At 36.1% G+C, this 121,684-nt stretch overlaps 6 protein-coding genes across 11 annotated transcripts in view; 2 read left to right on the top strand and 4 right to left on the bottom strand.

Moving 5' to 3' along the window:
* LOC125672739 (uncharacterized) overlaps positions 1–1,515 on the bottom strand; it is a 7,279-nt gene extending 5,764 nt beyond the window's left edge. The window contains exons 1-2 of the mRNA XM_048908959.2: positions 1,324–1,515; positions 549–989 (exon numbers count right to left, since the gene is read on the bottom strand). Coding sequence (XP_048764916.2) covers positions 549–989; positions 1,324–1,492 — 610 coding nt within the window. The 5' untranslated portion in view covers positions 1,493–1,515. The remainder of the gene's footprint in view (positions 1–548; positions 990–1,323) is intronic.
* A 6,321-nt stretch (positions 1,516–7,836) lies between these two features.
* Positions 7,837–19,593, bottom strand: LOC125672714 (uncharacterized). The gene is made up of 5 exons (XM_048908933.2): positions 19,235–19,593; positions 17,744–18,187; positions 17,105–17,560; positions 14,613–14,753; positions 7,837–14,435 (listed from the first exon to the last, which is right to left on the bottom strand). The coding sequence occupies exons 1-5, from the start codon at positions 19,290–19,292 to the stop codon at positions 14,281–14,283; spliced, it is 1,254 nt and encodes a 417-aa protein (XP_048764890.2). The 5' UTR covers positions 19,293–19,593; the 3' UTR covers positions 7,837–14,280.
* Positions 19,594–22,169: 2,576 nt separating this feature from the next.
* LOC125677458 (organic cation transporter protein-like) lies at positions 22,170–49,250 on the bottom strand. The gene is made up of 10 exons (XM_048915536.2): positions 49,039–49,250; positions 45,775–46,006; positions 37,194–37,297; positions 35,014–35,168; positions 32,819–32,987; positions 26,018–26,233; positions 25,502–25,728; positions 24,662–24,843; positions 22,935–23,086; positions 22,170–22,620 (listed from the first exon to the last, which is right to left on the bottom strand). Exons 1-10 carry the CDS (start codon positions 49,179–49,181, stop codon positions 22,566–22,568), a joined length of 1,635 nt encoding a protein of 544 aa, XP_048771493.2. The 5' UTR covers positions 49,182–49,250; the 3' UTR covers positions 22,170–22,565.
* Positions 49,251–52,378: 3,128 nt separating this feature from the next.
* LOC130053684 (uncharacterized) lies at positions 52,379–55,510 on the top strand. The gene is made up of 2 exons (XM_056161082.1): positions 52,379–54,703; positions 54,737–55,510. Exons 1-2 carry the CDS (start codon positions 52,379–52,381, stop codon positions 55,508–55,510), a joined length of 3,099 nt encoding a protein of 1,032 aa, XP_056017057.1.
* A 7,449-nt stretch (positions 55,511–62,959) lies between these two features.
* On the bottom strand, positions 62,960–82,775 carry LOC125672723 (uncharacterized). Of its 2 annotated transcripts, none has more exons than XM_048908944.2 (4): positions 82,736–82,775; positions 72,489–72,632; positions 66,265–66,531; positions 62,960–63,221 (listed from the first exon to the last, which is right to left on the bottom strand). In XM_048908944.2, the coding sequence occupies exons 2-4, from the start codon at positions 72,616–72,618 to the stop codon at positions 63,007–63,009; spliced, it is 612 nt and encodes a 203-aa protein (XP_048764901.1). In that variant the 5' UTR covers positions 72,619–72,632; positions 82,736–82,775; the 3' UTR covers positions 62,960–63,006. The 2 variants fall into 2 exon arrangements, with proteins under 2 accessions (XP_048764901.1, XP_056015392.1); XM_056159417.1 differs by lacking the exon at positions 82,736–82,775 and adding an exon at positions 75,269–75,298.
* A 730-nt stretch (positions 82,776–83,505) lies between these two features.
* Positions 83,506–118,166, top strand: LOC125674921 (rab-3A-interacting protein-like). 5 transcript variants are annotated; one of them, XM_048912288.2, is made up of 13 exons: positions 83,506–83,664; positions 85,392–86,086; positions 87,435–87,488; positions 98,073–98,259; positions 102,437–102,532; positions 103,367–103,444; positions 104,520–104,765; positions 106,691–106,711; positions 108,342–108,470; positions 109,097–109,176; positions 110,618–110,717; positions 113,498–113,564; positions 114,574–118,166. In XM_048912288.2, exons 2-13 carry the CDS (start codon positions 85,479–85,481, stop codon positions 114,642–114,644), a joined length of 1,737 nt encoding a protein of 578 aa, XP_048768245.1. In that variant the 5' UTR covers positions 83,506–83,664; positions 85,392–85,478; the 3' UTR covers positions 114,645–118,166. The 5 variants fall into 5 exon arrangements, with proteins under 5 accessions (XP_048768245.1, XP_048768246.1, XP_048768247.1 ...); XM_048912289.2 differs by lacking the exon at positions 106,691–106,711; XM_048912290.2 differs by lacking the exon at positions 87,435–87,488.
* Positions 118,167–121,684: the final 3,518 nt, after the last annotated feature.

The raw sequence follows: 121,684 nt of genomic DNA on the forward strand, positions 1-121,684 counted from the left end.
GGTGATTCTGATGAGGTAGGCGTGTAGTGGCTAAGGTGATTCTGATGAAGTAGGCGTGTAATGACTTAAGTGATTCTGATGGAGTATGCGTGTAATGACTTGGGTGATTCTGATGAAGTAGGCGTGTAATGACGTAGATGATTCTGATGAAGTAGGCGTGTAATGACTTAAGTGATTCTGATGAAGTAGGCGTGTAATGAAATAGGTGATTCTGATGAAGTAGGCGTGTAATGACGTAGGTGATTCTGATGAAGTAGGCGTGTAATGACTTAGGTGATTCTGATGAAGTAGGCGTGTAATGACGTACGTGATTTTGATGAAGTAGACGTGTAATGACTTAAGTGATTCTGATGGAGTATGATAACCGCTTTGTAATATGACTTCAGATGAAGTAGCACTTTGTATGGTAAATGAATTGCATAGGATACTCAGCCTCAACAAAAGGGATAATAGGGTAAACATGATATTGATGTTTTGCGATTTCTGAAGAGAGAACATCTTCTAAAAGATTTGTGAGTGAAATAATGAATAGGACATTGAAAACAAACCTTGAAAAACCCATACACCAGAAGCTCCAAATCCCGTCGTAATGCCAATTTCTACATTAGACAATGCTGCATTGAGTCGATAGGTCAGCAATGGATCCTTTATACCGTTGTCTGTTTTCCCCACTCTTATCCGTCTGGTCGTCCAATCGATCCAAAATGTTTGGAACTCCCCACAGTCTAAAATGCGTCCTTTGTGTTCAGTCCTACATGATCCCTGAATTTCAGTCCGAAAACAAGATTTGGAGTTACTCCATCCACCCAGAACGATTTCTAGCGGTTTCCTTCCCGAGGATTTTAACGCTACGTGAGCGTCATTGCAGGCTTGGACCTGGAAGCTAAGGTAGGTGGTGTTGGGAGTCGGAACACCGTCCCCCGTTAAATAGCGATAACTGTATCTGTCTGGTGTAGATATTCTGACTTCAGACGTTCTATAGCCCCTGTCTGTTGAAATATATTATACCTCCTTTGTATATATGTAGTGAAGAGATTTCAAAATATGAAATTGATATTGCAGTTTCTTCACATATTTTAATGAATTAATGATGATTGTTGAAGTATCATATAATTTTAAACATATTTCGAGTATTTTTATTTATTTATTTATTTTGCTCTTTCTTTGAATGACTTATTATTTTTATAATGAGTAACTTAACAACTACATGTAGCAATATCGATATACAAAGGAAATCTTAAAATAATCTTATCGTTCCAATTATATGCAATCTGAAATTTATATACTGTAGCGTAGCGTTGATAATTCTAAACTTGTACTTACATAGCACAAATAGTATAAGTATCGGGAATATATTTTTCCTACGAAAATCAATCATATCTCTAACTGGTTGTCTCGAAAGTTCGAAAATATTGAGAAATAAACATTCCGACTTGTTGACATTGTTCGACTGGTTTTGTGCAATGATTACGACAAGGTCCGGCTTCGTCATCCGTAACTCTCATCACTTAAGAGTCAGTTCGACTGACAACGTCCGGGATTAGATGAATAATATCACTACTCTTATACTCTTAATATATCAAAGTATCACTAATTCAAATAAATATTTCGTGATAGAAAATATACATATTTATTACAAAAACGTCTGTGTATTGTCTGTCTTCAATCCGGCATAAATCTTTTCTTGAGATTCCTTACACCAGCCGCAGGAAAACAATACACTAAAGGGATTATCAGCCTTATCTGGTAGATAGCACATTTCAGGGTTAAACACGGATATAACGTAGATAGCGGAAGTCCAATTTTAATCGTCGTACTCGGTTTGAATTCATGCGAAACAAAGACAATCGTTTTAATCACTGGGGAGGTCTTTACGAAATGCATCGTTTCAATAATATTCTCTGTGTTCACTAACCTAAAAGATGCATGTCTCCAATCGTGCTGTTTAGCTCTAATTGAATGATAGAACAATCCCATAAATCGATCCCAGTTCAGACCTACAATATCAGATGTTGTGCTTTGTTTATTCCACACAACGGGTAAATATCAAACTTTAATCTATGTCCGGTATATCAGATGTTATGCTTTGTTTATTCCACACAACGGGTAAATATCAAACTTTAATCTATGTCCGGTATATCAGATGTTATGCTTTGTTTATCCCACGTACACAACGGGTAAATATCAAACTTTAATCTATGTCCGGTATATCAGATGTTATGCTTTGTTTATTCCACGTACACAACGGGTAAATATCAAACTTTAATCTATGTCCCGTATATCAGATGTTATGCTTTGTTTATCCCACGTACACAACGGGTAAATATCAAACTTTAATTTATGTCCGGTATACCAGATGTTATGCTTTGTTTATTCCACACAACGGGTAAATATCAAACTTTAATCTATGTCCGGTATATCAGATGTTATGCTTTGTTTATTCCACACAACGGGTAAATATCAAACTTTAATCTATGTCCGGTATATCAGATGTTATGCTTTGTTTATCCCACGTACACAACGGGTAAATATCAAACTTTAATTTATGTCCGGTATACCAGATGTTATGCTTTGTTTATTCCACACAACGGGTAAATATCAAACTTTAATCTATGTCCGGTATATCAGATGTTATGCTTTGTTTATCCCACGTACACAACGGGTAAATATCAAACTTTAATCTATGTCCGGTATATCAGATGTTATGCTTTGTTTATTCCACACAACGGGTAAATATCAAACTTTAATCTATGTCCGGTATATCAGATGTTATGCTTTGTTTATTCCACACAACGGGTAAATATCAAACTTTAATCTATGTCCGGTATATCAGATGTTATGCTTTGTTTATCCCACGTACACAACGGGTAAATATCAAACTTTAATCTATGTCCGGTATATCAGATGTTATGCTTTGTTTATCCCACGTACACAACGGGTAAATATCAAACTTTAATCTATGTCCGGTATATCAGATGTTATGCTTTGTTTATCCCACGTACACAACGGGTAAATATCAAACTTTAATCTATGTCCGGTATATCAGATGTTATGCTTTGTTTATTCCACACAACGGGTAAATATCAAACTTTAATCTATGTCCGGTATATTAGATGTTATGCTTTGTTTATCCCACGTACACAACGGGTAAATATCAAACTTTAATCTATGTCCGGTATATCAGATGTTATGCTTTGTTTATTCCACGTACACAACGGGTAAATATCAAACTTTAATCTATGTCCGGTATATCAGATGTTATGCTTTGTTTATCCCACGTACACAACGGGTAAATATCAAACTTTAATCTATGTCCGGTATATCAGATGTTATGCTTTGTTTATCCCACGTACACAACGGGTAAATATCAAACTTTAATCTATGTCCGGTATATCACATGTTATGCTTTGTTTATCCCACGTACACAACGGGTAAATATCAAACTTTAATCTATGTCCGGTATAAGCAAAATTGGACAAAGATGATGTATATGCTGTATGCGTAAATTAGTATGAAACACATTGTAGGTTCAGTAAAGGTGATTATGACTTATATTTAATCATATTTGACATGTAAGTTATTCACGATAATTAAGGTCTTCTCACAGTGTTCTCCATAGTATTTGCAGTCATAATATATTAACATATAAAGCTATTAATCTATAAAACTGTTTTGAAAATTGTAGAAGTTGACTGGACATGTTTACGGTGAATTCAAAATAAGAGACCACATGTAGTATATACATGTATAGTAATGGCTTGCATGCAAGGTGAATATAACGAACAATGATCAATCTCATAACTCCTATAAGCAATACAACATAGAGAGTTGGGCAAACACGGACACACCAAGGGTGGGATCAGGGTCCTAGGAGAAAGCATCCCCTGTCGAACGATCACACCCGCCGTGAGCCCCATATCTTGATCAGGTAAACGGAGTCATCGGCAGTCAAAATCAGTGTGCCGAGAACGGCCTAAGAATTGGTACGAAACACGTCAGACAGCATTTATATCTTAGTTCGAGGTTCATTCACTTTGCAAGCATGATAATTCATAGGCTATTAAGGTGAATCAAAATTATTTGAAATAATACACAGGTGTTTCTCTGTAATTTCTTAGTGGGATCATTAGATTAATATTGTCTTTTTATACGTTTTAGAAAAACAGGACTTTGCCAATGGCATCCTCTGAAAGTAAAATGTATAACTATGACGTGTTTTATACCGATTGTTAGACCGTTCTTGACACTCTGATTTTGACTATGGATAACTCCGCTTAGTTGATCAAGATATAGGGTTTATGGCGGGTGTGATCGGTCAACAGGGGATACTGACTCCTCCTAGGCTCCGATATATACAGGGGTCAGTGTTTGCCCAACCCTCTATTTTGTATTCCCTATTCGATTTATGAGATTGATCCATGTTCGTTATTTTCACCTTTCATGGTATCGTTATGCATCTTGATTAACATAACACATGGCCGTCAGGTTTAGAAATGAATTCACGATTCAGATTTTCTCTGGTGAGTATACAGAATGTATTTACGTGATGTGTTTGAACGTTAGTTGTTTTGCCACCATCACTACCACATGTGTGTTTCCTGGTATCACACGTAATAGAAAGACTGAATATTTTTCTTCGTGTAAATCTACGTACAACAAAACAAAATCATCAAGTATATTTCAAAATGTACAACCAGGTTTTGTAACTGACGAAGTAGCAGTGGCCTCAAATAAATTCTTAAATATGCTCGGCCATGGATCCACGCGATGGGAGTATTGAAGTTCACATTATCTTAGCGACGCTTTGCAATTTCTGTAAAGGGACTACATCTTCTAAAAAAAAAATGAAATAATTCATGTCTCTGTTCGATACTATGAAGAAAAGAAATACAGCAAACCTTGAAAAATCCATATCCCAGAAGCCCCAAATCCCGTCGTAATGCCAATTTCTACATTAGACAATAATGCTTTAAGTCGAAACTTCAGCAAAAGGTCCCTTGTACCATTGTTTATTTTCCCCACTCTTATTCGTCTGGTTTTCCAATTGATCCAAAATGTTTGGAACTTTCCGCAATCTAAGATGCGTCCTTTGTGCTCAGTCCTACAGGACCCCTGAATTTTAGTCCGAAAACAGGATTTGGAGTTGCTCCATCCACCCAGAACGATTTCTAGCGGTTTCCTTCCCGAGGATTTTAACGCTACGTGAGCGTCATTGCAGGCTTGGACCTGGAAGCTAAGGTAGGTGGTGTTGGGAGTCGGAACACCGTCCCCCGTTAAATAGTGATAAATGTATCTGTCTGGTGTAGATATTCTGATTTTAGACGTCCCATACGTCATATCTGTTGAAATTTATCATAATCACTTTTTGTATATATTGAAAACAAATGTGCGAAATATAAACTCAACTTTTCTTTTGAAATTATGAATGTTGACCAAATCACAATGCTGTGGACATGATTCGAGAAGGCAAAATAATTCTTTGTTGTTCTTCCTTCTTTTCTTTTACGAATGCATTTATGAGTTGCTTTACTTGTACATATTGTTATACAATATCAAACGTATATGTATTTGTCGCAATTTCTATTTATTTTGCATATCATTAAATTCTCAATACAGCGAAAAATAAATCTAAACTTGTACTTACATAACACAAATAGTATAAGTATAAAGAATATATTTTTCTCACGAAAATTAATCATATCTCCAACTGGTTGTATCGAAAGCTCGAAAACATTTAGAAATAAACAGACTTGTTGACATTGTTTTGTTGAATTAGTGAAATCATTGCGATGAAATCCGTAACTTTCGTCACTTGAGAGTGAGTTCCAGGATGAAATTGATAATATCACTACTATCGGTGTATCAATTGATGACTAATTCAAATAATTACAAGTCATGAAAATGCAGTGTGTACATGTAGTCGTGTAAATCAGTATGTGTTTGCTCTCTACACTGTATAATCATTAGTCTGAGATTCCGTAAATTCTAGTATCGCCATAGTGCTCTAATTCACAAATACAAGCTATCACTTGGTCGAATGCTACTTAACCTGTTTTATACAAATTATTGCAAGGTTCTTTACTAACTGCATGTTACTACGGATTACTCAATTTACCTTATCAAGATATATAGCTCACGGTGGGGATGCTGATCATTCTGTATCTGTGTAAAATTTCTCTCACGCTTTACCGCTCCATTGACCACATATTTCTTTTATTGTCGTTACAAATTTCCTAATTTTGCATTTTGCTTTAATTGTTTTGGCAAAATGTTTGGGGCGGTGGTCCCGCCGCTCCTTTACCAACACCCTTGCCTTTTACCTACTGCCACTGTTCAGTGTTAAGCTGTGTATGTTTAAACATGATTGTCAAATGTTTGTCCAATGATTATTATTTTTCTCTGATATTACATATACGCCTACAATTTTAATATATAGTATGCACTACTGTAATTTTGATGCTACATTGTGACCATGAAATCACCCGTGGTGTGCATAGACAGTTAAAATAAGAAAGTCAATCGTGTGTACACAACAACTCGGCACAAGTGAAAGATGAGAGAGGCTGCCGACAAGCACGTTGATGTTACAGGGGCTTCAACAGTCTCGTTTAAAGTCAGCATTTCGCAAACCATGGATCCAAAAACCTACTACTGGGATCATGAAAACAGTTTTGCTAAAAGGCTACATTCTTCGAAATGTCTATTTATTTTGTTTAATCGAACATGATATAGGGTTGACTGCGGGTATGACCTGTCAACAGGGGATAATTACTCCTTAAAGTCCATGATCTCAGATCTGCTGTTTCAGGGACTTGTGTTTGCTCTTTTGTCAACTCTATATTTTTTATAGCATGGTCAGATTGATCACTGTTCGTTATCTTCACTTTTTATGTACATTTGATTCACCACACATCGTGGTCTTCTCACGCCGTATTAAATCCCTGATTATCATGTGGTAAGAACCGATAATGCACCACGGACAGTCATCATGTAATGGGAATTCATCTATCCAGTTCCAATAAAGTAAGCATTCGTCATGTGTGTTTCTTGATGTACGATCAGAAAGTCCTCAGTTGGCTGAGAATCAACATACCGAATTGGCATTGGATCTGTGATAGAGCTTTGGTTTCGTGACTTGCCCGAGAGGTCGTGAGATAAAATCCCACTCGAGCCATGACTATGTCAAACCTACTAAGACGTCAAAGAAGAGTAGTGAATGAGCTTTCAAAGATTCGTCAATTAGAAGTGAGATTCGCGGGTCTTTTGGATACGACTTCTAGTCGAAGGATCCTTGACGTGACAAGTGTCGTTACAATAAGAAACATCCCTGCCACGGCCCTGAGCGCTAAGCATAGGTCTAACTTTGTGGTACTTACAGCTGGAGACGTCTCAATATGAGTGGCACATTACCGAAAGGACGTAGAACAAAAGCAATCATTTCTTTATTTTTCTTGAAAATGTCAAAAAATGGAGAGAATCAAGATACATTTCTAATTGCAAGAATGAATATGGAAAGAAGCATAGTTTGTTGATTATACAGTATTAAATCAAATTATCATGTGCTTTATGAAATACACATTTATTCCACTTTGACTAACCTGTCATTTCAATGTCAATATTACAAGAGTTATACCGGTATTCAGATGCATTTTCTCTTTGATAACTTTATTCCTATTTCTTTGAAATCACATCTTTGTGCAGGCATCGCAATGATTGAAAATATTCGTCCTCTGTTGCATTTGACTTAAGGGGTAGATACGTCATCGCTGAAATATGCCACTATCCCAGATTTCTCTGATATACAAAGGGGCTTTACTAATGAAATAGAACACGTAAAAAATTGCATGTTTCTTTATTTCAAAATTGTAACGAAAAATGCATAATTTGTTTGAAATATAATTATTGTAGCAAAATATCACGTCCTCTGTGAAGGTTCGATATGGATTTTATGCATATTCCATACAGCGTCAAATATCTACTTTGAAATAAGTTTATGCGATATTTGAAGTGTATGTTAATGCATTATTAGTGTTATTATTGTTAATACATGTACTGGAAATATTATGAAACACATTGTGTGTCTATATTCTAGCTTCATAGTCTGACACATGCAATGACTTGTAAGTATTTCCGGAATTCGCTTGTTGTGCATTCATCATTTGTATTAATTGCCAAAGGTTCTCTGCTAACCGAAAAGATATGTGATTGAAGGTCCTCGCTGTGAATGAAGGAAGAATTAAACGGTTTAAGGCCCGTTAAAGCCTACGATATGATATTTTTTTCTGTATAAAACCGTTCGAGGTATGTAATTATCGTGATATCAAGACGTTCAATTTTCATCTGTGTCCGGCATCAGTACAAACAAGATAGATACGATACACTCACTGTGGTCTTTAAATGAAGTGTGTAAACAGTATCATATGTAAAGTAAACAGTCATATTGAAGTGGGCTTTAGTATGGCTGCATTAAAAACATCAAGGAATTCATAATATGCACTACCTTAGTTTCTGCGTTCAAATAGTGACAGTGTTTACTATAAAGATTTGGTTCAACAAATCTGATATGACTAGACAAACAATGTGTATTTCTGAAAGTTAAGGTAACTCCATACTCGCAGTTTTATCTGATACAAGTTTAAAAGGTGTATTTATTTCCATTCATTAGAGTTAAACCTAACAAATTATCAAATACGATACATAGGTCATCACACTTTTTAAGATGTGAGACGTACATAAACAGAATCATATATCACCGTCAGAACTTGCATTTTTCCTTAAACAGCGTTATTAAAATTTCATACAACTGGTTAAGACGATATGATAGCATTCATAAGAATTTCATGAAACTGTATCTTCACAAAAATATACAAAAATAGCTGTAAAAAATAAAGGAAATATATCCCATTGTAGACTTGATAGAGAAATCAATAAAAACAGAGTTATTGCCCTTAGATTCAATATTTTAAAATGTATCATTGATTATTCATCTATAACTTAGACTTTTGGAATAGTTTATTTTTAACAAGATTTTTTACAATACCTATCGGAAAAGACTCCAACAAAATGTATGATCCTATCATGCATAAATCTAAATTAATCATCACAGGAGGGTGGAATTACTTTAAATGATAATATACTAGCGGAAAAAAGAAACTGTGTATTATAAAATTTAGTATAATCTTTCTATATTTATTGTTTCTATTTATAAAATATATTCAGTCGATAAAGGTGATGTTTTTTTTAACAATATCGGATAGTACCCGACTCAGATACACGTACTCTTTCATGGTTAGTGAACACATGTTGTTTATTGAAGTGTTCGTATGCACGATTTTTACTGGCCAATACTGTTTGGAGTAAGAAGTGTAAAAGGTTTGTTTGGACATTATTCGTTAAGGAAAGCACTTTAGTTTTGACAAAATTTACCTTTCTGTCACGCGACGACTCAGCGAAAACCAACGTAATCATGCTGTTGGGATGCTTCAAGCTGAAATGGCACAACATATCGTAGCAAGACACATTGAAGTTCATCGGAACACCATCCAGTCATTATGGAGACGTTTCCGACCATCTGGTAACACTCGGGATCGACCACGTTCTGGGCATCCTCGTGTGACGTTGCGTAGACAAGACAACCACATCAGACTTGTGCACCTGAGAAATCGTTTCAAAACAGCAAGTTTGACTGCTCGTAGCATTCCTGGACTTAGACCAATCAGTCCAAGAACTTTGCGTAATCGTCTGCGCGAGCACAACATCAGACAAAGATGTCCAGCGGTGCGTCCAATACTGCTTCAACGTCATCGTATCGCTAGACTAGCGTGGTGCAGACGACATCTGCAATTCAGAATACAGGACTGGGCCAATATTCTGTTTACTGATGAATCCCCATCTTATTTGGATAGCAGTGAAGGCCGTTGTAGAGTGTATCGTCGCGTTGAGGAACGGTATCAGGACGCTTGTGTTGTGCAACGTCGACATTTCGGTGGAGGTAGCGTTATGGTGTGGGGTGGACTAACAACACGTGGAAGGACCCCTCTACAAATTGTCAATGGAAATCTCACCGGCGTACGCTATCGAGACAACATTCGTCAGCGCCATGTGATACCCTTCATACAGAGACAACAAAATCACATCACTATGCAGCAAGACAACGCAAGGCCACGTGTTGCACGTGTAGTCATTGACTTTTTTGTTCAACAAATTGTCGATGCCCTGCCTTGGCCAGCTGTTTCCCCCGATTTATCGCCGATCGAGCATGTCTGAGATGAAATGGAATGACGTCCGCGCTGTTTACCAAATCAGCCAGTTACATTGGCTGATTTGGGCCAGGCTTTAAACAACATCTGGAACAACATCCCTCAAGCATTTCTGAGCATTTTAGTGGCATCAATGAGGCGCAGTTGTCAAGCATGCGTGAATGCAAATGGTGGTCACACACATTATTAACTTTGTTAATTCAAGTTTGAATACCAGTATTTTTCGAGGGTGTTGAAATTGATGTTATTCGATGTTAACATTAATGAATTATGAAATGTTGTAACGAATACATTTGTTAACTGTATTACAAAATGTCAGATTTGTTCATTGTCTTTTTTTATTATTTTTTCATATATTAAATAATGCAGTTTCTTTTTTTCGCTAGTATATATGACCTGACTTGCCTGTGGTCGCACAGCGGTCGCGGTCAGGTCACCGAGTGGACCCAGTCGAGGTATTTTATCAAGGGGACTAGTATTAATCCCTAAAATTACCTAAGCAATGAAACAGAAATGTACAAACATTCACATTCAATGAAATAAAATAGGTTTTAAAAAACATCCGAATACAATATAACAAACTTACGCAAACATTAAAATGCATCAAAGCTGAATTATAGAAAACACTCAGACACAATACTAGAGTTTTACTACAAATATTCAAATGAAAAGTTGACATAACGAACAATGATCAAGGGAAAAGTGGACATAACGAACAATGATCAATAGAAAAGTAAACATAACGAACAACGATCAATGGAGAAGCGAAGACAACGAATATTGATCAATCTCAAAAACAAAATCAAATTAAGAGTAGGACAAACACGAATCACTGAACACACCAAAGGTGTGATCAGGGGTCTGGAAAAGTACACGTCCCTCATTGACTGGTCACACCCACTATGAATAATCCGTAGTCAAAATCAGTATGTCAATTTTATTTAAAACTTATACGGTACCAATTTGATGCACCAGATGCGCATAAATCCCATAGAAAATATAAAAATTAAAAGAAGGACAACCACGGACTCATGGACACACCAGAGGTGGGATCAGTTGCCTAGGAGGAGTAAGCATCCCCTGTCGACCAGTCACCCGTTGTGAGTCCTATATCTTGATCAAATAAACAGAGTGATCCGTCGTCAAAATCAGTGTGTAAAAATGATCTACCCATTGGTGCAAAAGAAGTCGGATACAATTCCAAAAAAGTAGAAAATATTGAGATACACACTGACACAAACATTGAAATTGAATACAACAGATTTATGGAAATATTCAGATACTTTATAAGAGATTGTTAACAATACTTCCGACATGAACATTGATGAAGGTGTATTTACCAAATATACCAACAATGCACCTTCCATTTAGAAAACATAGGGGCACGTGACACATGATTTTCATGCATATTCAATTTTTGTTCGAAAACCTTGCAAGTCTTCCATCATAATCATACGAAAAATCACATGAAAATATCATGCTAATTCATTTGCACTATATCCATGCGAAATTCATGTAATGGTCTTTTTTTCGTATGATATTTTATCATATATGTGATATTTTTTTACCATTAATCATGTGATAGTCGTGCAGTAGTTGCATGGAAATGGCATATTTATGACAAAATGAAGGAACAATAAAGCTTTTAGGTCATTAACTTCTTAACTATCATCCCCATTCTTTTCAAATTGGTATAAAGCATGATGAGACAAGGGGGGGGGGGGTGACATAAATTGTCAATTCCAGGTATCCTGTATGAGTCATTGAGCAGGAATTTCTCTACTAGAAATCCCCGGGGTTGAGATTCTAACTACAGGGCTGGGTTAAACTTCGTAAAACAGTGTTTATATGTAACCTATTTTAATGGCATCTTTAATAATGCTATTGATAGTAAATTAAAGCTAAATAGAAATTTAGAGGAATGTAGCCTTTGTGCTTTTTATGATCCCAGGAGTAGGTGCTTTTGGTTCCAGGGTGGGATCATAATTATAGTGACCATTGTCCTAATCATTTGAAAGATTTCCTTTTGAATTTCGTTGATGCTGTACATATTTACGAGAAGCAGAAAGGGATATACATGTACCAAAATTGTGCATTTCGCTGCCCAAGGTTTCTGAATCTAGGGTGGGTTCAAAATAGTCACATAGTGTTAATATAACATATATTGAATTATGTTAAGTCTTTTCCTTAGTATGGACAATTACGGGGACATTTTGTTTAATATTGCTGTTGAACATTAGAATTAACCTTATACATGTATATACATCACAGGAAATTTATTATAGACTTCACAGTCCTGAGGGCTAGTTACTGTTGACTCATATTCGGGTAACCGATAAGTCCTGCGAGCTTCTTGTAAAACAAAATGATAATGTGCATGACATTCAGACATAGTTTATATGAGAATCATGTTGCCCTCTTTTCTCTGAGTGCACCATATGCAAAAATATCAGAATCGATAAAAGAAAGGCGAAGATAACGAACAGTGATCAATCTCATAAATCCCACAAGCAAAATAGATAGTTGGGCAAACACGGACCCTGGACACACCAGAGGTGGGATCAGGTGCCTAGGAGGAGTAAGCATCCCCTGTCGACCGGTCACACCCGCATAAGATGAAGTAGCTATTGAAAGAAAGGTTCTGCACTAGTTGTACTATAAAAGCTGACTGAATTTATAATCTGCAATAGTTTGTGACAGTGACCTTTTTTACCAGTGAACTGCAATGCCCTTTTTTGTAAGAATGGTGGGTTGTGTTTACTAGTGAACTGCGATACATTTTTGTGTGACAGTGATGGTGTTTTTACTAGTGAACTGCTATACACTTTTTTGTGACAGTGATGGGTTTTTTTACTAGTGAATTGCTATACACTTTTTTATGACAGTGATTGCTTTTTACTAGAGAACTGTGATGCACGTTTTTGTGGCAGTGGTTTGTTTTTTACTACTGAACTGCGATAAACGTTTTTGTGACAGTGGTGTGTATTTTTACTACTGAACTGCGACGCACGTTTGTGCCATTGGTGTGTTTTTTACTACTGGAACTGCGACGCACGTTTGTGACAGTGGTGTTTTTTTACTACTGAACTGCGACGCACGTTTCTGTGATAGTGGTGTGTTTATTTTTACTACTGAACTGCGATAAACGTTTTTGTGACAGTGATGGGTTTTTTACTCGTGAACTGCGATGCACTTTTTTCAGTACGAACATTGATTGCTGTATGTATTGTTATTAAATTCACTTTACTCACGATATGTCTAGGTCCTACAAGTATTAGTGGGTGCTTCCTGATCTCGCTGCTCGAATTCATATTGACGTGATTTCCATCCACTCAATAATTTCGTAAGTAGGATGGTGCATAACGATTGACTGTAAATTTCATTTTCTTTGCATTCAGTCCTTGGTGTCTCGCATAATAAATTTTGTAAACGAACAGAAGAAGCAAATTCCAACCGTGCAGGACCATATTGAAAACTAGCGATATCGCTAAATATGTAATCCTGGATAAATAAAGGCTTTATTATTATTATTATACCGTCTCTAATACAATCACCCAACTCCTCCTCAGCACCTAATCCCACCTCTGATATATCCAGGGGTCCGTGTTTGCCCAAATCTCTATTTTGTATTGCTTATAGGAGTTACGATATTATCACTTTTCGTTATCTTCACCTTTTATAGAGCTCACGGCGGGTGTGAACGGTCGACAGGAGATGGTTACTCCTCCTAGGCACCTGATCCCACCTCTGGTGTGTCCAGGGGTCCGTGTTTGCCCAACTCTCTATTTAGTATTGATTATAGGAGTTATCAGATTGATCACTGTTCGTTGTCTTGTACCAAATGTTTAGGTAACAACGAATTTCCTTCAAGCGGTTTCAGTTCCGAATATTGATTTACAAATATACAACGACAAACTGGAAAACCTGAACCGCTAGAATAACTCGGGTCAATAAACATGATAACAAACCATTAATTTTCAAGCACATTCTCCTCTTTCAAAGGTACACATAAAGTCATTTGTCAGATAATCTTCACATAATCATAGTCCAGGGTGGAGTTGTCTTGAGGCAGTGGTGCGGTGTACATATGTTCTGGTGTTCCTAGTGTTTGTAAAGTTTCGTACGCGTTAACTTCATTCTCCGTTTCCTCTGCTATCTGTGTGTCTACCTTCTTTACTAAAAATCAAAATAATGAAAACTTCTAAGTCGCATGCCTTAACATCAATGATAACCACTATTGCAATTCAAATCTTGGCCTATTCTTAGATTACCGAAATGTTTATCATTTTCCTCAATATCTCTGCTAAAGAATGGAAAAATTACATGGATGATTTCTTAAAAGCTGTTCTGTACCTTGGACCTTGTGAAACTTTCTCCAGAGGATGATGCCCAGTGTCACTGTCACTACAACCCCCAGTATCCCGAATGTAACCCCAAGAATTGCGCCGTAATTTGGTGTATATCCATGTTGGGAGTTTGGTTGCTGCGAATCGACTGAGAGCAATAAAAACAAACAAAGCAACGGTCAGATTATACAAAACTAATTAAAGCAAATAAACAGTCCCTGTATTTGACATGCAATATTGAAAATAAGTTATTCAGTTTTATCACAACCTCAGGATTTCTAACCTTGTTTTGTACCACATGGGAATACAACACGAAATGCATGATGATTTTGTTTTTAACGCTTGAACATTTAAAAATAATCAGCAGAAAATGAAATGCTTTCTATGAAAAATACAATCCTAACGGGAAACAACAACGCAATTTCAGGATCATACTGCAACCACGCTCAGATTTTTTATATCAAAGCATTTAAATAAAAATATAAACTTTCCATCAATACACTCTACATGGATCGGTCGCAGGAGCTCAGTGGTAGGGCGTTCGCTTCATCAATACACTCTACATGGATCGGTCGCAGGAGCTCAGTGGTAGGGCGTTCGTTTCATAACCTTGAGGTCGTGAGTTCGAGTCCAGGTCGTGTCAAGACCGCGTGAAGTCTCAGACGTACACATAGATAGCGCTTGCTCCTTCGCCATACACTCGGCATTTATAAAGTTTAGAAGTGAGAATCAAGGGCCATTGGGATAAGACTATGAAAACCGAGATCTTGTGTCATTGCAGGCGTTAGCGTGCTAAAGAACCCTTACTGCTACGGCCCTGAACACAAACTATAGGAGTACATGTAAGTTTAAATTTTATATCAAACTATAGGAGTACATGTCAGTTTAAATTTTATATCAAACTATAGGAGTACATGTAAGTTTAAATTTTATATCAAACTATAGGAGTACATGTCAGTTTAAATTTTATATCAAACTATAGGAGTACATGTAAGTTTAAATTTTATATCAAACTATAGGAGTACATGTCAGTTTAAATTTTATATCAAACTATAGAAGTACATGTCAGTTTAAATTTTATATCAAACTATAGAAGTACATGTCAGTTTAAATTTTATATCAAACTATAGGAGTACATGTCAGTTTAAATTTTATATCAAACTATAGGAGTACATGTCAGTTTAAATTTTATATCAAACTATAGGAGTACATGTCAGTTTAAATTTTATATCAAACTATAGGAGTACATGTAAGTTTAAATTTTATATCAAACTATAGGAGTACATGTCAGTTTAAATTTTATATCAAACTATAGGAGTACATGTCAGTTTAAATTTTATATCAAACTATAGAAGTACATGTCAGTTTAAATTTTATATCAAACTATAGAAGTACATGTCAGTTTAAATTTTATATCAAACTATAGGAGTACATGTCAGTTTAAATTTTATATCAAACTATAGGAGTACATGTAAGTTTAAATTTTATATCAAACTATAGAAGTACATGTCAGCTTAAATTTGTGGTACTTCGCCTACTGGTGACTTCTCAATATGACTGAAAAATTCTCGACGGGACATAAAACAAACAACCATCTGCATGGTTTTTGCTACTTGATTCCTTATCTCATCTAAACTTCTAATTCCCTTTTTAAATGCCAACGCAAGGTATGATCGTACAATTGTTTATCCATTACAATTTTCTCTATCATTGATGGTGAATCTATATCCTGACCTAATTATGTCTTGAGAACGGCTATTTATTGCCATTTCCACTTTGCCGTTATCATCCCTATCTATCCTAAACTGTGGCGTGTTAGTAGTTACTGCGACCCCCACATCTATACTAAACTGTGTCGTGTTAGTAGTTACTGCGACCTCCACATCTATCCTAAACTGTGTCGTGTTAGTAGTTACTGCGACCTCCACATCTATACTAAACTGTGTCGTGTTAGTAGTTACTGCGACCCCCACATCTATACTAAACTGTGTCGTGTTAGTAGTTACTGTGACCCCCACATCTATACTAAACTGTGTCGTGTTAGTAGTTACTGCGACCCCCACATCTATACTAAACTGTGTCGTGTTAGTAGTTACTGCGACCCCCACATCTATACTAAACTGTGTCGTGTTAGTAGTTACTGCGACCCCCACATCTATACTAAACTGTGTCGTGTTAGTAGTTACTGCGACCCCCACATCTATACTAAACTGTGTCGTGTTAGTAGTTACTGCGACCCCCACATCTATACTAAACTGTGTCGTGTTAGTAGTTACTGCGACCTCCACATCTATACTAAACTGTGTCGTGTTAGTAGTTACTGCGACCCCCACATCTATACTAAACTGTGTCGTGTTAGTAGTTACTGCGACCTCCACATCTATCCTAAACTGTGGCGTGTTAGTAGTTACTGCGACCTCCACATCGGTACTATGTCGCTCTATTATATTCAAACCCAAGTTTTATTGTTGTAATACCAAAGCCGGATAAGTAAAGCACCTTCAAAAATCCATACTCCAGGTGTCCCTAATCCAGTTGAAATTCCAATGTCTGCTACATTGATTGTCTCGTTCAGCTCTAAGCTCAGAATATTCTCCAGTGTTGGACCTGATTCGTCTTTAACAATTTGCCCAACTCTAATTTCCTTAAATTTCCAACTAATTACAAACTTCCGAAAATCTTCACAATCTAAAATGCGCCCTGTGTATTCAGTCCAGCACGTCCCGTTTGCTTTTCTACGGATACACGACTGGGAATTTCTCCACCCGCCGAGAATGATCTCCAGAGGTTCTTTATCTGAATACTCCAGCACTACATGAGCTTCTCTGCACGCCTTCACTTGGAAACAGATTGACGTAACATTTGTGTCAAAGATTCCTTCAGTGCCTAAGTACTGGTATTTGTATTTGCCTGGCGTGAAGATAGACTTGTTTCTTGATGCAAGTTTCCGATCAGCTAAAGAAAAAGTGCGACAATAGTGATATTATAATATAAGCAAAAGTGGAATTGTCTTAAAGATATCAAATATCAATAGCAATCTGAAAAACAATGTGCTTAACGAATTAGTCCTAATTTTCAACTAATTTTATGTGAAATATATGTATTTTGAAATTACGTTGCTGATAAAAGAGTTCAAACCTCCAAAGATCCATTCCCCTGAGGCTCCGTATCCCGTAGAGATCCCAATTTCCACATCAGGCAGCGAGTTATTTACACGCAAGTCCAAAATGACCTCCCGTGCGTCACAGAAACTCGTTGATTTCCTTACTTTAATTCGTCCATTTCCCCAGTATACGTTGAATGTTCGGAAGTCGTCACAATCTAAAATATCACCGACGTATTCAGACAAACACGGTCCTTGGATTTCTGTTCGCAAGCACGACCTGGAGTTAGCCCATCCACCAAGAACTATCTCTAGCGGTTCTCTGTCGGAAGGACGCAGAGTCACGTGAGCATCATTGCAGGCCCGCACCTTAAAAGTAATGGCGGTTCTGTTTGGGGATGGTATTCCATATTCAGTGAGAAAACGGTACCTGTATTGGTCTGGCGTAGAAATCGGAGTGTTGTATATGCCATAGATACCTAGTAATAAATCAAGAAATGCTGATTCCGTACATGGAACAGGTTTAGATGACTTCCCTGCATATGATGATCAGGATGGGCACCAATACTGAGCCCGACCTATCTGCCCAACGAACAGGAACCTAGCGCGTGTCTGTGTGGTTTTAATTTTATTTATTCTTTTTTCTTTTTTTTTAGATTTTCCTCAAAAAGAATTATTTGACAGAAAGTCTTTGAAAATAACATAATTGCATTGTATTAGGAAATGACGAGATATTGTCCAATTTTGTATCGAACACAAATTGATTAATTTTGGTTTTCAAGAACATGCAAGTATTGTTGTTCTCGTGTGTTTACAGTCTGTTATCATTAATTTCCCCATGATGTATATGCTTTGCATTGGTAATTTCACAGTGTCACATTAATTAGTCGTTACATGTGACTACTTTACGATGTAGATTAAATAAAGGAAGTCAGCAAATATATTCACTGAAATCGAAAGCGTTGCAATTCATACACTCATATATTTTCAAAAATTAAATTTGTTTTTCATATTTACATTCTATTTTTATTTCTTATCTTTTATTGATTTACAGCCGGTAAAATAGACTATATTTTTTCAATATCCCTACGCGCATTGTTCACACATGCAGTGCATTCATGACGAAATTGCTATCATTATATTTCGTAAAAATATTAAAGACATAAAAACATTGCAAAAGTAAATATGTCCAAATATTCACGCCATTTTTGAAGATTTGAAAAACCACGTGTTACGTGCCGATGTGTTAAGCGTAAATCTGCTAATTGGTACGCGTGTGAAAATGGTGTCATTACATATGGAAATCATTTAAACCTGTTTAGTTAGTGTGTATTCAGAAAATAAATGAATAGGTTGATTAATAAATGAATAGGTGAATTAAAAGAATTATTACAAAAGCACAGTTCTCGCCCAAAATATACATATACTCAGCAGTTCTGATTGTAGAAATGGTGGTGAATATGCATGATTTGTTATTGTTACTCAAATGACATTTCTCTATCTGACAAAGCATGCACATGAATCACCTGATGCACAAATAATAGCAACCACAGGAAAGAAAGCTGTCTCTATAGTATCCCTCATTTCTCTACTGTGACGTCAGCATACAGGATCCATAGTCGTTTTCCTTAAAAATGTGAATGCCCAGAAAAGCATGGTTGTTTTGGAAATCCGACACCATTGGTACAAAATCACTGTAGCGTAACTTTCAATACACAAACCACAATTACTCGTCCACTAATGAAGGAGGTCAGAGAAAGATATAAATAAAGCACTTGTTGACATTTCCCCGTGCGTTACCTACATGTACGTGTTTCATAGTAAGTGCTCGAAATCCAACGGGCGTATAAAAAATGTGTCTCGTTACTTAGGATACGGGTTACTCTCGACATTACATCACGACCGGATGTCAAGTCCACTTACTATATTCAACAATTGAATTGTGCATGTGTGAATATAAAGTGTATGGTACATGCATGCTGGGTTTTTTTAATTATTATTTTGTTTTGGTTTAACTGTTTTCTTTGGGTTTTCTGGGGCGGATCCAGGAATTGTGGTTACGGGGGGCGCCACTTTATAAAGCAGGGGGTCTAGGGACCGCCTTAAGGTGGGGCCCCAGGATGCGAAGCCCCCGGAAGCTCCTGGGTTTTACAGATTTTATAGGGCTTGTAATATGTCTCCTATGTAGTCATTTGTTCTATTTTCTATCATTTTTAATAAGGTGAAATTAATAAAATGACACAAATTTTAAGGGTTTTTCGAAAAAATTAAGTTCTTCCAATAAAGTAATTCCAGAAATCAAAAGATTTTGTCATTTATTTCTCCGGGAGTGCAAGAAATTATTGCTTCGTTTATTGTTTAGTACATTTTTCTAAACAAGATACCACGATTTACCCCCCCCCCCCTCCTAAATCGGCCACTGGTTTTTGTTTGTTTGTTTTGCTCAGTTGTAGTCGACGAAAAAGAGCAGGTGCTAATTCTAGAGCAGCTGTGGTTATCTTTTTGAAAAATTAATGGCATTCAGTGGCGTAGCTTCCTATGAAGCACGGAAGAATGTGCTTCCACATTGTTGTGGTAAAAAAAAAATGAATTAATTTAAAGTCAAGTTAAAATGAATATTAGATTTTAAATAATATAAAAATACAAAATATATTAAGAAAAAAAATGGCATAAAAGTTAGTGTTGTATTATGTTTATCAATCTATTTAAAATCAAAGGCACATGGGGTAAGCCCGGACATGGTATCCCACCCCTTTCATTAAAAAAAAATTAATTATCAATTAGATTAACTGCAATTTTTTTTTTTAGACGTTATTTACTCTAGTTATAACAACTAATGTGTTTCTGAACTCTGTCAAAGCTTTATTTAAAACTACTAATATTCGATTGTATTTTCTTTCATTTTAGATACCTCGAATTTTAGTTGTTTTAATTAAGCTTTCACGGAATTCAAAAACACATTTAATTTAGTTGTTATAAAAAGAGTACAAAACGTCTCAAAATAAAACAAAATGCAGTAAAATTAATGGATAATCTTTTCTTTTCTTTTTTTAATTGAAGGAAGTTACAATGTCCTTCCCCATGTGCCTGTGTTTAAAATTAAAGAAAATGTGTATTGGAGACTTTTAAAATACCTTTCTTAATCTTAATGCACCAGCTTCCGGGGGCTTCGCCCCCTGGGTCCCCACCAGGGTTTTGCCCTGGACCCATTGGGGGCCTTAGGGCGGCCCCCCAAACCCCCTGCCCTTTCTCCTTCCATAGTTATCTCCCCCAAGCTACGCCACTGGCATTTAATGATTCATTCGATAGTCTCCATTCACTACTGCCTTGTTAGTGATACATCTGTTCTGTTCCAGAGTCGTATAGGCCTGTTCTTTTCATTTAACAACACGAACCTTTCACATTGGCATAAACAAGTTATAAATAATTACAGATATAAGAAAGAAACAGCCAGGTTGTATGTATTATAGGACGCACAATATAAAAAAAAAAACACGAGGGGTATTTTTGCTGCGCCAATTATGTAAATTATCCTTTCAAAATTACATTGCCTAGACACGTATTCCTTATGCATTGCCTCTGTAATAAACCTTTATGGCTTCATTGCGTGGACCCCGGGGTCCAAGCAGAAAATGTATACGCGAGGTTAAACCGGACGTTGTGGGGAGAAGTTAGTTTGCGCATACACAAGTGTACGCTAGTTGAATCGGGATCGGAATTTATTGTCAGTTTTGATAAAGGCTTTAGCTAGCACGTTACCATACATATGGGCCACAAATGAACATGCTCATGCACAAGTATATGTGATTCAATAATTTTTCTTTTACTGTGAGGGATGATGCAGATCCGGACATTTTTCTTCTGATTTCTGACATCACAAAATAGATATCTGTTCACAGGAACACTAATCATTGCAATCCAATTGTAGGCTAAACTACTCAGTACAAATTGTACAGCACGATGGCATCAGAGCATGTGTCTAGGAGTAAACATCCGCTGTTGACAGGTCACATCTCCCAGTCCTATATCTTGATAATGTAAACGGGGTAATCCGTAGTCACAATTACTGTGTTAAGAACGACTCAACTTTCACAGCTGGTATGAAATATGTCTGAGAGCATTTTACCCATTAATAGGTTGTAATTGAAAATTGTAAAATTATTATCATAGATAACGAACAGAGAATTTGAGAATTACTGAGTTGAAACGACTGTTAAAACTCCTGTAACATCAATCTATACGTCCACAGCCTGCCTCGATTTAAAATTTGATCTGTGCAGAACATGCCCTCGGGTTCAGAATCCGTTGAGAGATATAAACACAATATGGAATATTGCTACATAAATATAAGAAGTTGACGGTGGAGACGATGAAATCACCCGTTTGTCATACAGTTGACTTGTTAGTTTGTCATCAACAGTTATAATTGATAAAATATCAAAATATAATGCAGATATAGAAGACTGTGTGGTGTCTTTTAATTCGAGTTCATTGTGCTATATCGAATATACATACATGAATGAAAATGAGTTTTGATAATGGATAAAATGTCATCGATATATCTATATGTCGAGTTTTGCAGCCTAGGACAAGGCTTTGTTGAGTTGAAGCAAGAAAATCATGTGCACATCGGTTTCGTGTTATACGAAAATAAATTCCAAAAGATAATTATTTGAAAGTTAGAAAAAAAACACAGTATGACGAGATCCATCACCTATAAATATGAAACAACATTAGAGCGATTATAAAGAAATGATTTGGAGTACTACTCTAGAGATGGGTATTTTTCTTTATTTTTTCATTTATCACATATTTCGCCCTTTCTATGTCGTCTGCACGAGTTGTATTGTCCGGGAATCAAAGTTTAGTAGAACTGCTAACGTCGTATTCTTTCTTTTGTTTATCTGGGGTCCTGTAGTGAAAAGGTAGTTATATTTTAACATGCATTTCAGCACTGTCTGAAAAGGTATTTATATTTTAACATGCATTTCAGCACTGTCTGAAAAGGTATTTATATTTTAACATGCATTTCAGCACTGTCTGAAAATCAAATTCTATAGAATATAATGCCTAATGCCTTCTTGATATTTACAAAAAACACTTTACCACATTGATACTGATATCAAACTTTCATATCTTAAAAAGGAAGTCTGAGAATATTGTATAAATGACGCAATAATTGTACTGTAGTCTAAAAGTTTCTTCAAACATGCAAATGATATTGACCTGCCAAACTTCACACCATCCTCTACAGTTTCGGGAAGTTTCTTATTTAGTGTTTCCGGTAACAATAGACAAAGCAGTCCCGCAGTCACTGAAGTTGCACCAAAAATGACCAATGGTAAAGCTTGGCCAAATTTACCGCCAACCAAATCACCCTACAGAATGCATGGTTTATTCTATAATATTTATGGTATACTGTGCTATGAAAGGATTATTTTGATGCATGAAACAGGCAATAGAAAGGTCACAGAATGCATCTCTAGAAATATTGGTTTGATTCTGTTATCTATCTTGTATATCCAGTATTTTTCTAGTTCCGATCACAACATTGAGGGATCATACAATTCCATAATTTTAAATTTTACACGTGACCTACAGTGGACCAGGGACAGAGTGTATGTGGAGTAAATTTATGTAAGCATTAGAAACTTTCTAAACACACGTAGCCATAAATAACAGATCAATGAAACAGGAAGCATATCGACTGTTAATCCAAATGAAATTCGATCAGTTTAGAGAGATGAAAGTTTTAGCCATTGGATGATAACATGTTTGAACACGTGCATTATCAGGGGCGGATCCAGGAATCGCGGTTAGGGGGGGTCAACTTTAAGAGACATGGGGTTCGAGGGCCGCCTTGAGGCCCCAAGTGGGCGAAGCCCCCGGAACCTCCTGGATTTTACAGATTTTATAGGGCTTCAAATATGTCACCTATGCAGTATTTTTTTTATTATCATATAACTAATAAATAGTCGATGATAAAATCTGCGTAAATTTTAGAGAATGTTATCGTTCAATATCCTGAGAATTTATTGAACGCTAACTTTGCATTGCGTAAATCGTGTGCGCCCGAAACATTCCGAGTATGAGCGTTCAATATTGACGTTACCGTAATCTAACAGAGCCGGTATTTGGTATTTACGTAAACAAAATGTTTTACTGTACATAAATTATGATGTCCCCATTCACAAAATCAGTTTGCTTCATGCATCAATGACAGGTTTAATATTGAACAGTTAAGAAATGCACGCTGATTATTGCACACTTTCACCTTACATGTAGATGCCAATATTGAAGAATTCTCGTCTATTTGGAATATTTTGAGTGAAAAGGGATATAATTTAACAACTAAATACTTTAGCTATGTAATAAAAGGGTTATTGAACTTATATTGGTGAATATTGGCACTCGTTGGCTGTCAAAATGCACTCGCAAGCTCGTGCCTTTTCACAGCCAACAAGTGCCAATATTCACCAATATAAGTTCAATAACCCTATACTATTTTCTCTCATTTTTGATAGAGGGAAATCAATAAAATAACGCAAATTTTAAGGGTTTATGGAAAAAAATATAAGTTCTCCCAATAAAAGTAATTCGAAAAATAAAAAGATTTTGTCATTTATTCCTCTCAGAGTGGAAGAAATTATTGCTTCTTTTATCGTTTACGTTTTTTCTAAACAAGAGACCACGATTTACCTTAAATTTGAAAATGTTAAGGGGCCGGCAGCCTTAAATCCGCCACTGATTATAGTTTGAAAACAAAATTGAATAATTTCGAAAAATTGTAGCAATGTTGCCGTTAATGTGTATACTCTGAAACAGATAAACAAAGAATTACATCCCATGACTAATAATGAAAATGACGTAAACTTTTAGCGTTCACAATCTTTTGGTCATAGAAACAAGCTTGTTACCAATGACTCCGATCTATATAAAGATATTTTCCTTACCGAGGACGCCACATAAGGCGCCAACATGCCGCCAACTCTGGCAACGCAGGAGCAAGCTCCCATGCCGGCATTACGGACGACCGTAGGGAACAGCTCCGCAGAGAATACGTACACCACACCGAACGCACCGGCGGATCCAATCTTCCCGAGGATGGCGAGTGTGAGCGTGACCGGCTGTAAGGCTACAACACAATCAACGTTCTCAATTACCAAGGTTTGTCAGTAATAGACAAAATGGTTAAGAGTTTCCGATGTAAAACGGCAAATCGTCATGACTTCACAATTTAGTAAAGATACCCATATTCGTTTAGAAAGAAACATCAAATGAATAAATTTATAAATTTTGAATAAAATAATGCACAATTCATTTCGATTTAGAGCTTTAATCGGAAATATATCAGCCATTTAACGGCGTTGGAATGGGATCAGTGTCCGGGATTTTTCATTATTATCATCATCAATAGTTTTCCGTCGTGGCGGCTTGTAATAAACCTACTATTTATTCAAACATCACAATTTTATTTTAATTTTATATATACTTTTTGACATGCCAGGGGGTTTGCCTTATAGTGCGACAAATACAATGTCGCATACATATACTGCCTGATAGTGCGACAAATACAATGTCACGTTTATATTGCCTGATAGTGCGACAAATACAATGTCACGTATATATTGCCTGATAGTGATGCCATATATACTTTGATTTAGTGTTCGGCAGCGTTAAACTACATTCATTTTTTGTGATCTGTTCAGAACGTGACATTGGATATTTCTAGTTATTTGATGCCCTGTCGTGATCTATTTCTAACACTAATGTAGCCAGATTAAAGATTTTACATTTGTCTCCAAAGAGGACCGGAAATATAGTGGACAGACAGGCGAGGCCCCCTAGAACCATGAAGGAACAATGCAGCTTCTTCCTGCCTATTCTGTCCAGGAGGATGATGCACAGCGCATAGGCGGGGAATTCCACCACCGCCAACAGGAAGAAGTTCAGATAGAAGTCCCCGCCCATATTCCCAGCATGCATTGTCACGCCATAGTACATCATTGACACAATGGCCCTTGAAAACAAAATGGAAGAAATACTGAAAGATAGCAGTACCGCGGGTACTCCGCATTGTTGAATGTAGTAATGATACTAATATCAGTTAGAGTTTTCCTTACATTTATCTCTATAGTATGCGCTTTACATGTATGGATAGTTTCCACGGTTACGATGGACATGAATATTTTTTTTTCAAATTACAAACAGATTATATCAAACAGCTAGGTGATAGAGTTCACGTTATATTCATGGGATTAGCAAACGAGTCACGAAAAAATGGTTTACAATAGATATATTTCTCTTACCAATTAAAGAATAAGACGAGCGTGCGGACCAACATGACTCTGTGACTAAATAAATGCCAGATCCGCCCCTCCGTTGATTCATTGTCCTCATTGCTGAACTTAAGAAGTTTGCTGTCGATGTTTACTTTGTTGACTTTGGCGGCCTTTCGTATGATGCGCTCAGCCTCTGGTTGTCTACCCTGACTGATTAACCAGCGAGGGGATTCAGGAACAAACCTGTAGAAAATAACGAGGAAAAAACAAATTAAGACTATTATGTGGACAATACAACGTTTGTAAAAAAAAATTAATTAATTAACTTCATGTGAAATGAATTTAAATAATTCTAGCAGTCTTGCACAAAGTCCTTTTGGTGAAAACTTGTATTTTATACAATGCTTATTTATCACTGAGTCTATACACGCACTTGTCAAACTCACCTTGCACTTCTTTTCTTCACAAATTAATGTCAGATATCGCAGATAATACATCACACAAGTTAATGATTTAAATCAATTAATACACCTCATCCTCAGCAAATCATATAATACACACCTCATCATCAGTAAATCATATGATACACCTCATCATCAGTAAATCATATAATATACACCTCATCATCAGTAAATCATATAATATACCTCATCATCAATAAATCATATGATACACCTCATCATCAGTAAATCATATGATACACCTCATCATCAGTAAATCATATAATACACACCTCATCCTCAGTAAATCATATAATACACCTCATCCTCAGTAAATCATATAATATACACCTCATCCTCAGTAAATCATATAATATACACCTCATCATCAGTAAATCATATAATACACACCTCATCATCAGTAAATCATATAATATACCTCATCATCAATAAATCATATGATACACCTCATCATCAGTAAATCATATAATATACACCCCAACATCAGTAAATCATATAATACACACCTCATCATCAGTAAATCATATAATATACACCTCATCATCAGTAAATCATATAATACACACCTCATCATCAGTAAATCATATAATACACACCTCATCATCAGTAAATCATATAATACACACATCAACATCAGTAAATCATATAATACACACCTCATCATCAGTAAATCATATAATACACCTCATCATCAGTAAATCATATAATACACATCTCATTATCAGTAAATCATATAATACACACCTCATCATCAGTAAATCATATAATATAGACCTCATCATCAGTAAATCATATAATACACACCTCATCATCAGTAAATCATATAATACACCTCATCATCAGTAAATCTTATAATACAGACCTCATCATCAGTAAATCATTTAATACACACCTCATCATCAGTAAATCATATAATACACATCTCATCATCAATAAATCATATAATACACCTCATTCTCAGTAAATCATTTAATACACCTCATCATCAGTAAATCATATAATACACACCTCATCATCAGTAAATCATATAATACACCTCATCATCAGTAAATCATATAATACACACCTCATCATCAGTAAATCATATAATACACACCTCATCATCAGTAAATCATATAATACATCTCATCATCAGTAAATCATATAATACACCTCATCATCAGTAAATCATATGATACACCTCATCATCAGTAAATCATATAATACACACCTCATCATCAATAAATCATATAATACACACCTCAACATCAGTAAATCATATAATATACACCCCAACATCAGTAAATCATATAATACACACCTCATCATCAGTAAATCATATAATACACCTCATCATCAGTAAATCATATAATACACACCTCATCATCAGTAAATCATATAATACACCTCATCATCAGTAAATCATATAATACACCTCAACATCAATAAATCATATAATATACCTCATTCTCAATAAATTATATAATACACCTCATCATCAGTAAATCATATAATACACACCTCATCATCAGTAAATCATATAATACACCTCATCATCAGTAAATCATATAATACACACTTCATCATCAATAAATCATATAATACACACCTCATCATCAGTAAATCATACAATACACACCTCATCATCAGTAAATCATATAATACACACCTCATCATCAGTAAATCATATAATACACCTCAACATCAATAAATCATATAATACACACCTCATCATCAGTAAATCATATAATACACCTCATCATCAGTAAATCATATAATACACACCTCAACATCAGTAAATCATATAATACACACCTCATCATCAGTAAATCATATAATACACACCTCATCATCAATAAATCATATAATACACACCTCATCATCAGTAAATCATATAATACACACCTCAACATCAGTAAATCATTTAATACACCTCATCATCAATAAATCATATAATACACCTCATCATCAGTAAATCATATAATACACACCTCATCATCAATAAATCATAAAATATACACCTCATCATCAGTAAATCATATAATACACACCTCATCATCAGTAAATCATATAATACACCTCATCATCAGTAAATCATATAATACATCTCATCATCAGTAAATCATATAGTACATCTCATCATCAGTAAATCATATAATACACCTCATCATCAGTAAATCATATAATACACACCTCATCATCAGTAAATCATATAATACACCTCATTCTCAGTAAATCATTTAATACACCTCATCATCAATAAATCATATAATATACACCTCATCATCAGTAAATCATATGATACACCTCATCATCAGTAAATCATATAATACACACATCATCAGTAAATCATATAATACACCTCATCATCAGTAAATCATATAATACACACCTCATCATCAGTAAATCATATAATACACACCTCATCATCAGTAAATCATATAATACACCTCATCATCAGTAAATCATATAATACACACTTCATCATCAGTAAATCATATAATACACCTCATTCTCAATAAATTATATAATACACACCTCATCATCAGTAAATCATATAATACACCTCATTATCAGTAAATCATATAATATACACCCCATTATCAGTAAATCATATAATACATCTCATCATCAATAAATCATATAATACACCTCATTATCAGTAAATCATATAATACACACCTCATCATCAGTAAATCATATAATACACACCTCAACATCAGTAAATCATATAATACACCTCATCATCAGTAAATCATATGATACACCTCATCATCAGTAAATCATATAATGCACACCTCATCCTCAGTAAATCATATAATACACACCTCATCCTCAGTAAATCATATAATACACACCTCATCTTCAGTAAATCATATAATACACACCTCATCCTCAGTAAATCATATAATACACACCTCATCATCAGTAAATCATATAATACACACCTCATCATCAGTAAATCATATAATACACACCTCAACATCAGTAAATCATATAATATACACCTCATCATCAGTAAATCATATAATATACACCTCATCATCAGTAAATCATTTAATATACACCTCATCCTCAGTAAATCATATAATACACCTCATCATCAGTAAATCATATGATACACCTCATCATCAGTAAATCATATAATGCACACCTCATCCTCAGTAAATCATATAATACACACCTCATCCTCAGTAAATCATATAATACACACCTCATCTTCAGTAAATCATATAATACACACCTCATCATCAGTAAATCATATAATACACACCTCATCATCAGTAAATCATATAATATACACCTCATCATCAGTAAATCATATAATATACACCTCATCATCAGTAAATCATATAATACACACCTCAACATCAGTAAATCATATAATATACACCTCATCATCAGTAAATCATATAATGTACACCTCATCATCAGTAAATCATATAATATACCTCATCATCAGTAAATCATATAATACACATCTCATCATCAGTAAATCATATGATACACCTCATCATCAGTAAATCATATAATACACACCTCATCATCAGTAAATCATATAATACACACCTCAACATCAGTAAATCATATAATATACACCTCATCATCAGTAAATCATATAATACACCTCATCATCAGTAAATCATATAATATACACCTCATCATCAGTAAATCATATAATACACACCTCATCATCAGTAAAGCATATAATACACACCTCATCATCAGTAAATCATATAATATACACCTCATCATCAGTAAATCATATAATACACACCTCATCCTCAGTAAATCATATAATATACACCTCATCATCAGTAAATCATATAATATACACCTCATCATCAGTAAATCATATAATACACACCTCATCCTCAGTAAATCATATGATACACCTCGTCATCAGTAAATCATATAATACACACCTCGTCATCAGTAAATCATATAATACACACCTCATCATCAGTAAATCATATAATATACACCTCATCATCAGTAAATCATATAATACACCTCATCATCAATAAATCATATAATACACACCTCATCCTCAGTAAATCATATAATACACCTCATCATCAGTAAATCATATAATACACCTCATCATCAGTAAATCATATAATACACCTCATCATCAGTAAATCATATAATATACACCTCATCCTCAGTAAATCATATAATACACACCTCATCATCAGTAAATCATATGATACACCTCATCCTCAGTAAACCCTCATCATGATAAATCAGAAAATATATCTCACCATCATCAGTAAATCATATAATACACACCTCAACATCAGTAAATCATTTAATACACCTCATCATCAATAAATCATATAATACACCTCATCATCAGTAAATCATATAATACACACCTCATCATCAATAAATCATATAATATACACCTCATCATCAGTAAATCATATAATACACCTCATCATCAGTAAATCATATAATACATCTCATCATCAGTAAATCATATAGTACATCTCATCATCAGTAAATCATATAATACACCTCATCATCAGTAAATCATATAATACACACCTCATCATCAGTAAATCATATAATACACCTCATTCTCAGTAAATCATTTAATACACCTCATCATCAATAAATCATATAATATACACCTCATCATCAGTAAATCATATGATACACCTCATCATCAGTAAATCATATAATACACACATCATCAGTAAATCATATAATACACCTCATCATCAGTAAATCATATAATACACACCTCATCATCAGTAAATCATATAATACACACCTCATCATCAGTAAATCATATAATACACCTCATCATCAGTAAATCATATAATACACACTTCATCATCAGTAAATCATATAATACACCTCATTCTCAATAAATTATATAATACACACCTCATCATCAGTAAATCATATAATACACCTCATTATCAGTAAATCATATAATATACACCCCATTATCAGTAAATCATATAATACATCTCATCATCAATAAATCATATAATACACCTCATTATCAGTAAATCATATAATACACACCTCATCATCAGTAAATCATATAATACACACCTCAACATCAGTAAATCATATAATACACCTCATCATCAGTAAATCATATGATACACCTCATCATCAGTAAATCATATAATGCACACCTCATCCTCAGTAAATCATATAATACACACCTCATCCTCAGTAAATCATATAATACACACCTCATCTTCAGTAAATCATATAATACACACCTCATCCTCAGTAAATCATATAATACACACCTCATCATCAGTAAATCATATAATATACACCTCATCATCAGTAAATCATATAATACACACCTCATCATCAGTAAATCATATAATATACACCTCATCATCAGTAAATCATATAATATACACCTCATCATCAGTAAATCATATAATACACACCTCAACATCAGTAAATCATATAATATACACCTCATCATCAGTAAATCATATAATATACACCTCATCATCAGTAAATCATATAATATACCTCATCATCAGTAAATCATATAATACACATCTCATCATCAGTAAATCATATGATACACCTCATCATCAGTAAATCATATAATACACACCTCATCATCAGTAAATCATATAATACACACCTCAACATCAGTAAATCATATAATATACACCTCATCATCAGTAAATCATATAATACACCTCATCATCAGTAAATCATATAATATACACCTCATCATCAGTAAATCATATAATACACACCTCATCATCAGTAAAGCATATAATACACACCTCATCATCAGTAAATCATATAATATACACCTCATCATCAGTAAATCATATAATACACACCTCATCCTCAGTAAATCATATAATATACACCTCATCATCAGTAAATCATATAATATACACCTCATCATCAGTAAATCATATAATACACACCTCATCCTCAGTAAATCATATGATACACCTCATCATCAGTAAATCATATAATACACACCTCGTCATCAGTAAATCATATAATACACACCTCATCATCAGTAAATCATATAATATACACCTCATCATCAGTAAATCATATAATACACCTCATCATCAATAAATCATATAATACACACCTCATCATCAGTAAATCATATAATACACCTCATCATCAGTAAATCATATAATACACATCTCATTATCAGTAAATCATATAATGCACACCTCATCCTCAGTAAATCATATAATACACACCTCATCATCAGTAAATCATATGATACACCTCATCATCAGTAAACCCTCACCATGATAAATCAGAAAATATATCTCACCACCGTCAGTAAATTCAGATAGCATATCTCATCACAAAGAAAGCAGATAGCATATCTCAATACAGGTAAATTAGGTAAGCACCTCACCACCAGTAAGTCAGATAGAAGACGCAGGGCACTGCCACCGCTATACTGATGTACTGCCCGTCTCTGAGGAAGTAGCCCGCCCCCGCTAGATAAAGCAGTCCAATGGCGAAGAAGGCGTGTATAATTATCCCCGCCCACACACGTTTGGACGGCCCCACCATTTCCAGACCTGTTGATATAGAGAAGGTCACGTCAGCGTTTGACAAACAGAATAATAGGGAACATTGTGAAGAAAATATTATTCAAAAGAAAACTTGCTGTTGAGTGAAATGCAGTAGCTTCATGGTTGATGAAATAGACACTAATAACCCGGCCAATTTACGAAGTATGGATATATTACATGCACTACAATTTAAAATCTAAAGCTATTTCTGAAATCATACAAGATCTTCACGTCGAAGAGATGGATCAATGTTTTAGAAAAAAGCTATCAGAAACGTCACGAATGTTCCTCTACAGTGGCGGACCCAGGAATTTTTTTAAAGGAGGGTATTACACATGTAGGTTGAAGCTCTGAGGGATCCAGGATTTTTAGGCTTTGACCGTTATTTTTATGGATCATTATATATATACTGTGTACATGATGTATTTTGTTTAACGTCCATTTCAAGATTTTTTTCACTCACATGGAGACGTCACCATTGCCGGTGAGGAGCTGCAAAATTTAGGCCTATGCTCGGCGCTTACAGCCTTTGAGAAGGGAGGGATCTTTAACGTGCCACACCTGCTATGACACGGGGCCTCCGTTTTTGCGGTCTCGTCCGAAGGACCGCCCCCATTTAGTAACCTCTTACGACAAACAAGGTTTACTGAAGACATTTGAATATCATCATCAATTCTTATCTCACAAAATTCAATTGTGAAAAATGTATTCCATTAAGAGGTATTTTTATTCGAATAAAGGAATTTTTACCATGTGAAAATACGGAAACTGCCAAGATCAGAAATTATCAAGTGCAACGTCACGGGAAAGAAATTATATATAGTCGAGGCGAAGTATATCAATTGACCGGACAAACGTATTTTTGTATCGATCGATCGGACAAGCGTGAACTCTACATAGCCTTGGCTGCGTTCACGATCGTAGCGGCGAACCTATATATGGTGACTGATTTGTGACATTTTACAATGTGTTGTCGTTTCTTTATTTTGAAGCAAAAAGTAGCTAATATTATCATTTTCACGGGCGGATCCAGGAATTGCGGTTACGGGGGGCGCCACTTTACATGTATGAGGCAGGGGGGAGGCCCCCGGCCCAGAGCGAAGCGCTGGTGGGGTCCGGGGGGGGGGGGGCGGGCGAAGCCCCCGGAAGCTCCGGGATTTTACAGATTTTATAGGGCTTGAAATATGTCTCCTATTTAGTCATTTCTGAAATTAATAAAATGACTCAAATTTTTAGGGTTTTTGGAACAAAATTAAGTTCTCTCAATAAAGTAATGCAAGAAATCAAAAGATTTTGTCATTTATTTTTCCGGGAATGATAGAAATTATTGCTTCTTTTATCGTTTAGTACATTTTTCTAAACAGGATACCCCGATTTACCTTAAATTTGAAATTATGGGGGATGGGGGGGGGGGCGCCGGCTGTGCCCCCCCCCCCCTTAAATCCGCCACTGATTTTGTCGTCTTTTCGTTATTTCAGAAGGACGATAAAGTGTAAAATGACAGAAATCAGCCATCATACCTAGCCCCTAAACTAGCCGCTACGATCTTGAACGCAGTCTGCTGTTGACTTTGGTATTGCGAATTATATATAAGACTAGTGCTGCATTATTGAGCTACGAATAAATTGTTACTTCATATCATTAACGATTCTTTTCACTTAGTTCGTTCATCTCCGGATTTGGTAAGAATTTTTCTAAATTTTACCAGCCTTCGCATTGTAATTTTCTTGCACTTTTAAACAAAGGAATTCTTTGAAACACCTTTTCTGAAAATATTTATTTGCTACACTTCCCAAAAATTGTCCAGCCCATAAATGTGATGCCTGCACCTATGTTTATTGTACACTTGTTTGTATGTATGTCAAATCTTATATTCTAGGTGCTGTTCTACTAATCTTTTTTAATCTTATTATTTTTTATTTTTATTATAGTTTGGTCATAAAAGTGGGAGGGGCTCTGCCACTGCTTAAAATTAGATTCCTAACACTGGACGTCAAAGGTTTGAACTAAGATACATGTATGACCTTCTTACCGAGAACACAGCAGATCATAAAGGCTCCATGGTTAGCAGCGCCGATGATGAACTCTAAGATGACAAAACTGATGAATTCCGGGGCCCAGCAGATTCCGAAGGCGGCGGCCAGCAGAATGACGAACGTAACGTACAGCGCCTTCTTTCTGCCGATGCTGTAAGGAGAGAAAATGGAGAAGCATGTTACGCTGTAAAGTACCTCAATATTTATATCAGTTCCTCTCAACTATAAGGTACCACAATATTTATATCAGTACCTCTCAACTATAAGGTACCACAATATTTATATCAGTACCTCTCAACTATAAAGTACCACACTATTTATCTCAGTACCTCTCAACTATAAAGTACCACACTATTTATCTCAGTACCTCTCAACTATACAGTACCACACTATTTATCTCAGTACCTCTCAAATATAAAGTACCACAATACTTCTCCATCACAAATTATCTCAGTACTTCTCAACTATAAAGTACCACACTATTTATCTCAGTACCTCTCAAATATAAAGTACCACAATACTTCTCCATCACAAATTATCTCAGTACCTCTCAACTATACAGTACCGCAATATTTATCTCAGTACCTCTCAATTATAAAGCTCCTCAATAGTTCTCCATCACAAATTATCTCACTACCTCTCAACTATAAAGCACCTCAATATTTCTCCATCACAAATTAGCTCAATATCTCCCAATTATAAAATACCTCAATATCTATCTCAATAGCTCTCTATTATAAAGTACCTCAATATCTATCTCAATTATAAAATATCTCAATATATATCTCAATATCTCTCAATTATAAAGTACCTCAACATCTATCTCAATATATCTCAATCAAAGTACCTCAATATCTTTCTCAATATCTCTCTGTTATAAAGTACCTCAATATTTATCTCCATATCTCCCAATCATAGAATACCTCAACATTTTTTAATCCCTAATTATTTCAATATCTCTGTATCATAAAGTACCTTACTATTTCTCCATCACAAATTGTCTCAATATCTCTCAATTATAAAATTCCTCAATATCTATCTCAATATCTCTCTATTATAAAATACCTCAATATTTCTACATCACAAATTATCTCAATATCTCTCAATTATAAAATTCCTCAATATCTATCTCATTATCTCTCAATTATGAAATACCTCAATACCTATCTTAATATATCTCTATTATATTTAGTACCTCAATATTTATCTCGGTATCTCTTAATTATAAAGTACCTAAATATTTCTCCATCACAAATTAGCTCACTATCTTTCAGTTATGTTTTTTAAATTCTATTTTATCTATTCATTTATTTTTTGCTGCATAGGATAAAAAATCCGAAGAAAGCCGTTTTTTACGTAAATTGTCTCTACGTTGTACAATTAACTTTAGCAATGGGAATTTACGCGTTTAATGCTATGTCATACTTTTTCATATACTCTATAGTGATATTGGTTTCCGCGGGTGTAAACACATAATTTTAGCGGAATGTATTTAGACGAACAACAATTATGAAGTTGAAATGGAAAATTATACAATACAAATAGAAATTATACAATACAAATGGGAAAAACATTTCATATATTTCCTTTAATCTTCTGTTTTTATTTTGTGGAGATCCTTATCACCAAGTACACATATTGAAAAGTGCATCAAAAACTGTAGTAAAAATTCTCGTTTAGTGCTCGCCATGACTCATTACATTTCGAACAAAGGGACGCAACTTTGATTTACCAAAACACAAAACATAAAAAAGGATTAAAAAAAATAAATAAATACAGTGAAAATTTTAATTAGATTAAAAAATTCAAAAAAGAATAATAAATAAATTAATTTAAATTAAACCCATTACAAACCATGAAAACTTTAGATAAATTCATGAATTTCACAAAATCTCTACCGTTATAAATTTGGAATTATTTACATATTCCACATAACTACTATCCGTCTCCTTACTGAACCAAAGTTTTAAGTGTTCACCCAATAGTTTGTTTTAACAAGAGTTGTTAAAAGACAGCATAGCTCGTCGGAAAGCGTGACTGTTTAACTTACGTGTACACTCAATACCACCAGATTCATTCGAATTCTATTGCATGCACTTCAAAATTATAATAAATGAGTTTTGGAGGTGTTTTCATAACATTCTACGCATAGCAGAAAGCCGGTACTGCAACTTGCATGTCAGCTAGAACTCCAAATCCCAAATCCCCGACCAGTACCCCAAAGTAGAAAATCATCTTGGCATGGGAAGTTAGCAAGGCATCGTCACATACCAGGTTCATCTGAAAACAGAAAGTGTGCATTGCCATATTTCATAAATTCCCACTCAGATAACCTGACGTTTTGCAGTGAGATAACCAGACGTTTTGTAGTAAGATAATCTGACGTTTTGTAGTGAGATAACCTAATGTTTTGTAGTGAGATAACCTGACGTTTTGTAGTGAGATAGCCTGAGGTTTTGCAGTGAGATAACCTAATGTTTTGTAGTGAGATAACCTAATGCTTTGTAGTGGAATAACCTGACGTTTTGCAGTGAGATAACCTAATGTTTTGTAGTCAGATAGCCTGACGATTTGTAGTGAGATAACCAGACGTTTTTTTTGCAGTGAGATAACCTAATGTTTTGTAGTGAGATAATCTGACGTTTTGTAGTGAGATAACCTAATGTTTTGTAGTGAGATAACCTAATGTTTTGTAGTGGAATAACCTGACGTTTTGCAGTGAGATAACCTAATGTTTTTTAGTCAGATAGCCTGACGTTTTGTAGTGAGATAACCAGACGTTTTGCATTGAGATAACCTAATGTTTTTTAGTGAGATAACCTAACGTTTTGTAGTGAGATAACCTGACGTTTTGTAGTGAGATAGCCTGACGTTTTGCAGTGAGATAACTTAACGTTTTGCTGTGAGATAACCTGACGTTTTACAGTGAGATAACCTGACGTTTTGCAGTGAGATAACCTGACGTTTTACAGTGAGATAACCTGACGTTTTCCTGTGAGATAACCTGACGTTTTGTAGTAAGATAGCCTGACGTTTCGCTGTGAGATAACCAGACGTTTTGTAGTGAGATAACCTGACGTTTTGTAGTGAGATAACCAGACGTTTTGCTGTGAGATAACCTGACGGTTTGCAGTGAGATAACTTAACGTTTTGCAGGAGATAACCAGACGTTTTGTAGTGAGATCACCTAACGTTTTGCAGTGACATAACCTGAGGTTTTACAGTGAGATACCCTGACGTTTTGCCATGAGATAACCTAATGTTTTGTAGTGAGATAACCTAATGTTTTGCAGTGAGATAACCAGACGTTTTGCAGTGAGATAACCTGACGTTTTGTAGTGAGATAACCTGACGTTTTGCAGTGAGATAACCTGACGTTTTGTAGTGAGATAACCTGACATTTTGTAGTGAGATAGCCTGACGTTTCGCTGTGAGATAACCAGACGTTTTGTAGTGAGATAACCTGCCGTTTTGTAGTGAGATAACCAGACATTTTGCTGTGAGATAACCTGATGGTTTGCAGTGAGATAGCTTAACGTTTTGCAGGAGATAACCAGACGTTTTGTAGTGAGATCACCTAACGTTTTGAAGTGAGATAACCTAATGTTTTGCAGTGAGATAACCTAATGTTTTGTAGTGAGATAACCTAATGTTTTGTAGTGAGATCACCTAACGTTTTGCAGTGAGATAACCTAATGTTTTACAGTGATATAACCTATTGTTTTACAGTGAGATAACCAGACGTTTTGCTGTGAGATAACCTGACGTTTTGTAGTGAAATAGCCTGACGTTTTGCAATGAGATAGCCTGACGTTTTGCAGTGAGATAGCCTGACGTTTTGTAGTGAGATAATGTTTTGTAGTGAGATAACCTGACGTTTTGTAGTGAGATAACCAAACATTTTGCATTGAAGACGTCGATCTCTTTGATCATAAGTTTCTTCGCTTTATGTCCCGTCGATAATCTTTCACTCATATTAGTTATGTACCTTAGATGTGAAGTATGGCTATAGACTAGTTATGTAGATGTGAAGGTATCGCTATAGACTAGTTATGTAGATGTGAAGGTATCGCTATAGACTAGTTATGTAGATGTGAAGTATGGCTATAGACTAGTTATGTACCTTAGATGTGAAGGTATCACTATAGACTAGTTATGTAGATGTGAAGGTATCGCTATAGACTAGTTATGTAGATGTGAAGGTATCACTATAGACTAGTTATGTAGATGTGAAGGTATCGCTATAGACTAGTTATGTAGATGTGAAGTATGGCTATAGACTAGTTATGTACCTTAGATGTGAAGGTATCACTATAGACTAGTTATGTACATGTGAAGGTATCGCTATAGACTAGTTATGTAGATGTGAAGGTATCGCTATAGACTAGTTAGGTACCTTAGATGTGAAGGTATCGCTATAGACTAGTTATGTAGATGTGAAGGTATCGCTATAGACTAGTTATGTAGATGTGAAGGTATCGCTATAGACTAGTTAGGTACCTTAGATGTGAAGTATGGCTATAGACTAGTTATGTAGATGTGAAGGTATCGCTATAGACTAGTTAGGTACCTTAGATGTGAAGGTATCGCTATAGACTAGTTATGTAGATGTGAAGGTATCGCTATAGACTAGTTATGTAGATGTGAAGGTATCGCTATAGACTAGTTATGTAGATGTGAAGGTATCGCTATAGACTAGTTATGTAGATGTGAAGGTATCGCTATAGACTAGTTATGTAGATGTGAAGGTATCGCTATAGACTAGTTATGTAGATGTGAAGGTATCGCTATAGACTAGTTATGTAGATGTGAAGGTATCGCTATAGACTAGTTAGGTACATTAGATGTGAAGGTATCGCTATAGACTAGTTATGTACCTTAGATGTGAAGGTATCGCTATAGACTAGTTATGTAGATGTGAAGGTATCGCTATAGACTAGTTATGTAGATGTGAAGGTATCGCTATAGACTAGTTATGTAGATGTGAAGGTATCGCTATAGACTAGTTATGTAGATGTGAAGGTATCGCTATAGACTAGTTATGTACATGTGAAGGTATCGCTATAGACTAGTTATGTAGATGTGAAGGTATCGCTATAGACTAGTTATGTAGATGTGAAGGTATCGCTATAGACTAGTTATGTAGATGTGAAGGTATCGCTATAGACTAGTTATGTACATGTGAAGGTATCGCTATAGACTAGTTATGTAGATGTGAAGGTATCGCTATAGACTAGTTATGTAGATGTGAAGGTATCGCTATAGACTAGTTATGTAGATGTGAAGGTATCGCTATAGACTAGTTATGTACATGTGAAGGTATCGCTATAGACTAGTTATGTAGATGTGAAGGTATCACTATAGACTAGTTATGTAGATGTGAAGGTATCGCTATAGACTAGTTATGTACCTTAGATGTGAAGGTATCGCTATAGACTAGTTATGTAGATGTGAAGGTATCGCTATAGACTAGTTATGTAGATGTGAAGGTATCGCTATAGACTAGTTATGTAGATGTGAAGGTATCGCTATAGACTAGTTATGTACATGTGAAGGTATCGCTATAGACTAGTTATGTACATGTGAAGGTATCGCTATAGACTAGTTAGGTACCTTAGATGTGAAGGTATCGCTATAGACTAGTTATGTAGATGTGAAGGTATCGCTATAGACTAGTTATGTACCTTAGATGTGAAGGTATCGCTATAGACTAGTTATGTAGATGTGAAGGTATCGCTATAGACTAGTTATGTAGATGTGAAGGTATCGCTATAGACTAGTTATGTACATGTGAAGGTATCGCTATAGACTAGTTATGTAGATGTGAAGGTATCGCTATAGACTAGTTATGTACATGTGAAGGTATCGCTATAGACTAGTTATGTAGATGTGAAGGTATCGCTATAGACTAGTTAGGTACCTTAGATGTGAAGGTATCGCTATAGACTAGTTATGTAGATGTGAAGGTAACGCTATAGACTAGTTATGTAGATGTGAAGGTATCGCTATAGACTAGTTAGGTACCTTAGATGTGAAGGTATCGCTATAGACTAGTTATGTAGATGTGAAGGTATCGCTATAGACTAGTTATGTAGATGTGAAGGTATCGCTATAGACTAGTTAGGTACCTTAGATGTGAAGTATGGCTATAGACTAGTTATGTAGATGTGAAGGTATCGCTATAGACTAGTTAGGTACCTTAGATGTGAAGGTATTGCTATAGACTAGTTATGTAGATGTGAAGGTATCGCTATAGACTAGTTATGTAGATGTGAAGGTATCGCTATAGACTAGTTATGTAGATGTGAAGGTATCGCCATAGATTAGTTATGTACATGTGAAGGTATCGCTATAGACTAGTTATGTAGATGTGAAGGTATCGCTATAGACTAGTTATGTAGATGTGAAGGTATCGCTATAGACTAGTTATGTAGATGTGAAGGTATCGCTATAGACTAGTTAGGTACATTAGATGTGAAGGTATCGCTATAGACTAGTTATGTACCTTAGATGTGAAGGTATCGCTATAGACTAGTTATGTAGATGTGAAGGTATCGCTATAGACTAGTTATGTAGATGTGAAGGTATCGCTATAGACTAGTTATGTAGATGTGAAGGTATCGCTATAGACTAGTTATGTAGATGTGAAGGTATCGCTATAGACTAGTTATGTACATGTGAAGGTATCGCTATAGACTAGTTATGTAGATGTGAAGGTATCGCTATAGACTAGTTATGTAGATGTGAAGGTATCGCTATAGACTAGTTATGTAGATGTGAAGGTATCGCTATAGACTAGTTATGTACATGTGAAGGTATCGCTATAGACTAGTTATGTAGATGTGAAGGTATCGCTATAGACTAGTTATGTAGATGTGAAGGTATCGCTATAGACTAGTTATGTACATGTGAAGGTATCGCTATAGACTAGTTATGTAGATGTGAAGGTATCACTATAGACTAGTTATGTAGATGTGAAGGTATCGCTATAGACTAGTTATGTACCTTAGATGTGAAGGTATCGCTATAGACTAGTTATGTAGATGTGAAGGTATCGCTATAGACTAGTTATGTAGATGTGAAGGTATCGCTATAGACTAGTTATGTAGATGTGAAGGTATCGCTATAGACTAGTTATGTAGATGTGAAGGTATCGCTATAGACTAGTTATGTACATGTGAAGGTATCGCTATAGACTAGTTATGTACATGTGAAGGTATCGCTATAGACTAGTTAGGTACCTTAGATGTGAAGGTATCGCTATAGACTAGTTATGTAGATGTGAAGGTATCGCTATAGACTAGTTATGTACCTTAGATGTGAAGGTATCGCTATAGACTAGTTATGTAGATGTGAAGGTATCGCTATAGACTAGTTATGTAGATGTGAAGGTATCGCTATAGACTAGTTATGTACATGTGAAGGTATCGCTATAGACTAGTTATGTAGATGTGAAGGTATCGCTATAGACTAGTTATGTACATGTGAAGGTATCGCTATAGACTAGTTATGTAGATGTGAAGGTATCGCTATAGACTAGTTAGGTACCTTAGATGTGAAGGTATCGCTATAGACTAGTTATGTAGATGTGAAGGTAACGCTATAGACTAGTTATGTAGATGTGAAGGTATCGCTATAGACTAGTTATGTAGATGTGAAGGTATCGCTATAGACTAGTTATGTAGATGTGAAGGTATCGCTATAGACTAGTTATGTAGATGTGAAGGTAACGCTATAGACTAGTTATGTAGATGTGAAGGTATCGCTATAGACTAGTTATGTAGATGTGAAGGTATCGCTATAGACTAGTTATGTACATGTGAAGGTATCGCTATAGACTAGTTATGTAGATGTGAAGGTATCGCTATAGACTAGTTATGTAGATGTGAAGGTATCGCTATAGACTAGTTATGTAGATGTGAAGGTATCGCTATAGACTAGTTATGTACATGTGAAGGTATCGCTATAGACTAGTTATGTAGATGTGAAGGTATCACTATAGACTAGTTATGTAGATGTGAAGGTATCGCTATAGACTAGTTATGTACCTTAGATGTGAAGGTATCGCTATAGACTAGTTATGTAGATGTGAAGGTATCGCTATAGACTAGTTATGTAGATGTGAAGGTATCGCTATAGACTAGTTATGTAGATGTGAAGGTATCGCTATAGACTAGTTATGTACATGTGAAGGTATCGCTATAGACTAGTTATGTACATGTGAAGGTATCGCTATAGACTAGTTAGGTACCTTAGATGTGAAGGTATCGCTATAGACTAGTTATGTAGATGTGAAGGTATCGCTATAGACTAGTTATGTACCTTAGATGTGAAGGTATCGCTATAGACTAGTTATGTAGATGTGAAGGTATCGCTATAGACTAGTTATGTAGATGTGAAGGTATCGCTATAGACTAGTTATGTACATGTGAAGGTATCGCTATAGACTAGTTATGTAGATGTGAAGGTATCGCTATAGACTAGTTATGTACATGTGAAGGTATCGCTATAGACTAGTTATGTAGATGTGAAGGTATCGCTATAGACTAGTTAGGTACCTTAGATGTGAAGGTATCGCTATAGACTAGTTATGTAGATGTGAAGGTAACGCTATAGACTAGTTATGTAGATGTGAAGGTATCGCTATAGACTAGTTAGGTACCTTAGATGTGAAGGTATCGCTATAGACTAGTTATGTAGATGTGAAGGTATCGCTATAGACTAGTTATGTAGATGTGAAGGTATCGCTATAGACTAGTTAGGTACCTTAGATGTGAAGTATGGCTATAGACTAGTTATGTAGATGTGAAGGTATCGCTATAGACTAGTTAGGTACCTTAGATGTGAAGGTATTGCTATAGACTAGTTATGTAGATGTGAAGGTATCGCTATAGACTAGTTATGTAGATGTGAAGGTATCGCTATAGACTAGTTATGTAGATGTGAAGGTATCGCCATAGATTAGTTATGTACATGTGAAGGTATCGCTATAGACTAGTTATGTAGATGTGAAGGTATCGCTATAGACTAGTTATGTAGATGTGAAGGTATCGCTATAGACTAGTTATGTAGATGTGAAGGTATCGCTATAGACTAGTTAGGTACATTAGATGTGAAGGTATCGCTATAGACTAGTTATGTACCTTAGATGTGAAGGTATCGCTATAGACTAGTTATGTAGATGTGAAGGTATCGCTATAGACTAGTTATGTAGATGTGAAGGTATCGCTATAGACTAGTTATGTAGATGTGAAGGTATCGCTATAGACTAGTTATGTAGATGTGAAGGTATCGCTATAGACTAGTTATGTACATGTGAAGGTATCGCTATAGACTAGTTATGTAGATGTGAAGGTATCGCTATAGACTAGTTATGTAGATGTGAAGGTATCGCTATAGACTAGTTATGTAGATGTGAAGGTATCGCTATAGACTAGTTATGTACATGTGAAGGTATCGCTATAGACTAGTTATGTAGATGTGAAGGTATCGCTATAGACTAGTTATGTAGATGTGAAGGTATCGCTATAGACTAGTTATGTACATGTGAAGGTATCGCTATAGACTAGTTATGTAGATGTGAAGGTATCACTATAGACTAGTTATGTAGATGTGAAGGTATCGCTATAGACTAGTTATGTACCTTAGATGTGAAGGTATCGCTATAGACTAGTTATGTAGATGTGAAGGTATCGCTATAGACTAGTTATGTAGATGTGAAGGTATCGCTATAGACTAGTTATGTAGATGTGAAGGTATCGCTATAGACTAGTTATGTAGATGTGAAGGTATCGCTATAGACTAGTTATGTACATGTGAAGGTATCGCTATAGACTAGTTATGTACATGTGAAGGTATCGCTATAGACTAGTTAGGTACCTTAGATGTGAAGGTATCGCTATAGACTAGTTATGTAGATGTGAAGGTATCGCTATAGACTAGTTATGTACCTTAGATGTGAAGGTATCGCTATAGACTAGTTATGTAGATGTGAAGGTATCGCTATAGACTAGTTATGTAGATGTGAAGGTATCGCTATAGACTAGTTATGTACATGTGAAGGTATCGCTATAGACTAGTTATGTAGATGTGAAGGTATCGCTATAGACTAGTTATGTACATGTGAAGGTATCGCTATAGACTAGTTATGTAGATGTGAAGGTATCGCTATAGACTAGTTAGGTACCTTAGATGTGAAGGTATCGCTATAGACTAGTTATGTAGATGTGAAGGTAACGCTATAGACTAGTTATGTAGATGTGAAGGTATCGCTATAGACTAGTTATGTAGATGTGAAGGTATCGCTATAGACTAGTTATGTAGATGTGAAGGTATCGCTATAGACTAGTTATGTAGATGTGAAGGTAACGCTATAGACTAGTTATGTAGATGTGAAGGTATCGCTATAGACTAGTTATGTACATGTGAAGGTATCGCTATAGACTAGTTATGTAGATGTGAAGGTAACGCTATAGACTAGTTAGGTACATTAGATGTGAAGGTATCGCTATAGACTAGTTATGTAGATGTGAAGGTATCGCTATAGACTAGTTATGTACATGTGAAGGTATCGCTATAGACTAGTTATGTAGATGTGAAGGTATCGCTATAGACTAGTTATGTAGATGTGAAGGTATCGCTATAGACTAGTTATGTAGATGTGAAGGTATCGCTATAGACTAGTTATGTAGATGTGAAGGTATCGCTATAGACTAGTTATGTAGATGTGAAGGTATCGCTATAGACTAGTTAGGTACCTTAGATGTGAAGGTGGATTCAAACACAGATGTATCGTACACCCATTCGTTGCATTTCTCTTCTGTAGAATTCGCAGGCTTTGAATTTTCCGCGCCTGTTCTGGTGTACATATAGCATCGGCTGTAATCCAAAGTCTCGTCATCAGATCTCGGAATGGTGAGATTAATAAGATGCTGGTGGTAAGCGCTTTGTACTTCGTACGTGTCGTTGGGATAGGACAAAATTTTGCACCTAAATGGAAAGAAAGAAAGAAAGAAAGAAATAAGGAAACAATAAGGATTCACGTGCTTGTCAGTCAGCTTATAAGAAATTCGTAGATATATTCTTGTGAACCATTTGCCCCTTAACGTAGCCATATTTGATTTTGTCAAGTTTGCCCTTGAAAAATAACCTTGACTTTTCAGTTTCCTAGCTATTTAGACATTACAGTAGCACTGTATGCACGTGCTTACAAATATTTTCGTTAAATTTGTATTACATATTACGAAAAATGTCATTTTCACCCCCTTCTTACAAATATTTCAAACCTAGCCACGCCACTGCATTATGACCGAGTTTAGAATTTGCAAACAGAAAAAAATGGATACACAGAGAACACCAATATATAAGTATTGAAAGCCGATATGTAATCTAATTAAGATCAGACTTCTTAGATCCGCGTCGTATACACTGCGTAAGATCCTATGTGGGGATTGTGAGCGTATCGTAGGATCTGATTTTATAGATTTAGTCGATATGCACCCTAACCGGAACAGGAAATAGGGCGGAAGTCATGAATCAGCCCATAACATTGTGTATAGCTTTCTCTGATAAAGAAAATAAAAATTTAAATATAAAAAAAATGTTTTTAATTAATAATTATCGAGAATAAATCAAAGAAAACACCCCTCAAACGTATGAACAATGCGTTAAAATTTCTTAACAAAACTGTTTAAAATCTAGATATGCAATGAACAAATTTCCTCTGTATTCTTTGTCCATCTTTCTTTGAAGTGGACTTTGTAGGACGAATTCCTAAGTTGACCTTTCCTTTCTTACCTTGGTGATTCCGAATTTTTCAGCGCCTCTCTTTGTTGAGTAAATAGAACTCTTGTAGCACGCGTGTGATGATTGACCCTCTATCACACATTTATCATGTCTGCCGTATCAAGTGTTTCTTCAAGTCTTATCAAATTCAAGTTCACTCTTCAACTTTTTTCAGCAGATTTATTTTAAACAGGACATTCATAATCAAAAGACTTTTTAAAAGTACGAAACTTACACCTATGTACATCTATGTACATCAGAAAACTAGGAAGCGTGTGGATGAAGACATGAATTACAGGTTTTCATTGCCTTGTTTAAATCCAAGGGATATAACTCCTGACCATCAGACTTAATTTTGGTCAGTTCCAACGTTATGTTTTATTTTACCTGAAATATTTTAATGACTTATGGGAAGAATGATCTTGTGAGCTTGCACATGTAAACTTATTATGATTTAAAACTTCAGTTTGTCGGATAACTCTACGTAAAGTAATTTTTACGAAGACGAGGAACAGTTTAACTTAGCATTACCTGTACAGCAGCTATGATCAGATTTGGATATAATTCAAATAAGATTTTGTATGTACAGCTTTTAATTCATTATCAAAACTAGATTTTAAAAATATTTCTAAAATGACGGATCCAGAAAATTGTCAGGGGTGGGAGGTTGTGACCCTTGTTTGTACCGTTTACGCCCAAGACAAAATGGGGGATGACCCCAAAATTGCAACAACAAAAAATGGCCTTTCTAATGATACAAAAATCAACCAAAGAGCATATAGAATTTCCGTTTTCGTTTCCTGTACAATAACTGATCACGTGTTTCTAACACGCATGCGTCACTAATATTACTTTTTTCAGCACCTCATATTTTATACTATATTAAAACATTCCGTTGATAGAAGTCCAAAGTTTTGCGTGCGGCGCTATTGTGAGGCTTTATACTATTGAAAACGATGAATTAATGGGTGTACCAAGATAGGATATTTGTCTAAATATATAATGTTCCAGTAGAAACAATGTTTGAAACATCTATTTTAGCAATGAAAGTAATCTCTACGCAGTTGATACGATATAAAGTAAGTTGAGGCAGTTTACGCATTACAAACCGCGAATCTTCCACGGGTAATAAAATATCACAATTGTTGAAAAAGTCAAATGAACTGATCAAATTCCATTTTACAAATGAATTAAAGCATTTCTCAATAACATTTTGCAGGATACACTACTATTTCATTAAACAGCACATGTATTTTCAAACATTGGGGGGGGGGGGGGGGGGGGGGGGTCCTGTTGATTCGCCTACGACTTCTACATAATTAAACACATACAATGTTTAATATATGTATTTGCCACTTTACATGGAGTGACATCATACGTATTTGTAATTTAAGTATCAAGTTAATCAGGTTAAAATCAGTGTAATTTAATCAGGTTCTTAATTGTAAATATATTATTGTACTTCAAAGATTATGCCATTTTTAATGGTTACAACAGAGAGTCCATGTCCTCAACGTTAACTGCATGCTATGTATAACATCATATTATACATCACGAATTACTTCTCTACAATACACATAATGGATTTATTTGAGAATAAATCATTTTGTTGTTGTTGTAGGTTGTTATAGGTTTCAGAGAGAATTTCTCGGTAAAACCTTTGCTGGTGTACAGATGATGGTATTTACAATAACCGCTGTATATTGTGATAAGTCATTGTGACACATAGTATCTGTGTTTAACTACTCATTGTATGTTGTGATAAGTCATTGTGACACATAGTATCTGTGTTTAACTACTCATTGTATGTTGTGATAAGTCATTGTGACACATAGTATCTGTTTAACTACTCATTGTATGTTGTGATAAGTCATTGTGACACATAGTATCTGTTTAACTACTCATTGTATGTTGAAGGCATTTATATGAGTATGTTATGTATAGCACTTAAGGTAGGATATTCCATGATGATAAAAATGAATGAAATTATGAGCTGTTGTATGTATACAGAGACAGATTGGGAATGAAGTCTATGTACGGTTTCGTAAAATAATAAATCAACACCGCGTTAAATACGCCATAGAACAACAACGAGAGAGAGAGAGAGAGAGCGAGACAGAGAGAGGGATAGGGATAGAGAGGGGGAGAAAAGAGAGAGCGATATACGGGAAAAGACAAATGAGAGAGAGAGAGAAGAGAGAGAGAGAAGAGAGAGAGAGAAGAGAGAGAGAGCCTACCGGTGCTTGGGAGTCTCCATGGTCAGAACTAGCCCCATCATGAAGCAGCCCACGCTGATTGCAGGCAGACATAACAGCAGATAGAGCCTCTTCTGGTAGCGGCCGAACTCCCCCAGGCTGTACAAAATATCATCAAACTTCATCGTCCGTTCTCCCCCCAGGTCACGCCGTGTGAAGGAACCCCTATCAGCTCTGCTCGACTTGAGGATGACATGAACAGATAATTTTTAAATAAATATGGGACTTTTTGTTTAAACATTGCTATCTTTACTTGTTGATTCTTTTAAGTACGTACTTATAGGGAACATGGGGTGAAATGTAGTATTGTATGGTAAGTATTAAATCGGGAGTGAAAAGGTTCAAATTAGAATAACTTACACTGAAAGTACAGAGCTAGGTTTCTTTCAACGTTGTTGCATATGTTGAATATTGTAAATCTCCTAATCCGGTCAACTTGTCAGTGAGATTGTTTGAATGACCGGGGCTTGTATACTCACCCCAAACCAAACATCGCTGATGCCTTTTTTGTACTAACCCAGAATTAGATATCGGGAGGGGTTTTTTTTATTTGGAGGGGGGGGGGGGTCGCTGGTTTAAAATTTGGAGATTTTCTAGCTCTTTAGTATACAAATAATTTTAGCGGAATATAGTTTGGCGGATACGGTGTTCATATCGATAAAGTAAAATTGATAAGCAATGTAGTGTAAATAACTTATATGTATCTATAAAACGTTTTACTTTCGTTATGTAGATGTAGCAGTGTGTTTTACCTTGTATATATTATATGATACCATATTTTAATAAACATGAATAGTGCATATGGAATTAAAAGCGCATTTTATGATTTAAGTCAAATTCCCAGATCCACCCCTTTATCTACTTAGTGTAATAGGTGAGTGAAAAGGTTCACAGGTCTTGCTATTTCATTGGCTATAGAACTGAGTTTTATTCAGTTAGAATCTACAGAGTTTTTGGTCAGGTTGGTCGTGGCTTGTTTTAAGCAGTTTTTGTATCTTTTTGCTGATTTGGCATTTTGGTTTTGACAAAGACATTATTAGACCTTCAAATCCAGACCTGACAGTAAGTACTAATTTTATTAACATTTATCTTCATAATATGTATATATAACTAATATCACTGTTTGAGAGAAGAGTGAAAGTTTAAATATTATGAAGAACAGTAAATATCAATTTAAAGTTATTTCCTCTCAGTATATGCTTATATTATATCTATAGTTATTATAGTGTATATAGTACTGTAATGATATATTTGTTATAAATAGATTAGAAGCATCCAGGCAGCATTTTGATGTTTGCATGCATTGGGCCTTGTCCCATAGATAGGGCCATTTATTTTTGTAATGGACATTTTGTAATCATCGTTATCATCCTTATTCGTTTTACCATGCAATAAATGACTGCATTGTGAACCCTAAGCCAGGAGTTGGTTATTTCTACATTACAAACCACCACCCCTGCAACATTTGGCGCCCACGTAGGGACTGGATGTCTTCCTATTTTGACGAGATGAATGGAATAACGAGCTAAGAATCAGGTCGATCGAGTGTGATTAACTGTGAAATTCTGTGAGCCGTGTCTGTATTGTGCACGTGTACAGCTGTGAACTTCAGTGATTCCGAAACTGGCCAGTATCTACTCTAGAGGTATTGTGTATATAGAATTGTCAATTATATGTGTATATAGTATTTACAGGCATGCCGTAGTGTATTTTAATTTTTTGCATAAAAACTGTTATGTGAACAACACCATGTGAATGCTAGCTGTAGTCTAAGGAAGATGTAATTTTTTTTTTTACTATTTTCACTTATATTTTGGGTATTTAAATCCAGTACTGGTTATTATCAGCTTATTATCGTATTTTGGTCATCTCTTTTGGAATATATTATATCAATTTTGATTAATAGTATGTAATCATTTTTTTCAATTTTGTTAATTGTTAAATTTAATTTTTTTTTTACTGATAATTTTTTTAAAATTAATTAAAACCAATTAAAGTTAGATAATTAGTGAGAATTGTGTGAAAAAGTCCTGAGCACAGCATTCAACTCCCCATTTCATTTTTCAGTTTATTTTAACAATAGCATGTGACAGATTCTGCTGACCTTATAGACAGTGACATATCTGGAGTGGTGTATTGTTTGTGTTTATCAGTTAATTTACAAGTTTACTCAATCAGTTATTGTGGGTTTGTCAAGTCTGCAGTTGTTATGGGAAATTATGTAGTTACTGAATCTGATCAAAGTATGTCTGCCGTTATTATCCCGCACACCATAGATATAAAATTTAGATTTAGTGTAGTAGAAGTATTTAGATCCGCGCCCGTCATTTCGAGGTTCGTATTTAAGATCGGGTTCGAAGTCCGTATTTAAAAGTTTACCGGAAGTCGATTTGTTTTGATGTTTTCTTGAAGAACTAAGAAGATTTTGTCCTTTTCTCAGTTATATAGGTAAAGAGGGTAGTTTTAAATACACAATAAAGTTAATATTTAGTTACTGGAATCATACTCATTCGTCTGACTTTGCGTAAATAAATTTTTGCCCATTAAATTACCAAATTTTGTTGACGTTTAGACTTCACGTGTTTTGTGTTATTATTTAAAGAGCTTTGCGCTAAAACGAGTCTGTTTTGAGGGGTTAACAATCACTGAATGAGATTGAAATCTGGTTTCAGTATTTGTGTGGTTTTTTCAGCTTTATTCTTTTCCAGGAATTATTTTTAATGCAGACATATTTGATGATTTTCTCATCTGAAGTTGTAATATGTTGCACGATTTGCAAATCGGAAGTGCATCTCTCATACCGGAAACCAACTGTTTACATGAGTAGTGTTTGTTTACATTGACTATGCAAGTATTTTATTCCTTTTATATTGTATGCTTGTATTGCAATCATGTACAGTCATGCACATTGTTGTTTGATATTGATTGAACATGGAATAATTGACAAATGCATTTCTCTCTGATATTTAATATCATTTTGTGTACTTTGTATGTCTCGATAGGTACTTGCAGTGTAATTGCATACTATTGTACTATGGAGTTCTCGACAAAAGAGATTGAAAACATTGTCAATGCTTTTAAAGAAATGGATGTTAAACCAAATGTAGATTCACCACAAAGCTTTATAGAATGGATGTCTGATTATCATGGTTCTGTTTTGCCTATGCATACTCCTAAATTGTCATTGTTTTCAGGAAGAGTTGCAACTTAATTTAAGCTCTGGCATTATGAAGTTCGGTGTCTACTACAGGATGGATACTCTACAGATAGGATACTTCAAGTTATTCGACAATCCCTTAAAGGCGAAACGAGCAGGATTGTGATGAATTTAGGTGTTGAAGCAACACTATCTGATATTCTCACTAGATTAGACAGTGTTTATGGACTTGTTGACAGAACAGAGGCTATTCTTGCGGAATTTTATTCAGCACGACAGAAACCCACTGAAGATGTATCATCATGGAGTTGCAGATTAGAGGACATTATGTGCAAAGTGCGACAGATTAAAGACATTGACTCTAGTGAAAAGGATTCCATGCTACACAACATGTTGTGGATTGGACTTGAACCTTCACTTAAGAACATCACTAGATACCTGTTTGACAGCATCCAAAGATTTGATGAACTTAGAGTGGCTTTAAGGAGAGTGGAACAGGAACACAAGAATGATAGAGACAATCCTGTAGAAAACAGAAATTCTATGGATCAAAAGACAGGGAAACCAAAACCACCAAAGAGAAAGAAATCTGTGCAAAACAAAGACACTAGTGACAGTGTGATTTTTAATGACATGCAGATTTCGGTGAATTCAGATATGAATAATCCTATTGTAAACACTCAGGACAACAGTGAAACAGATATAGAAACTGTATCAGCATCATATGTGTCACATAACAGCCCAAATCATTCTTCTTGGACAGCCAGTAAACATGATGATGAACCCGTGTGCTTCAAATGTGGACAACATGGTCACATCGCAATAGGATGTCGAGTGATTACGCACCGCAAAAGACGGCCGTACTATACTCAGGAATCCCGAAAACGAGGATATGTACATCAACAGTATATGCAGTCCTCAAAGACTTACAACAAGAAGTCGTCATTGATAGGAGAGTGCAATGAAGTGTCTATCAAGGTTTTCAACATTGCAACTACTGCATTACTTGACACTGGTTCCACTGTCTCTACCATAAGTGAAACATTCTACAAGGAACATTTCCCTGAAATTCCATTGCAGTCGTTAGAATTTGCACTAAGTGTAGAGTGTGCAGATGGACAACAGCTTCCATATTCCGGATATATTTCACTGGAGATACAGATATCGGGAATATCATCATTTCCATTACTCAATGACTGTTTGTTCCTGGTTGTTCCACAGAGTGATTATAATTCGAAAGTTCCAGTTCTTATCGGAACCAATCTACTAGGTATCATTATGGAAACCACAAAGGATATGTATGGATACCAGTTCCTACAGAAAGCAGACATGCATACTCCGTGGTACCTATCCATGAGATGTTTAGTGATGCGTGAAAGAGAACTTTCCAAGAATAGGAACATATTGGCTTTCATCAAATCAGCAGAGAATAGGAAAATCACCATACCTGCAAATAGTGAAGTTGTGATCAATGGTTACTTGGACAAGAAAGTTCTGTATGAACCAGTATGTGCCATTATACAACCGACATCTTCATCATTCATTCCAGATGACTTGGATATTTCACCTACTTTGGTGACATATGATTGCCAAAAGACTGAATTAGTTCCCATTCACATCACGAACATATCAACTAGAACAGTTACAGTTCCACCGAAAGCATTGTTGTGTGAACTTCAGCCTGTCACAGTAGAAAGTCACAGGAGTTCAAAGGAACAGAAACTTCTGGATACTGACATTATGGAGAAGACCAAGATAGATGATAGCAACTTGAATGCAACAGAATTCCAGAAAAGACTCCAGTTAATCAGAGCCTTTAACGACATCTTCTCGAAAAATGATGAGGATATTGGACTCACTGCTCGAGTGAAACATCAGATTGAACTTACCAATCCTGTGCCATTTAAACAGCGACACAGAAAGATTCCACTCAGCATGATTGACGAAGTGAGGAACCATATCCAGCAACTACTTACTAGTGGTGTGATCAGACGTTCAAAGTCGCCATGGGCCAGTAACGTGGTGTTAGTGAGGAAGAAGAATGGTCAGCTCAGGATGTGTATCGACTATCGACAGTTGAATCAGAGGACAGTGAAGGATGCGTATGCCCTTCCGAGAATTGATGACATCTTAGACTCTCTGCATGGCAATCGTTATTTCACGGTTCTTGATATGAAGAGTGGATATCATCAGATTGAGATAGAAGAGAATCACAAGGAGCGCACTGCCTTCACTGTAGGACCACTCGGATTTTTCGAGTATGAGCGAATGCCATTTGGGTTAGCCAATGCCCCTGCCACCTATCAACGACTGATGGAAGACATATTCGCCGATCTTAACCTTAGCATATGCATCATCTACCTGGACGACATCATTGTATTCTCAAGGACATTTGAGGATCATCTGGAAAGACTGGAAAGAGTTTTACAGAGAATACAGAATTCGGGATTGAAACTGTCTCCATCCAAGTGCCAATTTTTCCAGACTAAGGTTAAGTACGTTGGACACATTATTTCCGCTTAGGGAATAGAACCAGATCCAGAGAAAGTGGATAAAGTGAAGTCTTGGCCAACACCAAGAACACCTGAAGAGGTCCGCAAATTCCTAGGATTCATTGGTTACTACCGGAAATTCGTCAGAAATTTCTCCAAACTTGCCAGACCACTGACAGATTTAACACCCAGTCCACAGTCGTCAAAGAAGAAAGGAAAACAACAATCGTCAGTTAATTGGAGATGGGGTAGAGAACAGCAAGAGGCTTTTGACGTTCTACGACAGCACTTGATATCACCACCTATACTTGGATACCCAGACATGACAATTCCATTTGAACTCCATACTGATGCTAGTTCCAAAGGACTTGGAGCCATTCTTTACCAAGAACAGGCTGGGATGAAGCGAGTCATTGGATATGCTAGCAGAGGACTTACACCAGCAGAGAGAAATTACCCTGCCCATAAGCTTGAGTTTTTAGCTTTGAAATGGTCCATCACTGAGAAATTCAAAGATTATTTGTATGGATCAAAGTTTACTGCCATTACAGACAACAACCCATTGACCTACATTCTTTCCAATGCCAAATTAGATGCAACAGGCCATAGATGGGTTGCAGTGTTATCTGCCTATGATTTTGACATCAAATACAGACCAGGCAAGAACAATGCAGCAGCAGATGCACTATCCAGATTGGAGGAACCAAACAGTGCAGAGATGGTCACTATTTCATCAGACTCAATTAGCACCATCAACAAGTCCCAAACAACACCTTGTATAGAAACTATTTCCTTCTCAGAATAACCATTGGCTCAGTTACAAGATCCTCATGGAATCATGAAGATTGACATCGAGAAAGCGCAGCATGATGATCCTGAACTATTGCCCTGGATACATAACATTTATGATGGATACAGGCCAAAGAAGAGCGAGCTATCTGGATCTTTCTCAGACACCATTTTGTTCAGGAACTTCGACAAACTGAAGCTGATCAACAACATTCTGTACAGAGAAGTGAAGGTGGATGAGAAGACAATCAATCAACTTGTACCTTCAGGTTGTGTAGGTCATGTATTGAGATCTTTACACAACAACATGGGACATCCTGGGAGAGAGAAAACGTTAGGTTTACTACGGGATAGATTTTTCTGGCCTGGACAGTACAAGGATGTTGAGAATTGGATTAGAGAATGTAGGAGATGTATTCTTAGGAAAACACCAGCACAAGACAAAGCAGAACTTAACAACATCATCACCACCCAACCTCTTGAATTGGTCTGCATGGATTTCCTATGTCTAGAGAAAAGTAAGGGAGGATATGAAAATGTACTCGTCATAACAGATCATTTTACACGTTTTGCCATTGCTGTACCAACTAGAAACACAACAGCTAAGACAACAGCAGAAGCATTTTTCAACAATTTTATCGTACACTATGGACTTCCTAAACGTATTCATTCTGATCAAGGTGCAAATTTTGAGAGCCGACTTATTAAGGAATTATGTGAACTTTTCGGCATTTCAAAATCAAGAACTACACCATATCATCCAATGGGAAATGGACTTTGCGAACGTTTCAACAGGACTTTGATTAACATGTTAGGATCTTTAGAACAATCAAGAAAAGCTGATTGGAAATCTTACATAGCTCCCATTGTACATGCATACAACTGCATGAAGCAAGAAACTACCAAATTTTCGCCCTATCACCTTATGTTCGGACGGGAACCTAACTTACCAATAGACATAGAATTCGGATTAGATAGACAGAACGAAAGATCAAAATCTCTTACCAAGTATATAGACAACTTAAAAGAGCGACTGAGGAAATCCTACCAGTTAGCATCAGAGGCTATACGCAAATCACAGGAACGACAAAAAGACAATTATGATCTAAAGTCTATAGGAGTTGTGGTAGAAGCAGGAGACCGAGTGCTAGTCAAAGTGGTAGCATTTGACGGACGCCACAAATTGTCGGACAAGTGGGAAGAAGACCCATACATAGTGATTAGTCAGCCCAATCAAGATATCCCTGTTTACAAAGTACAGAGGGAGGATGGTGTTGGAAGAGTAAGGATTCTGCACAGAAACTTACTGCTACCAATTGGACATCTTTTTGAATTCCAACCGAAGATGGATGCAACACCAGAGTATTCAGTTCCACCAATGCGGAAGCCAAGACCAAAACCTAGAACCAGACAAAGGAAAAGGGAAGACAGTGACACTCAGTCAACTGCAGAAACCCAATTTGATACAGATGAGGAAGCAGTCTTATGGGAAATTCCTAGAGGAACACAACGTCATCACATTGATGCCCCTACTATAGTGTTACCTGAAAGGAGAGAACCCGTACTAGAGAATGCAGATTTCCCAACAGATGAGGACGCTCATCAGGTTGAAGATCATGCAGAAGAGGAGACTGCTATGGAACCTGCGCCACAAGCAGAAGATCCAGAATCTGAAACTGAACCAGCAGCTGATGCTGAACCAGAAACAGATGATACGGATACAAGTTCACCTGTTACTGCTCCACGCAGATCGACCAGACCCAGAAAGGAGCCACCATGGTTACGAAGTGGAAACTTTGTAAGGCTTCAGCAGGGAACTATTGACCCGCATTGGTCCGAGAAAGCGAAATTTCTTCAAAACATTCTGCAAGACGAACACTGCCAAGGTTTTGAAAGAAATGAGATTTTGAAGACTCTTCTTGAAATTGTGAAGAAGACTTGATGCTTCCATTTTCATGAATTGTGTGACAGAGAACTGTATTTCATTGTCCACATGATTTTGTAAATAACTTATATATTCTTCTCAGAGAATGACGAGGACGTCATTTTTCAGAGGAGGGGAAGAATGTAGCAGTGTGTTTTACCTTGTATATATTATATGATACCATATTTTAATAAACATGAATAGTGCATATGGAATTAAAAGCGCATTTTATGATTTAAGTCAAATTCCCAGATCCACCCCTTTATCTACTTAGTGTAATAGGTGAGTGAAAAGGTTCACAGGTCTTGCTATTTCATTGGCTATAGAACTGAGTTTTATTCAGTTAGAATCTACAGAGTTTTTGGTCAGGTTGGTCGTGGCTTGTTTTAAGCAGTTTTTGTATCTTTTTGCTGATTTGGCATTTTGGTTTTGACAAAGACATTATTAGACCTTCAAATCCAGACCTGACAGTAAGTACTAATTTTATTAACATTTATCTTCATAATATGTATATATAACTAATATCACTGTTTGAGAGAAGAGTGAAAGTTTAAATATTATGAAGAACAGTAAATATCAATTTAAAGTTATTTCCTCTCAGTATATGCTTATATTATATCTATAGTTATTATAGTGTATATAGTACTGTAATGATATATTTGTTATAAATAGATTAGAAGCATCCAGGCAGCATTTTGATATTTGCATGCATTGGGCCTTGTCCCATAGATAGGTAATTAAAAGATATTACCTTTTATTATATTTAAAACATGTAATTTCATAGTGTTACATTATTTGTAATGCAACTGTAAATATTTGAGTAAAGTATATTTTACTATATTTGAATTAAGGGAGATAACTCTTAAGGTTGAAATGTACTCTCTATTGATTGTAAATCGCTGTGATATTCATTGTTACTATTTTGTCTTTTAGGGCCATTTATTTTTGTAATGGACATTTTGTAACCATGGTTATCATCCTTATTCGTTTTACCATGCAATAAATGACTGCATTGTGAACCCTAAGCCAGGAGTTGGTTATTTCTACATTACAAACCACCACCCCTGCAACATAGAAACAACTAACATAATAAAAAAAAATCGCAGTAATTCGTTTACCTTCTATGCTGAAGAGTGCTACATATATATTTGCTATACAGAATTATATATCTTGCGAATACGTATTTATATAACAGAATATCGGAACCACTATTTCGTCTCCGATTCCGTCGCGGTTTTCATATTTAGTAAGTCCAATGAGATCTCCTTTTCTGTTGTAACTTGGGCAACTTTACTATTACTTATCATATAGAGTGAGTTCAGACACTAAGCAACGTTTTTTTATTATTATGTGATTGAATAATTCCTAGCTCTCTAATTGGCTGAGATCCAACAATGTAGAAATCATACTACGTTATGTTTACCTGCACGTGACCTTCCAGGTGAACATAAGGAATTATTTTTCCCCACATAGGACCAAAAATAGGTCAGGAACTTCCAATTTGACGCGATCGATTATACTTAATTTTGCCGTCCAATGAAATTCCGCGTTTCTCACTGGGTTCAGCTAAGATTTCAACAGGTTTGTTTTCCGGTCGTCACATTAACAATCTTGAAGGGTTTTTTAATCATATAATAAAACAATTATTTAGGCACCTTCGAAGTACAATATTCACCTCGCCCTTCGTGCTCGGTGAATATTTGTGTACTCCTCAGGTGTTAAATCATCGTATTGACCTCAAAAACAGCATTAATTGTATAATGTTGAAGGGTGGGAAGCAAACTGAGAAAATAGGTTCCGTTATATTTGAATGAAAATATTAGTTAGCAAGAAAAGCAGCCTTGCTCATACCCCAAAATCATAAGGGGTGTTAAACGTCAATACAAATATGAGTTCAATTCATCGGTTCAGCCTTGCATTTCCACTACCATTCACCGCCACTATAACAAGTGACCAGCGGATAAGTCGATCTTTTCATGTAATAATAATAAAGGTTGTATGTGATCATAACTCCACATTATAACTACGTCACATATCAAGAACAAAGATGGGGGAGAAGAAGTGCGTGTGTGTGGTGGTGGTGGTGGTGGTGGTGGGGGGGGGGGGGTACATGTTGCAACATGTACATGTACTAGGGCATTCACTTACAACATTCTGAAATATAATCTTCAAACCAGGCAGATATTTTTCTATCAGGAATTAGTCGTTTTTTAGCAATCACTAATTTGTATACAAAAGTTACCAAAGTGACGCATAATTTTCTGAAGAGTTTCAAAATTTTCTAGTTCCGATATCCCGTATTAAATAAAACGCTTTCTTGGGTTTGTTAAATCTCGGTATATAAAGGTCGTAAACATAGCGGTATATAAAGCACGTAAACATAGCGGTATATAAAACTCGTAAACATGGCGGTATATAAAACTCGTAAACAAAGCGGTATATAAAGCTCGTAAACATAGGGTATATAAAACTCGTAAACATGGCGGTATATAAATCTGGTATACATAGCGGTATATAAAGCTCGTAAACATAGGGTATATAAAACTCGTAAACATGGCGGTATATAAATCTGGTATACATAGCGGTATATAAAACTCGTATACAAAGCGGTATATAAATCTGGTATACATAGAGGTATATAAAACTCGTATACATAGTGGTATATAAAGCACGTAAACATAGGGTATATAAATCTCGTAAACATAGCGGTATATAAATCTCGTAAACATAGCGGTATATAAAACTGGTATACATAGTGGTATATAAATCTGGTATACATAGGGTATATAAAGCTCGTAAACATAGAGGTATATAAAGCTCGTAAACATAGCGGTATATAAATCTGGTAAACATAGCGGAGATAAAGCTCGTAAACATAGTGGTATATAAAGCTCGTATACATAGGGTATATAAATCTCGTAAACATAGCGGTATATAAATCTCGTAAACATAGCGGTATATAATGGTCGTATACATAGAGGTATATAAAACTCGTAAACATAGGGTGTATAATGGTCGTATATATAGCGGTATGTAATGGTTGTAAACATAACGGTATATAAAGGTCGTTAAAAACATTGCAGAAAAAATGTTTGCGACCTTCACATCCCGTCTAGCAAACCAAACTATTCTTTCTTGACCTTTATATGATTTTAGATTTATTACAGTGTATACTATGTCGATAAGCTGTATTTGCTTTCGACTAATAAACAACAACAAATACAAACAAAAAACATTTTCTTATTTATATCGCCTGGTTTTTTGTTGTTTTTTTTTTTTTTTGGTTTTTTTTTTTTTTTTTTTGGTTTTTTTTTTTTGTGGGGGGGGGGGGTTGGGGTGGGGGGTTGTAATGCTTTTAATAATTAATACATAGATATTATTAACCTTATAAATACGTTATTTAAAGGTGACCACTGGCAATCACCTGACCTTGACTTGGCTCCATATTTGGTAATAATTTCCATATTTGAACGATGGTAACATGAAATAGTCCAGAAACGACAAACTCTAAAACCATGAAATGCACCATTGCATGAATATATAAGTGTTATTTATCATTCTAAATTCATGTCAAAGATTAAACAAAATAAACCAAAAAACATCTTCCTACGAAATAAGTAGCGGAGTTCGTGGGGCGTGTATAGGCGGCGCTAAAGACCCGGATGTAATTATAACATAGATTAAAACAGAATGTGTCTTCGTAGTTGTAAATGACAAGTAATGGATTTAATTAACTAAATGAAGCAGAATACACACAGTGAATGTAAATATATCGTAATGATATCTAAATGTGGTATGTTCTCACACAGTGAATGTAAATATATCGTAATGATATCTAAATGTGGTATGTTCTCACACAGTGAATGTAAATATATCGTAATGATATCTATATGTTGTATGTTCTCACACAGTAAATGTAAATATATCGTAATGATATCTATATATTGTATGTTCTCACACAGTGAATGTAAATATATCGTAATGACATCTAAATGTTGTATGTTCTCACACAGTGAATGTAAATATATCGTAATGATATCTAAATGTATGTTCTCACACAGTGAATGTAAATATATCGTAATGATATCTAAATGTCGCGTGTTATCTTTTGCACTTCTCCCATGTTTTGTTATCCGCGGTGTAAGGGGTTTATGCAAATTTGATTTCTAATCCAACTCCCTTGTAATCTGGATTTGGTTAATTCCATGACCTGGATTTCTTGAAATAAAAAACTTAAAGCTGTATGGTCCGAATTACAATATTTTTTCCCATCTTGTAAAAACGCTATTAAATCATCGCACGTATGTAGTTATGAGACTGTACGACATATCATAAATTATTTCTTCTGTTTTAACCCAAATAATTTGATTTTAAATAGACGTTAATTTACAAATAATCGCGTCACTCTGCCATTCCAAGTGACAGTCACGTGACCAGTTCAAACTTTCAGATCATCGGTGGTCTTATCTGTATAAAGCTGTGTATTTTGTTATAACAGTACCGTACCATAAGTTTAATAGAAATAAAAATATCAAATACCTCTTAGTAATTCGTTGTTTTACGCTCTTTCAGCCTTAAAACTAGACAGTTGCGTATGAGTCAATATATCATGTTGAGATTCCCCTGACGCGCGTGGGTCTATTTATAGACGTCTATTATGCGATGATTCAAATATGTAGCCACTATATTTACTTTCTAAATAATATTCGCACTGTTTTCTTTTACATAGAGATGTTTTCAAGCATGTAATTAAGGGAAAGTTAATAACTTTATAAAGTAATTAATCTGCTTTAAAGTAATTATGTACAAAAATAATGCATGAACATCGGTTCATACAGCTTTAAGTTAAAACTTGGACATAAGTCTGAGATTTCACTCAAATTTTGACTGTTCAAATAAAAGAAAACGCAAACGTAAGTTTTGGCAATTTTTTTCACGAAATCCAAGCCTGTGGTCGGAAGGACACAGTAGACATAAATGCATACTGCTTAAGATTATTAAACCACGCAAATCTCCACCCTCAGCATAAATCACCGCACGCAAATCTCTACCCTCAGCATAAATAACCGCACGCAAATATCCATCCTCAACATAAATCACCGCACGCAAATCTCCACCCTCAGCATAAATCACCGCACGATTTCTCCACCCTCAGCATAAATCGCCACACGCAAATTTCCACCTTCAGCATAAATCACCGCACGCAAATCTCCACCCAAAGCATAAATCGCCGCACGCAAATATCCACCTAAAGCATAAATCGCCACAGGCAAATCTCCACCCAAAGCATAAATCGCCACACGGAAATCACCCAAAGCATAAATCGCCACACCCAAATATCCACCCAAAGCATAAATTGCCGTATGCAAATCTCCACTCAAAGCATAAATCGCCGTACGTAAATCTCCACCCAAAGCATAAATCGCCACACGCAAATCTTAACCCTCTGCATAAATCGTCGTACACAAATCTCCATCCACAGCATACATCGCCGCGCGCAAATCCCCACCATCAGTATGAATCGACATACAAAGCGAAATTGGTTTAGATATTCATTTGTACTTTTGATATGATTTTGTGTACATTTTTTAAGGATACACAGCACATATATAGGATCGTGACGAACTTCCAGAAGAGACCTCCATCAACCGCGAGGAGGTATCAGTTCGGAGGTAGAGGTTGGAGCCTGGTTCCCCGGTGTCCCAGTTAAAATAGGTCACGGGGGTGCCGTCATCGTACAGGAAGGGATCTGAGGAACTAGCCCTCTTCCCCTGGAAGTACATGTTGCTGATGCCGTTCTGAACTGAAAGTATAATGTCATACATTAAAATATATCCAGATACATTACTATGGAGCGGTATTTGGGATATATCCAGATACATTACTATGGAGCGGTATCTGTGATATATCCAGATATATAACTATGGAGCACGATCTTAAGTTCCTGTAGTTCTTGTCCATACATGTAAATAAAGTATTGTCAACTCTACAAATTCACTTCCTGTGTTTGATTATTTCACTACATGTGTATTTCGGGCTAAGGTTTATTGGGGTTTTCTTTGGGGGGGGGGGGTCATTATCTAAGTCCTAATTTGGATAGTTTTGGTAGGTGATTTTGATATATTTGTTGTTTTATATTACCTTATAATTCTTGCAATAGTTGTTTGTTGTATCCTATGCTCTTTCTGTTTTAACTTACACTATAATTCAAAAAGGTATTATCTAAGAAATGCTAAGTACTGCCGAGAAGTCATTCTTTAGTGGTAACTAGAATGAAATCATTTTCTAACGATCCAATCGACACTTCCAGGTTGCAGAAGATGTAATAGATACAAGGTTTCCAATTGATTGATGGATTGATTACATATTGTTTAACGTCCCTCTCGAGAACATTTTTCCGACTAGACGTCATTCGGTAACGGAGGACGTGTTAAAAGTCGAATGATTTGGGGACAGAACGTACATTTACCTTCCATCTTTGCACAAAACGAATCAAATGCCTTTTGGAAGGAACCGTACGATATCTTCACTGGCACGTGTACTGGTTCCAACAGTCAGAGCTTGTAATAACATTGTTTTCTCTTATCAGAAAATTGTTACTCTCATTTAACATTTGGTATCCCACGTAATACTACATTAAACTGGTCGTGGTAGTTCGGTGGTTTCTAGAGCTTTCGCTTCGTAACCAGAATGCATCCATTTTTTAGCTCCCATCTCGTCAGACTTTAAACATTGATAGAGGTAATGACAGCTCCTTCACCAAACGTTCGGCATTTACAAATGAGAATCGGGGGTCTTTCGGATATATCCTGAACTAGGGAGGTCCTGCGTCTAGGGGGAGTAAGCATCCCGTGTTGAACGGTCACAACCGTCGTGAGCATACTGAATAGCATCTTGATTCAATACTTACATTAAATCGCAACTGTATTGTAATGAATCCGGAATTTATAATGTTGTATGTGATTGGTTTTGGAATGTATAGAGGTAGCACGGAATAAAATGGCGGAAACCATGAAATGTGTTTTGAGTGATTAGTGAGTATACGGCTAATAATCTACAAGACAGTACATGTATAATCAATGCTTTTTAAATCAAAGGATTTAGGTCTGAGGATGAAAATGGTCTAGATATGTAGCAGTGATCAATCTCGTAAATCCTATTTAGTATACAATATCAGGAGTAGAACAAACAAGGACCCCTGGATATACCAGAGGTGGAATCAGGTGTCTAGGAGGAGTAAGCATCCCCTATCGACCGGTCACATCCGCTTGGATACTTGCTCAAGTAAACGAAGTAATTCGTAGTCAAAGTCAGTATGATATAGTGATCTTTGAATATGCATGACTAGATTCGACCATATGACGGGCTGGATTTGCAAACACGATCATTAAAAGAGCGTAGAATTGCGAAATTCTTAATTTAAACGGGAGTGTTGAAACACCTGTAACAACAACGTAATTGTCAGTAACCTGCTTTGGTTCATCTTCCCAAGTAGATTTGGGGGTGGATATTTCCAGACTACTGTAAATGTATTACATTTGGCTGTGTATTCTATTTATCGCCTTTGGCGGAACGCAGCTTCCGCTAAATCAAGTACATCGCTAAATGCCATCCGTAAATCTAGATGTTTAAAGTAATTCAGGAATGCGCTAAATCAAATCTACGCTAACTTGTTGAAAATACGATTTTCGCCAAATATCGTACACGCCAAATATGATACGTTTACAGTATTTTACAGTTTTTACTTCTGGTCACTTGTTATGGACTTATGCAAAACTCTAAATGCGATGGTCGCTCCAAAGTGCGATGCAAACTTCCGCCAGAGGTGACGTAATGAGGCCTCGACGGGGAGTTTGAGTGCGATGGTCACGCCAAAGTGCGATGGTTTGTTAACGTTACGACCAATCGGAACTCCTCGAATGTCTCGCGCACTCGACATAGTGGTGAAACAAAACACGGTTGGTACAGTCTGTACCAAAACACTATGTCGTTTACAAACCAACGGACTTCGGCGTGTCACTCCATCGCATTATAGCGCATTCGTTTCACACCATCGCACTTTGGCGTGTCAGACCATCGCACTTTAGTGTATGAGTGTGAACCGTCGCACTTTGGCGTGTCACACCTTCGGAGTTTGGCGCAGACCATCACAATTTGGCGTGACCACCGCACTTTGGAGTCTTACACATTTACCAAATATTCTGATAGACTCTCCGTGTATATTTGCTTCAACAAAATCATTTGAGATAATGAATTATCCTGCATACATAGACATGATCTCTAATTGGCTTAAGATCAAGGTTCACCTGAGATCAAAATCATCTTTAACGATACATGGTGATATTATCTACCGCCTCTTCTAAAACGTAATCTGTCTAGAGCTGTGAGAAATTCCGTAGATCACAAACCTTCGACTTAGGAAGGTAGCATCGGTTTAGAAATCTATTACACGCAGAACATGCTCTTGCATCATTGGGAAGCCATAAACACCAGATGTAGAATTTAGAAATCACTCCGGTTCATTTTTATTCCTTTTCATTACGTGTACAAGCCTTGGACAAGGATAGTTGGTTCTTCATTTAAATAAAAATGAACTTAATTAACCATAACACACTTTCTGACAAGTTGGATATTGTCCGAGTGATTACTGAGAGGATGAATATGTGAAAACATTGATAGACAGAGACACGGGACAAAATTTATCAAAAATTAAAAGCTGACTTGCACTCGAAAGACGTTTTCGGGTATATCTTATCTTGCATGGTAGAGAGAGAGAGAGAGAGAGAGAGAGAGAGAGAGACAGAGAGACAGAGAGACACAGAGAGACAGAGATGTACCACACATACCAATTTGATTGACTACAAAATTGTAGATTGACAGGTTGGTGATTTGAATCAGCTGAGCGTTGGGACCATCAGCTTTGCACGCGGCGTCCGCATCCGTGACGCTAAGGCGGGGCTCTTTCACAGTTCGATAACATAGCTGTAATGTGGCGTCATATGTGTAGGTCGGGTAGGAGTCACAAATGGGCGTGCTGCTGCTTGGCTGTAAAATAACTGCCGTGGCGAGTAAAAGTGCGAGCAGCTCTGGAGCCGACAATTGTGTGACGCCAGCTGTGACAAAATAATAAATAACGCATTATTGGGTGTGTAAGTGTTCATTGGAAAGGAATCGTGTTTCTAAATTGAAATGTATTATGCTATTCTACATTTCTACGTTATTTTTTCACATCGAAAACAACTGTAATATCATTAATTCACAATTTTTAGATTTTCCGCGACTAAACAGACTGACATCATATATACATGTACATTACCTCAATTTGTTACTCACAATAACTACTCAATGCATGGTGAAGATAACTCCTATAAGCAATACAAAATAGATAGTTGGGCAAACACGGACCCCTGGACACACCAGAGGTGGGATCAGGTGCCTAGGAGGAGTAAGCATCCCCTGTTGACAGTTAAACACCCGCCGTGAGCCCTATATCCTCATCAGGTAAATGGAGTTATCCGCAGTCAATATCAGTGTGCCAAGAACGGCTTAAGAATCGGTATGAAACACGTCAGACAGCATTTGACCTAATGCGAGGTTGTGCTGACGAACTAGATCGTTATAACGACCATAGAATTTGCGAAATGCTGACTTCAATCGAGACTGTTGAAATCTCTGTACCATCAACTTCTTTGTCAGTAGCTTACCTCGATTTAAAGACTGACTACACGCAGAACAAGCTCTTGCATATCGAATCAGTTGAGATATATAAACACCATATGCAGGTGATAATGGAATATTGCTACATAAATATGGGAAGTTGACGATGGAGAAGCTGAAATCATCCCGTTTGTCATACAGTTGAGTTGTCAGTTTGCCGATAATGTCTACTTTCAATAAATTATCTAAGTATGAAGCAGAAGTGGACGACTCTGTGGTGTCTTGTATTTCGAGCTCACAGGGATATATCAAATCGACATATGAATGAAAGCTATTATTGTTAATAGACAAAACGTCATCGATATATCTAAAAGTCGAATTGAAGGCCACAGCGAGAGATTTATTCTTCTCATGTAGAAGTTTTTGAATAAATTCTGCTTCATATGAATTTAGAAACAGGTCAGCTAACAAAGGAGCACAATTCGTGCCCATGGGAATTCCAACAGACTGTTGGAAGACCTGATCACCAAAGACCACGAAGATATTGTCAATGAGGAACTCTAGCATATTTTTTATTTCAACTTCAGAGTACTTGTGCGTGAAATCAGAGTGGTGTTTAACAAAGTAAGTTTTTGAATGACTGATCGCTAGATATGAATATTTCCGTTTTCCGTTTTTGTTGAAGAAGCAACTGTCTATGATGTCAAAAAGTCTAGTCTTTAATTTATCGTGAGGAATGGTCGTGTATAGTGTTGAAAAGTGATAGGTTTTGATGTTATTGATTTGGGAAAAATTCTGCGATTTCAAGTTTACTAAAAGTTCTTTAGAATATTTTAGAATCCACATTTGATTAACACCACTTCTGTCATATATAGTCGCACAGTAAGTTTGAAGTTTCTCCTTCACAGCTGTTAACATTTTCGTGAGGAGCAAAGATAGGGGCTTGGTAGAGCACTTACTGGATCCAGCAATGTATCTTTGTTTACAAGGGGTTTTATGTAGTTTAGGAATCCAGTATAGGTACGGTAACTCATATTCATTCGACCCATTGACTGGGATATTAAATGTGTCTAAAACTGAAGCATGGTTTTGAAGAATTTCATCTTTTGAAAGGGCAGTTGGAGTATAAGTATGATTACCAAAAGTGGAATTAATGCCAAGTTCGTTTAAAATACAGTTGTAATAATGAGCCTTACAAACAAAGACAATGTTGTTACTAGCTTTGTCAGCTGGAACCAAAACATAATCCTCATGTAACCTATATAATTCTTTTATCACTTTTGGTTTACTAAACACAGAAGGATAGATGGTAAGTACTTTTGGTTTCATGTGTCTAATGCGGGATTTTAATATCCTTCTTATGCTTTTAACCCATTCTGACAATGTATCAAGTTCTTCTTTTTCATATTTAGCCCATCGTCTGGCATAATCTTCGACAGAACTCATAATAGAGATGAAGTTCTATCGCCAATTAAAAGACCGAGGTTCTCTGTATTTAGGACCTTTAAGAATAAGTGATTTGAGGTCCTCATTTTCAACTATATCATCATCACCAGTAATGACATGTCCAGCTGGACTATAGTTGAAAGAAGATGAAGAAAAAGAACATGTTGGTGGATTACGTATAAGATGGTCTATATCTAAGCACTGCAAAGTTTATTTATAATTAAAAAGTTTGGATGCAATAGTAGAAGTATAGCTGTAGGAAATACAGGGTGTAGACTTGAACTTGAAATAAGTTGGAATACATGGCTGAACCCTTTTATGACGAAGAATGTTGCTTATGTTGACGGCATCTATTCCTTTGTTTGTAAATTTGAGCTTAAGGAACTGACGGCATGATTTGGAAGGAATATCATCCATGGTCCGTGCTGGTTTATAGAGCCTGTGGTAGGCAACATCCATAATCATAGAGTTAAGTCTATATTCAGGTGTTGAAAAATCCAAGTATAGACTAGCCATAGCTTGTTCAAATAACGTGTGTAAAACTCTCAATGGAATAGAGTAAAGTTTTGTACGAATATGATGTGGACCTAATTGTCTGTTGACGTAAGGCAAAAGTGAATCAAACGTGACATCATTTATACTTGGTCTTTTATATGAACGATGTCCATGACTGCGTTTCCATCTTTGGGTATTGGGAAAGAGTCCCATCACATTCACATTATTTCTTTGTGGACTAGTCAAATTTCCCACATCATATGGAAATGCAGTGCCTAGGGTCCTGATCCAGTGATCTTTTCGTTGTCTACGAAAAGGGATGCTTGATGTAGGATTGTTTGTGTGATTATAATTTTTTTTTCTAAAATCCTTACCCTCATGGACAAGATGGAGTGGTCCGGTGCATTAAAATGCTTGTAAAGAAGTTGGTTACCACCATTATTAATTTGAAATCTGAGCCCCGATATTCCCTTGGTTTCTCCCACATAAATTAAGCCACACAGGTTACACTCAATGGCGTAGACAATGTTAGAAGATTTACAAGTCAGATCATCAAAAGTTTTGGTACAGAAACTACGTCCAGTTAGATTACTACTAAATGAATTTTTAGTGATCAGTATATCACAAGTTTTGCAACTTTTTGCAGAACATTTTGAGGTTGAACACATGGGGTCTGTTTTGAGGTTGAACACATGGGGTCTGAAAAGGAATTATCAAAAATATCTCTTAAAGGAACATAATAGTCTTTAATTTGGGTATAAGAAATTTGGTTTCTGTACCAAAGCTGACAATCTGACGATTGTACATAAGACCAATCTTTATCTCGAAGGATAATCCGAGGGACACCAACTGATCTGTGGGAGCCTGTGTCCCTTATAGACTCCACAGAGTGACACCTTTTTATACTGGGCGACGTGTCAGCCAGTATTGTTTCGTTATTGTGTATATTCATGAAGGAACATATATCGAGCGACAAGTATCCTCGGGGACAGACTGTCCACCAGCAGAGATACAAACTCGATGGTTAAATGCAAGGTGAAGATAACGAACAGTGATCAATCTCATAACTCCTATAAGCAATACAAAATAGATAGATGGGCAAACACCGACCCCTGGACACACCAGAAGTAGGATCAGGTGCCTAGGAGGAGTAAGCATCCCCTGTTGCATACCATTTCACCTAGAAATCGGATAAACATGCTAAATTTATTTTGAAATGGCTGGCTATGATCATTAACATACACACATACGAAAAGGATTTGAGCCTTTTGTAATTGACGTTCGTCGTTTTTGCGTTGATATTAACTTGAATACTCTCATATACACACAATGCGTTTAGTGCATGTCACAAAATTCACAACACGAAGACCGAGTAGGAGGAGTAAGCATCCCTTTTCCAACGATCACAACCGCTGTGACCCCATATTAGTATATCTTGATCAAGTAAACGGAGTAATCCGTAGTCAAAATCAGTATGCATAGAACGATCTAACAATTGGTATGAAACACGTCAGACAGCACTCGACCCAGTGATAGCTTATTAATTACAAGTTGATAATAGAGAAACTGAAGTCATGTTGTTTGACGTAAAGTTGTGTTGTTAGTTTGTCGTTGAAAAAATATCCAGATACATATGAAGCAGAAATGGAAGACTCTGTGGTGACGTTTACTTCAAGTTCACTGTGATATATCGAATCGACATATGAAAACAGTAAAATTCAAAATAATTTTCCGATATGCATCTATATGTGTAAATATTTGTACGATTCATAAGAAAGATCGAATTTCAATGCATTTTGGTATGTTTAAGGAATATATATGGGGTGGGGGGTGGGGGGTGTTGATTCTATTGGTGTGTTTTCTTGTTTTTTTTTTTGTTTTTTGTGTTTGTTTGTTTTGTTGTTTTTTTTTGTTGTTTTTTTGTTGTTTTTTTTGTTTTTTTGTTGTTTTTTTTTGTTGGTTTTTTTTTGGGGGGGGGGGTATTTTTCTTGGTTCTTTTAGTTTTGTTTTGGTTTGGGTTTTTTTTTTTTTTTTTTTTTTTTTTTTTTGGTTTTTTCCGATATGCATCTATATGTGTAAATATTTGTACGATTCATAAGGAAGATCGAATTTCAATGCATTTTGGTATGTTTAAAGAATATATATGGGGTGGGGATGGGGGTTGTTGTTGTTTCTATTGGTGTGGGGGGTTTTTGTTTTGGGGGGGGGGGGGGTTGGGGGGGGGTATTTTTCTTGGTTCTTTTTGTTTTGTTTTGGGGTTTTTTTGGGGGGGGGTCTTTCTTTTTTTCTTTTTTTTTGGTATTTTGTACTTTTTAATTATTTTTTGTCCTAAGGTGTTATCAATCGGTTTCCTCCCGTATAATTGGTAATTTGGATAAACGACAAAGGCAACCGACGGGTGATAACCGACTGACATCATAAAACAACTACCCTTTGTACATGTATTTACACTTTATCTTAGATCTATCTTTCTTTTATTAAAACTTAAAAGTTGTTAAATACACTTTCGGGGATGGGTGAGTAGGAATTGTTTTTCTGTCGCGGAAGAAGTGCGTGGTGGTAATATTAATTCGGTACATAGCTTGATGAGAAAAACAATACAGCAGCTTGTTTGTAATGTTATCTCAGATAAAGGCAATGGAAAATGTAAATATAAGTATGGAAAATGTAAATATAAGTATATATCTACATCCCTAGCTGTTTTCTCTGTGATACCCCTTGACGGTACAGTGTGTTAATTTATCCTCAACCTACAGCTGTATGTAAATTTCTCAGTTTATGCAAAATGAAAGGTCAGTAAGCGGGGACTATGGAAATTAACATGGAATGTCACGAGTATTTCATTTTCTATTAGTCGGTATTTTTATTTCAAATATAGATAAAAGGAATCCCTGTCTAGTTTGTTGTGTATATGTCAGGATTAACAGCAATGGAAAACCGCGATAATTTATGCATAACGGCTTCGCCATGCAGGCAGATTCAAGAAACTTTAGTTTAATTTAATTTTGAGGATGATTGAGATGTCACAGAACATACCGTCGTGAAAAAGCGATACTCTTCTGAACTTTCGTTTTTGTTTTTTGTTTTTTGATAATCGTGATTGAATTATTTCCATGAAAAGTGAAGATAACGAACAGTGATCAATATTGTAAATCCCATAAAGAATACAAGATTAAGAGAAAAGCAAACAAAACCCCCCAGATATACCGGAGGTGCATGGGATCCAATCTCTTGGAGGGTTAAGCATCCCCTGTTGACCGGCCACACCCGCCATGAGCCCCATCTTGATCAGGTAAACGGAGTAATCCGTTGCTCAGCTTTATTATTCAGTATATAAAGAACGGCCTTATCATTGATATGAAAAACGTCAGCCAACATTTGACCTAACGACATGTTGTATTTGCAAATAAGATCATTATAAACATCACATTACATGTACATATGACATAAGGGAGAAAACTATGTCACTTACCGGCAGAGGACGCCACGTAAGACAAGGTTGAGGCAGCCAGAAGAGTTCGTATTGCAGAAGTTTGCGAGCGAGCAACCGGAAGTGTCTGCGCGATGAGGAGAACCAAAATCAAAACTGCTCGAACCCTCATGCTAGTCGAACGTCCTAACAAAATTAAATATAATTCAGGAGCTTAAAATTTTCAGTGAATGAACAGTTTTGGGAATCAATGTTTGTTATCTTCACTTGTTTCTGTAGTTCTATTGTTCGGGAAAAAATGTCTCTTCTCTTTCGAATTACTAATTATTCAAATGGCGAGGTGACTTTTGTTTCTATTTTGTTGCCCTTCACAATCGATGCTGAGGGTCAACAATAATGAATCAACATTTTACATAGAAATGCATTTAAAATCGTCTTAAATCTAAAACAGTCACTGGTAATCATCCGTCATGTTTTCGTATTTTTATGAGGCAGAATTTATTCAAAAGTTTCTACATGAAAAGAAAAAATTATATTACTGTGGCCTTCCACTAGACATTTAAATGAAAGTTGAAGATAACAAACAGTGATCAATCTCATAACTCCTACAAGCAATACAAAATAGATAGTTGGGCAAACACGAACCACTGGACACACCAGAGGTTGGATCAGGAGACTAGGAGGAGTAAGCATCCCCTGTCGACCAGTCACACCCGCCGTGAACCCTATATCCTGTTCATACATCGTTGAAGTTTTAACCATTAACAATTATATGTCGATTCGATATATCCCAGTGAACTCGAAATCAAAGAAAAAGACTTCAGGAAATTGAAGAAAATGATACGATCTCAAATTATAAAGAACCCTCACTTCTATGGCCGTAAGCGCCAGACATACATTTAAAGTGGCACTTTACCTGAACACGTCTCTATACGAGTGAAAAAATGTCGAAAGTGGTTTCAAACAACAAACAAACAAACATACAAACAAACAAAATACAAACAAACAACATACATACAAACAAAATACAACAAACAACATACAATTAAATAACATACAGACAAACAACATACAAACAAACAACAAACAAACAATATACAAACAAATCAATTCTAATATCTTGAGATGGATTTAGTGTAGACTTCAGTGTCGGATTTAGGATTTGTGATAGGTTGGGTGTCTAGGGGCCGCCTTAAGGCTCCCAATGGGTCCAGGATAAAAAAAAAAAAACCCTGGTGGGGACAAAGGTGTTGGGGGTGGGTGGGTATTTTACAGATTATTCTAGGCACACTATATACATTTTAAGATCTATAAATAACAAAGAATTATGTGATTGTCCGGGCCCACGCCCCCTAAATCCGCCACTGATCTTTATATAGACAGAAGTTAAGGACAGTAGAAAGTGCCTCAAATACGATCTTTTTTTTCTTTTCTTTTTTGGAACGGGGGCTACTTTCGCTATGAAAGAATATTTTAGAATAGTATATGACTTGCATATATATTTATTCAATACGTTAAACGCAATTTGCATGATAAATTGCTGATGAAACGGTACGAAGGAATACGGCGCACTTTCAGATCATAGGTAGATCTTACTAATCAGGAAATTTCTATAATATTGATCACCTCTGGTTACTTACAAAAAGTAACCGATTACAGCTGCTTATTACGTATACAGTGTGTGATTATTACATTACACATCTGCCTGCAGGACATTTTGACAACATTTATTACTAACGAAAGCTTTCCGCAGGCAACCATTATCACTGTATATCTGTAATAGTCCAGAAAAAGATTCTCTCAGATTTTTCATAATAATTTCACAGCCTTATTGTACGCAGCCTTAGCCCTGTTGACATGATCAGATTACGATCACAAGAATGTGTTTTATATCATGGGTGTTATGTAACGTAATAAGATCTTTTTCGTCTTGGATTTCTACGACAGTTGCTGTCCTTGGCTGAACTAGCTATGATAGTTGTTTTCTGACGTGAAAATTAAAATTTTCTAATTTACGATTGTTTCCAGAGAAGCCTTTCCAGAACCCGTACACATCTTACTGTTTGAGATAGGAAAACCCATGTCATACCTCTTACTTATATTCCTTGTAGACATCGTTCTCTCTGCCTACAGCTAGATTTGACTGATTTTACAAATGCTTGATCTTGCAAACATTGTTATATATCCTTGAGTAACACTTCCCCTCCACGTGCAGACACCAGCATAGCGTACTTTGAAGCTATATTTCACAATAATTTATATCGCTTAATTATTGCTTTTCATCATATAATAAGACATACCTTTTAACAATTCTATGTAAGGATTCGGACCCACACCCAATTAGGTCCCACGATAAACCCGGATCGATCGTATCAAAAAACTTGAATCAAATCGATATGAAAATACTTCCATGGATGAATTTTATATGCAGATTTTTTTTATGATAACTTTATCATACCTGATAGATCGTCTATTATCTCTCACTGAAGGGGGTGTGGTCGTTACGTTTGAAAAAACCGTTTAAATTGGTCCAGTGGTTCTTGAGAAAAGCGAAGAAAATGTGAAATCTTTGTACGTCAGATAATGCCGAAATTCAGTAAAAGATCACTCAAACCGTACAATTGGTTTAGCTTTAACTTCTATTATTTCCCTCCGAGACAAAAATTAAACACACACACACACACACACACACACACACACACAGGAAAAAAGAAAAAAACTTCAAGAAATGATAAAGCAAATCCCCAATCCCAAAGAGAGACAAAAATTTGTGAATCAGATTGACTTCAAATTGATTAATCGAAAGAGGAATAAAAACTTACATTTGGACGTGAAATGTTCCAAAACATGAATGATGGGTACTTTACCTGTAGCGCCGGTGTGGTACTGACAGACGGGTGTTACATGTTTAAAATCGTGTATCCTTACCCACATAATGATACCCCATCGTGTACACCCTATAACTCTAATCCTCGTTATTATGGCGGCGTCTGCAAAACATGTATCGTTATTACCATTCAACACACATGTATCTATATTATTAGTTGAAAATTCAGTCTAATATCGTGTATGATGACAAGAAAACCAACAGATTCTGATTGATAAGCTCCGCTTTGTTTTGCGCATGCCCATAACGCCTAAGTCTGTCCGCCATAATATTTGATTTTACCAACAGCTCCTGCACAATTTCGTGCTCATCATATTACTCCAGTCATTTTATGTTTTTGTATACGACTTAATACAGATAATTCAATAAAAACAGAAGCAACATTTAAATCGAACCTTACGAATCCCAAAACGCGTGTCATGCTTTTCCAACATTTCAGGTCATGGTCCATTAATTATAAATGCCATCGCATTCTTTACCATCTTGTAATTCAGCAGACGATATTGTTAGCATCTTATAATTTGTTTTAATTCGTTTGCCTTTTTTAAGTGTAAAAGCGAGGCGTTGGAAAGTTTGAGTAAGATTACATATGTAAATATATCACTAGGCCTATTTCAAAAGGATGTTTCAAAATTCTAAGAATATTAAAGAAATTAAAAAAAAAGAAAAGACGATAATAATAACATTATACGCATGTCACGTAATTACGTTTACCATAACGTTGTCGATTACGTCAGGAATAGTCATGGTTACAGATATAATACATGTACCGAGGGGGGATCGTGTAGGTGTACTCATCAACACGTGACATGGTGTAATAAAATCAGTATCGTATATTGCAAATGGGCCATCTATACATGTACATGACGCTCGTAACAATATCATTTACGGACTGTCAGAAATTGTAATGACGCGTCACACCAACTCCCCTACCATGTTGACTATCATCTCCCTAATAATGTCAGCAACATGCATTTCATTTTTTTTATTTGCATCAATACAAAATGAAGTGTGAAACACTATTGGGGTTTAGAATATATGTATTTATCATATAGTTAATAATTTTCAGCAGTAAAATACTTCTAAATTTTAAAGAATTTTAACTTGCAAAACCTGGGTCACTATTGAACGCAAACTTTTCCATGTACATAGAACATGTAAAATTCGCACGGAAACATTCCACGTAAAAGTCACGTGATATTTTGATTGGCGAAATAATCCAAAGTTTGTACGTTTCTTTTGGTTCGTGTTATAATTCCCAAAAGTTTAACCTAAAAAATCTACAGTTCTTTTTTACTTTAGAATTTTTGCTTAAAATATAATTCTAAAATATTTTAGATTAAGGAAATTTGAAATATATAGACACCAGGTGTGTTCAACGTGACCCACTTGAATCTTGTCGAGTACTGTTAACAACCGAGGTCATTAGGAAAATTCTACTGATTGTAAAAATTAATGTTTCTCAGTAGCCTGCTTCGATTTAAAACTGACCAACTCCTGCCGTGACCTTGCATTTGACCCAATGCTAGGTTGTATTGGTAACTAGATCCTTATAACGACCATAGAATTTGCGAAATGCTGACTTCAATCGAGACGGTTGGAACCCTTGCACCATCAACTTGTTTGTCAGTAGCCTGCATGCTTCGATTTAAAAACTGACCAATTCCTGCCGTGACCTATTCTAATATAAAATATTTTAGATTAAAGAAATTTGAAATATATAGACACCAGGTGTGTTCAGTGCAGTCATCACGTGACCCACCTGAATCTTGTCGAGTACTGTTAACAACCGAGTTCATAAGGAAAATTCTACTGTATATATGTATGAAAAGGGTGCTATATAGATATGGTATTATTATTTCAGATACGCAAACAGGCTTTATTAAAGGGAGATGTATCGGAGAAAACACACGATTTATCTATGATCTTATTATAAAACTTATACGGTACCAATTTAATTTGATGCACCAGATGCGCATTTCGACAAATAGTGTCTCTTCAGTGATGCTCACGCCGAAATTTTGGTAATTCGAAAATACAAAAAACTTGTAAGAGCTAAGAGGAAAACTAAAGTGTCAAAAACTGGAGCCAAATTCGTCTAAGGATCAGAGCTATGCAAACGGCGTGTTCTTACGCCCATTGGACGAGTCACTGTTGCAAAATTACAAATCATTTACGAAATTCAAAATCAGTGTCCCTATATGGGTATATACAACATTGGTAGTTCCAATCCTGCTCTCGCGGATGACATTTCCTGCATTGTGTTATCTCCTTCTGCTATCCAGAAGATTCTCACTACTGCATTTGTCTATTCCACAAACTGGAGATTTAAATTCAACGCAGGAAAATCGAGTGTTCTTCGGTTTACTCCGTCATCAGCCAAAAATGACGATTCTTCCTTATGGTTTCTCGGCACTGAACCTGTCCATTTATCTAAAACATACAACCATCTAGGAATTCTTCTTCAATCAAAACTTGTTTATACTGAGAAAATTGCCAACGCATGCAGGAAATGTCAACAAGCTTACTTTGCTCTCAAAATACAAGAACACCTTAACGCATGCAGGAAATGTCAACAAGCTTACTTTGCTCTCAAAATACAAGAACCCCTTAATCCAGATACTGTATCGCGATTATACAACAGAATTTTTCTCCCTTCCACCCTATACGGATGTGAACTCCAGTCCGATTTACGTCAACGAGATTTCCAAGCTCTTAGTACTCTTCAACACTTTATTTGCAAACATGCAATGGGTCTGTCAAAACACACTAGATCCGACATTTGTGAATCCTTACTTGGACTTCTACCAATCTCATCTGAAATAGACAAAAGAAAACTCCAATGTTTTGACCGGTTATGCGAGATGGACCCCAAAACCCTTACCAAGAAGATATTTCTACACCGACTTTTTTCTTGCATCCAGTCTCCCGAACTCAAACAATTCAGTTTTATCCATGATGTCATCGCTTTACTCTTCAAGTATGACCATCATCATCTCTTACTATATATGCAAGATGGTTACTTTCCTCCAAAGTGCCTTTGGAAAAGAAGTATCAAAGCAGCAATCACAGATTTCCATCTACACTCAAGACGTCAACGGATGCTCTCAGATCCTTCCTTCGATCTCCAATTCAATACCATTACAGCAGGAAAACCTCCGCAAGCTATCTGGAAAATTCCATTTAACGTTCATGAAATAGAAATTTGTAAATTTGTTACCATATTATGGACTTTTCCTTATTCTCCTCCGAAATCCTGTCTCATATGTGATAAAAATTTCACAAACATTTTTTAGCACATCTCAACTACCTGTTTAGGAACAGTCGCTATCCGAGATGCTTGGTGGGATACGGTGATTAACCACGATATTCTCCTTAGTGCCGAACTTTGCGGTCACTGCCCTCAGGACCTTTATCTTTTTCTATTAGGTATCCAATAGCATATTCTTAACCTTCGCTTTCTAAGGGATGTTGCAGCATGGTACAACAGACAGTTGCGTCACATATGACCATAGCAAATTACGCCCTTTTCCTCTGTTTAATTCTACCTAGTTACACATCAACTGTACAACACTCTAGCCAAACAATCTTGTTATCATCTTCTGTAATTGATGTACATACGTTGTCTCCCATTTCTGTTTTCCTTGTTGATTTCGTATTATATGTATTTTCATATTTATTTGTGTAATTTTCTAATAAATTGATTTCTTTGTTGTTCATGCAATCTCCCCTGGGAGGAAATAAAGAATGAATGAATGGAAAAATGTTTTGGAGTCCTGGTTATCAATCGGAACTACTCGGCCTTTCTAGCTTCGCGAAAAACGTTATTTTTTAGTGTAGCGGAAATGGCCGAGTAGTTACGCGATTGTCCTTGTTATTTGTTACGACAAAGTGTTTTAATAAGACCAAGCTTACATATCCTGAAATTCTGCTAACCCCAGTGTGGTTTAATTCTTACATTACAGTCAATAGTAAGAATTTTTTTTTTAATTATTATTATTATATTAAAGAATGATATACTAAAGGTGTGACAATCATAGATGATTTTTGGACAACAATGGTCTTTTTTATACTCGATAAAAATTTGCAGAAAAATATAAGATTCGCCATATTTGTTTTATGAAACATAATCTTATTAGTGCAATTTCAAAGTTTCTGAAAGAGGGATGGATTTATAAGGTTACACCGTCCGTATTTGCCAATATTATACAAAACACTGTTGTTGACAGACAAATGCACAGAATCCATTCATAAAAATATCGATACAAATAGTGTGAAGCCAACTGCTTTTTCAAAATGGAATGATGAAATGCGATTGAACACTTATCTGACACAGCAATGGGATAACCCTGGATACGGTGTGAACTAAAGATGGCCCGCAGTTTCTTAATCAGAGACAGTTTGATTGATTAGAAAGGAAGTCCCATGAGTGAAACGTAGCAGGGACGGGGAATTGTCTATTGGGTGTCAATCGTGGGACCTCCAAGTTATCCGAAAGGCGTACCTGTAAGTCAGAATAAGGTGTTGCATAATAGAACGGTCAAGTAACACTAAACATTTTGTATAACTGAGAGAGAGAGAGAGAGAGAGAGAGAGAGAGAATTGAAGTGCCAACACATGCTGGAAGAAGTTCTCGTACAACAATGACTTTCGCCACAGAGTACCCGAGTTTTATGTTGAGCATCATGTAGTGCATGTTTTTTCAAATTTGGTCGGCAAGTTCGTTGTTCTAGAAAGGTTTGTGAAATTAATCGAAGTTTTTTCCTGCCTCTGTCAGACCAGTCATATTCAGGAATTGTCTTAGTAATACAATCCCTAGTGTTACTATTAAAAACATTTAAAAATTCTGTATAGAAAAACAAGAGAAACATAATAAAACTACGTTAGAAAACGGCTTTTATAAGGAAGAATTATTTTCTTTGCAAAGCAATGAATATTCAAGCACCAAATTTACATATTCATGTGCCTGCTTTGATGTTAAAAGTGTTTTAAAGGATTGAATACTGATGTTATTACTGAAATATATGATATAGGTCAAATTTCATTGAATTCAAATTTTGACCAAAAAAACATATGATTATGAATTTAAATTTCCTATATATCTATGTACATCCACTTTTATTTGCCAAGTTCATCATTGGTCATTTTGAATTTCTTTTTAAAACATATTTCTTCCACATATACTTTTTGTTTTCTAATTGACGGTTTTTAAAATTTATTTCATTTATATTTATATAATTTTTCCCCAAAGATTTTATCCGTAGATTTAAAAACAAAATATTAACATAACTATTTCAATTTTCATAAATATTCTTTAGTTAAAAAATTAGAACGTCTATCTGAGTAGTTTAGGCATGTTTTATTAGAAAAATGAAGATATTGAACAGTGATCAATCTCATAACTCCTATAGAGGTGAGGATAACGAACAGTGATCAATCTCATAACTCCTATAGAGGTGAGGATAACGAACAGTGATCAATCTCATAACTCCTACAGAGGTGAAGATAATGAACAGTAATCAATCTCATAACTCCTATAGAGGTGAGGATAACGAACAGTGATCAATCTCATAACTCCTACAGAGGTGAGGATAACGAACAGTGATCAATCTCATAACTCCTATAGAGGTGAAGATAATGAACAGTAATCAATCTCATAACTCCTATAGAGGTGAGGATAACGAACAGTGATCAATCTCATAACTCCTATAGAGGTGAGGATAACGAACAGTGATCAATCTCATAACTCCTATAGAGGTGAAGATAATGAACAGTAATCAATCTCATAACTCCTATAGAGGTGAAGATAATGAACAGTAATCAATCTCATAACTCCTATAGAGGTGAAGATAATGAACAGTAATCAATCTCATAACTCCTATAGAGGTGAAGATAATGAACAGTAATCAATCTCATAACTCCTATAGAGGTGAAGATAACGAACAGTAATCAATCTCATAACTCCTATAGAGGTGAAGATAATGAACAGTAATCAATCTCATAACTCCTATAGAGGTGAAGATAATGAACAGTAATCAATCTCATAACTCCTATAGAGGTGAAGATAATGAACAGTGATCAATCTCATAACTCCTATAGAGGTGAAGATAATGAACAGTAATCAATCTCATAACTCCTATAGAGGTGAAGATAATGAACAGTGATCAATCTCATAACTCCTATAGAGGTGAAGATAATGAACAGTGATCAATCTCATAACTCCTACAGAGGTGAAGATACTCCTATAAGCAATGCAAAATATAGATAGTTGGGCAAACAAGGATCCCTAGATATACCAGAGGGGGGGGGGGGGGGGGGGTCAGGTGCCTAAGAGGAGTAATCATCCCCTGTCGGCTGGTCACACCTATATCTTGATCAGGTAAACAGAATTATCCGTAGCCAAAAAAGTCAGGGTGCCAAGAACGGCTGTTCAGTCGGTATGAAACACATCAGATAGCATTTGACCCAATGAAAGGTTGTATTGACGAACTAAATTGTTATAACGACCATATAATTTGCGAAATGCTGACTTCAATCGAGACTGTTGGAAACCTTGCACCATCAACTTGTTTGTCAGTAACCTGCTTCGATTTAAAAACTGACCATACGCAGAACAAGCTCTTGCATATCGAATTAGTTGAGAGATATAAACACCATATGCAGGTGATAATGGAATATTGCTACATAAATATGGGAAGTTGACGATGGAGAAGCTGAAATCATCCCGTTTGTCATAAAGTTGAGTTGTTAATTTGCCGTTAATGTCAACTTTCAATAAAATATCTAAGTATGAGCAGAAGTGGACGACTCTGTGGTGTCTTTAATTTCGAGTTCACTGGATCATATCGAATCGACATATGAATGAAAATTATTATTCGTCGATATATCTAAATATCGAATTGAAGATATTCACATCATCATCATGCATCAAACCTCAAATCACAGCGAAATAGATTCAAAACATATTTCTTATCATTCCGGGCCCGGGGGGAAAATCACAAATAATTGAGAGCTTGTATCACTCTTTCGATGGTGACGCCATACTTTATAGGAGATGTTTCATAGCCATTAAGGATGTTCTCTACATCGTCATAATGGCTGACCTCCTTTTAAAACATGGATGAAAATATAAACATCAGCAATATTTGTCTATTCATTAAAAACATTCTTGCGTAGCTGAGTAGCTCAGTAGGTTCGCACGTCGACTGCTGAGTGCTGAACTGTAGATCGCGTGTTCGAGTCCCGGTTTCAAGTTCAATTTTTCTCATATTACTTTCAACTAAAACTGTATTTTTGACCAAATAAAGTAATTGAAAGTTTTCAATTTCAAAATATTGTTGTACATATCCATCACTTTTCATCCATATCAAATTTCTCTGGTGTAGCATTATGTTCTACTTACTTGTCTACGTAAATTCTTATCTTCGTATTCGAGTTGTTTATTTCATGAAACAGGAAGAGAGTTATCTTTTATTTTCAAACGTGTTTTATTACAAAACTTCTCATTGGTTACTTCTAGATTTATTAGCAAATCACATTACAGGTAACTTTTACTTTCATTCTTTTGTTAAGAATAGTATTTAAACTCGAGCACAACCGTGCTCGGGGCTTCTTCTGAGCCAAACCTTGCAACAAGGTAAATATCAGGAGTTGCCGCACCCTGTATTTTTGATTTGTGTTTCTTTATTTTTCCTGTTTAATTATATTTTTCTCAAGCCACATTCATTCCCCGGGATTATCATTTTGGTATTTATCATATAATTGTTGAACTTTATTAAAGGTTTAAAACTTTATTTATTTATTATTTTATTGCTAGCCTCACTCTAGGCGGACTCAAACTTACCTGGAAATATCTAAAGGGTTGACTACCTTAAATAACACGTATCATCATTAAAAAAAAAACACAACGCGAAGTAAAAAGAACATATCAATAGTAGTGGCAGAATGCCCAACTACTACACATCCTTAAATAATGTCTTTATGTATATGAGCAACCGTAACATTCAACTGGGAATAAAAGTCGGGATCGAGATTACCGTATCTGTAAATGCGTTCAGTTTCATGAAAACTAACTTCCCACTATCAGGCGCAACCCTGAGGTTAGATAATGATTGATTCTTGTTTAATAATGGTTAATACTTGTATTATGATAAACTAATAAATAGAAATTTCGATTTGATGATATATTATAAAAACACATTACTGAATAAAATAAAAGAATTTGTAGCCGAGTAGAGCCCGAGACAACCTCAGTAAATCAAACGCGACCACAAGAGAAAAAAATGAAAAACTTGGAGGGATTAGGAATTGGTTTTTGTCCTAATTTTCAAGGTAATGCGTTATTGATATTGTTTACCAGCTTTTCAAGATGAATATATTTATAAACCTTGAAAAACTGCTTCCGAAACTCCAGTAGCACGTCTGTTTACCTGTATGATTATGTAAACAAAGCAATGTCACCCCCCTGGTGTCGTGATGTTGTATAATGAATGTTGACCGACGACCGTCGTGTGATATCGCCAGTTATTAACATGTATGTAAAAACCATGACGTTTATAGAAAAAAAGATGCTCGACGAACGAGTTCTATTTTCTGTTCACTGATCTTATGGGAACAGAAACACTGTTGACCACCAAGTTATAGTTTAACCAACTTGAGAAATTTCTTCTGTATAGTTGAGTCCAATCACATGGGGTTTTATCTGTAAAGTGTGAACACATGTTTGGGAAATGCAGTGAGACTGCTTTTTTGTCATACAAATACTAGGTATGCAATTTTGTCACAGAATTTACTTCAGGGAAAATAAATCTCCGGGGAGTGTAAGTTCATTTAGCCGGCTAACTGCATGCAGTTAGATGAAAATGAAGGATTGCAATAAAAGTAATTTCTTCCATGCAGCAAAAAAAACTGTAATATGTGGCTAGTGTTGTCATACATCACTAAATGAATGAAGGGGATTTGCAAAGGTGGGAGACATAGAGTTCTCCCACAATTATAAAACATCAGCAGTCTTAAAACTTGTATAGTTTATTCAATTTTAATACAACTGTATGTACAGTAGTACAGTCCATCAGCTTTTATATGCAACAGTAAGACAAATACATAGTTATCAAATAATGGAGACTTAATGACAAATGAGGGTATCTTCATGCAGATTAAAGACATTGAAATTGAAATAAATATTTCCTTTTACAGTCATCCTATATATGTGACCTGGATCTATGTTTAAGAAAACGATGTTGGTTATAATCGGAGTTTCTCTTGTACTCTCAAGTCCGATGTTTGAAGAAAATGATTGGTGATCTGACAAACAGACTGTTCAGTGTGTGGTTATTATATATATATATATATATATATGTCATTTTCAAAGTTTTCTTTTTCTTTTTTCATCTGCAGTGATATTTTGTGATAAGTTTTTTTTTTTAATTCAGTAGTTAGAACAATTTGAAGTAGAGTAGATTTATAAGTTTTTTATTTTAACCCCCCCCCCCCAACACCCCCAATTGTGCAAATTTATGCAAGAACAAAATTTGCGTTGAACTTAGCAAAAAATGAATGTGAGGTGAAGGTCTTATAAACAACCAGTTGATGGGGTTCCTTTTGAGAGTTATTTACTCATATTTAGATGTCACCAGCTGTAGGTGAAGTGCCACAAATTTAGACTCATGTTTATAGAGCTCAGAGCCATAATAGTGAGGGCTCTGTTTGCCATGATGTGGGACCTCCATATTGAAAAGACCCTGATTCTCACTTCTAAATGCTAGGTGCTTGGTGAAGGAGAAAGCACTACTTATGTGTATATCTTAGGTTTGATGTGGCCATGACACCACAGTGGAAATGATTCCACAATTAAAGTATTTTCCTATTGTAAAACTTCATGTTCAACTCAATGCTTTAAATAAAGAATTCAAACTGCACTGACAGAATGGGTGAGAAAGGAGTATGAAGTTAAACAAGAAAGATGTGCTTATGACTTTTTTTCTTGAATATGTCTAATTTTTGTCATAATTTTTTCCACAGATCACCCTGATCAAAATCTTTATTTTGTGCATTTTCAGATAAACTGTGAATGGATAATGTGGACAGAGGCCAGTAGTGGTTTACATGAATTGTGAGGGACTGCACGGTTAGAGCAGCCTAACAGCATGGCCAGTCAGTTCCCTTCTGAGGCCCCTGATCAACCCCAGATGTTGGACCAGAACATGAATAACCACCCTTCTATCAAGCAAACTCCCTCCCCTGGGGAGAAGGAGTTTGTATTTTTTCTTTCATCTCCAGACACTGAATCCATCCCCTCTCCCATTTCTGGTTCTCCTCTTTTGCAACACCACCCAATCACACCACAACTACTACAGAAAATTCATGCCGAATCACCCCAGAAATCGCCAAAGATCCCCCACAAAGACAAAACACCAGTAATTCAGGCAAAATCATCACCTTCGTCATCAACCCCAATCAAGATGGCTGATAAACCAATGGCCTCTACTCCTAATGAAGGCCAGCGGACCAAACCAAAACCACCAGACACCCCCCAACCCGCACCAGACACAAAACCGTCCAGCGATGGTTGTAAAACACAGGGTGTTACCAGTTCTGTTGTTAGTGGTAGTCATGGTAACAATGACTCTGAAAAGGTTGTGGAACCCTCAGGAACCAAGGTTGTGAAACGACAGAAACATGTTACCATGGCAATGGAGAGCAATGGAGGAGAGTCAACGAAAGATCAGGGGGCAGATGCACTGTATTCTGACCGGTAAGAGATTGTACTCATTTTGTCACCAGGCAAGGCATGTTAGACTCTTAGTACAGGTATTCTGTTTATGATGGTCATCTATTTTTACGGTATTATAACACTTGTGTGAAGGAAACTTTAATTTCTTTTCAGAGGGAAATTATTCAGTTTTATTTCCCTATATATATGTTAGTCATTCACAGTGCCAAACTAACATGGGGTTGCATTTATAGGGGTGTAAATACATTTGACAAAATTTTAGTTTTTCTATAGAATCGTTAATATATCATGTGTGCATGCCAATTTACATGTTAGATGTAATGACATCTTACATGTTTATGAAGTAATTAAATCTGAACAGAATGGCTTCGTTTAAAATCATTCCTCCTATAGATCTACCATGCATGTTAATGCAAAAAGAATATATTTTAATCTAATAAATCTGTACTAATCCATAAACATGGTAAAACGTTAATCATGTTAATTTGACTAAGAAATTCAGTTCAAGTAAAATTACAATCATGTATTGATATTACTGTGTACAAGTTATAGGTGTATAGTGTGCAATTCGTATCAATGATTTCACAATTTGATTGTTATTGAGTAGATAAAGTATACAAGTATATGTTATAAGTAGTGGTCACCAAAAGGGTTACATAGCAGCTATGTATGCATATTTTTCAATTTTGGGGTTGTATTTTTTGTGTGTGTGTGTGTGTGTGTGTGTGTGTATATATATATATATATATATATATATATATATATATATTTGTCCACAACTTTTACATTATGAGAATGAGATAGAGACTCCATACTAGTCTTGGTAAACTAAAAAGTTGACATCACTCAAGGTCAAACAGCTACAGGTGTGAGACAGCTGATGTTACAAGTCAAGGTCAATTAGCTTTCGGTGTGAGTCAGCTGATGTTACAAGTCAAGGTTAATTAGCTATAGGTGTATGATACATGTAGGTGATGTTATAACTCAAGGTCAAATAGCTAAAGGTGTGAGACAGATGATGTTATAAGTCAAGGTCAAATAGCAAGGACATTTTGGGTTCTGTAGAGGGCCTCAATTTGGCCCCATTTCTATAGTGCTAAAAAACAGTTGTTTTTCCTAAAATGACATCAAAATATTTCCAAGAGATGATAAAATGATTGGAAATTTATATTTTTGTTAACCCTGATTCATCACTCGTGATATTTTCATGAAAATAAGCAAAAGGGAAATCCAGTGTGACTAGTAGTCCCCATGGTAGCAGTGTGTTTTGTGTTGTATAGTGTAGTTTTATATCTATATGGTATATAATTGCTTCCTGTGAATGGAATGGAGAAACGCTTGAGTTAATGCATGCATTGTTTCCTTGTAGCCGGCCTGATCTCTCTATGTATAGAGTGAAGAGGGATCTAACCTTCTGTACAGAGTAAGTCGGACCTCCAGGCAGGGCATATGTGTTTTATGTACATTGTACACACAACATAGGACCAGCACCCACACATATACTAATGTACAGAATGTGTGTGTTGTCTGGTTTATGTAAACATACATTCACATTTGTGGTGGTTATACTGATATGCTTTTGTGTGGGGTACATGAAACACAGGAACGATGCTCAGTTTGTTAGGAATTGTAGCCTGGGATGTCTCTATACATATTAGTTCTTCATCTGTCAATAGCAAGGGTAGAAATCTTGATCACAGAGAACCGATGCACAACAAAAGTCTGTAGATGTATCAGAGAAACAGAAATATTCAAAGTACATTATTGAACATGTGACTGGAGACAATTCCAAACAAACAGAAATTTTATTTTGGTCTTTTGACCCTGCATGTGTATCTTGGTGCTTTGACTAAATGTGTGTGTGTTGGTGCTTCGACTAAATATGTGTGTTGGTGCTTTGACTAGATGAGTATGTTGGTGCTTTGACTAGATGAGTGTGTTGTGTTGGTGCTTTGACTAGATGAGTATGTTGGTACTTTGACTAGATGAGTGTGTTGGTGCTTTGTAAGCTAGTACAGTCAAACAAATGATTTCATATTGCTCAGTTACCAGAAGTAGGTAAGAAATACATATTGCTCTCATTTAACAGTGTCAAATAACCCATGATATACAGAACGTAATGTGATTTCTAACACACAAACTCTAAAAGATCCTATTAATTTCAGGATTTATGGTGTTCATCTCCCATCACTAACGAGCAACACAGCAACCGCATCATTTTCAAATCTAATGTGTTTTCTTTAAGGAGGTGTACTACATCATCATAATGGCTGACTTCCTTTTTAAAACATGAATGAAAATGTGAATATATGCAATGTTTGTATATTCCTTTTAAATTTGATTGCGTAGCTGGGTTAAGCTTAGTAGCTGGGTTAAGCTTAAGTCGGATAACATGTCAGCTGCTTATCTGTAGGTTGTGCCCCGGGTCAAGTCCAGCTGGGGTTTTAAATTTTTATCAGATATACTAAAACTGCATTTTTTGACTAAATAAAGTAAATTTGAAGGTTTTCAATTTCAAAATATCCCTGTATATATCCTGCACTTTTCTTCCATATCAAATCTCTCTGGTGTCTTATTCCTTCTTAATTCTTCCATATCAAATCTCACTGGTGTCTTATTCCTTCTTAATTCTTGGTGCTATCACAAAATTCGGTGTATTTTGTAACTTAATTGATTTACATGTATAATGTGATATGGCATAATAATTAATCAGACTAATGCTTATTCATAAACCAAGGGTATAGTCATTTGGAGGGACTCTGGGAGTGTATATTTTGGAAATGGACAACATAATGCACTCAATGTGTACTGGGAGTTTTATGTAAGGAATAAATGTGACTTGACGATGTTACTTGTAATTCCGGGGAATAACACCGATGGAAGTGTGGAGAATTTGCTTGATTGTCAAAACTGATTAAGCAGAACCCAAGCTTCCATTGCTTTCATGTCTACAGATCTCACCATGAACACTTTTCTTGTGTACAAGTAATGTGAAAAGCAGTACCTGTACTTGCAGGCACACTTTGGGAACGCATGCAATCTTAATTTTCATGTTGAATTTTATTTAAGTAGATTCTAATTTGCTATAGAAAAGTGCAATAAACTGATGTTTCCTTAACAACCATGTGCCTTTAGAGAAATTCTACTGAAATGTCCCTGCTGACTTTGTGTCTCTAGAGAAATTCTACTGAAATGTCCCTGCTGACTTTGTGTCTCTAGAGAAATTCTACTGAAATGTCCCTGCTGACTTTGTGTCTCTAGAGAAATTCTACTGAAATGTCCCTGCTGACTTTGTGTCTCTAGAGAAATTCTACTGAAATGTCCCTGCTGACTTTGTGTCTCCAGAGAAATTCTACTGTAATATGTCCCTGCTGACTTTGTGTCTCTAGAGAAATTCTACTGTAATATGTCCCTGCTGACTTTGTGTCTCGATCAAGAGAAATTCTACTGTAATATATGTCCCTGCTGACTTTGTGTCTCGATCTAGAGAAATTCTACTGTAATATGTCCCTGCTGACTTTGCAGGACATTCTTCCCGTACTTGACTGCGTTCCACCTCACACATATATACATGGGGGCGGGGAAGTGATCATGTTGAACATTAGGGTCCACCCCCCACCCCTTGTCACTTCCCCTCCGGTCCTCTCTGACATCCCTTTTCTCCCTCTCATCCTATTATCTCTCATCTCCCTCGACCCCCTACTCCCTCGACCCCCTACTCCCTTGACCCCCTTCTCCCTTGACCCCCTTCTCCATCGACCCCCTTCTCCCTCCTTTTCCTCTCTCCCCCCCCCCCCCACCCCCTTAGCTTTTTTCAATGTGAATTAAGCTAGATCAGTCCTTACAGCTCTGTGGGTGCCATCATTAGCTTGGTACATGTTACCCCAGTGTTATATGGTACTTAAATGTTTGATTAATGCAAGGTGCTCCATGATAAGAGACTGTAACTAAGCTCTCATCAGTACTAGCTCACTGAAATAGCTTCCCTGATTAGGGAACGTAAGGTGAAGACCCATCTCTTGTTTCCTGTCATTTATGATATATACACTTCAGTTATTTAAATTGTCAATTTCTGTGTGACTGTTGTTTTGTAACAGGTAAACAGTTGACGGTGTGTGTTTTATTTATATGTATTGTGTGTGTATTGGAGGAGCCCCCGGGGGAATCCCTGACAATCGATACGTAGGGAAGTGTTGTTATTGTTGTCGATGTACCGTGTGAAGTCTGGCACACTCTGTTGAGATGTAGAGACGGACCGCTATGTTGACAATGGTGCAGTATGTTATGTAAGTTAATTAATTCATTAATTAATCTTAACAGTTTTTGTCTGGTTATAAGTTCAGCATAATAGCATTTTTAAAAAAAATGGCATGTAACCTTTTAAATTATATGAATTACATAAGCACCTTTAACAGCAAAAGTAGCAATTTGAAGTTATTAATGAATTTAAATGTGGCTCTATACATGTAGAAGGGGTGTAGACAAATTAATGATGCATTTAGATAAAAGATCAAAAGATAGATGTTGAAAAAATTGAAATGCAAGTGGTAGTGGGAAGGGGCGGGGGTAAAAACTCCCATAAATTTCTGTTGTTTGCTGGCCATTGATTACCTGTCTTGAATTTTTTTTAAATCTACTTTTTAAATAGACACTTACATGTGTTTATAGTGGGATTTAAAGACTTAATAGGGACACTTTTATTTTGTGAATAAACAATAGAAATGGTAAAGAAGAAATAGTGTACAATGCATAGCATACGTGTATCTTCATCAGTTTGGATCAGCATTCACCCCGTTTAGTCTTAAGGAGTGGGGTTGGGGTGCTGGTCAAAATGATGTGAATTTAGTTCCATTAATATGTCAGTCATTGAAATAATTTGATCATCTAACAGGTTTAGCAATAAGATAACGCTTGCCTACTTGTACCCTTTAGATCAGTAGATATATATGTCAATTAAGTTGTGAAAATTGGAATTTTGAAAAAAAAGAAGGTATTTGTCTCTGTTTATAATTGTAATTAAGTTAATAATTATTTATACAAAATTAGATAGAGTGTCTTAATTTGTTCCTGTAAAAAAATTTAACACAGTTAATTACACGAAGAGGATTCTCTTAAAATGTCATTGTCTTACATACATCTGTACAGCGATGAATGTTGTTATTACAGCTTGGATTTCATAATCACTCATTTGAATATTTCAGACAGAAAATATCGGTTTGAATACTTGATTTTGAGGCTTTCTGGCCGGCAGCAATGCCCATCAGGCGCAGGACAAAATGTCTGGTTTGATCTTAATTATGATCAGAAGAACTCTGAACCTATAGTGTTCTGACAAGAGATAGCCCTTAACACATAATCAAATTCCTAATAACTCCTGTCAGCATTGACGAGCTTTAACGAGGTCGTAAACAGTACAGTAAACAATACACAGTTCTAACTGGGGGTCTGTGAGGTGTACAGGGGACTGTGTGTATCAGCAGGTTAACACTGCTCATGTTACCTGTTTAGGGAATTAAGAAACATCGTTTGTAATTGTCATCAATCACTCTCACTGAGAATTAGTGTGAGGAGTTCTATTCATCATGTATTATTAGTGCATGTAATACGGGCCATAATTTTTCTGTGTACATCGCCCTGCACGTTACGAGAACAAACGTGCTCATTACGAAGTGACGTATATGCAGCTTGGAAATACAACAACAAAAAAATATTATAAATATATGTATATAAATGATTTCCATAATTTTCAGTTTTTCTATACAGCAGTTTAATTTTGATGAAGGTGTTTATGTCGTGCAGTACAGGCTATTATATATGCCTGATATGCGGTAGAATTTACACATTTTCCGTGTAAAATAAAAAAAAAACCAAATATTTGATGTAAGAGTGAATTTTAGATCTATTAATTGTATCATCTATTCTTGATGTTGAATTTTAAGCATTGCTGTTAAATTCATGATTAAAGATTTATAATGACCAGAATGACCATTTGAACCAAATTACATATTAATTCATAATTTCTCTATCAACACTGACAGAATGAGTGTTAATTCATAATTTCTCTATCAACACTGACAGAATGAGTGTAAATTTTCTGCATCCAGTACTAAAAGTTTTGTTTTAATTTTGACAAGTTCTATTTTGTGTATATATCAGAAACAATGGCAATACTGGCACTATATTTAATGGAGGTGAAGGATAATTCATTAGAGAGCTCTTTGAATTATACAGTATTCACATTTCAAATCAAAACTTTACACTTATTCAGCTTAGGATATTTCTTTTTCCCATTTTAAACATATTTCTGAATTTCATCCAGTTTTAAATCTACAGAAGTTCATACTCCTAGCTTATACAGCTCCTGCCCCCACAATAAAGTTACTGACGGATTTAATACTAAATCAACATCCACTAAACTGTGAAAATAAATAGAATACAGGTGAAGTTATTCCCTCCACAGGAAACTGTTGCTTTTATGGTGGGGGTTAGGAGGTTGGATCTGACTGGGGGTGGTGACTGGACAGAAGGCCAGGTGCCTGTGGTTTTGTGTGCAGTGACTTTTTGAATTGGTAAACTTCCACATTTCAGCAGGTGATCAGGACAATGAATATCATATATATACATACAGCGAAGCTCATTGTTATAATGCACCCTGCACAATGAAGGCACTAGTTACATAAGAAATAGTAGAATAAGATAGTCTGAGAGTTCATTGTATTGTAGCTGTGTACCGTGTATGTGTTTAGTAGTACATCATCAGTGATGACTAATTAACCTCATTTTGTAATTATAATTATCTATCTATTTCTATCATAATCTCCTTGGAAAGAACAATTTATGTGAAGCTGATTATAAGTTATGTGTTCCAAGACGTGATAAATCTGACTATTAATTAGACGGGAATATCCCTGATGTTTATATATAATTATATATATAATACGTACGTGTAGGGTTACAGAGGAAGTCATGTAACACACACATACAGAAGGATTATACACACTTGGTAGACAGGAGGCGTGGCACCAGGAAGTGAATTATATTTAGTCCGCATAACATGAAATCGAAGTTGTATTGTATTGCACTGTGGAGGTCGTGATTTGACACTGTCCTAAATATGTACACATGGAAGTTTGGAGTCGGAGCTTTTCATTCAGACCATTAATCTGACACAAAACTGTTTAAGTGAATAAGATATATTCCAAATGGAAATATTCTGTTTCTGAACAGTTTGGAGTTTTGGTTGAATCATAAGTTGGAGAATATTATGGCTGGCATCGCAGGAAAATGTGATCTGTTTATTCATGATCAGTTACATGTGCCATCCAATGGGAATAGGGCAAATGATATCTTTATTTTCCGTCTCAGGTGAGTTGTGAAATGTGTCGAATTTAACAGCTTTATGTCCTAGGTAATGGAAATTTGACTTTTAAAATGCTCCATTAATGAAAAGGTTTTGTATATCTGTAGGGTTGAGTTGGAGTAGGTTAGGAGACATTTGTATGTGATGCGTTCCTTTTATCTGAAGGCTTATGTGTATCCTTATCAAGTAGTTTATTGCTGGACCCGGGTTCAGATTGAATTTAATTGTTTCGAATAAGGGGGATTTGATCTTGGGGCCTTTGTAATTATGATACTTATAAAGTACTGTGGGACATACTGCAGTCTCATAGTTTTATAGAATAATGATGTTTTATATACATACATCAAAGTATTAAATTTCATTTAGTAAATATAGATGCATGGGAAGGTTTATTTTGAAGTGGGTCATTGAAATTATCCACGAGTAGCTATAGGAAATGGCAGAGAGCCACTTATCAGGGCAATAAATGAGAGATTTATGTAGTGATACTGACTGGTAGTGACAGGGCGATAAGGTAATGAAATTTCAAATCACGGACTCCACTAAAACAATGGAGTGGTGTTGATGGCACGTACTGTTTGGACTTTGTAAACCAATAAGGCTACTTTAAAATGAAGAGATGAAATAAATACCATTAACATTGAGTGGCTGGACATGATGAATTTATATATGAGCTAGGCTAAGCGACTCATCTACACAGGGTTTTTTCACAATTACATGTGGATCAGCATTTACCACTTTCAGTCCAATGTCTTTTATGCAAATTACAGAGAATCCAACAACCGTGCTACCAACAGTTTGATCCACCCCTTACTGTAATCTAATTATATAGTAATAGCCGCATGCATGTTTCACATTTCTGAATCCAAATTTTGGCTTATTTCATGTTTTAACCTTTACATGGAGATGGCCCGGGGTCATATCATAATATTACAGAGTGCAGCCTGCATGTCTGCAATTCCATCTGCTTTCAAATCTGTTTGTCTTTCAGTTAAATTACCTTTTGGTACTATTATAAAACACTGTACTTATATATAAGGCTAGGGTACTTGTAAAGGTAGAATAATCAAAATTGATGGGTCGACGTCCCACTTGCTCCCAATGACTAGACAAAGAAGTCTTATTGTTGTGGAAGGTCAAGGTCAAACTTAACATTGGTAATTTTGTTGATGCAAAGCATTATATATAGGAACAGTAGTGATGATTAAAGCTTAAGGAAATCCCACTAGATTCACATGTTTTTAAAAACAACCATCATAGACAACTTGATACACATATATAAACAACTATCGTAGGCAGACTGTATAACTATCATAGACGGACTGTATAACCGTCATAGATGGACTGTATAACTGTCGTAGACGGACTGTATAACTATCGTAGATGGACTGTATAACTATCGTAGACGGACTGTATAACTATCGTAGATGTACTGTATAACTATCGTAGATGTACTGTATAACTGTCGTAGATGTACTGTCGTAGATGTACTGTATAACTATCGTAGATGGACTGTATAACTATCGTAGATGGACTGTATAACTATCATAGACAGACTGTATAACTGTCGTAGACGGGTTGTATAACTATCGTAGATGTACTGTATAACTATCGTAGATGGACTGTATAACTATCGTAGATGGATTGTATAACTATCATAGACAGACTGTATAACTATCGTAGACGGGTTGTATAACTATCGTAGACGGGTTGTATAACTGTCGTAGACGGGTTGTATTAAGATGTAGTGTCTCGATCTGTTATCCAATGATCCGTCAGGAGGGATTGTTGATAAGAGTTATTACAATCCATTGATATAGGTACACACATTCCCCGTGTCAGATAGTAAGATGTCTGTTGTTTTTCTTGGTCAAGGCCATTACTGTCATAGGTAGACAATACTAATAGGTTTGATAGGTCATCAAACTTGGTGTAATTGTGTTCACCGTAGTTTGTTAATGTCCAGGACATTTTGATATTAAGTAATAATTTTTCTTCTCAGGTTATATTTTATCAGAATGAAATCTATCTTGAGTTTTATGAATACAAAGTGTATTTAGAATGTAGTTATATTAGAACTAATTAATATTTTATTAATATCATTAAATATATTATAAAGAGAGTAATTGTGTCAAGGGAATACTGTTGTTGTTGTTTTTTTACCAAATAATTTGGTTTATTTGGATTGAATCCTTCTTTCTGCTTTATTGGACATATTGTCTGCAGCATGAGCTTTGCTCTTGTTTATGTTTAGTCTCCAGGTTGACATTCCATGTAGTGCATACAAATGTAGAGAGCACACAAATGTAGTGTGCGATGGATTGATGATTTTATTTATGATTTAATACATGCACATTAATTGCAATATTATGTAACTGATGATGAAGAGGGTGATTGTTTTGTTGTACATGTAAATGCATGTAGAATTTCAGTCAGATGTGATTGATGATTGGGTATGCCGAGTGATGGTTTGGTATGCCGAGTGATGGTTGGGTATACCGAGTGATAATTGGGTATGCCGAGTGATGGTTGGGTATGCCGAGTGATGGTTGGGTATGCCGAGTGATAATTGGGTATGCCGAGTGATGATTCGGTATGCCGAGTGATGGTTGGGTATGCCGAGTGATGATTGGGTATATAAGTGATGATTGGGTATGCCGAGTGATGATTGCCGAGTGATGGTTGGGTATGCCAAGTGATGATTGGGTATGCTGAGTGATGATTGGGTATGCCGAGTGATGATTGGGTATGCCGAGTGATGATTGGGTATGCTGAGTGAGTGATGATTGGGTATGCCGAGTGATGGTTGGGTATGCTGAGTGATGGTTGGGTATGCCGAGTGATAGTTGGGTATGCCGAGTGATAGTTGGGTATGCTGAGTGGTGGTTGGGTATATGCTGAATGTATGTCTGCTGGTTTTCCTGTTTGTCTTTAATTATCTTCGGTGAATTTTAATGAAGCTGCAGCACTCTGATGTACCTCTAAGAATGTTCTAATGATTCTGAATAGCCAAATGTAATTGTCCATTTGTTTTTAATTTCAATAAACTTAAAGTCAATTCAAGGTACCCTTCCTCTCCTTGAGACTTTGTTAATGCATCATATCTCCTAATAACCTAGGGCTAAGTTCCAGGACCCACATTGGGGTTGAGGTGGCCCCTATAAGTCTAATTCCAATTAAGCCTGGCTAGTGTCGGCAGGGACTCCTTCATTTGTCTCTCTATATATAATGACTTGACTGTTGATTGACTGCTGTTTAATAAGAGTTGGTGTGCAGTGATTAACAAATATGTCTGATTGTGAGTTTTTAATAACAGTTGGTGTGCAGTGATTAACAAATATGTCTGATTGTGAGTTTTTGATAACAGTTGGTGTGCAGTGATTTACTACTATGTCTGATTGTGAGTTTTAATTACAGCTATTTTCTGCAACTCTTCACTAGAATAGATATATAATGGATTCTTTCAGTTGTATTTGATATAACTTAACATTTCTGCTTAATGAGCTTTGCATCCATCAGGCAGCTTTATACATGATTTTTTTTGCCCGCTGATATGAATGGATTATAGAAAGTAAAGCACAGTTTATAAATAGGAGAGGGCATCCTTTAAATTAGTTGTTCTATCTTAGAATTCTTGTGAGATCTTCTTTTTCTGATGTTTCACCTCAAAAACATTTGGCAATGCTACTTAGTCTTCTATGGTTCTGGTAATATTGTTCAACATTCATCAATATCATTAAATCAAAGCTTTGTTGATACGTTAATTCTTATTTCTTGTGATGTAGCGACTCTAAATCATCATCATACTGAGCATGGTCAGTTATAAATATATAATTATATATTAAGTATGATAGTATTCTGACCATGGTCAGTTATAAATATATAATTATATACTAAGTATGATAGTATTCTGACCATGGTCAGTTATAAATTTAAGGTGGATTATTAAACCCCAAGGGAGACAATTTTCCCATGACTGAAGGGAGATAACTCTGCTGTGTGCTTCTTATATGAAAATTAAACTTCAAACGTTTAGTTCATTTGGGGATATGTAATACATATTTAGCAAATAGGCCAATTCAACTTAATAAGTAGATTATTATCATCCAGGGGCACCAAAAAGTATGGGACGGGTGGGAGGATTTAATTTTTTAATTTTTATTTTCTGAGAAAAAATATTAATGACAAACGAGTTTTTGTCAACAGAAGTGCATCATTTAATGCCAGATGGATATTAAGCTATGCTCATTTCACAGATGAATTCCAGGTTAAGCTTTAATTTCAAACATAGAAAGATATATTATACCTATAACTTCTTTAAAATTTACTCCTGTAAGAATTAACGCGAGAAATTAAGAAAACCATAATCTATTTCCTTCACATGGGTTTCACGTTGCTATACCGGAAATATAAACAAGAAATGTAAATACTGGAGTCGGGCATGAAAATTTTCCGCAAATCGCAAGTTTCGCAAAATAAAAAAATTCTGGGCGGGACAATTTTTGAGGGGCGGGCGGGGATGATAATCTATCAATTAAGTTGAATTGGCCTTATGAAAATAAAATAAATCCTTTTCATGAGTAAATTACGATTTTTACTAATTATGCTGTGTTACGATGTAGCTGCAGTGTTTGGTGTACATTTCAGACCCGAGGAGGGCGACATGGATACGTCAGCTGTTGAACTACGAAACCGGCCGCGAGGCGAGCTACGACACGCCATGTCAGAGGTCCTGCCCAATGAAGTGCGTCTCCGCAAACGCAGCCAGACCATGGCAAATGTCAAGGAACATGCATACAGCAGGCTACAAGAGGAACTCTCTAAAGCTCAGGAGGTAAAAACAGTATAGCAGTACATGTCAGACACTGAATTCTGCAGTATACAGCAGATCTGTATGTATTCAGACTAGAAATAGATGATTCATACTGTTACAAATGCTAGGGAATAGTCTCTCTGGACTTGAGAGAGATTTCCTGATGCCCTGTCACATATTATACTTATTAGTCTGTCACTGATAGTCAGTAGTGCAATGACCTTGAGAAAAAGTCATATTCACATTTGTATGTTAAGTCTGCATCCTCAATTGTTGCATGAAAATTGACCCAGAGATATTGCTTTTATATTCAGTCACGATCATGATCATGTGATTTTTATGCTGTGTTCATTTAGGGATTTAATGGGTCAGTCATTATAATATGTTGTACGGTGTGACCGTTGAGACGAGCGAAGCCCATTAAAATCTTGCAACACGACTTATAGACATTTTATCCGCCTCTTCATCTAACGCGGGAAATATAACGTGGTGGATGTAAGTTATATTGTGACGTCATATTAGCTGCAATGTTTTTTTCTTTTCTCAAACCAAGCAAAAACAAAATGTTTGAAGCTATGAGAAAGCTTATCTGGAATTTAAAAACGTTTATGGTACTTTCTAAACAATCTAATTATTTTAATTACGGGTTTGTCAATGAAGTATACCGCAGTGACGGCGACATTTTTCCAGAAGCATTATGGGTAATACTCATCTTTTTTCAGCTGAAGAAGAGCAAATCACGTGACTCATATGTGTAATCATTGGAGCGAGCTTGTCGCGTCGCTTTGCGACGCGAGCTTCGCTCACTATCAGTCTGTTGTCTGTCTGTACTGTGACTTCTACAACAGGACAGATGCTGAGATCTCTTGATCAAATTATAGTTTTCCCTTCACAGAATATGAGACTTCAGTTTCATCTATCACAACCTTAGAACCATTTAGTCTGAGAGAGATAGCTTAGTTAGGCTGAGAGAGATAGCTTAGTTAGTCTGAGAGAGATAGCTTAGGTAGTCTGTATTCCAACAACAAGACCAGTAGCAATGGTTTGCATGCTCATGAAGGATTTGTCTGTTTAGATTTTTAAGTCAAAGTGGCGGTATTTTAGCCATATACTGGTTTTGAAGTGAAACCAGTGTCTGGTTTTGAAGGTTTTTTTCTGTCATTGTGGCAGCTTGTAATAAGCCTAGATTCTTTTATTAGACACCATGACGGCAGTCTTTTACATGTCAGATAGGTTAATTGTGATCCCTGACACCAGGGAAGGAGGATTTTTTTTTTACATCCCATCCGACGGACCATGGACATAATTATGTTTATTGACACAACAATGTTAATTTAATAAAATCGTAAATGCATAATTCTAAATCTTATTCCTAAAGTTGATCTCGTGTAAACATCTTAAATGGCTTGGACATTTTTCTTAATTAAAGAGTTCTTTCATTGACCCAATAATTTGGAACAGCCAGAATAGGCTTAGCTGCAGGTCACAACGACCCCATATGATTGTTTAATTGTTTCCGAGCAGTCAATATACAGTCTGGTTGAAATTTTTGGTTATAAGCAAATTAATATGTCAACCTAGAATGGCCCATGCAAGTTCTAGTGATAGTCGCAGCATCTTGTCAGTTTAAAATTAAAATTATTTGGTTTACGTGAGTGAAACTGAGATTGTTTATTTCGTACATATCTTTTTACCCCATGTAATATATTTCTTTCACGGAGACTCCCCTCAGTCTGTCAGTCATTCATTGTAGGTTTATAAGGTCCGTATGTGGAATTTGGAACTGAAGTGTTTCTTAAAATCGCAGCATTGTCTCCATTTTACCAATGTGACTTGGAATCCAACAAAAATTGATTGTTCTACCTTTTTGCCTACAATAGTGATTTTGATTTAGGATATCTGAAATATATGGCTGATCTTAAATTGCTTAGCTAGCAAACAAGAAATAGAATCCTCAAAATAGAGACGTGTTTATGATGATTTGATGTAATGGAATGCCAGTTGTCTGACCTTGGCTGTAAATAGTGGTGTTTGATCTGGAAGTCCAGTATTATGAAGTCAGTTCTCTTTTCGCAGGAGTTAATGAAATGCTTATATACATTCTGCTATTCCATGTTCTAGGAAATGAGATGGTATTTCTATAATAGTCAGATATGCACTTTTACTGAATGAACTGATGAAATGAAATGTATATGTAATCAAACTGGCAATGTGATAGAAACAGTAAAAACATGTAACTTAATTATTCTGATAATTATTCTGATAACATACAACTGACATGTTAAGCATGCACCAGGAACTTACTGTGTGTAAATATTGACTGCTCTGAAATAAAGCACACGATTGTTTCATTAGCCAGGTACTAATTAGAACTAAACTGACTGCTCTAAAATAAAGCACACGGTTGTTTCATTAGCAAGGTACTAATTAGAACTAAACTGACTGCTCTAAAATAAAGCACACGGTTGTTTCATTAGCCAGGTACTAATTAGAACTAAACTGACTGCTCTAAAATAAAGCACACGGTTGTTTCATTAGCAAGGTACTAATTAGAACTAAACTGACTGCTCTAAAATAAAGCACACGGTTGTTTCATTAGCCAGGTACTAATTAGAACTAAACTGACTGCTCTAAAATAAAGCACACGATTGTTTCATTAGCCAGGTACTAATTAGAACTAAACTGACTGCTCTAAAATAAAGCACACGATTGTTTCATTAGCCAGGTACTAATTAGAACTAAACTGACTGCTCTAAAATAAAGCACACGATTGTTTCATTAGCCAGGTACTAATTAGAACTAAACTGACTGCTCTAAAATAAAACACACGGTTGTTTCACTAGCAAGGTACTAATTAGAACTAAACTGACTCCTCTAAAATAAAGCACACGGTTGTTTCACTAGCAAGGTACTAATTAGAACTAAACTGACTGCTCTGATAACACTCACTTGTCATATAGCATATAACTTATAAAAAATAAATAAAATGATAGCACAAATATCTGAAAAATATCAGTGACTAAAATTACATGTACTGACTTATTGATGACTAAAATTACTGACTTATTGATGACTGAAAATACTGACTTATTGGTCCATAATGGACTTTGTGAATTGACTCAGACAGCAGTAATTTGTGTGTACTTGACAATGTGAATGGCTGGTATCCTGGGAGGAAATCTGATTTCCTATTACACACAAGTATGCTGTAGTAAGTGAAGTGTTTGCTGATTAGGAGGTATAATGGCTGATCAGATGGATAAAAAATTAGCATAAATAAACCAATCAGAAAGAAATAAGTCATTGCTGACAAGATGAATGACCAATCAAAAAGCCTGTCACTAATGATCGCTAGAATAAATCAGTGTAAAGCAAGTTCACTCACTGAGTATGGCTTTAGGTGTAAATAAGGATTATAATGAAGCAATCAAAAACTTAATTCATTACGGATCTAGTGAATCAATAATCCAATTAAGACTTTATTCATTACTGACTGGACGGTTAAGGATAACATTGAATGATAATGATGTTTAAGTCTTAAAATGCTATAATTGTCTCTTCCATTTAAGGCTTCGTTGGTTGTCCCGTCGAGAATTTTTGATTCATATTGAAGCGTTCCAATGCTTTGTAAATTTGATTTTCAATATAAAGTCCAATTAAAAAACTGTGTGTATTTTATCTTTAATTATTACAATAGAATGATTTCTATAGATAATCACCATTGTGACGACTTTCCTGTAGATTTACTCGTGTCGTGATATAAACCTTTAGGCTTAATGTGTGTCAGCTAACATCAATCTTTTTTTTAAAATGATATCCTGGAGTTTATCTAGCATGTTTACATGTATATGTATATGAAATAATTGTCATACATAAAAATTCATCATTGTCATCAATAGTATATCAGATTCTGTCGACCATATGACAGGGCACAGTGTGTCTGTGTGTCAGATTTTGTCTGTCTGTGTGTCAGATTCTGTCTATCATAGGACACAATGTGTCTGCATGTCAGCACCTTGTTGGCCAGATTAAAAAGAGTACTTATGAGGCAAGGATCAACAAAGTTTGTACACATTTTTGTAATGATTAGATGAAGAAGGATAATTTCAAGGCAATCACTAAAAATGTTATATACTGTTGTGCCTTTGTATGTATAGGGCAATCACTAAAAATGTTATATACTGTTGTTTCTCTGCAGGAGCTGAAGTTGAAGGATGAGGAATGTGAGAAGTTACTGAAGGTCCGGGATCAGATGGGGATGGAGCTGGAAGAACTCACAGCCAGTCTGTTTGAGGTTAGGGCAAAAGATATGTGTCAGGGCAATAAATCAGGATAGTATACAGTTAATGTTTTGTGTGTGAGGTGAGGGTAGGTTTGTTTATCAGTACATATCTGACTAGTAATGAGAGAATGTACCTGAGGCCAGGGTTTGAATTTAGAGCAATATGTCAATAGTAGAAATGTACAGACTTTAGGTCAAGACAATCTGTAAGTGTGATCAGGGCAATAGGATTATACCTGAGGTCAAGGCATTAAATCTATGTATCTGGAGCGAGGGCAATATATGGGGATAGATATCTACATGTGAAGTCTTTGCAGCAAATTTAGAATGCATCTCAGGTCAAGGTAATATGTTTTTTGAGATCATTTTAGTACAGGCAGTAAATTAACTAGTATGTTACTTACACTGTAAACATCTGTTTAAAGGTCAGGGCGATATGTCATTATGGTAATATACATTATATACAGTGTGTGTTTGAGGTCAGGGCGATATTTCATTACAACAGTATACAATATATACAGTATCTGTTTGAGGTCAGGGCGATATGTCATTATTGGGTAGTATTCAACATACATGTAATATACATTCACATCTGTTTTAGGCAGGGATAAAGAATGTTTTAAAAAATCGTTTTTGCTGCTTCTACGAATTGAAAAGGTTTGCTATAGCTAAAGAGCTCCTCACACACATTGACATGGAGACTGTTATCAGCTTCGATATTATATGCTGTTATGATTATTCTGAGATCTACGTGGACAATTAATGTTAATCAGCTTCGATATTATATGCTGTTATGATTATTCTGAGATCTACATGGACAATTAATTACAAGTGATGTATTTACAGGAAGCTAATAACATGGTTCAGGATGCCAACATCAAAAGGATGCACTCCGAGAAACTGCTGAAGGAAGCCCTCCAGCAGGTAATATATCTCGTGTATCAAATGATAAGACTCAACAACAGGTAATATATCTCGTGTATCAAATGATAAAACTCACCAACAGGTAATATATCTCGTGTATCAAATGATAAAACTCGCCAACAGGTAATATATCTCGTGTATCAAATGATAAAATCACTAATAGGTAATATATTTCGTGTATCAAATGATAAAACTCACCAACAGGTAATATATCTCGTGTATCAAATGATAAAATCACTAATAGGTAATGTATCTCGTGTATTGAATGATGAAGCTTAAAAGTGTATGTATATGGTTTTTTATGCCCCCACAATCAAAGATTTGGGGGCGTATAGTTTTTGGCCTGTCCATCTGTCTGTCTGGCAAAAAACTAAACCTTGGTAATATCTTTTACACCATAAGAGGTAGAGCTTTCGTATGTAGTATGTGTATTCCTTCTGGCAAGACCTTTCCATTAACACTTATATCTTTTACCTTTTGATCTTAACATTGACCTTTGACCTGGTTCCACTGTGTTTTAATCTGAGGACATCAGTGTTTCAAACACATCTTGTTTTGGGGGTTTTTTTTGCCTTTTTAAAAAATTTGTTTTGTTTCATTTTCCTTCATATGATGTGGTATTTATGATATAATTCACTTTCATGGATTGAGATCCCGATATGTTGATAGATTAAAGTCTTAATATTTTGATAGATTGAGGACCTGATGTTTTGATACATTGAGGTCCTGATGTTTGATACATTGAGGTCCTGATGTATAGATGCATTGAGGTCCTAATATTTTTATACATTATTGTCCTGATATTTTGATACATTGAGGTCCGATTTTTTGATACATTCAGGACCTGATATTTTGTTAGATTTAGGTCCTGCTGTTTTGATACATTGAGGTCCCAACATTTTGATACATTTAGGTTCTGATGTTTTGATAGATTGATGTCCTGATATTCTGATACCTTGAGGTCCTGATATTTTAATACATCGAGGACCCGATGTTTTGATACATTGAGGTCCCAATATTTTGATTCATTGAGGTCCCAATATTTTGATACATTGAGGTCCCAATGATTTTATAGATTGAGGTCCTGCAGGCTGAAGTGGTGGCCCTGAAGCAGCTGGTCCTGACTTCTACCCCCGCCTCACCAAACAAGCACCTCCATCCTCAAATTGCCACCACCATCGCCGCCGAAAAAGAGAAACCGAAATCCAGTAAGCCGTTCTGGAAGACCCACCGACGTTCCACGAGTCACCACGAGTTTACAAAGGAGGCTCGACAGGAAGTCGAGGCCCAGCAAGAGGCCAAGGCCGATAGGTGTAAAGAGGTCAGAATCTCGTATTTATTTATAGTTATCTTTTGCTGTATGTGTAACTCCATGAACAACTCTTTAGGAAATTGAAGAATGAATATGTCCACCTATCTTTAATAATGTCCAGGTCAAAATGTCGACATAGAGGAACAATACAAATTTGTCAAGGATGAAACAGGTTTTTTTAGCTCACCTGAACCGAAGGTTCAAGTGAGCTTTTCTGATCACATTTTGTCCGGCGTCCATCTGTCTGTCTGTCCGTCTGTCTGTAAACTTTTCACATTTTCATCTTCTTCTCATGAACCACTGGGCCAATTTCAACCAAACATGGCCAAAAGCATCCTTGGGTGAAGGGCTTTCAAGTTTGTTCAAATGAAGGGCCATGTCCCTTTCAAAGGGGAGATAATCACAAAAATGCAAAAATAGGGTGGGGTCATTTTAAAATCTTCTTCTCAAGAACCACTGGGCCAGAAGAGCTGAAATTTACCTGAAAGCTTCCTGACATATTGCAGATTTAAGTTTCTTCAAATCATGGCCCCCGGTGGTAGGATGGGGCCACAAGGGGGGATCAAAATTTTACATACAAATATATAGGGAAAAACTTTAAAAATCTTCTTCTCAAGAACCACTAAGCCAGAAAAGCTGAGATTTACATGAAAGATTCCTGACATAATGCAGATTCAAGTTTGTTCAAATCATTGGCCCCTGGGGTTGGATGGGGCCACAATAGGGGATCAAAGTTTTACATACAAATATATAGGAAAAATCTTTAAAAATCTTCTTCTCAAGAACCACTGAGCCAGAAATGCTGATTTTTACATGAAAACTTTCTGACATAGTGCAGATTCAGGTTTGTTCAAATCATGGCCCCCGGGGGGTAGGACGGGGCCACAAGTGGGGGGGGGGTGTAAAAGTTTTACATACAAATATAGGAAAAAGCTTTAAAAATCTTCTTCTCAAGAACCATTGGGCCAAAGAAGTTGACATTTACATGAAAGCTTTCTGACATAGTGTAGATTCAAGTTTACAGAGGGTAGTTTGGGCCATAATAGGGACTAAGGTTTTACATGCAAATATATATGGAAAGTCTTCAGATATGGGCCAAGGTGACTCAGGTGAGCGATGTGGCCCATGGGCCTCTTGTTGACAGTTGATTTCGGTTGATAGTCCATTCAGGCAAGGTCATAAATCCATTCAGGCAAGGTCTTGGGTCCATTCGGGAAGGTCTTGGGTCCATTCAGGCAAGGCCGTGGGTCCATTCAGGCAAAGTTGTGGGTCCATTCAGGCAAAGTTGTTGGTCCATTCAGGCAAGGTCGTGGGTCCATTCAGGCAAGGTCATGGGTCATTTTGGGCAGATCTGGTCATATCTCATAATTTGTTTGATTATGCTGCACTAGGTAGAACAATGTTTTATCAGTAGGATGTTTAATGGACATTTAGGCATGAGAACAAACTCGGCTCCTAGCCTTTCCAGTGGCCTTGATTAAACTATTTTGAAATGTGCAAGTCCAAACTGCCTTTTAAAATACTGAACTTTTGATTATTTCAGCTGTAATGTGCTGTTTTATTGGTTAATCAGCATTCATCAAACCAATTTATATCGTATGAATTAGTGTAGCATTGCTACAAGCGAAATTACTACATGTTTAATTCCGATTATAGACAGGTCGCTTCAATCTTTGAATAAATGAGGCCTATTAATACATGATTTTACACTGATGTGGATTTTTGTTTCATATCTTGTGTATTTTATTATACCGAGAGAAGGCCAATCTCTAAAGCTTACAAAAAGCTTGAAATGATGACATGAATCGAAAGAGGGATGAGATACACCGGAAATTCACACGTATCAGAGAAATTACAGCAATTTTCATTGTAACAGTCCTTGTATTGACATTTTGTTGTGTATAAAATCCTTTTTGCATCGTTTTCTCTAACAGACCGACAATTTTGAAAATACGGTAAATATTTTTTTAATTTTTATGTACATAATAGATATGCAAGATTTTGGAATCATATATCCACATTTACTTCAGATCTATACACTCATCATGTAAATGAATCTGACTCTTTTTCAAGACTATTTCATCAAAAATAATCTTATTGAAAATGTTCAAATTCTCTTTTGCATTATGATTTTTGTGTGAAAAGTTAATTATTTCTACCAATATTAGACTTTGAACTAATATTCTGATCTGTTTGAATCTGTGTGAAAACTTATTCATCCCATGTATTTAATGATTGCAAGTTCACATGTACTTGAGATTGTAGTCAGGTTTTGAAATGAGGCTAGATGATTGGCTAGAATTTATGTTTTTGAAATCAGAGATTTATAAGTGTATTGAAGCTCTTCAGTAATCCTTGGGTCAGTGGCTTGCTATCCTGCAAGAATACTACACTCTAATTCTGCATGACCTTTTTATCTATCGCAAATATTAAACACTAACAGTGAATATTTCTAAATGTTTATAAATGTAACTGAAGAAAAACTGATTATTGAAATAGCATTCTTATGCAACTGTTTTGTAATCTGCATTTTGATTGGCTAAGGCACTGATTTTTGAGCAGTTAAACAAGTATTAACACGACAAAATGCTTTCCATTGTGATGTCATAATAGAATTAACGCAAAAAGCACAACGTCAAGCATAAACATTTGTGATGTATTTCTTGTAACAAATAAACAAGATTTGACGAAATAAGATGCAAAAACTGCATTAGAATTGTAATAACTTTCTTCTCATTTGTTAACGTGTTATCATGTCGCTGGTAAAACTCGAGTTTTGTGTCCGTTAAACCAGCATTAACAGTCGTAAGTAACAAATGAGAAGTTGTCGCTGGTTTTGTGTCCGTTAAACCAGCATTAACAGTCGTAAGTAACGAATGAGAAGTTGTCGCTGGTTTTGTGTCCGTTAAACCAGCATTAACAGTCGTAAGTAACGAATGAGAAGTTGTCGCTGGTTTTGTGTCCGTTAAACCAGCATTAACAGTCGTAAGTAACGAATGAGAAGTGGACTATTCTCTACCGTTATTGTGTAATTGAATAAAGTCTACAGCTGTAACATTGGATGTATGTGTATATTAAGACATTTGAAACATTTGTTTATTTCTCTGCAGTATTGCGTATTTATTTATAATTCTGTCTAGTACATGTATATCGTATGCTGCATACTAGAGGTGTAACAATGTTTTGCAATGCATTATTGAATTTTGATGAGGCTGACATCTCTAATTATTAACCCAAGAGATGTGATACTCATCAAGGCCAGCAGTGAATATCACATGCTCATGGTTGATAAATCAAGATGTCAACCTCATCAACAGTCAATAATTACATGATATCGATAAACCACAAATTCACACAAACAATTGTTCCGTATTGTGGTACAAAAACCATATATTTTGTGCCACAATATATCGCATTTTCATTATTTAATGTTCATTTTAAAACAAAATTTTTAAGCAGATTGACTACAACATATAAACATACATTATTTCATCAGAATGGAATCTTGGACATTTGTGTGTGACGTTAAAAACTCAATCCTTACATATTTTGTATGGAGTGATGCTGACTAAGTTCTGTTGACAGATTGACAGTACGATTTATGAGGAGTTTGTGGAGTGGCGACAGAACCCCTCACTGGAGCTGACCACGGCCTTCCTCAACAGGATGTATGTAGAGGACATCGGCCCCTGTCTGAACTTCTCCAATGTGGCAGTAAGTAAACCATAATTATAATTAACTATATTCAAAAGGATTTATATTCTTCAACACAATGCATGTCATACACACCTTTGCATGCAATCTACTGAATTTTGATTTAACAAATAACAAATTCTTATTAATTGCAAAGTATTATCAAAGGTTTCAATTATACATGTAAGTGCACACTGATTGGCTAATTCTCCTTTTACGAAATGTCACACTGATTGGCTAATTCTCCGTTTACTAAATGTCACACCGATTGGCTAATTCTCTGTTTACTAAATTTCATACCGATTGGCTAATTCCCCTTTTACTAAATGTCACACCGATTGGCTAATTCCCCTTTTACTAAATGTCACACCGATTGGCTAATTCCCCTTTTACTAAATGTCACACTGATTGGCTAATTCTCCGTTTACGAAATGTCACACTGATTGGCTAATTTTCTGTTTACTAAATGTCACACTGATTGGCTAATTCTATTTTCACATTCTCTTTCTGCCAAGATTACTCTATCAGAGGAGCTTTGTTTTCTATGCCGTGTCTTCTCGTTGAAATGTTCATACTGGGACGCTATATGATGATAATTAATCATAAAATCTCAAGAGTTCTATTTACCTGAATGTTTGATTTTGTAGTTGGCAGAACAAGTAAAGAATTGCGTGGCCAGTAACAGCCTGACCATAGAGCCCATACCGGGAGACAGTTCCTATCCAAGGTACAACGTTTGTTTGAAATTGTTATCTGTACCAAAGAAGCTGTTATTTTTGTTTTGAATGTTTCGCCTCATCCTGTAATATCCATCCTTGTACCCTGGGCCGTCATCATACAGTGGTCCTCCTCATACCCATGGTCTGCCCTATATCTATGGTCCTCATCATACCCATGGTCTGCCCTATATCTATGGTCCTCATCATACCCATGGTCTGCCCTATATCTATGGTCCTCATCATACCCATGATCTGCCCTATATCTATGGTCCTCATCATACCCATGGTCTGCCCTATATCTATGGTCCTCCTCATACCCATGGTCTGTCCTATATCTATGGTCCTCCTCATACCCATGGTCTGCCCTATATCTATGGTCCTCCTCATACCCATGGTCTGCCCTATATCTATGGTCCTCATCATACCCATGGTCAATGAGTGGTTTACATGAGCCCCCCTTTCAAATTTTTTTATGCCCCCACCACAAAGACTTTGGGGCATATAATTTTACCCTTGTCCATCCTTCAGTCCTTTCATTCTTCTGTCCTTCCATCCTTCTGCCCTTCCATTCTTCCGCAACACCCAGTTTTCTGAACTTTTTTTTCTAAACACCTTGAGATATTGAATTGATTTCTTGTATGCAGATGTATATTCAATTTGATGAATTACAGATGGTGAATGTTGTGGTAGTTCGTTGATTTTTTATAGAGTTGTGCCCCTTTGACTTTGAAAAATTACTATTACAACCAGTTTTCCGTACTTTTTTCTGAATGTCTTGAGATATTGAACTGATTTTTTGTATGCAGATGTATATAGTGAGTTACAGATTGATTTTGAGTTTTGTTCTGGTTTGTTGATTTTTGATGGAGTTGTGTCCCTTTAACATAGAAAAAGTAATGTATTTATTTTATGACTGTTAAAATATATAAAGGATTGTTGTTGAGTTCTTCATTGTACTAAATGTGTGTAACATACAATCTGAACCCTTGTCCATCCTTCTATACCACATTCAATGCTATACTTTGATGGATTTCCTACATTTGACTCTTCTGCAGGCAGGGACATATCCAGTTTCCTATGAAAGCCTGCTTAAAGTGTTATGGGGGAAATTATTTAATTCATCAAGAAGAATTAAAACTTGAGATGATTTTAGAGATGTCCCTGGAAGTTTTATAATACAGGATTTTTCTGTTTGATAAAGAGCCACGGTTTCTGGGGGCTCAAGCCTGGTCATAATGGCAAGTATCCCCCCCCCCCCCCCCCCCCCTTTTCACCCACATTGGAAAGTCCTGGCTAAAGGCATGGTTTTGTAAATGGAAATTATATTGTGATGTTCATAATGGTAGCAGTAAATGTTAAAAGATACAATGTTGTTCTTGAATCAGCATATTTAAAGTTGTCTCCCGACGATTAAGATATAACTTATCTTTTGTATTTTTCTTTCACCAGGAAATGTCGACTGACAGAAATCAACAAATTATGTAACTACAAAATAAAACTGGGAGAAAATTCCGACTGGTACTCTATATCCCAGCTTTGTAGGAATAGGGTAAGTATAGGAATAGGGTAAAACTCTGATGATGTGTAGGAATAGGGTAAAGGTCTAATGATGTGTGAGAATAGGGTAAAACTCTTTATAATGTATGGGAATAGGGTAAAACTCCAATGATCTGTTAGAATAAAGTAAAACGCGTATGATATGTGGGAATAGGATAAGACTTCTTGATATGATATAGGAATTGAACTGATAGAAACTTAATTAGATGCAAATGAGACAATCAATTTATGAAATGTACTTGTCCATTTCTGTTTTCATCTGTCAAAGTCATGAATTGTTTAGATAATTGGCCACACCAATTTGTAAAATAGTTCTTCGGATTTTTAAACAAAAAAAGTGAGGCGAAAGGGCAAAATTATTTTACAAATATTATTTTTAATTTTGGAGATAAAAATTATGAGGCGAGCGAATACAAGAAATATGAACATTTTTAATTGAATTAAGTGTGATTTTAAAAAGCGACCGCCTAAAAACAGAGATCTAAAATCATCAGATATCATTTGTTTACCACATAAACTTAATATTTTTCAACTTTGTTGATATAGTTTACAATAAATAAGAAGTAATACAGATTTCAAAGACTTTATTTTCTTCATACCTAATACATGTACTTTACAACATCAACTGATAAGGTCTTTTTGAAGAATTTTATTTAAGTTTCATCTCTACAAACTTTCGATTCAGAGATGCATATTGCTAGGGACACGTCCAGTTTTGAAATCTCCACTGCATCGCTTTGAGCATTTTTTTGAATTTTGATAGGACATCACCAAACCTTTTGTGAATTTGTCGTTAACTGTCAGTCCTCGATCAGTATACCCCTTGCTTGTTGTAAGAGGCAAATAAATGGGGCGGTCCTTCAGATAGGACTGCAAAAACTGAGATCTGTGTCACAGCAGGTGTGGCACGATAAAGATCCCTCCCTGCCATAAGCGCTGAGCATAGGCCTAAATTTTGCAGTCCTTCACCATACATGCCAACTTTTAAAAATCCCCATAGGGGATTTTGCACGCGACAACCTTTTTTCAAAGCTCAAAATTCACGACATTTTAGCATGAAAATAAATATTTGTCCTTTCAAATAAAATATCAATCAAATCATTGTTAATGTATCATATATTAACACAACATCAAATGTGTTTGACCATTAACTATATAAAAAAAAAACTTTGAAAGATATACATAAATATTTTATTAAAATCATCTATTCAGCAAAAAATCTTCTCCAACAAGTCACATACATATTATCAAATAATATTTAAGGTTACATCCTTTAACACCATACGATAAACATTGGCCGGTCTATATATCAAAATTTAAATTAAAGCACATGCATTTCGGTACGACTGCAAAGGCGATCTTGCTTGTCTGTAAACATGGGCTTGCAGAGACTGGTGGAATAATCTGCATTGCAACCAGAAAAGGAGTGATCTGCCCTGCTATGAAGTTTGCGAACAAAACCTTTGCACCCATGACATCTGAAATAATTACCAGGAAAAAAATACATCAAAATATTCCGTTTTACTTGTAAATTAAGGCTACTTGCTAAATAAAAAATTCAGTACAGACTTGTGCGAATTACGCATCACAAAGTATATTTAATGAATACTATACTATATAGACTATATAATACATCGCTATAGACGGATAGATTTGGATAGCCTATATTATTATAGTTGGAAAAAATATATATTTGACGTACTTTATTGCAAATTTTGGATGCTGTCAGCGAGAGGCGGAATGTCCGATTGTTTGGTGGTGACACTATCATCGTTGTCATTCACGTTTGTGTAAAGGATATGTCAATTTGAAATCCGTCTTCCCGATTAATTACTATCAAAACATGCTTCGTACTGTCCAATAAACACCACAACACAGGCAGACCAACCCGACACCATGCGACACAGGTAAACAGCAATGGCTGACTATGGTCCCGATTTCTGATTGGCCAGTTCAGAAATGACACGGGATTTCCAATTCTGGTTGCAAATGGGGGTTTGTTGTCGTAAAATGGGAGATATTTTTAGAAAATCGTGATTTCGGGGTATTTTTGCAATCCCGATCAGGATATCGGGATATCGGGATTTGCCTTTTCAGTTGCTTCAAATCGGGAAAATCCCGCAGAAATCGGGAAAGTTGGCATGTATGCTTCACCGGCAATGGTAACATATTCATGTGAGTGAAATATTCTCAAGAGAGACTTTAGACAATGATATAATTATTTAATTGTACGCTGTTGATGTTCTCTAAATAGTGTCATCGAATAGCACTTCAGAAGTTTCATCGGCTTCCAGTTCGATTGCAGCATAAGGAACAACTTCCAATCCAGTGTTATGAAGTATCAATACATATTAAGATAAACATTATGAATAACTTAAAACACCATATTACACTGTTAGGAAATTTCTCGCGAGCCCGCGCTTCTGTCATTTGTCAGCACATACATCAAGGTCATTTGTGCGCTTGTTGTAAAAAAGTCGAATATATTTTATGGATATTTTTGAACACGCGGGCAGATATTATATTTTGATAATATTATAATTTGGATTTATTACAAATAGAAGCGGCGAATCCGACGAAGTAGATTACAAATTGGCATGGCCTAACAGTTAAATTCTGCTCATTATGATGATTGTGTACACTGAAGCCATTTAACTGTCATTCAGATTGTTGTTGTGTGCTGTATTTATTCATATCATGTGCTCATTATTTCAGATGGCCGAGTGTTTGTGATTTCTATATGTACACTGTACCTTGGTTTTTCTTTTTCAGATTGCCGCTGTTTGTGATTTCTATACATACATTCGATACATTAACCAAGGATTAGTCAAAAGTGAAAGTAAGGATACTTAATCAAAAGTTTAGTTTGATATTGATCGCACACTTCTCCACAAACAGAAATTGTTTTCCAATTCACTGGAAATTTAGTACTGTATATACTCGCGTATAAATCGGTTTGCTTATAAGTCGGTTGTATAGTTTTTAGGTTATTTTGGAGGGAATTCCCATTGAACCATTTATAAGTCGGTCTAACTTTTTTCAAAAATTGGTTGACAATTTCAAATCAATACTCTAATGTTTTTACCTGTGTTTCAAATAATATTTTGAGAAATGCGCCGATATTTGACATTTTCCCCCCAATAAATCAATTTCATATCAATACTCTTATGTATTTATCCGTGTTCCAATAATGTTTTTGGATATGACATTGATATTTCACTTTTTATTCTCAGCAAATTTAACCGTTACTATTTTGTTTATTTTGACCTTCTTTTTGTTGTTTAAAAAATACTAGGCTATACATTACACCATCCAGAACAATACTATAATCTTCATAGGACACTTCTATAAGTCAGACAGAGTTTTGGACCAAAATTTAACTCCCAAAAAATCCGACTTATAGGCGAGTATATATGGCACTGTAAATCATATTTTATTCGTAAGAACAGTATCTCCACATGATTTCATGAGACAAGCTATTCGCGAAAATTCAGTTCTTACAAATTAACCTTTACACATAGAAGACAGAAGCAATACATAATGATGCGCGAGAGTTGCGTCTCGTGAATAACTACCTCATTGTACTGTGTAAAAATAATGTCTCACAAAATTGAAATAATGCGCAGTATTTCTTTACCTGTACTGTATTATCAGTAAACACCTATATAATGATGTTAAGGAAAATTCGTCCTATTTGTTCCCAAAGTGAAAAAAGATTAGTTAATTTCGGTATCCATAATTATTTATTGCTCCCATTAAAAAAAATTAAGTATTCTTTAGAATTTTTGTTTAACGGGAGCAAGCCCCTGTGGTTAGAAAAAATCTTACTTATAGTATTTTCATTACAGATAAAGATGCTTTCTATGAAGTTGTGAGATTAAGAAAGAAGATGGCCATGTCTCGCCTTGGGTACACGTAGTGTGTCAGTGATTGTCACTGGATTGAGGGGGGGGGGGGGGGGGGGGGGGGTACACACAGAGTGTGTTACTGACTGTTATTTACTGTGTGTATGGGGAGACTCTCAAGTATCGGTGCCATGGTTGCTGTGTGTTCAGGAGATCGGTCGCTGTGTGTTCAGGAGATCGGTCGCTGTGTGTTCAGGAGATCAGACACTGGAGATAGAGAACAATGAAAAGTGGAGAGAGTGAACAGTCGGGAGAACGGTCGCAGCACACAGCGTGTTACACAAACTATAGTACACTATAGTACACGTGTATGTATTTTAAATCATGTTAATTCCCAGCATGATATGTTTGGGTATGTTAATCTTTACAGGAGGAAGGAAAGCAACAACGTACTCTGTGTCAGTGTGCGTTTCACTTCGTAGGTTATTTTTATAACAGTTTACAATGTGGACCATTGATAATCATACTAAAAACCATCACTAGCTTTAAACATAGAATTTACCATTGTGAGGAGGCGGATTAAACAGTTTATGTATAGAGGGTTAATTATGTTAAATCTATTGTAACAGGGGTCTTCATTGTGAAATTAGATGGATAAAACTATTAACAGAACACATACATTGTTAGAATGAGGGATGTAACTTTAAAGCTATGGAAAAAAAGATGTGTTATAAAAAAAAAATGTGTTAAAAAAAAGATGTGTTAAACAGGAGAAAAGTCCTGATTTATAACAATAGTTGTTGAGAAATCAATCACTGCTGTAAACAATGGTGTTTGTTTAGATGATGGTTTTGTTCCGGTAGTGTTGTTCAGAATTGCTTTAGTTATTGAATTTATGAACATGTGCCAAACAAATGCTACTCACCTACTTCTAATATGCAATCCATGTGACTCTCTGTCATGTGAATGATATAAAAATGCACTCAAAAAGGGTACTGTGCTTTACCTATGTCTATGTACAATGTTCATGTAAAAACAAATCTATTAGATCGTGGTATTTATCTTAACACAAATATTATTTTATGTTGTAAGGACTATATTAAATCTATAGATTGTAGTATTTATCTAACACAAATGTTATTTTATGTTGTAAGGACTATATTTATACATGAACTCTAGCTGTTGAGGTGTTTTCATATTCTGATATATATTTCATATTTTTCTAGTAATTGTTGTGTATATGTGCAATATTTGGTACAATATTATAAACACACTCCATGGAAGTGACTGTGGATATTTTGGGTTTATCTGGAGGAGTGCAACAAATAGTTTGGATTTTACCTCAGCTCCAGTAAGGGACATAGTCTAGTGGGTGGATCCAGGGCAGAGCTTAGTGGGTGGATCTTAGACAGAGCCTAGTGGGTGGATCTTATATGAAGACAGATAATAGTGGGCAGATCTCTAAGACATAACCTAGTGGGTGGATTTAAAACAGAAACTAGTGGGTGGATCTAAGACAGAACCAAGTGGGTGGATCTAAGACAGAGCCTAGTGGGTGGATTTAAGAACCTATTGGGTGGATCTGAGACAAAGTCTAGTGGATGGATCTAAGACAGAACCAAGTGGGTGGATCTGAGACAAAGTCTAGTGGATGGATCTAAGACAGAACCTAGTGGGTGGATCTGAGACAAAGTCTAGTGGGTGGATTTAAAACAGAACCTAATGGGGGGAGGGGAGACTGCTGGAATCTGAAAAAGTGTTCTAGTTATAGGTTTATTGTGTTTTACAGTTTACAAGGACCACACCCATCTCATGGCAGGAATTGATACATTGTTAAATGTGCACAGAATGCTGTAATGTGTGTGTTTATTTATATATCAAAGAAATTCCTCTTCAAGCACTTCAATAGTATTAAAGAATTTTAACTTGCATACCTATCAAGAAGAAATAATAAATACCACAGACGATGGGGATAAGTTAGCAATTAGATGTTGTGATGGGAGTGTAAGATACAACGCGACTTAAAAATAATTTATTCCAAACAGAGTAATGTGCAATAATATATATCTATTTAAGAGTGTAGGTCTGTATGCAGGGAGTTATTTACATTATGAAATGTATGTAGCGGTGTCTGTGTGGGGAGACTGGTCTTTGTGTAATAATTACACTGGTGTGAATATAGACATATTTTGTCTGTGTTAAAGAGATAGCCTCTTCCTATATGGCAAGAAGCTTTCACATGCTGTATAATGGAGTGTAATTTTTTATCAAAATGTGAAATTAATTCGGATTCTTCCATATAGAGTTACGGCTGCAGTAAAGATACAAGATATGTTTACTATTTTTCATCCTACATGATATAGTTTTGGGTGACTCTGTTTTTAAACTGCAAGCATACAGGCAGGATGTAAGCTTTTCAGAATTACTGTAAAGGTTTGGTTGCATCTGCCAAGTCAGGGGTTTATGATGTGGGGGTGGGGTGGGGGGTTCCTTGTGAAGAAATAAGGGAGATTTTTGTTATGATTTCTAAATGTTCCAAACTTTCAGTTGATTGTGCTGGCCTACTGTATCTTCAGGCTTTATGACATGATTTTTTTAATCTTTTTGGTTTTTTTCAGGATTTGATGTTTTCTGTTTATTCGCTGTGTGCGTTCTGTTCCACTTATTCAGGATTTATGATATGTTCAGTATTTACGATATGTTCGGTATTTACCTTATGTTCGGTATTTACGATATGTTCGGTATTTGCAACATGTTGGTTGTGATTATTTCAGTCTTTAGTGTCCAGTAAGAAAGTGTGAGAAGTAAGTGGAAAGAAATTTCAACATTACGGACAAATTTTTGTTTTTATCTTTTTTAATCACTTTATATAACTTTACAGAACAAAGAAATCTGTTTCACTACCAGCCACCTTTTTGGGAGAAATATTTCAAGTTATTGGAATTCCAGTAGCAAAAATTTCTGACTACATGAAATGTATTGATTAGAATTGGGACTTAAAGCAAATAAACCTTGTCATGGTGTCTAATGTCTGCATGTGTATCGCATTATTTGTAGGATGTACATGTGTATCCCGTTATTTGTAGGATGTGCATGTGTTTCCCGTTATTTGTAGGATGTACATGTGTTTCGAATATATTGTATGTTGAAATTGTTCATGCACATACATATTAGAATATTTTTGATTGCAAATTGTACATTTTCCATTTTGATAGAAAGTTTTGTATCCATGTTATTTTTATAGCGATGTTCCTGTCGTGTCCGTTTCCTTCTACTGTACTGAGGATCATGTGACTAGAGGATCACGTGACTAGAGGATCACATGACTTGTATTTGTTGCGTGTAGAATTTTCTGATGTCCTGAATTATGTATGACTTACAGAGTTCTGTTTCACATTTAGGAAAATGTTTGTGCATTGTGGTCTTCTTGCAGTTTATAGTTTGTCCTCGGTGTGGCCAGGAGGCTGGTCATAGGGAAGGTAAACTGTTTGGTAAAAGGGCATTTCTGGTTGGTCAGAGATCACACGAGGTCTCTGAAAAATGTTTATTTTTCATGTTGATGAACAAAATATTTTAATTAAAGTTTGTTTATCAAAGAGCTTTTCATTTTGTATATACATGGACACTTAATGCTTTTGATCAAGGACTCATTTCAATAAAATATGGACCTATAATTTAGATCAACAATGCCTCATTCAGGCGTGGATCTAGATTATTGAGTCCCTAACTAACAGCGCCTTATTCAGGCATGGATCTAGATGATTGGGTCTCTGTTTAACAGTGCCCCATTCAGGCGTGGATCTAGGTTATTGGGTCCCTGTCTAACAGTGCCCCATTCAGGTGTGGATCTAGATTATTGGGGCCCTGTCTAACAGTGCCTCATTCAGGCGTGGATCTAGATTAATGGGTCCCTGACTAACAGTGCCTCATTCAGGCGTGGATCTAGATTATTGGGTCCCTGACTAACAGTGCCTCATTCAGGCGTGGATCTAGATTATTGGGTCCCTGACTAACAGTGCCTCATTCAGGCGTGGATCTAGATTATTGGGTCCCTGACTAACAGTGCCTCATTCAGGCGTGGATCTAGATTATTGGGGCCATGACTAAGAGTGCCCCATTCAGGTGTGGATCTAGATTATTGGAGCCCTGACTAACAGTGCCCCATTCAGGTGTGGATCTAGATTATTGGGGCCATGACTAAGAGTGCCCCATTCAGGTGTGGATCTAGATTATTGGGTCCCTGACTAACTGTGCCTCATTCAGGCATGGATGTAGATTATTGGGCCCCTGTGTATAGGCGAGTACCCTGTTTATAGGCGGGTGCCCTGCGTTGATCAGCCTGTGCCCTGTGAATAGGTGGGTGCTCTATGTATAGGCGGGTGCCCTGCGTTGATCAGCCTGTGCCCTGTGTATAGGCGGGTGCCCTGGGTATAGGCGGGTGCCCTGGGTATAGGCGGGTGCCCTGTGTATAGGCGGGTGCCCTGTGTATAGGCGGGTTCTCTGTGTATAGGTGGGTGCTCTGTGTATAGGCGGGTGCCCTGCGTTGATCAGCCTGTGCCCTGCGTATAGGCGGGTGCCCTGTGTATATGTGGGTGCTCTGTGTATAGGCGGGTGCCCTGCATTGATAAGCCTGTGCCCTGTGTATAGGCGGGTGCTCTGTGTATAGGCAGGTGCCCTGTGTATAGGCGGGTGCTGTGTATAGGCGGGTGCTCTGCATTGATAAGCTTGTACCCTGTGTATAGGCGGGTGCCCTGTGTATAGGCGGGTGCCCTGTGTGTAGGCGGGTGCCCTGTGTGTAGGTGGGTGCTCTGTGTATAGACGGGTGCTCTGTGTATAGGCGGGTGCCCTGCATTGATCAGCCTGTGCCCTGTGTATAGGCGGGTGCTCTGTGTATAGGCAGGTGCTCCGTGTATAGGCGGGTGCCCCGTGTATAGGCGGGTGCCCTGCGTTGATCAGCCTGTGTATCCATCTGTCCGTCCTTGCAAACACTTTAAATTTTCCCGACTTGTTCCACTGTTTGGACTTTGTTGAACTATTTAATATGGAATGCCACAAAGCGGGACGCTTTTGTGCCATCACAGTGCTATCTACTTTGCCATCACAGTGATATCTAGTTTGTCATCACAATGTTGTCTAGTTTGTCATCACAATGTTGTCTATGTTTATGGAGAGGGCTTACGTATAGGCAACGCCTTTTGTCCAATCCTTTTATGTATTATACGTGTATAATAAAATATTGTTTTGAAGAAACAATGATGTACTATCGCAATGATATCAAGTTTACCATCACAAGGATATCTAGTAATATGTAAATGTAAACTTCTTTTAAAGATTGTAAAACTTTTATCCTTATTGTGTCCCCATTCTACCCCTGGGGATCATGATTTTAACAAACTTGAATCTGCATTATGTCAGGAAGCTCTTCTGCTCTGATGGAGTTTAGGTACATACAATGTATTCAGTCGTGATATTTGTTGTAGGAAAGATATACTAACTGTCTCAGATCAGGGTAGTACATGAAAATGACTCTATTTTCTGTCTTTACATTAGAATTTTCTATAACTATTTGAAGACACTGGAAAAATACTGAATTCAGTTTTTAGCTCACCTGAACCGAAGGTTCAAGTGAGCTTTTCTGATCACAATTTGTCTGTCGTCCGTCTGTCTGTCTGTCCGTCTGTAAACTTTTCACATTTTCGACTTCTTCTCCAGAACCACTGGGCAAACTTGCCCAAAAGCATCCTTGGGTGAAGGGCTTTCAAGTTTGTTCAAATGAAGGACCATGTCCCTTTCAAAGGGGAAATAATCACAAAAATAGGGTGGGGTCATTTAAAAATCTTCTTCTCAAGAACCACTGAGCCAGAAGAGCTGAAAACTTCCTGACATATTGCAGATTCAAGTTTGTTTAAATCATGGCCCCGGGGGGTATGATGGGGCCACAATAGGGGATCAAAGTTTTACATACAAATATATAGGAAAAATCTTCTCAAGAACCAGAAAAGCTGATTTTTACATGAAAACTTTCTGACATAGTGCAGTTTCAAGTTTGTTCAAATCAAAGCCCCTGGGGGTTGGATGGAACCACAAGGGGGATCAAAGTTTTACATACAAATATATAGTTAAAACATTCTTCTTAATAACCACTGAGTCAGAAAAGCTGATATTTACAAGAAACCTTTCTGACATAGTGCAGATTCAAGTTTGTTCAAATCATGGCCCCCGGAGGGTAGGATGGGGCCACAAGTGGGGGGGGGGGTTCAAAGTTTTACATACAAATATATAGGAAAAATCTTCTCAAGAACCATTGGGCCAAAGAAGTTGACATTTACATGAAAGCTTTCTGACGTAGTGTAGATTCAAGTTTGCAAAAATTGTGGCCTCCAGGGGTAGTTGGGGCCATAATGGGGACTAAGGTTTTACATGCAAATATATATGGAAAGTCTTCAGATATGGGCCAAGGTGACTCATGTGAGCGATGTGGCCCATGGGCCTCTTGTTAAACAATAGTGAGCATGTAAGTCATTTTGAAGACAATATATAAACGAAAAAATATTAATCCCAGTGGGATTTGAACCTAGCCCAAAAGTAGTGAAGATCAAGTGTGATTTTCCAAGATCTCGCCCAAACTGATTTTTCAAGATCTCGCCTATAGTGTGATTTTCAAGGATCTCACACAAAGTGTGATTTTCCAAGATCTCGCCTAAAGATCTCACACAAAGTGTGATTTTCCAAGATCTCGCCTAAAGATCTCACACAAAGTGTGATTTTCGAAGGAAAATTGTAATTTGATGTTCCTGTTTACAACATTAGCTGCAGTGTCCCAAGGTTAGTCCAAAATTATATTATTGATTTCAAAAGTCATTTCATAACAAAGAAATAAAAAAGAAACCAAGAAACAACCTCATTAGGACCCATGAGTAAATTTCCTGTCTGTTTTAGGTACGCGACACGATGCAATACTTAATACTGCTCATTCAAACCTTTCCAAAACTATTACACGGGTACTTTCTCTCTATTTTCATTTTTCGGGACAACGCCAGCCGGAGGTGGGACCATTTTTGGACTCTATTTGAGGAAACCTTTTCAATGATACATTACAAGGCTAATGGGGGAG

Source organism: Ostrea edulis, chromosome 3 (genome assembly GCF_947568905.1).
Source record: "Ostrea edulis chromosome 3, xbOstEdul1.1, whole genome shotgun sequence".
NCBI classification, from domain to species: Eukaryota; Metazoa; Mollusca; class Bivalvia; order Ostreida; family Ostreidae; genus Ostrea; species Ostrea edulis.

What these genes read in the sequence shown, in the direction of transcription:
- LOC125672714 (XM_048908933.2), bottom strand. Translation starts at nt 19,292, where the DNA reads ATGAGGGATACTATAGAGACAGCTTTCTTTCCTGTGGTTGCTATTATT. An exon ending in TGCTATTATTTGTGCATCAG is followed by an intron (nt 18,188 to 19,234) that starts GTGATTCATGTG and finishes ATTTATTACTAG; the next exon opens with GTATCTATGGCATATACAAC. An exon ending in AGGGGAATGGATCTTTGGAG is followed by an intron (nt 17,561 to 17,743) that starts GTTTGAACTCTT and finishes CTTTTTCTTTAG; the next exon opens with CTGATCGGAAACTTGCATCA.
- LOC125677458 (XM_048915536.2), bottom strand. Translation starts at nt 49,181, where the DNA reads ATGAAGTTTGATGATATTTTGTACAGCCTGGGGGAGTTCGGCCGCTAC. An exon ending in TATGATCTGCTGTGTTCTCG is followed by an intron (nt 32,988 to 35,013) that starts GTAAGAAGGTCA and finishes CTATATCAACAG; the next exon opens with GTCTGGAAATGGTGGGGCCG. An exon ending in GATGGTGTGAAGTTTGGCAG is followed by an intron (nt 22,621 to 22,934) that starts GTCAATATCATT and finishes TTTTCACTACAG; the next exon opens with GACCCCAGATAAACAAAAGA.
- LOC130053684 (XM_056161082.1), top strand. Translation starts at nt 52,379, where the DNA reads ATGAATTTAGGTGTTGAAGCAACACTATCTGATATTCTCACTAGATTA. An exon ending in GCCAATTTTTCCAGACTAAG is followed by an intron (nt 54,704 to 54,736) that starts GTTAAGTACGTT and finishes ATTTCCGCTTAG; the next exon opens with GGAATAGAACCAGATCCAGA.
- LOC125672723 (XM_048908944.2), bottom strand. Translation starts at nt 72,618, where the DNA reads ATGAGGGTTCGAGCAGTTTTGATTTTGGTTCTCCTCATCGCGCAGACA. An exon ending in TTACGTGGCGTCCTCTGCCG is followed by an intron (nt 66,532 to 72,488) that starts GTAAGTGACATA and finishes ATTTTGTCACAG; the next exon opens with CTGGCGTCACACAATTGTCG. An exon ending in TTTTGTAGTCAATCAAATTG is followed by an intron (nt 63,222 to 66,264) that starts GTATGTGTGGTA and finishes TTATACTTTCAG; the next exon opens with TTCAGAACGGCATCAGCAAC.
- LOC125674921 (XM_048912288.2), top strand. Translation starts at nt 85,479, where the DNA reads ATGGCCAGTCAGTTCCCTTCTGAGGCCCCTGATCAACCCCAGATGTTG. An exon ending in AGGCCGATAGGTGTAAAGAG is followed by an intron (nt 104,766 to 106,690) that starts GTCAGAATCTCG and finishes TTTCTCTAACAG; the next exon opens with ACCGACAATTTTGAAAATAC. An exon ending in CCGACAATTTTGAAAATACG is followed by an intron (nt 106,712 to 108,341) that starts GTAAATATTTTT and finishes TTCTGTTGACAG; the next exon opens with ATTGACAGTACGATTTATGA.